This window comes from Pseudopipra pipra, chromosome 2, assembly GCF_036250125.1.
Source record: "Pseudopipra pipra isolate bDixPip1 chromosome 2, bDixPip1.hap1, whole genome shotgun sequence".
Taxonomy (NCBI): Eukaryota; Metazoa; Chordata; class Aves; order Passeriformes; family Pipridae; genus Pseudopipra; species Pseudopipra pipra.
In genome coordinates this window covers 88,608,544-88,730,439 of record NC_087550.1, presented here as the reverse complement: position 1 = coordinate 88,730,439, position 121,896 = coordinate 88,608,544, and the positions used below count along the sequence as shown (strand labels likewise).

General features: G+C 42.4%; 1 protein-coding gene across 9 annotated transcripts; it reads right to left on the bottom strand.

Moving 5' to 3' along the window:
- Positions 1-695: 695 nt before the first annotated feature.
- Positions 696-105,393, bottom strand: NPAS2 (neuronal PAS domain protein 2). 9 transcript variants are annotated; one of them, XM_064646277.1, is made up of 22 exons: positions 104,796-105,393; positions 52,781-52,834; positions 47,829-47,977; positions 44,488-44,579; positions 41,097-41,186; positions 37,450-37,570; positions 36,321-36,434; positions 27,183-27,301; positions 24,755-24,837; positions 23,746-23,852; positions 22,441-22,588; positions 21,826-21,907; positions 20,990-21,131; positions 20,169-20,275; positions 19,905-19,997; positions 15,274-15,318; positions 13,873-14,019; positions 7,797-7,991; positions 6,323-6,489; positions 5,553-5,645; positions 3,373-3,577; positions 696-2,196 (listed from the first exon to the last, which is right to left on the bottom strand). In XM_064646277.1, exons 1-22 carry the CDS (start codon positions 105,107-105,109, stop codon positions 2,011-2,013), a joined length of 2,853 nt encoding a protein of 950 aa, XP_064502347.1. In that variant the 5' UTR covers positions 105,110-105,393; the 3' UTR covers positions 696-2,010. The 9 variants fall into 9 exon arrangements, with proteins under 9 accessions (XP_064502347.1, XP_064502348.1, XP_064502349.1 ...); XM_064646278.1 differs by having other exon boundaries at positions 3,373-3,559; XM_064646279.1 differs by having other exon boundaries at positions 19,905-19,979.
- Between the last annotated feature and the right edge of the window lie 16,503 nt (positions 105,394-121,896).

Here is a 121,896-nt window from a genome sequence, read left to right as displayed (position 1 = left end):
GTCTCTGGTGATGTGATCGCTGGTACTGAAGGGTGGGAAGGGCATGACTGCACTCTCTTGAAGCTAATGCTGGCTCCAGTGGCTGCAAGCTGCCCTGAGGGCCATCCCCTTTTAGTCCTGCTGTGGCAAATGAAGACATTACTGTGCTCAGTTATCCACCTCAATCTGTGTTGGAGGCTGCTGCTCCTGCAGCAGAGTCAGCAGAGGGAAAGCAGACCTATGCCCTATCTGCTCCATCCTGTAGTCAATTTGAATTTAACATTAAAAAGAGTCTGCACAAGGATGCTAAAGTGGAAACCAGACTGTCTACAGCGTGAGCATTCCAGAAGAGATGTGTCACAAAACTCAGGACAGCAATATCTTAAAACACTAAAGCTGGACATGATTCAAAGCCCTTGTGTGTGCTGGGTCAAACTGTTCTTTAAACCATCCGTTTTGTCTTAATATAAAACTGTTTGGTTGGAAGTACAGGGCTGCCTGAGGTCTTTAAAGTTTTAAAGGTGCTTCAAATGAACTGTCTTTGCTAGCAGCTAATATAACTTCCTGAGCTATCATTCTCAGAGTCTATGCCATGACAAAAATCCCATAGGATAATACTTGTTTTTGCTAACCACGTGCCAAACACCATGCAAGGCTATGGCTAAGATAAAAAGTCTAAACTGAATCACATAGTTGAACAGTCACAGGAAAATGTGTGCAAGTCCTGCAATAAAGCCTTTTGGCTATTTTATTTTATTCTACAAATAAAGACAACTGTCCATCATTAAATGGAAAAAATAATAGTTTGAGTTGTATATAGCATGAAACAGCAGTTCCCTTCACAAAAACATTTCTAATTAATTAGTTTATTACAAAATACCCACTCACAAAAAAGCACAAGCACAATCTTTATACTTGTGAAATGAGTTGATATTTCATATACAAAATAATTTCCACATAATTCCATATAATTTTATTTTATATAGAAATAGGTCATTATTACAACAGCTGTACAATACACTACTTTTTATTTAATAATTACATAAAATCTTTCTTAGAAACATATCAACGGAAAACATACAAAAAAAGCGAAAAGTGCATTTCTTTTTTTTTTCCTCCAAAGGAAAATTTAATCCTAAATGTTACAATGAAAGAGATATGTAATAGTCTGCAGCATCCCGAGTCACTGGGCCAAAACACAGTGCATATTTCTCAGAGACTTGGAGTGGGCGAGTTAGGTTGAAGAAGGATTCATGTTGTACTACTGGAGAGTTGCATGATTGTGCTTACAATTTGAGTTCTCTTTTGCAATCACAATTCATGTAGGAAACAGTCTAGAGTGGGTTGTGGGTTTGTTTTTTTGGTTGGTTGTTTCATAATGAAGAACAGTTGGGGTAAGCTGCATAATACTTTTCAGATTCTAAATCAAGGGTTATGAGCTGTAGACCATCTTCACCAATGGCTGGGCTTTCTCCTCCATTGGATGTGCTAGTTTGGCCACAAGAATGAAGAAACAAACTTCTCTTTACAGAAAGTGCCTAGGTTTTGTCCTCTGTGCAGTTGTGCAAAATAATAACAATAATCATAATAAAAATAATCTCTTGTTCTCTCCTCAATAGACCTTTGACGCAGTGCTTTTCATACACAAAAGAAGAACTGAAACAGTGAAGGCCAAATACCTCACGAGTCTGCCAACAGTCTTTTGGAATTGCCAGATAGCTTTCAGAATGACATGCTGAGATTGAACGCCTTCTCCTGTGCACTCATTGGTGATAGAGGCTGCACAGGGTAGTGTTCCTCTTTGTTTTGCTCTGTCAGTACATACTGTGCTCACGAGATAGCGCAAACTGAATCCAGCGTGCTGTAAATGCGCTGTCAGTTGCAGTCTGCACTCTGTGGGCGTACTTCTGTCATAGAGCTTTGAAAGAAATGCTTGTGCAAAAGCCAGAACAGTAAGTACAAAGTCATTCTCTTCTGCCCCATGTGCCCATTGGTTAAAGCTAATCGTGCATTGATTGTGCTGGTGGGACTCTATCGCAGTGGCTGTGGTAAATTTGATGATTCTGATAAGCTATTCCTTCTTCTTGATGTTAGTTGTTGCTGTTGCTGCTGCTGCTGTTGTGTCTGATGATACCCCATATTTCCTTGCTGTGGTGAGTAAGATGGCAGGAGCAAAGAATCGGGTTGTTCATTGTGCAAAGAACTTGGTGTTTGCACCTACAGATAAAATAAAATTTATTGCGGTGTTTGATTCTTTCCCATGTTTAATGTACATCCTCAATGTACAGGATGCTTAAAAATACTACTAGGGTGTTGGCTTTAATTTCTGGAGCTGTTTGGCATGAGGTTAGCTTAACCAACGCTAGAAGGAATGGACATAGATTGCAACAAACAACATTCCAACTAGGCACTGAGAAAGGTCTTCTCTTAGGATTGCACTGCCTGAGATTTGCAGGTTATTCTGAAAAGCCTGTTTAGGAGCAGGGTGGGCAAACATGTCAGAAATGACACAGATGGATGACAGAAATGAAACAAAAATGAAACAGGGATCCCAATGTGCTTCATGCTGTCCCTTCTAGCCCTTCCTTTTTGTGAGTTTACAGTAGGGTGTGACCTTGCAGTGGTAAAGTCAATGTGAATTTTGCAGATGCTTTTACTGGAAACAGTATCTGTCATACTTTTTTTCATTAATTCTCAGCTATGATAAGGATTTAATTTCAATAACAAGAGCTTAATCATTTGAGGTTGGTGATACTCTTTCAGTGATGCCAGTGGATACATGACCAGGTTTTATAGACTCAGTTCAGCACCTGTTGAGTTAACAGACACCTCCTTTCCCCCCTGCCCCTTTACTGTAGTATGTGTTGAATTGGGTCAAAAAATAAATATTTTTACATCTTCAAATCACCTGGTTCTTCCAGGCAATGAGCTCCACTTTATCTTCTTTGCCTTGTGGAGTTGAGAAAATATGTTAATTTACTGAAGGGATCCAGATATCTGATCCAGATCTCATTTTATGTTGATGCTAGTAATTAAAAATCATCTTTTGACTTGTAAAATAAGCAAATTTTATACTGAATAAAGAGTACAGAATAAATCCTAAGGCAGCAATTTTCTCCAGCTAGAAATAAACTTTAAATATATCCAGGATAATCTGATTATGCTTCCAATGTACAGAATTAGTAATTTCCTTTTAAATATTCTGACTGTTCTCACTGCTCCCTTGCTATACTGCTACATGACACTGTATCAGTGTCTCATATATGTTGCTATCTCTAAAATGGACATTTCTGCCAGGATCACGTTCCAGTAGACACATGGAGCCCCGTTTGCACAGCCCATTCACCTTATTACTCTGCATGTACATTTTATACATCACCCTCATTGTCCTACCTGCAGGTAGCGTTGTTGCTGATGCTGTTGGTGCTGAAGTTGCATAGGTGGCAGAGAAGATGGCTGGGAAGGAGGTGTAGTGGTGAACCCTTGGTTTAACACTGCTTGTCCCATCAGTATGATTGGAGAGCTGCTGCTGGAAGTCTGCACTTCCAAACTTTGAAACATTTGTTGGGTTTGAGAATACCTACCAATCAAGAACAAACTGTTGGAAGCAAAGGTGTTCTCTTAGGATAGGGATGGCAGTCCCTAGTCTTAATAATTCATTGAATCACAGAATGGTTTGGGTTGGAAGGAAACCTATAGATCATCTAGTGCCAAGCCCCCACGCCATGGACAGGGACACTTTCCACTGGACCAGGTTGCTCAAAGCCCCATCCAACCTAGCTTTGAACACTTCCAGGGACAGGGTATCCACAGCCTCTATGGGCAACCTGTTCCAGTGCCTCCCATGCTCACAGTAGGAATTTCTTCATAATATATGATCTAAACCGACTCTCAGTTTAAACCCATTACCTCCTGTCTTATCACTATGTACACTTGTACAAAGTTCCTCCCCAGCTCTCTTGTAGCCCATTTTAGGTACTGGAAAGCTGCTGTCAGATCTACCCTGACCTTCTCTTCTCCAGGCTGAAAAACCCCAAATAATTCCCAATAAAGGATTCTCATGCATGGGACCTGCTAATATGAATGACGGCACCATTGGCAGCACTGTTTTCCCTTACTGTGTGCATGAGCTGGGCTTGGAGGGAAGAATGTATCTCACCTCAAAATCCAGATCACATTTTAGGTTCATTAAAGATTCTGGTTTATGTATGTCTTCTCTTCAGCCACAGCATTCACATTCCAAGCTCATTAAACCAAATGGCCTTTGATTCTGTTTTAATATGCTGAGCTCTGAACTGCAGCAAGAGAGAAGTAAATGCACCTCCTGTCCTGCTGCCTGTGCTCCCCTGTGACTGCCTGTGGGGTGGTGATCTCCTGCAGAAACATGGCTGGGGTTGATTACTTCTTAAGCTGCTCATACACATATTGCCAAGTACGGTCAGCAGTTCCCATCACCATGAGCCCCATTGTAGGAACAGAAGAAGCCTCTAGAAACCCTCTGGAGTGAGGGATGGGACAGAAACAAAATAGTCATCTCCTCTTGCCATTCTGTTTTTGCATAGCAAAGCTTTAATATGTGTTTTTTAGTGGAAGGCTGTGGGCAAAACCGCAGTGGAATTATTGCCAACCCAGCCTAATTCTGTTTATCCTGTAATGGGTGATGAGATCATAGTGTGGCTTGTGTTCACTCAACAGCTGTTCAACATTAGGGGTTAGTCAGAAATGCTACAGTCTGGGTACTTGTACTGGGATGTGAGCTCCTATAAACGAGTCCCATGAGTCAGGAAGTCTATGTGAACTGGGAGATCCATCTTTGCAAATAAGGCCTCTTTTATTCAGAGGCATAAAAGCAGATTTACAATATTTAAATTTGACAAATATAACTCAAGACAATCTTAAACAGCAATAATCAATGTTTAAAAAAAAGAAGTACTGAATACCTACATTCCTGAGGTAACATACAGAATTACTTTTAAAGTAATGAGGTACAAAGAGCTGCCTATTATTCTTGCAATTCCCAATTAAGTACAGTACAGCAACAAAACACAGCTAAAAAAAAAAAAAGTCAGAGTCTGACTGGTGTTCTGCTTCCTTCCTCTAAGTTTTGAGGAGACAAACAACTGAAGTGGTTTGTTCAGCACCTTTTCTGAGGGCAGGGGCCTGTTGGTTCTTCAGTTCTGCTGTTGTAGATCAGGCACAGCTCCACTGGCATAACACCAGTGGCTCAGTGCCTAGAGAGCAGGGATTTTCATGGCACCAGTCATTTCAACCAGGTCAGTGCTGACTTTCTCTCTCACATTTATTGTGATGGGTCAGAAGTTCCAGTGCTGAAGCAAGCAGCATGTGAGGGGCAAAAATTTCCCCAGCCATGGCTTGTTAAAATGCCACTGGCACATTGTATTTCTCTCTGTCATCCTGATGTAACCAGGCAGAGTAAGGCTGAGCCTGACACTGGAAGGCAGGCTTGGCACAGTAACACATTCATGATATTTATAACTACTTTGTCATCTTACGAAAGAAGGCCACTTCCCCTCAAAAGCAACTTTGATGTTTTATCTTTGACAATCACATACTTAGCCTGGGATCCTGCCATGCTGAGGTCTGAAGAGTGTCTTGCATTACAGGACCCAGGCATCATGGGCTGAATAGGCTGGCTGAGCAACAGTCTGATGCATGGGAAAAAAGAAAGAATGACATTGCGAGAGCAGAAGGACCACACATTTTGCAAACAGAAACAGGACATTTTCACAGGCATGGCACTGTTAGGAAGTCTGACCTCAGCTTCTAGCTGTGGCAGGCACATCCTGGGCACTTGGAGGAGGAGGCTGGGGCAGTGCTTGCCCTCTGGGATGATGTGGGTGCCTGGCACACAACTAATAAATCATGTTTTTTTATTATTATCTGCCAAGAATCTGGCTGCTTGAGTAATATTTTACAACTTCGGTTAAATTCACCTTGCGCTCTTTAAAGCCAGTAGCAAGATTTCCATTTTTCATAATGCTAAGGGATCAGACACCTATACCCAGGGGGTTTTAATTCACCACTGCATTACTCCAGTTACAAGATCTGATCTGCGATTTGACTGCTATTTTCACTCAGCAAAACTAAAACATTAACTATTTCCAAATTTACGATCTGATTAGTACACTAATACAACCCACATTTATAACTTCCCCACGAGCGTGGGGTTTCAGGGCAGCGACATTATGCTCTTGCTAGCGGGGATGGCTTGTCGTTGAGCCTTCAGGGTATCGGAGCGCAGCTGTTTCGGTTCAGTGCCTAGCTGGGTACCGGGGGGGTGCCGAGGCGGCGGGGGCAGGTCGGACACACGGCCGGGCCGTACCTGAGCTGCTGGTCGTGGTTGCAGCCGGGGGCGGGCGCGCCGGGGGAGCCGCCAGGGGGCGCGGCGGGGCCGCCGCCGGCGGGGGCTGCGGCGAAGGGCGGGGGCGCGGCGCGGGGGGGGGCGCGGCCGCCCGGCGCCAGCTCCGAGCTCCGCGCTGCCTTCGGGCCCTGCGGGAGAAGAGGAAGGTGAGAGAGCCAAACGCCTGCAATAGCACCCGGCGGTGCCGCCACCCGGCTGCTGTCGCGATACGCGGAACGACTGTGGCACCCGCTGCTGCCCCACGCCCGGCGGCGCTGGGAAAGCAATGCCCAGGCGACCCCCCCATGAAGACACGAGCAAAGTTAGGTGTGAGGAGCTGCCGCCAAGGGCCATGATGGGAACAAACCTTATTAAAGCTAAAATTTGTGGGGTTTGTTTTTTTTTTCTATTTCACAGAATCACAGAATGGGTCAGGTTGGAAGGGACCACAGTGGGTTACCTGGTCCAACCTCCCTGCTCAAGCATCCCAGAGCACATGACACAGGACTGCATCCAGACGGTTCTGGAATATCTCCATTGAGGGAGACTCCACAACGCCTCTGGACAACCTGTTCCAGTGTTCAGTCACCCACACAGTAAAGAAGTTCTTCCCCATATTCAGGTGGAACTTCCTGTGCATTGGTTTCTGCCCACCAGCAGAAATCTGTATTTACAATACAGATACACTCTTTATTTTAATAGAATCATGGTAATACAGGTATGTTGGAAGTGAAAAGCTGAGGGCTCTGAAGATAATAATGCAGCTATGTTTCCCGCACACTCAGGGACCCGAAATAGCTCGGTTTTCTATGAAGGCAGGTAGAACAGGTGGGTGGAAGAGCAAACACTGGAAATGCTGAGAAAACGGCAGTGAGAAAAAAAATACCATGCCAAACCTACTAGCTTTCACAGATCTCAGTTACTACTCAGGCTGAACTTTATATTGCTGTGCAGGAACCTGTTAACGCTCATAACCTGAGGGTCTCACACAAATCTCAATGTATATTCTGTGTGCCATCACAGCAGACACAGGCTTTGTTGTGTTAGTTGTGTCCGACTGGACTTGGGGAGCAAGTATTCTGTGAGGTCTCATTGCTGGCACCACTACTGCTAGTTTCCAGTCCACTTGGGGACTGGAAGCTAGCAGTTTCCAGGTTTCTTTCAGGACCACCCAAAGAACAATTAAGTTACCCACACCTTTTGCATGCTCCCCTCACTCTGTTTTCGAGTTGAAACAGCTGCACAAGTAACGCTCCTGGCTGAGGTCTTAAAAAAGAGATTTAAGCTAAAGTAAATGCTATAGGGAAACCCTTTATATAGACTCCCTTATAGAGAAGAATAAGGAAGGGAAGGCAAAGGCATACTTACAGGATTGACATGATTTTACTTCCTTGCTTAATAACATCTTGGTGTCTTCTTTCCACCTAAACACTTCTCTATTCAAAGAAATTATTACCTGGCTCAATATCACGCTTGCTTCTCTCAGTGCCTGCTGGTTTGTTGTTTGTGAAGATGTGATTTGCCCTTGGAGTTGAGGACTGGATACAAGCTGCTGCTGAGAAATGGCCTCTGACCTCTGCTGTAGCTGTTGTGGGTCCAGCTGCTGAGTATTGCTAAAGCTCAGGGACACTGTTGGCTGCTGTAAGAACATCTGGAAAAGAAGAGGGGAGGGTTTTTTTACATATCCCAGCTGTCTTGAATAATGAAAGTGACAGAATTAAATCCAGAAATATATTGTAAAATAAAGTTAGCACATTTCTGGATTCATTATGCATTTACTGTTAGTTGGAAATCACCTCTCATTCCTACATTAGCAGTTTTGCTGTCTAGTTTCTTCATTTCTTCTTCTGGAAGTGCACCCATTACTAGTGAAATGTGTCCTGAAGGTAAAAGTTCTCTCTCTGTGGGGCAGGCACAGCCCTCGTAAGAGCAGTTCCCAGTACATTCACTGTGTTCTGGGGCATCCTGACCAAAGAGTAACTCCATGTCTTTTCAGTCCTTTTCTTTTTCCTTTCAACAATAATCTGCCTGCCTTTCAGACAGGACTGCTTTTGAATTTGTCTCTGGAAATTCAACACCTGACATCCAGCTGAGTCTTCAAATGTTTTTAATGAGGCCACAGTCAAGCCAGAGCTCTCCACGCTGAATGGCTGTGTCCTTATCATTGAGAGGATGTGTAAACAGACAGTCGCTGTCATTTATCTGATTTCCCATCAGGTAACTGTCGCCTGGTGTTCTTCCTAACTGTGCCATGCATTTGACTTGTGCAAAAGAGCTAGCCCTTCCTCTGTTAGAGTTTCTGTAAATGATGTTCTCTTTCTTCCTGCATTGCAAGATGAGGCTTTCTTCTTTAAAAGTTATAGGACTTGGGAATTTTTGCTTTTCTAGAGGCTATTTCTTTTATTATAACTGCAAAGAGGAAAAAGTAATCTTTTAAACCTACGCATTATTAATGCTACAAGCCCTCTCTGCAGTATTTTAAACCTAGCCTCCTGCCACCAAGGACTGTATGGAGATACAGCTGAAGTTCCCATGCAGTTGAAGTCATTTTTGGAGCTGACTCTGATTCCATGCAACTGTTACATTCATGGAACTCCATTAATTTAAGTGGAGCTACTTAGGTTTTAAATGAAATGAGAATCACAATTACTCTCTTCATTATTCATCCATCAGTCTCATGCGTAGCAGTATGTCTGAGGTACACCCAGTAATTAGTACACCTTTCTGCAGCTTATTGCTGTATTAACAATTCCCTAAACTATCACGTCCCTCTAATTTTTCTTGGAAAAAGCCCATACCTTTCTCCAAATGCCTGGCACAATGCACTGCTTTTCTCTGCGTAAGTGTGGCTTGACCCATCATGTTTGTACTTATTTATCTAGCTTTTAAAACACAATTTTTATTTAAATATGATAAATTTTTAATGAATTTCTGTGTGCCAAGATTTTACTCAGAAAAAAGGTACAAACTTACATTAATCAGCTGGGAGAGGGGGGGGCAATTAAGGAAAAGCAACAGCTTGTTTCAGGTGCTGTAGGCTAACCACATCTCAAAGATGTCTGATAGAAATAAATGGGTCAAGTGACAGAGCTGAGGCTGCTCAAAGCAGGTCTGAAACTAGCTCCGAGTGTTTTATTTTAAAAAACACTGTTCACTGAGTTTGGAGCCATTACATATCAGAAAGACAGATGGTCTCACAAGTTCTGCCAAGTAAATAGGTCTTATTATGAATAAATCAAAGACAGAAATTATGAAAATTCATTTTCTTGTTTATGTTCTGTACATAGAAGCTAAGCTTTAGACATGTTTAGTAAATGAAGTCACTTGATTAGCTCTAGCAATGAAATTGGTCACCACTGATACAAAATTTGATATAAAGAATTTGACATAAAATTCAGAACAGGTGAAGCAAGTAGTGCATTTCAAAAATGTCAGAGGGACTGTGGGCCCAGTGGTACTGGACAGATCACTGCAAATTAAGACCTTTAGGAGGATTAGTTTAGTGTCTTCCCTGTTCGTGGCACACAACACCAGAAAAATACTAAGTTCACCCAATATAAAGTCAACATCTATCAAGGTGAATGTCAAGCAGGCTGTGAACTTGCAGCAAACTACTTACTTAGCAGGGGCCTCCCTGTGTGCATGCCTCACTTCAAGATGAAGGCCAAGGAGCTTATCCTCGAAAGAAAGCAGAGTAACCTACTTTGCAATTACCAGAGTTTGCCACTGGGTAGGAATGTGCACAGTAAATGGTTGGCAGCTAACGCGCTAAAAATTTAGAATCAAGTTTATCCCAGTAAACCCATTTCATTTGTTCACGTGTTCGTACCTTGAGAGGGCTCCTAGTGGTTCATACCTAGGGACTCTCTGTTGCCATTATAATGGCCAAAGCAGCATTGTTACCCTCTGAACATAAATGACCTGGAAAAAATTAAGCTCAGAGCAGGAAGCAATGGTGACTGTGTCCCTGCAGAACTGAAGACTCAAGATGCCTTATCAAAACAAGAGTTAATCTGAGAGAGGATCAAAGCATGGAATTCCTACCTGCTAGTTAAACCTAAAAGCTTAATTTGTACAAAACCTAATGGTGTTTTTTCATAATGTGCCTCTTTTATGATAGTCCTGCCTGAATTCCCCTGAAACACTGAAATATGGCAGCTTTAAATAACAGCAGAAACCTCCTAATAAAAAAATGAATTCTTTCCCAGTCTAAGTATATAAATTAGCAGCCTCCTAACTGTACTGCTGCTAATGACACGTCTTGTTGGTGATTTTGTAGACTGCAAGGTCAGTGAAGCATCTTACAAATATTTTTTAATTGGCCAGATTGTTAACATACACAGCAAAGCAGCGAGGGAAGGGAGAGACCCTCTGACACTGCTGCCCCTTCATTCCAGGACAGATGGTCCCTACAGCTAATGGGTGAATCACACTGACAAGAATCATGAGGAAGACATCTCTTTGACTCTACCTGTCGTTTGAATAATCAGGGGATTATAGCTTTTGGGCTCATCATTACAGGCATCAAGACTCTTTATGTAAAATACGTAAAGATGAGAAGCACAGCACTGGGAAGCTGAGATACACTGACTTCGAAGGGAGCCCGATTTGCAAATGACGGGTAGCTGTGGATAGTCTCGACTGTAGTTCTTGCAAGCTGGTGAGGCTCAGCCCTTCTGCCTTCCTCCCTATCTACAAATCATTAGCTAGACTGTTCAGTTCTGGAGCAGACACAGCATCCTTCAGACTTCTGAGGTTACTCTTGCTGCTCTTGTCCCGTTTGTCAGGAAAAGCAGTAACAAGGATTTAATGGGGTTTTGAACACCTTTATTCAGGGCCTGTAACCCTCCCAATGGTTTAATCTTTCACTGCACAAGGCTCTTGCAAATAGTTTCTAATGCAGACTACCGTGCTTAACATCTGTCCATCTGGGAAAGCATTTCCTAGTGGACTGCTGTACTGCAGTTTTGAAGATCTTTGAAGGAAATGAAAATCAGGCTTAATTCTCCACAGAGCTACCTATACACTTCTGTGAGGAATGGAATGAACCGGTGGGGATGATATGCTAATAAATCAGCTAATGAGGGAAAAGCAGGGAACACTTCCCCCTTTTCAGACAGCCTTCAGCACTCCCCCATGCTTACAGCTGTTCTTCACAGAGTATTAAAGAGACCAGAAACGTGCTTGATAGTAACGCTCACCTGTTTGCTACTATGCTTTGTAGCTCTGATAATAGACACAGATCAATGTCTGCAGACATCCAGCTCCCTGAATGATGAAATCTGTGTGGCAAAGCACATGGTTGAATTTCTGATTTTACAGTTTACTCCTTGCTGCTTATGAGTCACAAAAGAGCTGCATGCAGAAGTATAAGGCTTTCTTTGAAATCACAAGGTAACAGGCAAGTAAAACAAAACTAATTCCTGGTCTCAATCTATCCCTGCAACAGCACAGTAATTTCTTTGTATGTTTTTTGTTTTTTTACTTAGAGAAAGTGGGAGAAGAAAAAGGCCTGGCCAGGAGTCAGTGTGACTGCTCGCATCTCATTGCCTTATTTGTTTGCTCTAAGGAGACCAAAAGGCACCTAAAACACAGAGGATGACCCTCCCCATCCAGCACTGCCCCTTCAGGCAGATATGCAGCCCCTGCATTTCCAAGCTGCCATCTGTTCTCCCTGCCTCTCACTTCTGCATCTGCACTAAGCTGGGAAATGGTTGGTACTGACACCAGAGAACTTGCAATGGTCTGAAAATACTTGGTCCAACAGTCTTCATGAGAGATGGGATCACCAAAATGGTATCACTCAGAGCAACAAATTGGTATGGGGTGGGCAGGACAGAACTACCCACCATTTACCCACTGTGCCTCCTCTTCTCTTTGCTTGAGCTTCCTCTGAGCACATCTGAGAATCTGTCCCATGGTCTTTGGGTTGTTAAATGCCCCCTAGTGCATATAGGAGACAGTTTTCTAAAAATAAAATCTGTTTCCTGCATATAAGGATGTGCTCTAAACTTCTAATTTTGCCTCAGTTATGAAAAAAAAAAAGAGTGTATATGACTATTGAAGACTTCACCAGGAGACAGTAATGGTTGTCACCCAATTAAAAAGAGAGGAAGTGAGAATATCACATCTCTTGATACTCATAACAGCAGTAATAGCTTTCAGACATATGACATAATTCTGAACTGAAGGCCACTTAATTGCAGAGAGACTTTCCCTTCCCATTAATCAAAGTCAGTAGAGAATCAATAGAAGAAATGCACTGAAGCTAAACCTGGTCTACCTATATGCTTATATGGCACCAGGAACAGGGAATCCTGGGTTTGGGACCCACAGTTGCACCGTCTTACAACAGTGCACATGCAGCAACTTAGGTGGCAAGGTTTCTAATTTGGCTTCACGGATCCCTTAATTGCCTAAACATACAATCCCAATTTGTTTTAATATGTGAAACTGCATTTCACAGATGCTGATGATGGGTGAGAGTCTATTTCTGTGTGGAAGTCACAAGCAAAATTCCTGTTGACTTCAGTAGTTCCCAGGTTTTCATCCTGTGCTTAAAACGTTCTTTGAGATGTTCGTTTCTGTGACAGAGCTTGTCTTCTAAAATAATCTTGCTAGTATAATACTCACAGAGGGTGCCCAATGCAACATTTCTAACAAGGGTCATTTAATCTGGCATTTATAGTTAAATTATGAGGAACATAGCAGTAATCACCCCACATTCAGAAAACTTCCATAAAATTGCATGATTGGTCTATTTGTTGTTAAGGGAAATCTGTGATGTACTAAACTGCATTTGGTATTATTTCTGAGGTTTGGTAGACATAAGGGGTAGTAAAAAGCAGATACTGTACTAGAGAATTCTAGCTCTGTGTAGGAGGTATCAAAGCCAGAAGAAGAGCAGCCTCAGTTAGATTTGCCCTAAAGGCTTAAGATGGTCCAGTGAAGAACAAACTCCAACATCTCCCAGGTGTGAACAAACGAACATCAGCAGAGGTTCAGGGGTTTTAACATGACAAGGAAATTAATCTCTTGTGCTCTCTATCTGAGCCAGGCTGGGTCAGGAAAACAGGGAGCGACTGTAAGAGATGAACACTATTTGGAGGAATAGCTGGACAGGGAAGATACTGAGCATAAGTGATGTCAACATGAAGCAAGCAGTGACTGGATGGAAGCTAATGAATCAGAGACATGATCATTGGCAAGTCTGAAACTGAACATTTTTCTACTACAGCTGCTTGGTCTGAAGACTCAATAGATAAAGTAATAAAATGCTACTGTAAGTGACCCAAGTTATTCTCCTCCTCTTATGGTTGAGGTCTTTCTTCCTTCTCTTCTTCCAGAGAGCTCTTAAATCTTTCTTGACATAGGTTATTCAAGAGGCTTTCAGAGGGCAACATCCTCAGTCAGATGAGCTGGTTTCCACTTGTCCAGATTTCCTGGACTCTGGAGCAATTATAAGTTGCCAACTGTATCAATGGCCATGTGAGAGAGGATGCTTGACTCTGCCCCTTCCAGCAGTTACACACCTGTACGCTGGAGTCTTGGACCAGGCAGAGCTGCTCCTGTATCTTCTGGAGCTCCTCCTGCTGCCACCGGATGTTGGCCTGCAGGATCCGTGTCCGCTGCTCTAGTTGGTCCTTGATTGTCTGGAACATGCTGAACTGTGCTGAGAACTGAAAGAAAAAAAAGGGGGATAAATCAGTCATTATAACACAAACAGGCCTCAACAGAACACTGTTCTCTATGAAGGTATTGGTTTCTTCATTGTAAAGCACAGCCACAGAATAAAAAAAATGTTTGTGATATACTAACATCTAGGCAGAGATAAATCTTGTCTATTTTCAATTTTATGCACTTATATTGCCTCAGTTAGAATGATCTGCTTACAACTGACCCTGTTCTGTTACAAGAACTGCTTTTTTAAAGTATGCTACTTTAAAATATCAAGAGCATCTTAATTGGATGGCAAGTTAGTGCATTATTTTTATTAGCTTGTAGTCTGGAGCCCTTAGTTTGGCATAACTGTTTATTCCAGATGTGTTTCACTAATGCTTTTCTTTTTCTGCACAGAAATAGTAGTTCTTCAATGGTTTATTCTGTTGATGACTTAGTAAGGCATCACATAACAGACCACAATAAGCATTTTCTACATTTGTACAGCTGAGTAGTACTCAAGCTACAAGAAATACTCATTAAGTTATTTTTATATGTGATGTAAAATGAATAGCTCAGCTCAGTGGGAGAAAGGCTGTTCTAAGTAATAGTATAAAATAGAGATCACTAATCAAGGTCAAGAAGGAAGTGCAACTCCCAATAGCAGCAATACCTGGCACAAACTGGAATTATTCAAGAACTGTGGAGGGGACTAACACAGCAATAAATTCCTAGTTTTATTTGGTGTTTTCAGGTATAACTCAAAGTTCACCAAAGTTAATTATAACCTTAAGAGGCTTTGGAATAATTGCTTTGCATGAGCTCATATTCCAAAAGAAAAAAAACCAGTCTTTGAAAAAATAAAAAAAAACAACTTCAAAAAATCTGTAAGCTTTTCCGTAATCAAGACATCCAAAATCTATCTGAAAACATGTGATGCTGGGAGTGTCCAGGCAAAAGAAATATAATAATTTTGATGTGACTTGAAAATGGTGCCCTGTTCCTGTAGTTGTTCCACTGGCTCTGTGCTAGTTGGTGAACTGATGCATGCTGCTGGAACCTTTCTGCTCCACGGTGCATTGGCTTACACTGTTTCTGGCTTTTTAATAGGAAAACAAAAATGGAAACAAGATGGGAATTAAGGAGTACTTTGGTGATAGCAACACTATACAGTTAAACGAAATTTTTGGCTACTGATACAAATCTAAATGTGACAGGTCAGATTTGTATCAGCTAACTGCTTCACCTTAAACCAGTAAAATATATGAGAGTACCTTTATATTCCCTCTAGCAAAGCTGAAATCTCCAAGTAAATGGCCCTTAGGAGAGAAAGAATGAGAATTTCAGAGAGTTTACTTCTATTTACTAGGCAGAGAGTAGCTTTTCCACACAATCTGTGAGGTGTCAAGGTGGAGGTGAGTTTCACGGCCAACCCTGTATAGGGGGAATGAGGGCTGCTAAGGTGGCCCCTGCAGTTGCTGGTGGCAGAGGCCCTCAGAGCCCACTTTGCTGCCAGAGGTACCTGTGAGTACTCGCAGCTTGCACTGTCTGCCCAAGGAGGGACGTGAGCCCTGGGCCTGTGCTGTGATTCACGATGCTTTTGCCTTCAAACAGCAGTGCCATCATGTGCAACCCAGTCCTCTCCCAGGGCAGAAAAACAGAGTCAAAGCTCACAAAGGGAAGTTTACGTTACTTCCAATTGGAGTTTAAGGGGAGAAGCCATAGCAGGGTCTCTCTAGTCTATGTATAAAGTATTAACCCAAGGAATGGTTGAGGCAAAACCTCAGATGTTTGGGAATAAGGACAAGTGACTAAAAGGGGCATCTGGTGCTGCTTGTTGCAGCCCGACACCATGTTTCTGAAAAGTCCCAGGTACTCTGATTTTAGGAGTGGAATGATGCTATGTAGCAATGACTTGCTTAGATGAGATGCAGCTAATTGCTGGTTTAACCTGGGTCTGTACAGAAGGATTTTTTAAAGAGACAAGTCTCATAATCTAACTATCTCTATATGAACTCTTTTAGTGAGGACTGACTACTCACAATTTTTTAAAAGGATACTTATCAAAAAGGAATTAAAAACAGTTGCAGCCAAAAACTTCATTTTAACTGCCTGGCTTGCTGATGACAGTCTTTTCATTAATGTGCAAACTCCTTGAAGACACTTTGGGAAAGGAACCTGATTTTCTTCAATTGATAAACATTAAGGAATTTTGTAACAGGTAATTTTATAATCATTTTATATTTCAACAAGAAATGAAATCCATTTCCAGGCCTTACTTTTAAATTTGAATTTGCTTTGCAAAGTTGCACACAAGAATATACTGCTGTTGATTTTAAATTATTATTCCTTCATTTTTGGGGTCAGGTTCTTATATTTAGCATATTCATCTTATACGGTCTTTTTGTTCTCTTTTTCACATGCTTTTTGTATTAATACACTTAACAACAACAATTAGCTGGTATACTGGAGTGCAAGCCATTACAGAAGAAGACAAGGAACTTTCTCTTTTGCTTTTTTCCCTTTCCCACTCCAACCCCCAAATTGTTGATAACTCTAGCCATGACCCCTTGTGCTTACAGAGCTTCTACTGTTTTTGTACAATGAGACACTAACAGCAATTGACCTGCACCAGAGAGTATTTATCTCAAGATCATTAACCGCTCTACTAATTAAGGGAAGAATCTGTAATTGTATAATAAATTAAAAGAGCTTAACTCAAAATGTTCCACAGAAAACACTGCCCAGCTTTAACTCTGCCATTGGCATCAGATGAAGTTGCTCTTCATCTCACTTAGGTATTTACAGATGTTCACAGAATCCTCAGAAAAGTGCATCTAATACACAGAAAAGTGCCATCTTTCCAGATAAAGTCAAACATGGAAGACTAAACCTCTGAGATGTCTATAATTGCAACAGTTTAATCAAGGTTTGTTAATGCAGAACAAAAAAAAACAAAAAACCCACCAACCAAAAGCCACAGCAGTAATTTTAATGTGATTTCTTAGAAAAAAAAAAGAAATAAAGCCATGCATTTGGGATCCTATCAGCAGATGTTCTGATAGGAACGGGCTTGATGCACTCGTGCTGCTGATGGTCCAGACAGGCTGTACAGGCTGGGGAAAGGGACTGGCACTTCTGGGCTGTGACTCCTCTCCTCCACCATGGGCATCTGAAAGATACCAGCTGGACCATGCCCGAGGAGAGGTGTTTCTCTCCATTGAGTGCCACCCCAGGCTGCCAGGGCTACTCCCTCTCTCTAGGTGCTGGGAAACTGCAGCCAGGGAAGGGGAACTATGGCCCCAGTGTCTGTCAGGATGGTCCCTCATTTCAGATGTGATGAACAGGAAGATGGACACCTCAAAGACATTCTGTTCCCACAAGTTTCATGACAATAAGTAGCTGGGTAAAGAAAAGAGACCCTACTTATTTTTTAGCTCAGTTTCCTTTAAATCTTTCTTTTCTGCCTACCTTCCAACTTTCTTTCAATCCTTCTGGCCCAGGAGATGAGCCGTATTTCTTGCCAGAGACATGCAACTTAGCTGCTATAGTATCAAAAATACCAGACTTCATGAAAGCTTTAGCTAAGCAAGGGAGAGAGGGATCCACTTGTCCCCTCCTCCTGCTGGAAAGGCTGGCTCCATGCACCAGCCTTGCAAGGCACAACCCCTGGGAAACTGGGTTTCATTAGTTTTGCAGCTCACTGAACAACTTGTTCGTTCTTTCTGTCATCTGAATAACACCTGCTCAATCCCAAATGGATTATTAGTGTTAATTATTATTCAGTCATCAACATCCGCTGTGTTGTAGGGGATTTTAATTTATGACAATGAGAAAGGCAAACAAACATATTCTAATAGGGAGAACTTGGTTTAAAGTAAACCATTCACATTCAGGTGACATCTAGCACTGTGCTGTCTGTTCATTCACACAGGCAAGGCAGAAGCTAAAATGGCATTTCATTGGAGACAAAACCATCACAGCCTTTGCTCGAAATAAAACTAATCAAAGTTCAAGCAGATGTTGCCTGAGGCAGCAGCTAGCTGCTTGCTGCAGATGCAGTTGTGGCCACTTAAAATGTTTGTCCTCGCTGCTGCCACTCTGTAGTCAAATGTTAGCTGCAAGGACACCTGGCTCCCTGTGAGGCCAGGCTGGGCACGCTGCCTTTCAGCTCCTGCCACGAGTCACCCGTAGCTAAAGGCAAGAGGCAGAAAGGCACCAGGGAGCAACCTGCGCAGCTCCTCCTTGCGGGCTGGCAGTGGGGCACCTGGCCAGGCTACTTCTACAGGCAATGAGCCTGTTGAGGTGTTTAAACTGCTGTGAAATGGTCAACTAGGAAGCCGAGGAAATGTTCACGGTGAGAACCATGTGTACCTGCGTTTCGTCCCTCACTCGTCTAGTGCTGCAGGCACCTTGTCTTTTAAATAATGAATTATCTTGCTGCAGGCTGACATGTTAATTATTTTAAAGTGTGAAGTACAGAGTACTCTCATAATTTTCATGATAGTTTATGAAAATCACCCAAGTGTGTGGAGAACTGGTACTCTTCGCAGGAGTATCACTATGGAGTGTGAGCATTAGCAACCCGAGCTGCAATGTCCTGGTGTTATTTCCCTGCTCCACATCAAGCTTCATTTTGAGCTTTGCCAGGAGCATTGCTGTGACTTTGCTGACAATTGAAAAGAAGGCTGCCAGAGGGCTGCCTGTGTAGGCAGACTTGATCAGCCCTCTTCCTTTCACCAAGATTTAGCTGGCCCAAAGAGACTTAACCAGTGACCGGATGGTGCTCCAATTTGGCGGAAAAGAAATGGAGCTGGTGTGCCAGTAAGAGCATTTTACAGGGAAGAAACAGGTCAGCGAATGTCTTGGTAAACGACTGGAAAGCTTCTTTTCACAAAGAGCTTTGATGAGGAAGAAAGGGGGGTAGAAAAAAGTCAAACAATTCACATACAGGTTTATAATACATAAACTAATTGATGTTTGAAAGTGCATTAATGAATAACGGAGAGAAGTATCTGTAAAAGAAAATGAATGCTCAGAGCACATAATTGATATGCTGTTTCTTTGCTGCACGCTTGTATGGAGTCGTGAAAAGAATATTAAACATAGAAGATAAATGAGAATTTGTTATTTTAAAGCCAGGATCCTCAGGACTTTATATGTTTTATATGCTACAGGAAGAAACTCTGGGATCTTGTGAGGGAATACAGGGTGCCAGTGGTAGAAGCAGTCTAGGTCCAGGAATACTCTGCCATTCCTAAAATCAGAGAATGATGGGGTATACCATCACAGCAGCAGCACAGGAGAAAAACAATGTGTGGAGAACATGGTACTCAAATTTGCTTCAATATCCTTTGCAAATGAAATACTGAGGTGACTTTTTGGGCAATCAACCACTTTTGAGATATGGATTAATAGACTGAAGGAATTTGAACTTTATCTCCATCCTCACCATTACTGGCACACTCACAAAATGGGTGTTGTTGAACTTGTGTATCCTTTACTGCTTGTTAGTTCTGCATCAGCACAGCCAAATAGGTGTTTTTAGGAGGACTGTGTGTCTTTTTTAGTTTTAATTCTCATTGTAGTTTTGATCTTGATGGGACCTGGTTCTGTAAAAGCAAAGCTGAAAACTCTTTTTTCATCTGTTTTTTGTCCTCCTGTGAAATAGATGTACGTGTGCACCTGAATCTACATGCACCTGGGCTTCTGAACACCTGCACGCAGTTATATGTTTAAACACGCAAGTGTACAACTCAGATCACTTTCCCACAATATTTTATGTGTTTGAGAGCTGGTGGATTTGGGGATTTTAGTTCCTAGAGAGGTAACCTAAAAGCCCCAAAATGAGAAAATATCAGGAGATAAGCAAGTGACCTATTCCACTTCCAAATCCCCAACTAACCTGTGCCAGAGGTGCAGGCTGATTTTGCAGAGTTGCTTGAGGCAGCAACTGCTGTGGGAGAAGCTCACATGGAGGCTGAGAAGGCAAAGAAACCTAGATTAAAAACAAAACAAACCAAAACTTTATTTATAAGTTTGGCTCCTTTAAATTTTAGGTTTCTTCTAATGCCATGGCTTTTGTGTAAGTAATTTTTAATTGCTAAGCTGCATATGTGGCACATGCTGTATACCCTCTGCCTGTTTCTATCATTCCTTGGGAAGTTACCTGAAGAGCAGTAGGTTGACTGAGTCTATGCAGAGATAGATCCTGCTGAGCGCTTGGTGTTCTTGGCAAGGGAGTGTTAGACTCTGCAATCAGCTTTGTTGGTGTAGCTGCAAGAAAAGTACTGGTGAGTTCTCACACGCTGGAAATCAACCCTCTTTGAAGTGGTTATGACAAGACCTAGGTAGAAATTATTACAGCCTCACTAAATTTCAGTGGGAGTCAAGGCTGTTCTTGTTGACTTAAATGGCAGTAAAATTAAACTGATAAGGAGGGTCTCGGCAAAGATAAAAGTAAATGAGACAGATTATGATTTTGTGCTCCAACGAACAGAGCAAAAGGACCCAGGAACTGTTCTAAAACAGCTGGAACTCCCTTTATATGGGCCAAATAACTGCAAATTTAGGTTAGCTCATTGGCGTTTCTTTCAGACCAGGGAGCAGAAAGAGTATACCCAAGTCAACACTGAAGCATCCTGAATCTTGGCCAGAAAAGAATCACCCACAGGCCATTATTACTCATGTAAGTCTAGAGAGGTCTCATATTGTTCATACTGATGCCCTGAAGACAGAAGTCCTCATTTTTGTAACAGACTGAAGCAGCAGGTCTCACTGCTAATCCCACTACTCATTTCCCAGAACTTAGGTGGCTGCACTACAACCTTCCCTCTTGTATGTTACCATTTCAGATTATGCACTTCATTGTCAGTGCACATCATTGATAACTCATAAATAACTGTTAAATTATCAGCAGTGGTATAGAGGCACACATTCTGTAACTTGGCTAAATTAAAAATAATGCAGTAACCTAGGAATGCCACTCACATGCTGGGTCTGACTTGGGTGTGTGGGAAGATTTTGGTGAGCTTCTAGATGATACTGAGGGTGTCCGACTGGCGCTGAGGACTGAGGCACCAACATCAAGTACATTAAAGTGCTGTTCAGGATCCAAGCTGGCACCATTGTCCTAAAACAAACCAGAAAAAGGGAATAGCTATTGCATCTGTCAAGGTTAAAGCATTTTGAAATACATTTAGTAATGGTTGCACACCAGTTCTTTGGCAGCCCTAAAATGACTTGAGCAGAACTAATCCCAGGTAGACCAGCAGAAGACCTGGACACAGGCCTCAATGTCCCTTCCAAATAGCATCTAAGTAATGCATTTTACAAACAACTGTCACTGAGTCAGAAATAAATAGCAAGCTATGCCATACTCATTTTGTGCCTTCAGATGTTTTTCTGAATCTTTCGTGTTCAGTTGGATGTGACAGCAACTGCAACCTCTGTGAGACACTCAGCCATGCACTGAGGAGGAGCTTTGCTGTGTTCCCTCATCAGATCACTGAGATATAGCCAAGAGGGCTGATTGCCAGAACTTGTCCAAATTCATCTTTAAACTGTAGTGTTTTGCCAAAGAAAAGTGGAGATATCTCACACTGCCCCTGCCCACGTTCTACTTTATTTCTGGCTGTTACTGATCTCCAGGTTTATCCTTTCATACTCATAACCCAATTTGCGTTAAAATTATTCAAGTGAGCAATGAATTCTGAAGTTGAGTGAATCCACCCAGAAAGACAATGCTGGGGTCTCCGGTGACATTAACATAGGAACGAGTTGTGATTACTACATAAATTCATGAAAAAAAGCTTTTCTCGTTGTACCTTAAGTGCTGAGGACACAACCTCTGAGGACACTTCTTCCAAGCCCATCTCCTGTCTCCTCTCCACCCGAACATCTGCATAACTGAATGGAAAATATAATTCTATGTATCAACATGGAATTCTTACGTTTCATTAAATGTGCTTTAAGAAAGTAGAGGAACATTAAATTACTGTACCGTTTTACAGGTTAAATGAACAGCTGAAAAATCATTTATGCTACTGAATAACATTTGAGAAACTGTTTTAATTTTCAGGTTTTGGTCTATTCCTATCTTCTTGAAGTCAAGAAGCATATTAAGGAAGAATATATAAAGGTCAAGTTCACATCCTACAACTTCTTTATGACTTCACTGGAAAGCTTCCACACAGCTCTTTAAAAACAACATAAGGATTAGAGGAAGTGAATATTTAAGGGATCTGTCTATTCTCTATTTTATATACTAAGATTTAGTCTGACAATTTTTCTATAATTAACGTATTTCCTTCAGAGAATTCAGGCTTAACTTTTTCTTATTTAAAAGACATTATGTTTTTAGGAGAATATGTTGGCAGACATGAGGATGCCCTTATCTTACGGTCCTTTATGTCCCTGCTGGTTGATATTATTTTCCATACCTTACCACCATGTGTGTGCACACAATAAACTCTGGCTTGGAGTTCCACTGGTGGTAGGTGATATAGTAATGGGTCTGGAGCCAGATCCACTGCTGTCCTTTGGTCAGAAACCGATAGCAGCACGACTTCCCCTTGCCGAACTGCATCACTGTCAGCAGAAAACACATGCAGCTTGTAACACAATTTCCCATGTGAAAATGACATGAAATGTGCATAAAAGTCACAAAAATATCTGTGTCTCCCCGTCAATTCCCAAGGCAGACAGGAGTCTAAGCACCAATTTTGAGTAAGTGCTCCCTCAGCCTTATGATAGAGCAAAAATCACAAAGATGAGCAGGTATCTTCTTCTGACACTTTAAATGGTACATTCCTACACAGTACTATTAACCTTAAGTTTGGACACTAATGCATTAGTGTCTGCTACAATTTAAACAGAGACCTTGCCCTGCTTTATGTACTGATCACATACTGCTTAATTAGGCATCTGGGATTAATTTCTAAGAGTGATCATCTTAAGTTCTAAAGCAGAAAATACAGGATAAAAATGCTTGTAAAGATGAGTATTGTGTGCTGATGGACTCAGAATGAAGTGAGCATAAGAGATAACACTGTGCAAAGACAACAAAAGGAACTGAAAGGAAGTTTTTAGACCAACAAGAATTCAAACTACAGTAAATAGGGATGTATTGAAGATTTGAAAGATTCACAAAAAAAAATCACCTCTGCGTTTTTTCCCTGGTGATTTCAAGGGGTTCCCAAGCACCCCCATTTTTAGCCTTTCTATATTTTCAATGTCAACATATAAAAACTACTGTTGACAGCATACTTCCAGAACAGGCAGAAGTGGTAAGCTGAGATGCTACAGCCAGTTCTGTAAGCAAATATTTGAAAAGCATTGCCTCATTTTCTTTACTTAAAGAGTTTTCCAATTAAACTTTAACAGACACTATTTAAATAATCACAGGTAATCCCAAATACACAGTGGGGAAATAATCTACAAGAATTTCTTGAACTATTCCTGCATAGTCTTCACTAACGGGGATCTAATCTAGCACATTTTATCCATTCAGTTAGTCTTGTTGACTACTTTTGGGGATACAGAAGGTAAAACTGTATTTCCCAAAGCTTGGTAAGTTTGTCCCAGATGCCAATCAGCTGCAGGGCCTCCAACCTGCTACAACTCTTCTAAGGTACACAGGCTGAGGCAAGAGTCAAACTTCCCCTTCCAAGTTTAACTGCAACAACATTCCACTGAAAAGAGGTGTCCCAGTGACTTCCCAGGAACCTGGGCCATGAGATACTTACAGTGTTCATGGCACCTTGCTAGCAGCTCCAGGTCATCTATGTGGTAATAGTCATAGCCAGAAGTACCCAGCACTTCAAAAGGCAAGTATCCTATAATTGGCGGTGCTCTGTGGTTAGGCACAACATAAGAGAGTTCATAAACCATAAAACAAGCAGTTCTGCATGTTGACATGGATATGCAAAAAGCCCAGATCTGCTTTCACTCCTCGGTGTACAGTTGTTCATCCTAGGGGACTGGATCCTGACTTTCCCCCACCTTGTGCCTGGGATGCCCAGCTGAGCAGAGCAGTACTGGCAGCACCATCCAACCAGGACAAGGCTATGACAACCCCTTTTTTCCAGGGAAAACGTGGCTATGGAAAACAATTCAGCTTCTCAGGGACCCTCACACAGGAACCTGTGGTGAGGAGCCATTCCCTGGCTGTTCCTTGGTCAGGGGCTCTGTGGCAGCTCCTGCAGTCCTTGCAGGGGAAAATGCATAGCGAGGTGAAAGGAAACCATCATTTGCTGGGACTAGGGGGATAGGAGGGGAAATTGTCTGTGCTGCTTCCCTCTGGGTGCCTGGAGAGCTCATCTGTGGTGTGTTGAAGCACTTGCTTTGTACCTTTGCCAGCACAGATGCCTCAGGCCAGCACAGACTTTCACTCCATAACTCGGTGGGAATTGCACACACACAATCAATGACTGGATTTGGAAAGAAGGATTTCTGCAGCTGTATAATAATTAGATAATTTTGCAATGTGACCGACTTTGGTCTGTTGATAATTTTAAAGGAAAGAAGAACAAGCTAATCAGAAATTTGGCCTGACAAATGGAGTACTTTTGTTTTAAAAGCCCATTAAAAATAAATGCAAAAATAAATGTAAAACAGTAAACTTTTGTAGGAATTTCAGTGCAGCCCTCCTGTTCAGGAGATTTAGATCTGAAATGGAACACTTTTTGAGATAATTGTACTTACGAAATAGCAGTACACAAGCACCAAACACAACCAGCTTTTCTTGTCACCAACCTGTGATCCAGGAATAAAAATTTCCACTCCAGACTGTGTCTTGATGTGAATTCCTCTAGATGTTCTTCCACAATGCACATCTCCTGTCCAATGGAGAAAAGTGACTTACTGAGAGTTGCAGCTTCACCCCTCTGTTTCATCTAGCTTTTGTTAGCTATAAATACATGGTGCATAAAAGGAGAAAACAGAGGATTCACCTATTTTCTGGCAATTCCAGAGAGGGATCTATTGTATTTAGCAATGCCAACATTTTTGCAGGAGCTGGGGAGAAGAACTGGTGATGCGCATGAACTTAAGAGCTGAGACACTGCCTCAGGGTGCCAAAACTTTTATGGCTTTGAAGCAGTGCCTGCGGTGTAATGGCTGTGCTGTCCACAGCCCCAAGGAGCAATGCCCTTTTCCAGCATCCAGCCTATGCCTGATCCCACTGGGGTTTGTCATGTCTTGCTTCACTCTCCTTATGTTACTAAAGATACCCACCACGCTTGCCTGGTCCTTTTGGACATCTGCCCCCCAAGCTCTTTTTGAGAAAGGGGAATACTCTCCTCACTCAATAGCTGCAGAGGAGTAAATGCCTTTCCATGCAGCCAGCCTGCATGGGACCTGTCAGGCAGGTAAAAGGCAGCAGTTTTGCATTGTACTTCACTGCTGCAGCGAAGAAGCTGGCTCTGAAGACTCACAGCAGCCCTCAGTGCTCACAAGACTGATAACTAATGAGCGAATTACAGGAGGCAGGGTACAGGGCTGTCTGTGAGGCAGGACATCCCCAGAGGGATGAGGATCAGGAGGCAGTGATTATTTGTTGTGGAGAGGTGGGAAGCAGAGGGAAGGATGGCACCATGGTGCACACCTGTGCATGGGCCAGGGCTGGCTGCATGTCCCATGGCCAACTTGCCTCCTGCTCATGGCTCTTCTCTGCCAACCTCTCCTCTCCCACTAGAGGAGGGGCAACTGGGCTGGGTCTTGCCAGCGTCAGCGCTCCAGATTTGGTGGCATCCAGGGTTACTGTGTCCTTCATGTCTCTCCTGCAGGAAGGTCTCCATCATCGCTGATAAGGACAGCCTGTCCACTAGTTCCCAATGCTGCTATTCTCCAGCTCCCTGATGGTACATCCCCCTGTGCTGTGGGCTCAGTGACACTCTCCCATCATCTCCATTGCTGCTTCTCTCTCTGCTGTCCTTCTTGGGGAGAGAAGACTTTCAGACCACTAATGTTTTAAACACTCCTGGGACCAGAGGACAAGTTGAGGTGCACTGTCATCAAGCATTTCTTTCATACATATCAATGCTGACAAAGTTGTTTAAAGTCTCTGGCTGTGCAGAGGCAAAAGGCTTCATGAACACTTTAAATTCCTCTCTCCCCCTCTCTTTCCAGTTTAGGCCAAAATCCATGCTGATGCCAAGAACATACACTAAAATTCAAGGTGCAACATACAAACATTGCTGTGTGCAACCAAATTGCTGGTTCTGCCTTCCTTAGCCAGTCACATAAACATTTTTACCTTCTTTTTTAGAGGAGGAAGACTGGGGGTTAAGTGAGTCACCCAAAGGAGAACCAAAGAGATGAGTGTTTAGGACTTTGTGGCAGTTAAAAGCTTTTCTGGGCTCTTCAGCAGCTGCTTCCTCCCTAGTACCACGCAGCTCATTGCCATGTGCAGCCCATTTAGTTTCCCTGTTTATTTTGAGGTGTTAGCTATCCAAAGACAAGGGAATTTGCTTTTAGGTTTCCCAGAGTACCTTAACTCCAACCCTACTCTTACTATGATTACTGTGGTTAAGATTTATGGGAAGTGTCCTCACTTACCCAGAAAGGACTCTACTTGCCTGCCAGGGCCATGAATCAGTCAAGAGTGCCCTGCAAATCCCAGAGCAGTAACAGAGCCAGGCCAAGGAAGCAGTGATTTCATATTGGCCAGGTCTAAATTACATTAAAAAAATCTCTTAACCCCTGAGGATGGGGCATCTGATGCAGTAGTTCACAGCTGTTAATTAGGGAACAGCAGTGTCAGGCACAAGGTTGGATTGTCTATCCTTATAACCACAATCATGTATCTTACTACCAGGATTTGGGAGGAGGGAAACTAGCAGCAGTCAACTAAAGACACTGAGGGCACAAATTAAAGTGTTGGTGGCCACCTGTATATTGTCCCACTGCAGGAAAAGAAAGCAGCAAGGAAGAACCCAATTTCAAAGTGACTTTGTAATTCCTAATGCAAGGAGGGTTTCCATTTACCATGTGATAGGGGCAGAAGTGACACTGCTTCCACAGATCCTGGCTTGCACTGATAATCCGCTTCACTGGATTTTTATGCATGAAATGTGATATCTGTAATCCATTCAATTAGCAAAACTAAGAACCTTCCATGTCACCTCATCTGAAAGTGTTACGAGAAGTTCTGAAATGAATGGGACCGAGGGCGCGGACTTACCTTTAAAAACTGAGGCGTTGCCAAACGAACAGTCGCAACGAAGCAGATCTGCTTTCCCAGGGACGTTCTGTAAGCCCTCGGGACAGCCTCGTCAAAGCCATTGCAAGTGGAGTTAGGCACTAGGTAGGGGAAAAAATGGGACCAGGAATCATGCCTCATATAAGATTTTCTCTCCCTGAATATTTTGCACGCTTGAAGCCTACTAATACTATTTTTATTCAGAGAAGTGTTCTAAAAGCTTTTAAAGCTGATATGCATATATTTAAATCCAAGTCAGTCATGTTAGTCAGAAAGACATCAGAGCTTAACTTCAAGTATGAATTTTACAGGTTAATCCTGATAAAAATAAGGCCAAACCTTATTACAGAGCACAAAGTAGTTTTCTGGAAAGAAACCCCATGCATCCAATTGCTCTTTTTCACCACTCACAAGAAAAAAATATATGCTGCAGCATGCCTAGCACCATAACTTCCACAAGGCAGTGAAAAAATGTGCTGGCAAGGGAGGTAGCTGAAGAGAGTTCATCAAGTCATCAGTGGCAAAACACTAGGGCCCACAGCCAGCAAGGCTTCATCGAGCTAGTAAGAGGCTGCTTGTGATTCTTGGCTGCTGAAGAGTGCCTTCCCCTCCTGCATCTAAGAAGAACTGTCCCCAGTGTGCTCAAGTTCTACTTGTTTTAAAGAAGACGAAAAGGGACCCTGTGCATGGCTTCCAGAGATGGGCACATTTGGCAAGTCTGCAGGTGGCCTGCTGTCTCCTGAGACAATGGGTGGAAGGAAAAGGTGGAAGTGATGTGGCTACACACTTTGTGTATGTTTTTTTATTTGTGTATTTCATGATTGCATGGCTCTTGTGTTGCTTGAGAGCCCACTAGCACCTCCTGCCACAGACATGTGCTGCCAAAAGAACGTGTTGCCTTAAGCCAGCCCACAGTCCCATATTAGAATGACATAAAGCAAATTATTCCTCCAAGTTCAAGCTGTTTAGAGATGGTAATCCCACTCCCACAGCTGTGAAAGAAAACTGTGTGCCAAGCTGCAATGGGAAATGGCTCTTGCCCTGCTCAGCCAACTATCTCCCATGGGGGCAGAGAAGGTCCTATCTAGCAACCAGAGTTCACCAATGTAAGTTAATCTAATGCTAATAGAAATTAATGCTAATATGAAATTATCTTTCCTTACTATCAGGCCCCTTTATCCAACTTCTTGAAGTTTCCTACAGTTTGTCTCTTCTGCACAGGACAAAGCATTACTGTGAAACTGAAGAGTTTTGTAGCTATCTGGGGAGGATATAAATAGCAACTTTTATCCTGGGGAGCTTCTGCACTGGGCTTTAGTTCACTAGCATAAACTGTAGAGATGGAAGAAGTCTCAATTTATCACATTTGTTTTTGGAACCCAGTTCAACCTATTAAAAGCCTTGGAATATTGATACATTACTGGTAACAAGGATAACAGGGTAGGAGATAGAAAAAACAGTACTCTAAGGCAAATTCACACCTATGATTAACTGATTTAGGCCACTGTGTGCACAACATATAGTGCACCAAAAAGGGAAAGAAAGATTCCTTATCTGAGAAGACAGCACAGATGTGAACATCCACAGAGATTATAGCCCTCTCTTGTAGTTGAGTCTGGAGGGCATGGCTGACTGGATATTGAGATAAAAAACATGGGCAAAATTCTCCTCTTTTCACCAGCAAAGCACACTTGCTCTGGGGACTTCCTAGGAATATGTATTCCCATTTTGATCCTGGGGTTATGTGTATATATGTGGATTTCTATGGGATTATTAATACAAGAGGTGGATAAAAGGAAGAGTTAGGAGCTGCAGGAAACAGGAGAAGCCTGAGTAAAGAGCTATTGGTCCATCTCTGATATTATCATTTTGTGCAAGTCTGTTCATTTCTGTAGTCAGTCCTCTTTAATAATAAATGGGAATGCTATAAACCCACACTATGGGCATTGTAAAAAGTTACTTCCGAGCTTACTATGTAGGATGTTGTCACATCAAGGGGGCTGTTTCTCTCTGTAACAGCCAAGTTCAGTACCAAATGCTTGCAGGCTGGGCTCTTAAATATGAAAATAAGATAAGCACATTCAGCCTCTGAAGCACAGGTATGATAAGTTAAACTAGTTAGCAAACCATGGGCTTGCAAATGACACCAGCTGTAGGAGAAAGCGGAGACTGAGTGGAAACTAAGTCACCAAAGAGAGTAGATAATTTTTAATGTCAGCTGTTGGATGTAAACAGCCAGGAGCCTGAGACAAGCAGAATACATCCTTGACTGTGGCATTTAAAAAACAGGATTATATTTCCAACAGGTAAATGCAGCACTAAAAGGGTAATAATTATTGTGTAGGACAGCTAGGTAGTGAATTTGGGATTTCATCACAACTTTTGAGAACGGTGAACTTAAGCAGCAGTGAATTAATAAGCCCAAGGAGATGAGACAGAGCTGGCCTGGTTGGAAGTCATCCTGTGTTTGAACAGCTCCTGTGCCATCTCCATACTCAGCTGCCTTTGACAAAGCCCAGAGCATTAAAAGCCTCAATGATGCAGGCAGGTAGCCACCACCTTGCAAAGTACATCTCCATCTGAAAATGACAACTACAATAACCGAAAGAAAAAAACCCATTCATGTTTGCTTCTGATTATTTTTTTTTGTATCTGTTCTTTCCTCAGCTCTATCTGCACAGCCTGTTTTGCTCTGCTTTTGCAGCTGGTCAGCAAATTTCAACTTTTTTTTGTTGCTAAGTTTTGAAGTGTAGTTAAAAAAAGAGATAATTGCAATAATTAAAAAATTATAATCCTAATAATAATAAAATATTAGTAACGAATATTATAATAACAATAATATATTGATAACTAACAATAATAAAATAATATCATAATAAAAATATAAACCTTTTAAGCATGCCTTCTGAAAAATCATACTTTATAATTCTCCAAGTCTCTTTAAAAGAAACACAACATCTTGAGGTAGCAAAGTTCAGTAGCGAACTTTCTGAGAGCACCACAGAAATAGAGCGGAGTGAAAAATACAGGATCAAGCCTGAGACTATGATGATATTAACATTTTTAAGTCCAATACAGGGCTTGGAGTGCTTCCGTCAGAAGATGCCTGATGAAGCTGTTAAACTGGCTCTAAACAGGTTGGCTTGGGTAAATGAGGGCATATGTGTTTCACAATTAAATGATCTGGAGAAAATATCTTGAGTAGGGAATTAGTAGGTAGTGTGACAAAGCTAAATACATTATCAAAAAGGTGAAACAGTTGTCTCATATATATCAGTTAGCTGATGCTCCTTAGCATGAATTTTAATAGTTTTTGCCGTTACCTATCACACCTGCTGCTCCTAGAGCTACCACAGAATCTTTCATAGAAGTATTAAATATCCACAAATATCTCGTAAGATAGAAAGAAGCTGATATGCCTATATAATTTGTTTTTAATTGTTGCTGTTTTGTTTTTAAAGACCAGGACACTGAGGACAGAATGTTAAAAATAAATAATATATACAAGGAACCAAAACCCTTAACTAGCACAGACAAAAAGATTTTTATCCTTAGGGATACAAATCATGCCACCTGAAATGAATGAAAACATGTTTAGAAAACCCCACATGCCACTTTATTCAGTTAATAATGGTGCAGCAGTCAGTTGCTTGGTCATCTTATTTTAACATAGAATGTGTAAAACATAATTATTCCTAAGATAGCAAGCCTCCCATTTATGCCATTTGAAAGAAGAAATCCCTCCTTCCTATTTTGTCAGTAGATGTTAATCTTTAAAGAACCAGTTTTAGTGACTATCAAACAAACTCAACAGCGATTTCAAAAAATACAAGCCAAACAGACCAGAAATCAAGATTGTTTCATAGAAATAAATTCAGACCACATATAAACAGAATATCCATCAATTAATATATATAATGAAGAAATCTAAAGTGCTGGTGGCAAGCCAGATTGCCCACAGTAGCTTTGGATGAATAACAGTGACAGTGTCCATACATCACCTGTCTACTTTGATCTCCTCTCTCCACTTTCCTCCTCCTGTTTCTCCCCTTGCCATCGTGTGTTGATATGAATCCCAAGTAAATTCTTTAGGACAGGAATGGTGTCTTTTTCTTAAATACTCATAGAGACTCCAGCATGAGTGCTGCATATTGTTAGTTGCAGCTTCTATGATATCATTAATAGCAAATACGCAGCTGTCAGTTCTGATCAAAACATTCATTTTAGATTGAGCTATTCTTGTTTTAGATGTTTCTGCACATACTTTGAGGGTTCAAGATCAATGTATCTCCTGTATAAATCTGTTTATTTCTTTTAAAAAGGAATTCAGATTGAATTAATTGTTCTGGGAATTACAAGATTTCTTTTCTCCTCAGCATAATAATTATCATGATGTTTATTCTTATATCTGAGAAATATATCAGCTCACAGTAGAGTATCTGCTATTATTAGCATTCAGTACCAGATACTTCTTGAGTTTCCATGTAACTGGGAACAAAAATGCACAATTTTAAATTCCACTATAATATTTAATTATATTACTTATTAGGAACCTTTTTTACATAATGGTTATCTCCTCCTTCAAGAGAAAAACTTCAAGCATTTTGGACAAAAGGACAGATCCATCACTTTAAAGATGCTGGTGGTCCTTTTTTGTATTAGTGAACTCCTTGAAAGGAAGGACTCCATCTTTGTCCCTTTCAGGAATTTTGAAGCAAGTATGTCACCTCAGAAATAGGATACTAATGCCAATATTTGGATATATAATTATGAAAGATCTTTGTCTGTTTACAAACGTATAAACAATTTTCACAGGAGGGATAAATCCAGCCCGTTTTATCATTTCTTATCAGAGTAAGCTATTAAGCGGCTTTGTAAAATTTATTCTCACTAAATCTGACATCTTATACTGGAAGCTAAGCATTTCCTTGGATTTTTGGGGAGGGTTATCTTTTTTACTTGCCTTCCCCCTCAGCCCTCAGGCAAAACTGGATATGAGCCACTGCATTATTCATTGGTGATGCTGATATGACTCTCTCCCTTATCAGGTACTACTAGTCAATAGGTACAGTGATGGCACTTGGCTCCTCAGATGTTTGCATACATTCATGTCTCTTGTTAAAATGTAGGCTACAGAACCAGTACCTGAAATATATAAAAATATTGGAAAGAGTTTCTATTTGCAAATAACACAAAAGCAACCCCTATGATCTGAGAGCAAGCACAGAAGCAAGAAGGAACTCCACTGGCCCATGGGCCACCTCCTCTCTTCTCAAGGGACTACTGAATCTTCACATCAGGTTACAGTCCTGCTTTTCTCATTGAAGCTTAATTAATGATGGTTATATAATCCTCCCAAATGGAAAATCAAATCTCTTGTATTTGATTTAGCACAGCCAGTGACTCATGCAGTCACTCTGCTCAGCTCGCACTGCTGTTTCGTTGGTCGGCTGCTCTCGCTTGGGCACAGCTAATTCAAGGGGGATTCACTCGTGCAGGCAGCTCGTGTCACATCCCTGGTGTTCTGCAGCAGGGGTTACAGAGTACAGCTTCCCCAGGACTAGACCAAGTGTGGACCTTCTTGCTAACCCTGGCACTGGACTGTGCAGCTCTTCTAGCCCCCAGCTACAGCTGAGACCCGGAGCTCTGGGAACAGTGATCTTCTGAAAGACTGAAAACATGCTGTCAACTATGTGAATTTTCCTGGGCAATTTCTAGGGTCTCTACATGCATGTCTCTGGTTCTTCCAGGATCAGGGAAGATGCCAGTGACTGCTCCTCTGTGAGAGTAGCATGAGTTCGATCTAGGCTGTGTGTGCTCTGGCTCCCTGACAGCAATTCTGGTAACAAGTCACCTTGGCAGATATCAGGTATTTGTTCTAGTTCAGCATGAAAAAAATTATCTTTGGCATCTCAGTACAATGGCCTTTAAAGCCCCAGAGCTCCCATTAAAGTTAGTGAGAGCAGCTAAGCCCCTAACTGGCTTTCTAAGCCACAGTCCTTCAAATTAATCCATTCAAACCCATCCCTATATGATGTTCTCAGCCATAAGTCACAATGCGATTAAAGGAGAAGGTATGAGGGAGGAAGGAGGGGGAAAGGTGACTGGGAACCCATGAGCATGACCCCCTTCCCCCAAGCACCACCACTATATGAGCAATGAACAATAATATAATGAGCCTAAGAAGATGATAATTCAAGGGAGGTTACATAAAAGGTTATGTGGAAGTGGAATAAAGCTAGTGACATTTCTGTTAAAGAGGGCAAAAGAGGACCTACAGTTCTTAAAAACATTAGCAAAGGTTAAATGAGAAGGAAAGGTGAAAGATTTGCTAGGGCTGTTACTGCCACGACCATACATTAATGACAATGGAATAGCTAAGTATCCTGATGGGATACAGCCTGCCCAGGGATAAAAGAACTTCCCTGGCCACAGAGTCTCTGGTGTCCCTGCATCAGGAACATGCAGGCAGGGTGGACTCAGAGTATGCTCAGCAAACCATTGAAAACAAAGGTGGAATTTGGCATTGGGCGGCTAAAAAGGAACAGCAGAGATTTGTGTTTAGAGAACATTCTGTATCAGTCTCCCATGTGTAAAAACATGCTCACACTTCCACTGCTCTGAAAAGCTATAGGGAAAAACATTCTTGAATACATTCATAAGGAATGTCTCCTGCTAATTAATCTTAATTTGCAATTTCCTTCATTCTCCCCCAACTAACTCTTTTCTTATCTTTAGCTTAGCCTCCTTCCTTCACAAACACCTCCAAAAAGCAGGATTTGGGGCCAGCTGATCCTGTGCACATAGGATGAGTGCTGCCCTGAGTGATATGTCTCTCTCCTGCCACCCTTCCCACCGTCTTTCTCACCCACTTGGTTCACAGCAGGAGGAGGGATGACTGGAGAATGGGTATTTATTTAACAGGAGGAAGAAGAGGGCAATCTCTGTCAGGTCCAGCAGGTGACACCCCTGAGGTGCATGGGCTGGGTGAGATAGTGCCTGATAGTGGGGCATCCTGGGGTGTGTGTGGGCCAAGCAGGGGTAAGAACCCAGCCCACCAGTGCACTCACCAGATGCTCAAAGGTGCCTGTACCACAGGTTCCTGTGCCAAAGCCCCTGTATCAAAAGAGGTGCTTGCCTCCAGCCCTGGGGCTGGAAAGCTGCCCAATGCACAGCTGCGTTCATACGGTGCTCACTTGAGCTGACGTCTTCCATGTCTTGCTCAGGTGCATCTGGCTGATGCAAGGAGCCCAGTGGATCCATTGACAACTGCCTCGGAGGTTTGCACCCTCCTCTGGCTGCTCACTCTGTCCTTGGCTCAGGGTTATCAGCTCCCAAGCAAAGAGAGTTCGCTGCTGCTACATCACGAGTCTGGTGCCCTTGCTTCCACCTTTGCTGAGAGGTGGTTTTGTGGCTGGATTAGGAGCTAAGAGGGGGACAACACAGAGGCAGCCACAGGGGCAACTCCCAGTCTAGGGGGAGCAGTGCTGCGGACACACTGGTGAAGCAAGTATTTTCATCAGGCTCTGCACTGAACTGGCAAAACTAAAGTCAGATGGCAAGGGAGCCAGGAGGCACCATCTCACAGAGCCAGGGTGAGGGCTGTCCCCTCCCTGTCAGCTGGAGAGTCAGGCTGCAGCAGAGATGGAAAGGAAGCGGAAGAGACAAAAAAAATGGAAATTTTAGAAAAAGTGGCACAAAGGGGAAAAAAAGAATTTGAGGCAGAAAGCACATATCTTATTTGAAAGCTAGAAGATGGGATCTTTGGAAAATGATTTGGTGCCTTCTGAAATCATTATGTTCCCATTTAGTTTATATGCATTAAGCTAGGGAAGATATCTATATTGCAAGTTTTATCTTTCTTCTGAGAAAAAGCCACTATACAAATGTTGGGATATGAAATCCTAATGGGTAAGGGGGCAATATTAAGGTCATGCCAAAATAAAAGGCTAAAAATCCTTGAAGAAAATGGATCAGAAATTCCCCTGGTAAAAATGTATCCTTATGAGTCAGCACCTGAAATCTGGTTTCTGCTCTAGAAAACAGAACAGCTTGCTGTGTGCGTCTGTCAGGCAGGCGCATTTCACTTCATTCAAACTAGAAAGCATACAGGCAGTTACAATTTTTTATACAAATAGAGCCTCGAATCAGATGGCACAAAACAAGAAACACATATCTCCATCCTGCACGTAGGTTTCTATTCTAGTCATGTGGAGCAAGAGCAGAAAGTTAAATGGGGACAGGGACATTTTTTTCGCAGTGTGGCGTGCAGTTTTTGGAAAGCACGGTGGGGAATTTTTTTGCAGAGGATGACCTATTTGGAACAATACCAGCAACGCTGGACATGCCACTCTGGAGTTCAGTCAGGCAAGTAACTAAAGCAAACTTGGGCAGGCAAGAGAAGGGAAAGCAATAAAAGAGTATTTAATTTCTGATACTAATGGCCATGTAGCAATCTCTTTGTTAGGGAATGGGTAAGGTGGAAATCTGCTCTTCATCCCTTGAAAGATGGTTTCCCTAGACTGACTGTGGTGCATTAGCAACTATGCTGACTGTACTTTTTTCCTTTTTGTGGAGAGTGTTGGGTTCTGCAGTGCTCAAGAGGAATATAAAATGGCAGCTGGGGAGGGCAGTGGATGGATGGCAGTATCCTCAGCTGTTCCAATGCCACGTGGCACCGCCGCCTTTCTCCAAGGTTTTGCAGAGAAGGGTGAGAGGGCAGGTTTGGCAGATTATCAGTTCTGGCACAGATTCTGTGCTTAATGCAAACCAGCAGATGCTAGGTAGCAAGCTTATTATTTTGCTAATAGGTGGGGTCTTAGCACACAGTCTTAGCGAGCACAAACAAATCCTCTTCTAAACCTGTCATTTTTTGCAAACTTACCCAGACACCAGGATCACTGCAAGTGAAGGGCAATAACAAAAGCAACTAACACAGTTTCAATCGTCACATGTATTCATCCAGCTATTGCAACTCAGCCATGAGATCCGTGTGAAGCAAAATTTACCCCAATATTAAAAATAGTTCTTTCAGTTAAAAGCCTGTCTTGTTCAATGGAGCAATACTTATATTTTATTTTACACAGCTACAGTAACATTTATACAACAATTAAAGCTTACCATTGCTGTAAGACCGAAAATTTCCTACAAATTTTATGTATTCATATGTTGGAAATTCCTTTGGGTTCAAACTTCCTCTCAGAAGATGACAATAAAACTCTAGTTCATTGTCAGCTGGATTGTTAAAAGAAGAAGAAGAAGAAATAAATATACTAATTAAGCTAAACACAACCAATGGTGTCTTCCAACCCCAATCTTGCAACTGGCAGCACAAGAGCAGCTTGTTACCACTCAGGAGTCCTAAACACCAATGTGCTATACATTGCAGGATCAGAGCCTCTGCAAGGAAGCACCTTGCAGGGATGCAGGTTGTTCAGCACTGTGCATGGGCCTGCCTGCAGCTCAGGGACAGCTCTGGAGATTAACTTGCCCTTCTCTGACACTACGTTCATCACAGGAGTTACACAGCCATAGCATCAGTGTAGCAAAAGAGAGAACTGGATCCTTCACTTACTGCTTTTTTTCTGTTTAGGCTTTTCACAACTCACAGCTGTTCTACATCCTGTGTTGGAAAACTACACCTAATTACCTCAAAATATCTATTACATTAACTTCAGTGTATTAGCTATCAGCTGTAGGTTTCGTACAATACAGTAGATTAAGCAGCTGTACATCTTACATTACTGTGTGTTTTCTGGTTTCCTACATCTTACCTCCCAGAGTGAATAAGGATGAGGCAGTAAAAACATTTTTAAGAAAAAAAATTCAAATTGAAAAGGAATTACAATTATTTTAGGAATATGTTTCAACTATAAGGCAAAACAAAGGTATGCAACATTAGCATATCTCTGAACAGCATCTCATTTGAACAGGCTGAAATATCAATTAAGATGTGATTTGTCTCATGCGAACTCTCACTTTCCATGGGCTAACCTATTTTCCTTAGCTGTCTCAAAAGATATGATATTTAATAATTAACATAACTGCAAGTAGTCTTAGCCCAGTAAAATAAAGGCAATGAGTTTCATTTAAAAATAGAACCAAAGGGTCATTCCAGGTGGCAAGATCTTTTTAAAAGGCTATGAACCTAATTTTTTTATTGCACATCACATAAAAAATTCTTTCTGAGAGAAAATTTTTATCCTGCCCATGCTTTTTCATTTACTAGAGAAGATAAAATAAAACTTACTTTTTAGGTAATCCGGTGAGGCAGAATCTGTCATAAGCATACAAGAAGACAACATCTTATAAATTTCTGAATGTTCTTGTTCTGGGAGGAAATTCAACAAATTCTGATCCAAGACATCACACTGCAAGGAAAAGAACTTTTGAGACAAACAGAAATATCACAAGCAACACTTGCAGAGATGCGCAACAAGGTGGATACAACGCCTGTGGTATTCAGTGGGAGTTTCCCCACTGATTTCCAGGGACTCCTGACAAAGTCTAAAATGAGGAAAACTGCTGGGCAAACCGAGTGGCCACTTCTCTGTAGGCTGGTTGTCAGGTTAATTCTCAGCACTGAGCAATATTTACTGTTTCTCAGAGACCATGAGATGCGTCAGGTATGTCCATGTCCTTTAAATGATGAGACCTGAGAGTGAGTTGGAAAATGGCTGCCTGGCTCCCCATACTGCTCACCAACTCCATGCACAGGCCTGCCGTGGATCATTGGAGCTTGTTCTCTCCCTGCCAGACCCTGACTGGCAGAAGCAGTGAGGCTGGGAGTCATCCTGAGCCACCGGTCCCATGAGCTGGGTCAGTCCTAGATCCAGCCCCTTCCTTGGGGTATCTCCTCAGCTCCTGGGAGGTACCCTTGGGGTGACAGGCCTTGCTCCCCACTTCCTGCATCCTGGCAGGTGGGAGCAGGGAGAAGGGGACCCCCCAGTCTGGACATCACTTTACAGCAGCAGCAGTTAGTCCCCAGAGAGGGGGAATTCACGGTGCCACTGGGACAAGCCCTCTGGACAGCCATGGGCTGAATGTCCATGTGTCTCCAGCCTCACTATCATCTGGCATGAACCTGAAATTCCTTCAAGACCTAGCTGCTGAGATTTGAGAATGGAAAGAGGAAATGGATTTGTGCAAAAGGCCCAGGCTGGAGAAGACAAAGAGTCTGTCACAGGGCTGCCAAGAGGAGAGTCTCACTGTGCTCAACATGGTGACTAACCTAACACTAGAAAAGTGTATCTGAAAGGAAGCCTGAGATAAAGTGACCCTCTAATAACATTGACTTAAATTCATCCCACTTGAGACCACCTCAGGCTGAGCTGGCACACTGACACAGCTTTGTGTGTCATCAGAGCAGCTGATATCAGACTGTATAGTCATACTGAAAACATGTAAGCTCTGTATGAGACTGGCAAGTTATTAATCATCATCATTTATTTATGTAAGATTGCACTTTGGTTTCCCTCTGTTTTCTATCCATAACTGCTGTTCTGGGTAGAATTCCCATTTAGTGTAGTGAAATTCATCAAGTGTACTTTAAAAATTAGAGTGCTACGATTTATATACTTACCTTGATGTGATAGTATTTCACTTTAGATGATTCAGTATTAAGTATTTATTACATGTGCTCATCACTTGAATATTCCTTTTGTGAAGAAACCCTGTCAGGGACGTCCTGGTAAAGCAGGCAAGAAGGGACAGGGAGGACCCTTCTCGAGAATCTGCGTATTTTTGGAGTCACAGGGTACCCTCTGGCTGGTGAATGCTAGGAGTTGTGACTATATTTCCAAGAGTACACTTTAACTAGAGTCAACCTTACCATATGAGCTACATCTCTCTACCTCAACCGACACTAGGAGATCTTGTTGAAACAAATTATTTAGAATTACAACAGGGAAAGTTTGTGTTTGAAAATGCTCCATGGAACTTATGGAAGCTGTATTAAAGAGAATTGGATATATTTGCTGTCAGCATCAGAGACTTATATGATTTTAATGAAAGGAAATACATCAGATTTCTTGATAGGGGCCCTCAGAGAGCCCTGCTTTGCGTACTGCCCAGTTTTGCCTTTTTTTTTTTTATTGCTTAAAGTAGAAGATTTGCAGAGTATTTTTTTCCCTGTTGTCACAGAGGAGAAGAATTGGTATTTTGTTCCTCAAACAGTGACTGAATTTAGCTTACAAACAGATCCTGGAGGTAAACAAAATAAGCCACATAGATTTTCCAGATAGCACTCGTATCAGTTATAAAACTTAAAAAAAAAACCATATGGAAAGGGCAACAGAGGATTCAAATATCCATTGTGCACCTAACTGCACCCTCAGCTGGGCACCTGCCCATGGCCATGGTGATCTGCCGACCTGAGGCAGGCAGAAGCCTTTCTTGCTTGTTCAGTTGCAGTCTGTCAGGTTGGTTCCTGACTTGGGCTGCCATGTGCTGCTTTTAGGAGAATAAAAAGTAATGTCCATCTTCATCCTTATTTTGGGCTGGATACCGTGTAAGGTTATCACGCAAGGCATGTCTTTGGGAGAGAAAATTGATATAGTTTCTGATGGTCCAACTCAGGAATTATGAACCTGAATCTATCCATTTTCAGTCAGGGCTTAAGATTTTAGGCACAGGGTTGAAAATGCATCTTCCTAAAGAGGAATGCTTTCCCACAGCAGATCTATTGTCTCCTGTAAGAATCAGTATTTGGAAGGGATACCAATGAAACCACCAAATGATGAAAGACAAGCACATTTCATGGAAATCAGTAAGTGCATGAAGACTCCACAGCCTGTATGCAGGACAGAGCTCTCCCCACCTTTGAAGTGAAGGCAAATGTCAGAAAATAGTCAACTACTGGTCTTCTCAACTGCTGAGGATGAAAGAAAACTGAAATAGATAGATTCAGTTCAACATGTTGTTGCATAGCAATATTCTTACATTTACCAGGAGCTGTTGCCTTTCATCAAGTTCCTTTTGTCTCAGAAGAAAGTAATTTTTGTTCATATTACAGCAAGGTAGTGTGTGTGAAATACATTTGTCTGGGTGGAAAACGTAACACATATTTGGTGAAAAAATAAACAAGAGAAAAAATTCTAATTTTCTTAAGAACATGGCAGGGGGTAGTACAACAATAATTTGGCAGCTATTTTTTTTCTCCTGGGCATGTATTTATTTGAGACTAGGATATAAAAAATGAGCATGAAGATTAATCCATAATTATTATGTCATTTCTCCTAGAGCAGTCTTAGCAACAGGGAGCAGTCCCTCTCATCTGCTCCTCCAGCCCAAGCCAGTGCATGCAAGTGTCTCCCACAGCAGCACCCAGCAGCCCACGGATAAAACAAGCTGCTCATGTTGGACTGAGCACCAGTTTGACCAAGGTATAGGTGCACCATGCACTCAGCATTGGCTCCACCAGCACCTCCTGGGAGCAGGGTGTGTTCCCCTTGGGAAAGCACAGCTGAGCTGCAGGGAGAGCTTGTCAGCAGCCTCCAGATAACTCTGAATTCAATGGGGTTTTTGTCCTTTACCTCCCTGGGAGCAGAATAAGGCCCTTAACAAGCTCCTTGCTGGGCTGCCAGCACCACTGGTGCTATTCTCTCCTAGCTTAGAAATCAGAGATGGAAAAGATCAGCCAGGTCACCCTGTCCCTCCCCTGGCAAAACTATTCCTGCAGAGCTTTTTCCATTCAAGCTGAAGTGCCTCATAGCAACAAAAACCTGAAGGGTATGAATCAGACGGTAGAGCTGAGCAACAGCACCAGCCACAGGGAAAAACTCCCTCACCGCATTTCCAGGAAAACTCCACCCCCAGCACCCTTTTGCATCTGTTTCTAAAAATGCAGGGCCTGATTCTATGATGTGTAGTAGAAAAAACAATGCCAGAATTACTCACCGGTAAATGCCCTAGAAGAGGTGTGATGCTGTCAGACACATAGATGATGCTTCCACCTGTAGTTACTGCTATAATGAAGCCATCTAATGCCTAAGGAAAACAGACAAGTGGAGAGTACTTTAACAGGAATGACTGGTGTAAACAGACATCTCACCGTGTGTTGATCAAAACAATTTCATTTCAGCACCATATTGTTATCAAGTTGTAGGAACGTTATCTCAAGTTGCAGAACAGTAATTCTCTGATTTTACAGTCTGATTTAACTTTTACAAGATTCTTTGTAGTCTAGTAAAACCTACTATTGAAGTAACAAAGGGCTCACAGGAACATTTCATGTCTCAGTTTTTAAATTAATCACACATTTTAATAATGCAAAATGACTAAGACTGGATCCCTTGGAAGTTATTAAAATGAACATTTGAGCTCTGTGTAAATATCAAAGGACGATGAAAGGATGCAGTCCTATCTCAAAATGGTACTTCTCTGCAAACCCCATAAATCTTGGTTTGTATTAATGTAATGTTGTATATTACTGGGCTTTCATGTAAGTAAAAGCAATGCAAATGATCAAATAATCCTTAGCCTGAGTTTTAATTGAGTGATTTATTTTAAAGGTCATGGTATTAGATTACTCGTTCCAAGAGAAATTCACCCTTCTGCAGAGTTTCTTCCTCACTTCAGTCCCACCTTGCAGTAAGCCCCTTCATTCCTAGGACTGAAGGGAAATGTCAGCCTTATTCCCACCCTCTGTACAGCAGCAATTTCACTTTCAAAATTAGGCTTTTCTTTAGTCTGAGCTGCTAAGTTTTGAGCTCGGTGTTGTTCAAAGTTAAATTCATGTACATTTTGAGATCTAAAGCAAGATTAACTTAATTTTGGGAGGGGGATTCTCCTCAGAGTGAACTAAAGCAAGATGAGCTTTAGATCACTCAGAGGAGGACACCCCAAAAAATTAAGACTCCATAATAGGTGCTCAGAGAATATATTAAAACCTTCCCATTGTCATTAGGGAGTCACTGATGAGGCTTCCAATCGTTCAAGTGGAGCAAGTCTGGGGCCTTTCTGTCAGTTCCCTGGTGTTCTGGAGTTGGTGCTGCCAGCAGTACTTGAGCAGCAAAGGCACTGCAAGCATGACTGAATCAGAGCAGAGTTCAGCTGTACTCCAGTAGCAATATCTGCTCTGGAGACAGGTGTACTGCAAACAGCCTGATCAGGGTGCCACAGCATTACAAAACCATACTGCAAATCCAGGCCTGACCCCAAGCCAGACTAGCAGTTGATCTTGTAAAGCTGCAGCACATCCTTCCTTTCCCCCCTCCTCCCCGCTGACTTCAATAAGGGAAAGAATTCTGAGAACACTGGAAAATGCTAATTGTTTAAAAAAAAAAAAAAAAGAAAACACAAAGCCTTGAATAGACACACAAACATATGTTCCTTTTTCCAGAGAATGCTGAGCACCCACAACTATTTAAGTCAATGGGAATCTGCTGGTGCTTCAATCCTTTGAAAAGCAAGTCAATAACTTATACCCCAGTAGAAGAGTGTGTGTTTAGCATCTCTGAAAACCCTCCAGCTGCTATAGTTAGTTTCATTTTGTTAATCTAAGTACAGAGAATATGTTTTTCTTTAGTGTGGTACATTCAAGCTGTTTTCTAAAAAAGCATGATAGCTGTTAACCTGTAGAAGAGAGCAATGATTTTACACGACAGTTGGATTGTGCATGTTACTATGGTGAAGGTTGTTAGTTTTTAAAAAGTCAAGTCTTTATTTCATATCCAATGCAAATTATACACAGTGACTCATATCAGAATTTTGTGGTAAAATCAATTTAGTGTATGCATACATAATTCTATTTTTATTTACTCACGACTGGACCTTCCAACATTAAGAGAGCATATCCCTCTTCAAAGATTTCACTGCTGCAATAGTCCTAGATGGACAAACAGAGCCCAGTGCCCACTCTTCTGTAATTTGATGACAGCCTTTTCAATGGGGTAAGAAAAAGCCACTTTCAGGAAAGCTGGTGTATTACTGCAGTCAATTATGCTCTGATTATTTTGAATTAGTGCTTGGAAAAAACCCTTCCCATCTTTTAATAATAGGATGGGAAAAACTTCAAGCAGTCTTGTCCAAATGCTAATAAAATTAGATTAGTAGAAAGACAAAATAGCAGGGAATGATGAACATCTGGCACAACAGGACATCCCAACACCCAATGTTATCTTGAAGGGCATGGAAAATCACAGTAGCAAGAAGGTGATTTATAAGCTGGGAAACCAAAAGTGATTGTTTAATCTAAAATTTCGTAGCATACAAGTAGAATCAACAAAGGCCCTGCCCGTCAAAACAACTGCCAATTTATTGCTATCTGAGGGACATATTTCAGTGCAGACTGAAGGAATGTATGTTAAGTTCCTGTGCACTGAGATGGGAATGGGTGGTTGTCAGAGCAAGGGGAGCAAAGTGCCTTATAAAACTAGACCAGGGGAGTCTCATCACAACAAACTGCAACGGCCAAGGGACTTCCAGCCCCTGGGAGCAGCAATGTGCCCCAGCTTTATGCAACCCCTGGGTGGGTGAAGATGCTTCCCAATATCCTTCCCTCCCCACTGCCAGAGCCTGGATCATGTCCCATATTCATATCATTTGTGGGAGGAAGAGAAGCTTGTTCTCAAAGGACACCGTGGGGCCATGAAACTTCCATGTGTTTAGTACAGGAAAAGATCCTCGCTAAAGATGATTCTAGCTGTTACTGAGAGAGAAAAATACATTTTAGCAGCTCATTTGCATTTCATTTTGAACCTACATAATCACCATTCGGTTATGTCCCTTCAAATCCCAGCTAGCATTAAAAGGACCTATGGTATAATTTAAAAACTATCATTGCAAAATGTTAGAAAAAAAATTGTTTGATAAGGGCATTGCAAATCAGAGTGGAAGCATCAACTGTATCAAACTAAGAGTAGCTGTTGGGCTTTATCTGCTAGTACAGCATCTAGCACTAGGGGGATGCGGCACTGTTGCTTTTTAGGTGCTAGCCTTGCATAAATATTAGGTAATAATAATGCCTTCCAAGAACAGGAGAAAAACTGCCACATGCTCTTCACCTCACCTCTGCTTGTAAAAATAAAATATAACCTGTAATTTGAATCTTTCCCCTGGATTGCACTTCTTGAGAGTTGCTACACAGCTTAGCAGGCTGCGGCATGAGAGTGAAGAGCAACAAGTGAGGACTTTAATCCCTTGTCCTGGTGATAGCTCTGCCTGATGGTCAAATACAGCAGTACCTGAAACCTCCTCTTTTGGAACTGCAGATGACAGTTTATTCTAGATGCATGGGTGTTTCCGTGACCGTTAGACAAAATTAGGAAAGGTATATATTCATGTTCACCTCCAACATCAGCTGGGTGAATTCTTCATTGCTGAGAAATGAAGGCTTCCAGTCCTGCTGAATTTCAGAAATCTCCGTCTGTGCTGAGACTTCTAGACAAATAAAACATTTACATCTTTAAAATTTAAATTAACTTCTATCTTGCAATAAGAAATATGAACTGCTATAAAAAGAGAGAAATCACCTTTACATTCAAAAATTGCAGTTTTCAAGCATGGGTTTTGCATACGGAGACAGTAATGACTATCTAAACTGGCCCCAATCTTGAAATGTTTTCCTCATTTTTTACTCAGGTCAACTTGTACTGACTTCAGTGGGAGTCTGTATTCACAAGGCCATTGGCCTCAAGCAGCATTACTGGGGTATTAATCAAAAGATAAAACCACTTTGCATGAAATTAAAATCAAGGCAAGTATTAACACGTGTCAAATTGCTATTTACAATTTTCCAGTTTCAAAATTAGGATTCTGGAGAGGGTTCAGCCTACAGCTTCTGTGACAAAGAGGGAGCAGCAAGAAAACTTCTTCAGAGGAGTCCCAAAGGGGGATGACCCCAAACAGCAGAGCTCTTGCTTTGTTTTCCAAAATGTGAGAGAAACATGAGCATTTGCAGCAGCTTTACACTGTTGCTACTGCCACCACTGCCTCTTGTGCCTACCTCCAGCCCCACTGTGCAGGGCAGCCCAGGAGAGGGAACGGAGCACCAGCCTCTCATCCCAAATCCTGTCTGGAGGGCAGGGTCTCCTGTGCTGTCAGCCCGTGAGACACCAAAGGGTGGTCTGCCCTGTTGTTGGCCAATGCTGACCCCACAGCAGCCTGCAGAGGGCTCGCTCCCTGAGGGCTTTCCATGAAGGGGTGCAGGCACACTGGGGTAACAAGTCACAACTTCGTGCTGAAACTGGAGACCATACTGGGGGTAGCTGTTTCCTTTGGAAAACAGTCACTCATGTTGGCTCTGCCTTAGTAAGACAGGGTTATGGGGGACAGATCTTAGAATTTAGAGGGACTAGAGCTGGTTTAGTTAGCTGGTTGCTCTGCTTCTCTAAGAGTGCTTCCTCACTCAGCTCTAGTAGTGAGGGAACAGTGAGCACAGACTGTCTTCTCCTTTCAGCACTGCCTGCTAATTAATCCTACTGATTAACACTTCCAGAGCATGTAACAACCAATGCTCCATATTCAGAGCACATAGGCAAACTGGCCAGAGAAATGCAAATGGATAAATGATACTAAAGACATTTATATGAGTGCCTGTGCATTTTGTCACCTCGAAAGAAATCAAAACCTCCGTTCAGGCTGTATTAGTGGAGATGCAGACGCCTGCTTTTACCAGCTCATTTGACTCACTTTCTGCACTGCTGGGGGCTGTCACTGGTAGCACAGCAGCTCTCCACAGCTCCCACGGTTTTACACAGAGGTTTGAAAACCAGACTAAGGAAAAAGAGTCCATCAGATTTTTATTAGATAGTTTCAGAATATAGGATACTTTCAGCAGATCTGTAGCTTGGAAAAGCTAATGTACATGAAACGGCGAGTGTTGGAAGAATTACTTGAGATTTGGGAGATTCTGTGGATTATGAAGAAGGAGACTGTTTATGAAGGGAAAAATCTGAAAATTGACCTCCTCCTCCATTATGACTAAAATCTTGGTTTAGCCCACTAAATGAAAGGGAAATACGATTGAATAAACCAGATCCAAAGTACATGGAAGATAATCAACATTTTTAAATGCTGGTGCTTTGTATTATACTGTGTGACTACTAATCTGGTTTAAAAATAGATAACATTTGCTTTTTTTAGCAAGTGCACAAAAAACAGTCACATTTTGACCCAATTGCTGTGGAAGGATTTGTGACTGTTAGCTTTCTTTTACCTAGTTGTTCTTCAAGAAAAAGTGCCTTTTGGAGTAAATTATTTGGGCCCTCAGCTACATCTATCTACACTTATTCAAACCTTGTGTGATTGTTCTTTGCTTGGCTTTATATTTGAACATATGCACATCCTCCTTTACTCTGCCTTGGGCAGCTAAAAAGAAAAGATACATTATTACTGTCATTTAAAAAAAAATTATATACAATTATTAAACTTTGTCCTAGTTGTCCCTTCCTGTATAAAACCATAGGTTAATGGTTGGACTCAACGGTCTTAAAGGTCTTTTCCAACCTCAAAAAAATTCTGTCTTGTCTGTGGCAAAAATTCATTTAAGGACAAACTGCACTCTAACAACAGAATCATTATAATTATTTCCTCAGTAATATTGACATTTGTGACTTCATTATGTTGGGAGTCATGATTATAGGAGTTTTTATAGTGTTTTTTGTTTCACCCAGAGTTCTCCAGGGAGTGCAGGAGGGAGGTGCTGCATGAGCAAAGGTGAGTCAGGTGATGTGGTGCATCAGCTCGTGAGATCCCTTTCTGCTTTGTGGGGCCCAGGCCATTCCTCACAGTCACACATCGAAGACTCTTCCTCACAGGGGCATAGCAAGAGAGCCCCGTTTTAAACCAGTGCCCTGATGTATAAGGGAGAACTGTTTCAACTGACTGCTGCTGGTGGATGTCCATACATCTGGAAGGCCACAGTGCACATTCCTCTCACTGAGTAGAAAATGGACCAAACAGACTAGATCAGCAAGGTCAGAAATCTCCTCTGCCCTCTGTGAAGGTACATTTCTAAGGGACCTGTCAATGCTGGAGCAATTTAAAAAGTAAACTCCTGGCTTTCCGAGGCTGAGCTTTACTACTCCAACTGGATGCTGTGCAAATGTGATGTAGCTTCTGCTTGTGCAAACAGGGTGAAGCATGTCAGCTGTCTGTGGATGCAATTTGCTGAAGCCAACTTCAAAAACTGAGGTGCTTTCTGTTCTGAGTTTTCTGCTCAATGTGGAAAATTGAGTCCTACACAGTCCACTGAGGAGCAGGGGTGCTGAACAGATTGCTTCCCTGTATTTGTCCGCAGAGAAGCTGCGGTGAATGCTTTGTTCTTCTGCTCAGAATATTGCAAATTTCAAGGAAAGGAATCTTCCCTCTGACCTCAAATCTCTCTTGCTCAAAGCATCTCTCTTCTTCATATGTGCTGCAGGGCACTGCTACCCTCTTCCCCTCGGTGCCTGCCACTCACCCCCTTCTCTAGCAGGTTGAGAATCATCTTCAACTAAAGAGCAAACAAGAAGATGGATTTGGGCAGCACAGTGTTTAGAAATTATCTTTCTTGATGCGACAGAAAAAAAACCAAACACCTTATGTTGGCACTTTTAGGTCACTCAAGCCATTCTGATAATCACTGAAGGAAACAGGATATTATAGTAACTGTCTAGCAAATGCATGAAGAGCTGCAGTAAATCTTACCATTGTGTTTCTGCAGAAAGCCAATGACTTTTTCCAGCACAGTAGTTTTGTCCATTTTGCGAGTGTTGCCTGGAAGCATGGAGCTGAGCTCTTTGATGAGAACATTGAACTGATCGCGCCTCTTCTTCTCAGACTTGTTACGTGAAGCCCTGTAGACAGGGGAAAAGAAAAAAACGGATGAGCAGACCAAGAGGAAAAATGATCATGTACCTGCTCTTTGTAATGTAGACACAAAGAAATCAGCTTGCTGCATCCCTCAGCATGTGAAGACTGACACTGGATTCCAGCAAAATTGCAGAGGAAAGTAGGAAACAGAAGTTCCCACCTCCTGTTCTTGCCTTTGAGCCACCTTTGGTATCCACTGGGGAGATGGAGGCTCTGCTCGCCCTTCTGTGCTGCCTCTGGACACTCTGGTTGAGCCTGTCAGATTAGCATTGAGCCTGTAGTTGAAGGAGCTCTGCACATCTCCTAGATATATGTAGGATCTTGAAAGTTCATGCAGCCTCTGAAGAGGCACTCAGAATGAGAAGAAATAGGAATACTGTAACAACAGTAAACTTGTTCATAAAGAAGACTGGGGACTGGATCATAGCCATCTGTGCAGTCTTAACCGAAGAGAGGGACCCCAGTCCTGCAGCCATTGCACTGGAGCTGGATTCACCTAGAGGGACCTCCTGCTTCGGTCACAGGTGGTCTGCCTACCTCCAGGCTGACAGAGAAGAATCAGGTTGTTGTGTTCCAGTCATTAAGATCAAGGACCTGACTAGAAGTTGCTGCAGCTCCCATCTAGTTCATATGCCACCTTGTTCCTTCTCCTTTCCAAGGTCATATGGGTAAGCAGGACAGAGAGCATCAGCATGGCTCATCCCAGCAAGGACTAGAGCTGAGGCTAGGATGTCTTCCCAGACCTGGGGTCTCAGAAGTGCCAGAAGTGCTTGCTCTTAATCTCTGTGTGCCACTAGGAAAATCACTTAATATCATGGTGCCCTGAGTCTTTAGGTGTAAAACAAAGACTCTACAGCTTTCTTCACCAGTCTTGTCTGTTTAACTCATAGACTCCTCAAAGAGAGCCTGTTTCTACTGCTGCATTTGAAGAGCTCACAGGAAAAAAAGGATCTGATTTCATTTGGGGTGTTTTGGCACCATCACGGTACTATCATTAAGGCCGTTGATAATCTTTTCAGCATGTACACTTAGGGTTTTTTTTAATTACATGTCACTCTATACACAAACAAGTGTTTTCTGAATTGTTCCCATGAATACCACAATAGTCTGACTTGGAGGTTATCACCCAGACTTCTCTGGTCATGCGAAAATAGAAATAAATATAACCCAGAAGGTTTGTTTGTTTTTCTGAAAGGTCCTCAAGCAGACAAGATTTGCCTTGTCAATTACGTAAAGATCTAAAAATCTGGTTACATGTAGACAGGAAAGAAAAGCCAAGAGGCTGGTTCTCTGGATTTCTCGGTCCCAGCTAACTCTGCTGTGCCTCATAAGCAGCTCTGGATGCACACTGCTGAAAATCAGAGAAGAATTTAGCCCAGCATCTACATCCCCTCCAAGGACCAGAATGGCAATAAACATTTTCTGCAGAGAAATCACTACAGAGGCTTCTGGATGTTACTACTGACAGAAGGGTAATTTTTGTTTGTCTTGCTCTCAACCCTGAACACACTCAGAGATACACTGGATAGAAGCCAACGCTTGATTATTTTACAGCTTTGAACACAAGAGATTGGGTGGATACTGCCTGACTGATTTCAGCCTGTTCTTATTACAGTGCAAAAGGCTGTCAGAACAAGATGTGAAAACCTCCAGTCTTATCCTATTTCTCTACAGTTCAAGGGGACGTTAAGAATATCAACACTTTAGTTCCTCATAATTCAATCCCCAGTTCATTTTAAGCTTAAAGAGTCCAGATTTCCCTGAAAATAAAATAAACCACCAACTCTCGATAGGGAAAGTGGTGCTTTAAAAAAAATAAAAAATGCCTTGACAAAAATATAAAGTATCTATTTTTAAGACTTGACATTTTATTCACAAAGGAAATATAAAAACTTCTCTAGTGGAAATAACTCTACCAACATCTGAATTGATTATTACAGTAAAATTTTGAAAAGAAAAAAAAATAAAAATTGGGGAAAAAAAGATAAAAACTATCCCTGCACAGTTGAAAATATTTTGTTTAGTATAGTTATAAATGTATTAAATAAGACCATTTTCATCACTTCCCTTTGAAGATTATTTCCTAGACTTGCTTACTTCACTGCTAGGGCATACAATTACAGTAAGCTCAAACAACCTCTGTCTTAATTCCATACTATTTGTCCCAGTTTTCCTTCTTCCTTGCTACTCCAAAAAGATTACAGCATATTCAAGAGGAAGAAGGAGCCACAGTATGAATAAAATCAGGACTTTCAGTAATACAGCTAAAGGCAATACAGGACAGCCTGAATTCAGAATGGTCAAAATCACCAATTTAACATGTGTTATAAACAGCCATTTTTGTTCTCTTACATATTTGCTACTTGTTCTCTTAAAGAGAGACGGATATGACTGACTAGGAGCCACTACATTTTGCTGATTTACAATGAAATGTGACTGTACATTAAATTTTGTATTTCTTTTTACTGTCCAGTGTAGTATGTTATATATGCATTAATGCAAGTAACTGTACCACATACCTTCATTCAGATTCTTAAATTTACTTTTTATTTCAGTGGAAAATGGCAGGTGGTAGTCTTCATGATTAAGCACTTTCTCATGGTTCACTTCAAGCTGGTTTTGGTTGGAATTTGGAATTCAACTGAATTGCAAAAAAAGTATTTAAAATTATTTACTATTAAAGCAAACCGAAAGAAAAGCAAATAGAGAAAAAAGTGCACAAAGCACGCTTTTTGTTTAGAATTAATAAATCCATAAAATAAAATAAACCTCACCTAGCATCAAAGAACTGAAAATGAAATTATGGTTTCTGATCTCCAGAAGCTCAGAAGACCTCACATAGGACTTCAGTGCTCCCAAGTGTGGTGCCACATATCCGCATTTTAGTTCTCGGGTCTTTGGAGTGGAACTCTGCCTTCAGGAGTCAGATGATGCAGAATAGGTCTCAATTTAACCAGTGTCCTAAAGGAAGAGCTATATATCTTGGCCAAATACTAACAGTTGGCACAAGGGTGGGAGTGCAAGTGCCTCTTCTCAGGAGAGGATGGATCCTCTTTTCATGTCTGTATAATACAAACCGTATGTGCCTAATGCATTGCAGCAGATATAAATGGCGTGCCTGTGTACTTCTAACCTGAGAAACCCAGCTCCTGGCTTGAGTCCACCCCCATAGACATAAGATTCAAAAATTTTCAGTCTCACCTACTTTTAACTGAAAAAATGAAAGGAGAGAACAATTTTCTTGGCTTTTTTTATCCTCTCTCGTGTTTCTCAACACTGAGACACCCAGTACTTACACCAAATAGAAGAAAACAAAAAAAGCATTTCTCCTATGGCATGGGACAGGTGAGAGTCCTCAGTTTTCAACACATGGCAGCAAAATGCCCATCAAATGGCTTCTCCAGAGTTTGACTTTCTTTAAAGCTTTGGAAGAAAACCTGTAGCTTTTAAATGAACCTGAACGGTTTTAATATAATGTATTAACTTTAGACCTTCATGAAGCCTCTCATGATTTCAAATTTCATTTCAAATCTAGCTTTATTTCTAAAAAGCTACATGTACTTAAATTACATTTTAAAGAAGCAATTTCCTTTCTTCGTTTTCAAAGTTATCATTTGTTTTATGCACCCTGATAGAGGCCTGCCCCAAGGTATGACAAAAATTTCCCTCTGGGAACAAACAGCATGAAAACCATACCAGATGGTGATGACAATCACTGATAGTGAGGATACGTGTTATCCTATTTTTTTCATATATTCACTTGTTTAATGCATTTTTTTTTTATTAAACAATTAACACACAAATATCTTGAAGATAATCAGGCCTTAAGCAGGTGAAGCGGTGCTGCAAGGTGGGCTCCCTTCTGCACCCTCTCCAAATGGGAGCAAAGGGGAACAGCTGAGCTTGGCTGCAGCCCGTGCTGACCTATATTGGTGAGAAAAAGCTGCAGGGAGGGAAAGAAGCGGAGAAGGAATCAAAAGAGATGAAACTGGATCAACTGCTTGTGCCTGGACTGGAAATACTCTCATTAGAGGGAACCAAGGGGAAAAATGTGGGCAACCCACAGCCCTCTCTAAAGTAATTAAACTGCAGGCTGCGGCATTGATAACCTCGAATGCTTCCAAACCGCTTTTCTGCAGATGTCAGTCAGCTCTGACAGTTATTAAGAGTTTTATTGCCACAGGTCTTCTGCCTTGAAACACCCCTTTTCTCTCCCCACAAAGGGTTTACAACAAATTCCCGCCAACCAGGACTTGACTGAGTGCAGGATATGTGTGAATATAGGTTTGTGCCAGTTTAGGGCTGACTTCTCATGGTCTTTTTCTGCTCTGAAGGTAACTTCTGGGTGTTTTCATTACTGTGAGATAGGCACTGATGAATAAAGGACCATCCTAATAGAAAAAAAAACCCCACTCTTTCAGTTCTTTTTCTTTTGCAAAATGTATTAAAAAAAACCAACACATTTTTGTACACTTGGAAAGCTCAGATGATGTATTATAGAGGCAGGAGTACGTTGCTGGTGCTTCAGTTCTGATGTTCTGCAGTAATGTGAAGAAAACGATCAATGCCTTGGCTTTTTTAAATTTTCCACAGGAAACACTGCTACATTATTTTCTTCTTACAGGGCAGCCAAGAGTAGGAGTCTGTGAGATGGCAGTTTTTCAAGTTGTGCTTGACTGTATTTTACTCTCTCTCTCTTTGATTAACTGATTATGGATAAAACAGCTTCTGCAGCAACAAATAGTATAAAGCTCATCACAGAGAATTATAAAAGAAAAGGTGCTCACCTCTTTGCTCTGTCTTTCTCATCTTCATCCATTAGATTGTCTAAGCAGTTTTTTCTGTTGAAGGAATGTGAGAATCATTATGAATTGTCATTTTGTTAGCTCTACTTGCAGGTTAATCTCACAGTCGCTCTATTTCATTTTAATAACAGAGTGATGATATCCAGGTCAGATAAATGTGTCAGCAGTGCTTTATGCCACAGTCCCTGATTTTAGGAAACATCCATTGTGGGTAATGTTATTCCTGAGCATTACTCTAGCCTTAGGGGCTTTAGTCAGGGATCAAGGCTCCCAGGCACCACAGAGTGCATCAGCACAGTACAAAACCAGCCACTTCTTTGGGATTTTTTCATATGGAGGTAACTCTCTGCAAACCTGTAGGCTGAATGAACCCTAGGGCCTGTCCAAATTGAAAAGGCATTTTCAGTGTTCCCACATTCCCCCCAAAACAATCTCCACTGCAAGAGTAAGCATCACTGATGCCTTTGACTACCAAGGGAGATCTTCCTACTGGGAGGCTCTTCGTCCTCCTCTGCGGGCCCTTTCCCAAAGCCGAAAGAGAGGGTAGTAACTCTACTGAATTACACCCAAAATTCAAAGTCTCCTCATAAATCCCACCAGAATGTGGTGACCTGCGGTCAGTTTTGTAGTCCAATTGCTCCACCAGTTTGAGCTGTAAAGAGAAAGTACTCTGAGCACAAGGTATGTCCATAAAGCCACAGAGTAAAAAACGGTAAATTAAGTAAATTTGTGTAGGCAAGGCAAAGGGAAAAATACAAGAGTGGTCCTGCTAAAGGCTGAGTGCCTCAGAAACACTTGTCACCAGTACACTGCCCACTCTCCTTTGCTCCAGGGCCTTATAAAAAAAGTGATGCTTCAGCTGTAACCACTTCAGGTTGAGAAAGAAGCTCTGTGCTGCTGCAGCCTCTCATGGCACCCATGTTGGGTACAAAAGCCACATGGTGCTGCATCCCACAAAAATATTTTCTGTAACAGCAGCAAAATGCTGGTACAAACCCTGGATATTGTCAAAGCGTCATTTTCAAAGCAGCGGCGTAATGACAGGCAATGATAACACTCCTTTTCAGCAATCAATGTTTCTCATTTAATGAGTCCTCAACACGAAAGACATGAATAAAACTGGAGGGGGGAGGAGGGAATTTAATTGCTTGGCTTTATTTAAGCCCATGTTATTTTCCACATATGAGTCACAGATAAATTTGCCTGTTTAAAGAATATTTTATGAAGAAACAGGAGTGAAAACTTATTGATAGCAAGAACAGTGGATAAATTCCTTCCTTCTGCTACTAGTTCTCTTAAAGCAATATTCTGCCTGGTCGTTACTCAAGAGTTAGCTAAGAAAACAAAACTACCCTGTAACTTTTTATCAAATGAGTTATCAGGAATTAAAGCTGGGGGTCACTGATTGGAGGATAAAGCTACTACTTCACGGCATTCAGCTCATTGATGGACAAGCATAAAGAGGAAATATGAAGGCCAAAGGACTGGGTTTTTTAGTAATAACTGGCAAATTTAAGTTGCTGAATTCTGTTATACAGAACAAAATAACAAATATCATGTAGTTTTTAGATTTTTTTTTTTTCAGCTATTTATTTGGACTTGCAAAACAGCCAAGTCAGGCATATAATAATCTATATTTTGGAACAGGAACATTTACAAGCCCAGCTAAATTCTATTTTTCAGTGTTTAACAAATACTTTAGGTGCTTATTTGTTCAGTTCCGTAATGACTGCTATCCCAACAAGTGTGTTTTCAACTAATTCAGGCTAAAATGTAGCAACAATATTCAGTTTTGTTGTTATTTGATCGCTTATTGCAACTGAAATGTTCACACACACTATTCAAGAATACAGAAGGCATCGCTAATATGGCAAGGGTCAGCATTTAGGATTTTGCAGTCTTTCATTGCTAAACCTTCGCTCAAGATCATAGAATGTTACGGTCCCTTCTTTAAAGGAAGGGACCTTAAAGATCCCCTAGTTCCAACGGGGGGGGGTACACCTCGCACTAGACCAGGTTGCTCGAGGCCTTACCAATCTGGCCTTGAACACTGCCAGGGCTGGGGCGTCCACAACCTCACTGGGCAACCTGTTTCAGTGCCTCACCACCCTCACAGCACAGCACAAAATGCACTGTAGCATGCACCCCTGTTGAATCTAGGGTATTACAAGCAAAATGGGCAGTGCCAGCAAAAGAAGTTGTTCTCCCTGAATCCCTAAAGGTCTTCCTCTGCTGCGCTGCGGCCTCCTCTGGTTTCCCAACAGAAAGCAGAAATATGGGGACAAGAGCCCTGAGTGGCTGTGAGGAAGAATGGGAATGGGTGAGGCAGTCAGCATCAGTGTTGCTCAGCTCCGGCTGTTTAGGAGAAGCACAATGTACCTAATGGAAAGGGTCTTCCTACAGCTGTACCCTGTAAACCATCAAGAAATTACACTGCCAGGAAGCCTCTTCTCTTGAGAGAGAGCAACAGATCTAAGTGGTCTGTTCTGCCAAGGATATGGCTAGATCTGTAAAGCAACTCATGGCCAGCTTCCATTAAACAAGGTTTCTCACTGACTGACATGAAATTCTGGACCTGCTGTGCTGTTGCTAGTGTGAGACAATTTCTAATTGTCATTTTGCTTCTGTTTGCTCACATGGCAAAATTTGAAGAGCATCATAAGCATTGCTAACAGGGTTTGCCAGTACATATGTACCATACGAGATTAAAACTGTTCTCAATAAAATAGATACATCAGAGTATACTAGTGTTGCAAACTGATATTTTCATCCCTCTCCTGAGCCCCACCAGAAACTGGCTTACACCTTGATGGAGAAACCCATGGCACAGAGCTTAAATATGTGCTTAGTGAAACCTGCTTGCTTTACGTTATCCTCCTAGTCCATCAGCTGGAAAGGTCCCTAATTGCAAACCAGAAATCTACTGTCTCGTCCCTGTCAGTGCCTGGTCTAGGAGGAAATTCCAGCTCACGGCAATGATGGAGGCAGGCAGTAAACACCATGGCTCTGTGCCATAGCTCCCCTTCAGAGAGGTGACATAAAAAAAACAAGTGGCCTAAGGATTTCTCAAAATTTGAAGAATTCTTTCATGCTAACAATTTGTAAACCTATGGGTAACAACATCACATGATGCAACTCCTGCTGACAGAGTATTTAACAGTGACAGTTATATTGGAGCTTCACTGTAACATCGTTATCATCAAGGAGTGACAATAGCTCAAAAAGATGGAAACCACCTGGAAAAAGGAGGAGAAAGCTCACATACTCCCATCAGGGGGGTACTCAGACAAACATACAGAAAGATGCATACCTACAAGTGGGGAAGAGTTGCATTCTGGAAACAAAAGACTGGTTAAAACTGTTAACCATGTACCTCTGGCTTAGTTATTAGAAGGAGAATTATAGCACAAACATCCCCACCATTCATACAATGAATAGTTGCTTGGGAAAAAAGTAGTTCAGGCAGAGCACCAGCCTGCTTCAAAAGAAAGGTTGCACATGTTTATTTTGATACAGTCTATTCCCAGTGGACACAGGGCTTGCACTATAAAAATTCATCTATCACTGATCACCTTATCCTGTGCTAGAAACATTTATTTTAGTGAGCTAAACTACTACTCTTCTGTGCTGGTGAGGTTGATTTCTCTCCTTTCTGTCCTACTGCTCATAAGGATATGCTATACACACTCAAATGTAAGTAATCAGCTGTTGATTTCCCACTAACTTGCCACAAGGCCAACTAATGGTTCCTACAAATCAGCCTGATATTTAATGAGAATTTTTAATCATAGTTGTTCAACTCAGCTGAATTAAATCAGAGATGTAAATTTCTCTCAGAGGTCCTGGGATGTGCCTGGGGAAGCCTGGTGAGAAATCACAGTGCTTGTGCTCCTCTGGCCCTTATGTCAGGCAGCCCAAACAAAAAATAGGCTTTTTGTCCCCTTCCCTCTCTGGCAGGGTGGGATGTTTGCCTCCATCACACCATCGGCCTGCTTGGGTATTCAACCACTTGTCCTGTACAGGGTATGCTCAGCTCTGGGGAGAAGGGGGGTTCCCACCATACCCTGCTGCTGCTTCCCACCCACTACAGATGTACCTGAGCTTTAGACCTTAGGCCTCACCCTTAGACCACTTAGGATGCTGGTACAATACAACCATCCTAAGTGAAGACGATAATATTGCTCTTGGAGAACAACCCTCTCAAATACAGAGGATGGGCAAGGGTTGTATGGAAAACTGGATGAAAAACTGGCATGAAACATCTTGAATTACCTTCTGACCTTCGCAACAACTGTCGCCCTTGTAAAAGCTGAAGGAAAAGAGCAACAGAGTGTAGGGCAGACATGCTCCCGTACCTTCCAGACACATTGCTCAGCTGCCAGGGCCCATCTCTGCTCAGTGTTGCTTCTGTGCTGCCTCAACAGGGAGCTACTCCTGTCCCCTCTTCGAAGGCGAGGAATGAGGCCAGTGAAGAGCTCAGCATTATAAAGGAGACACATGGGTATGTTTGGTGGGGTTCAGGAGTTCAAGGTCAGATGCAGCCATGCATGGCATCCTGTGTATAGTGAATAGGTTCCAAGACATAGTAAGAAGGCACCAAAAGGGAGTACAGTCTCTGGACATGAGCCAGGGGCACAGTTTCTGGACACACAGTAGCATAGGGGACAGTGTGGCTTGGTCACTGTGCTGGCACCACTGCCAGGTCCCCAGCCTGGCACGATGAACAAGGTCTGATAGGCACCGTGGTTGGTCAGTGGTGGTGTCCCATGGGTGTTCATGCTGGGAAGCACCTCTGTGGATAGCAGCTCTACCTGCTTTGTCTCAGCTAAGCAGAGCTCTGAAATGAACCATGCTAGCAAATAAAGTATTTCCCTTCCAAGCCTTGTTGGGAAGCAAAGAGAAAGATTAGCAAATGGGAAGCTGTAGGAAAGGTCATATGGTGACAGGTAAGAAGTGACTAGCTGACCATTTTAAATGCCTTGTTCCAAGTTTCTGTGATGTGGATGAAGCACTTGGATATCCCACCATGAAGGCTATGGCATGAACACACAGCAGAAGAATCTGTATAAACACAAATCAGAACGAATCAACAGATTCCTACCAACTGTTACAAGAACATCCTGGAGTCCATAGTACAGCGCATCCCCACCCATATCAATAAAAATAATTTATCAAAATGTAAACAGAGTAGCCTTAAGAAAACTTCAGAAAAGATAGTGAAAAATCACTTTCCTGATGATAAACATTGTTATTTCAGAAAGTTATGTGACTTTTCAGTGGGGAAATGACAGTCTGAAGTTACCACGAGTCATGTAATGCTGAGATTGTTATGGGAATTACTGGGTTTAGGAGTAAAGGAAAAATCCAGTAGCATCGTAAGTCTCCAGTTTTAGAGCTACCTATATACCTTTAGACTTACCTATTCTGGCCTGACAGTGTGTAGTACAGTCTTCCTGCATTTAATAGGTTACTGCATTTGTTTACACTAAGGAAGAGATTGTTTAGAGGCTTCCCGAAAAAAAAAAGAAGAAAACTTTTTGAGAAAATATTGGACTTCATGAACCTCATGGACTGCTCCATGTTTTACATATGTACACATGTGTACAATGAATCTTTAGATAGTAACAAGCTTAAAGCAAAACAGACATTAAAAATAATCCACATGCAGACAACGAAAATAATGGAATTTGACATAAATTAATGCTCCATTCTTCTGAACTGGGGATGACAGGAAGATGCTCACAGGTAATGGAGCTGAGTATTACGAGATTATGATGAATAGAAGTACGGGCTCAGAGCATATCCTGGTTTTATTCTTTACAGTATTTCTGTTTAGTGGGAAGAGGTGTTATTTTCTGCATGTCAGAAACCTTGCACCTATGGCCTGTGCTATTAGACAGCTTTCCCCCTCAGCTTCCCCCTGGTGCTGGCTGAATTTTGGGGTGTGCAGCCTGCAATCCCTGTGTAGAAGTGCTGTAGTTCACATCAGTTTAAGTGAGGAGTGAGATGGCTGACGTTGGCAGCACCGTGCTGGAGAGCAACCAGGCTAAGTGAGAGGCCTCTTTCTATCTCTCTTGTGAGCAACATGTAAAGTTTGTGCAGTGCTTGGGATCTCTGATGAAGACCAGTATATGAATGCTCATTATCCTCCTTATTGCTACTATTACTACTGAACGACTAAAGCTATTCAGACTTCAGTGAACAGGTTAAGTGAATCCCCGTGTTCAACCGCTGCTCTGCTCTCCCCTCGCACGGCTGGAAACAGAAAGGCAAACAAATTAAACTAACATTAATCAGCAAAGACTGCCATCTGTATAACTCAGAGCCCTTCTCCGCGTGCCCGTCCCCTTCCAGCAATGCTAAACAGGATTAGCCTTCCGTGGGCGGATGGGGAAAGTAGGTCAGTTTGGTAACATCTCTGCGTGTGATGAACAGAGGAGGATGTGACTGCAGTGGTCTGCTGGCAGCCCTCTCGCCTTCTGTATGAGCCATGGAGACGAAGCATCTGGGCTTGTCATGGAGTGCACGAGGTGGCTCAGACCCCTGCATCCCTGCATGACAGCACCTGACATTTGTCAACAAAACTGAGGCACAGGGCAGCTAAATGCTTAGTTATTACTAGCTTGTGCACAGCCAAACATTTGTCAAAGCTTATGCATAAGCAAAGTGGTAAGGGATGGTAAATCACCTGGCGGAGGTATTGTCTTTCTGTATTGACTTTACAGGGTATGTAGGGATGGTGGCAGGAAAGCCAAAGCTCACCTAAAGTTGACGCCTGCAAGGCATGTCAAGGGCAACAAGAAGAGCTTCTGCTGCTACATCAGTAGGAAAAGGTTGAATAAGGACAGTGTGGGACTGCTGCAGTACTGGGGGTGCATGGGGAGGTAAATTAGTGACAGAAAAACAGAGAAGGCTGAGGTACTGATGCCTTCTTTGCAGCAGTCTTCACCAGCAAGGTCTCCCAGACCTCTGTGTTGGAGGCAGGGGCAGGGAGGAGCAGAAGCAGCAGCAACAGGTGAGGATCAACTCAGGGAACTTGAGGAAGCTTGAGGGAAGTTGACCCATATAAGTCAATGGGGATTGACTACCTGCCTCTTTGGGTGCTGGGGGACTTGCTGGTGTCCTTGCTAGGCTGATCTCTCTCATCTTTGAGAGGTTGTGGAGATGCGGGAGGTCCCTTATGCCTGGAGAAAGGCAAATTCTGGCCTTCAAAAAAGGCCATAAGAGTGTTGTGGGGAGCAACAGGCCAGCCAGCCTCACTTTAGTCCCTAACAAGTCATGGAGCGAGTCCGGTTAGAGCACATCTCTGGGCACATGGAGGAGAAGGTGATCAGAAACAGCCAACGTGGATTTACCAAAAGTAACCTGACTGCCTACTATGATGAAATGACAGGATCTGTGGATGGGGAGAGAGCAGTGGATAACATTCACCTGGCTTCATGCTCAAAGGCAAGGCTGTCATCATGGGGGAGACTAAGAGGCTGGAGTAAAGGACAGACATGAATCCCCATGAAATTCAGTGGGGACAACTGCCCAGTCCTGCACCTGGGAATGAAGAGCCTTGCACTCTGATACACGCTAAGGATGGACTGACCAGGGAGCAGGGAAGGCCCTGAGAGTCCTGGCAGGCAGCAAGCAGCATGTTGTACATGAGCCAGTGGTGTGCCTTGGGGACAAGGATGGCCAACAGCACCCTGGCTGCATGGAGAGGAACAGACCCTGATCAAGGGAAGGGATTACGTTCCTTCACTCAGCACTTGTTATACCACATGTAGAGTAATGTGACTGGTTTGGGGCTTTCTAGGACAGAAGAGAGAGATTAACAGAAGAAAGCTCTGCAGTGTGGTGGAGGCTGGAGAACTTGCCTCATGCGAAGGGGCTGGTGAAGCTGGGATGGCTTAGTTTGGACAAGAAATGGCTTTGGGGACACCTAATGGCCCCCTCATTGCCTAGAAGGGGTCAATGAGGAACCAGAGCCAGACTTCTCATAGTGGTACAGGATGGGAGGGTCAGAAATAATGGCCATATGTTTAAAGAAGAGGGAGAAACTTTCCTCCATGCGGACAGTAAGGCAGTGGAGCAGGCTGCCTGGAGGGGCTGTGCCATCCCCATCCTTGCAGGCTTTCAAGACCTGACTTGGCAAAACCCTGAGCAGCCTGGTCTAACCTCAAAGCTGGCCCTGCTTTGAGCAGGAGGTTGGACTAGAAACCTCTGAAGTCCTTTCCAACCTGAACTGTACTGTGATTCTAGATCTACTGAGCTGGCTACCACTGGAAATATCCTAAACAAATCAGCGCCCCTGAATTAGCTCCTAAATGATATGTGTTCTTGAAATCTATTTTGTTACACTTTTTGTCTCTATGCTAGAAACAGCTTGTGCACTGTCTCCCCTACACTGACATCCCTCCTACTTTATAAACTTGCTCTCTAGGAAAAAAGAATGTGAGACACATATCTTAACTTTGTCTGGACGTCAGGTGTTTGTCACGCCATTTAGAGATATTGATTTTAAAAAATACTCACTTTATGATAGAATTAGCAAAAAAAAAAAAAAAAAAAGGAAGAAAAATGCCTCTCATCAGAACAGCCCTTGACTGTTAAACCTGTTTTTCTTCTCTCTTTACTTCTCATGTTCTTAATCTGTTTTAGGTATTTATAAAACTTTAATCCTCATAGTATCAGAAGTCCTGAATCTACAAAGACTTTAACATGTGCTTAACTCTATGCTGCTATAAAAAGCCCCTCATGTATGTATATCTTTGCAAAATCCAGGTCTAAATGTGGAGGTAGAGCTGCACAGATTATTTTGCAAATATTAGCTCTGAAATCTTCCTTTGAAAAGGGTCTCAGTTATAAAGTATTCTTAGCTGTAAGAATCTGTTAATTTGCTTCTACAAATAAGTAGAATAATATAACATCTGACCTATGATCTTCTAATGGTCAAATGTTCAGCTGATACAGGAAAACTGGCAGAATATGCAAGTATAGTATTATAAAGATTTATTTGTCAAAACCACAGGATTGTTATTTTGTTTGGCATGAACTACCTGGGAATCATCAACACAAGCAGAAAATCAGTCTTTTTCAATGGGACTGTTGTCAGTCGTTCTCTTTGTTTTCTGGCAGCAATAGTCTTGACAAGATCGTTTTAATTCTTTCCATACAATTAAACAGGCTGTGGTCGCACTGGAATGTAAAGCAAGATGTCCAGGAGCTGACATAGGTTGGTCTCATTCCCCCCACTTGTTTGTTTGTTAAGTGTTTATGCTCGGCTCTCAAATAACCAAATTACTCTTTTTTTAAAAGCTCTGGGTCTGGGAGTAATTTTGTTAACAGCAGAAAATTTTGCTCCAGAAAGAAATTCTAAATTTTTGACAATACAAGTCAATTAACTGTCATAATTTTACACCAGCTGGATCATCCCCTCCATACATAAGATGCTGAAATAAGAGGCTACATGCTTCTGGGAAGATTTCAGCAGGAAAGCAGAAACTAAACATGAAGCCAAATTTCCTTCTAGTTTTAGGCTCTTATCCTGATGTGGCATCTCCTTCTCCATTAAACAGGACTTAGGGTGAAGGACCGTCCTCTCAGAGTCCTTGCCTTCTCCCTGACTGGGTGGGATTTGTTTGCTTCTTTAACGAGCAAGAACTGGAGTGCCAAGCTCCAAGGAGCAGATCACAACTTGAGCCAGGCAGTGAGTGCTCTCCTTGGCCTTCCTCATCCTCATGACCATCGCAGCATGGTGACACCCATGCGTGCTCAGCTACTCTGCCATTAATGGGGGCTGGAGATGGGAGTCGTGGGAGAAAATGTCCCTGCAGAGAGACTGCAAGAAGCAACAACTTCCCTGCCCCGCGCAAGAAACAAAGCTGTGGCCTAAATCTGCTGCTGTACAGGAAAAAAAATCCCTATACAATACTACAGAATATCAACACCAATAATCCCATCACTTTTGTGTTAACAGCTTGATAACATATCTGCTTATAACTCACACATCGCACTAAATTTTCTGCTCTATAGTAACTACCATACCCCTGTCAGCAGAACTAAGTATTTAATCATCTGGGGAGATGAATCATGAAAAGCTGTTTGGGGGAGATATTTTTAAATGGACAATTTGTTGTCATTTAGTTTTGAGAACTTGCTGTCTCTCTCTTCTCAGAAAGGACCCTGCAAGCCTGTAACCCTACAGACTATTGCTCTGTATGGCTTTCTGTCTCCCTTGCAGGTAATGTAGCCTATGGAGTTTTAAGGTTGTTTCTCACCAGAACAAGGCAGGAGGCTGCAGTCAGATCAGGGTCTGCCTGGACATCACTGTAGTGGTTTGGACTTTGTTTTCCCCCAGAGGCTAAGAAAAGTGGTAGACCCCAAGGAGTGGAAACCCCTGGAAGTTTTGAATTTCTATCCAATGGACGCTCCTGCAAAAATGTAAACATACCACAACCAGACCAGAAGAGATGAGTTGTAGTTTGGGTTGTTGAGGAGAGGTGGCCATGTTGTAGAGCCACGAGAAAGGGGCTCTAAGCCCCTTGGGCCCTCTGGGGCCTCCCAGCCCTGACTGGGGGGCTGCAGGGACCTGGAACAGCATAAAGCTGGGCTAGGTGCCTGTAGTTATGCTGGGAGATGTTTTTCTCCATGGGCACAGAGCAGCAGCCGGGACTGACCAGAGAAATGGTGGCAGAGAGCCAGAGATAAGAACCTGAACTGAAGGAGCAGCAGAAACAACATGCAGCACCGCAGAGAAGACTCTGGAAGACAGAGCCGGGAGAAAGAGAGCCAGCAGCTGAGAGACAGAGTTTGGGGTAAGACTGTACCAGATCCCCCAGAACTCCCTTGGAGACCCTCTTGGAGAAGAGGGACATGGACTCCTATTTAGGAGAAGAGTTTTAGACATGCAACACCAGAGAGAGAGAGAGGAGCTGAGAAGCTCAAGAGACGTCCCGGAGCTGGACCGGGACGGCCAGATGGAATGCAGGGGGAGTTGACCTTGGCTCCCCCCTCGCACTGCTGCCACGGTGGCAGCCTGAAGGCAGGGCACAGAGGCCCTGCAAGAAGGAGCTTGAGTCTCCTGCAAGAGATACCAGACCGTCACGAAGACCCCCCTGTGTCTTCGCGATATGACGTGGTGATACGACCTTGTCTGGGGTCACGAAGCCCACGGAAGACCCCTTTGCCTGTGTCAAGGGGGCCGAGGGAGAGTTTGGATACCTCCCTTGTGAGTGCTGGCAGAAAGCCAGCAATCAGCTGCTGCATGTGGAGAAGACAGACAGATTGCTGCCTCAGAAGCTGCTGCTGCTTAAGGACTGGAAGGGATCTGTCCTTCTTTCCCTCCTGGACTTTTATTTGGAGGGGAGAAGAGATCTGGTCCATTTTAAATACTATATGTCATGGTAGAGATAGTTGTGATCATGTGTATAATGTGATGTTATATTTATTTGTACAGTCATTGTAATATATTCCCTTTCCCCCCACTTTGAGTCTGGTGTGTTTTGTCTGGAAAAGCCCATCTCACATTAGGTTGAGATGTGGGAGGGGGGATGGAGCTAGGGAATTGGATTTTGGGACTATCTCAAACCATGACAATCACTAAGGCTAAAGACATAGTAAGGCTAGAGACACCCAACCTGCCTGGTTGCATGACACTTTGGGGACGAATACTCTCCAGTTGCCGCCTCCTAGTTTCGTGTCTGAGTCCATAAACCTGCTAACAGTTCAGACAGCATCAGACCAAGGCTGCACCTGTATTTTGCGCCATCTCGAATGTTCATGCCCTTGAGTCCCTCCTGTCTCAGAGTGAGCAGCCATGCCCCAGCTGTGGTGCTGGCACATCCCCACCCATGCGCAAAGTACCGCTCTTCTCATCCCCTCCATTCTACCAGTGGTTCCCATTTTTACAATGACAAAGTTCCTCCAGCGCAATGTAAAATTCAAATCAGGTTTTACAAAATGAATCTCTAAGGAAAAAGGATAATTATTAAAGAGCTTCGTTAGTGCTTTGCAATCTTAATTATGACAATTATATTTTTGTAGCTAATATAACTGAACTCCTACTTTTAAATCCCATTAATGAGCATTTTTAATCCTTCTCCTACTGGGCCAACAAAACCATAATGTTGAACTTTATATTTACACATGGCACTATTTTCAATAAAAATGACATACTGTTTACTTAGGGTTTCCATTCCCTTTTACTGCACTTTGAAGGTGCACCTTCTCCCAAGACACATGAAATTAGGAAGAGCAAAGATGAATGATGCAACTTGAGCTCAATTTCACTTCTTGGCAACAAGAGGGCACAGTCCCTGCACCAGAATGGCAGTTGCCTGTGGATATTGGCTGCCATCAGGGAAGTCACTGACACCACTGCTCCCTTGGAAGTATAGATTTAAAGTTCTTTTCCTAAACAGCTCAAGGGCTTAGCTTCATCCATTCTAGGTCCCCATGTGGACTTCAACAGGACCATGTGACCTTGCAAAGAGGCAGAGGATGAGACCCACATGAAACAGAGACCTGTCAGATGGAGGAGACCAGGTAGTTGTACAGGATGGCTCTGTCATACTAGAGCAGTCCATGGGCGAGCAGGAGACTGAGGGGTGGCAGGAGCCATGCTGTGGTGGCCAACAGTGGTTGATGGCCAGGGCCAGGGGAAAAGGTGGTAGCTGGGGGAAAAGGTCAAAAGAAATCTCAATAAAAAAGATACGCCTGAGTTCATAAACTATTAATCCCATCTGAGCAGGAAAAGGCACCTCCCCAAATGACTACTGGAAATCTTGAAAAGTGCCAGCAAGTGACACCAGTATAAATGGTGTTTTCTGAGTACAGTTTATAATGCTTGATAGAGTGGACTTTACTGCTGCGTCCTAAATTATAAATCACCCACACGCAATGGCCTAGTGGAATTTTTTTTATGAGTCTGTTTGCAGCCAAATATTTTACAGTTACTAACAGAGAGAGAGAGAGAGAAAGGATCAAAGAGAGAAGAGCATACAAATTCAGATATCTCAATAAAGAAATTAAAACAATAAAGCATATATTGAATATCATCTACCCATTAATCTCTGGAGTAAATTCAGAAAACTAATTAAAAGCTTCTACACAGATAAATGATAAGCTTCTTTATTCAATGAGCTTAACACATGAACAAACAGAGGTTTGTGTTGATATCATCATTATTAGCAATTGCATTAAAGCAAATGATTTTTGCTGTGCTACTGGGAATACAGTGATTTGAAAAACAAAATGTTATGGAAGTTCAAACATGTACTGTACCGAGCCTATAGCATTTCCTGTTCTTTATTTTAGGTAATGGTAACTATTATGAGTCAGCATGACTAAAAAATAAGATATGGAGCAACAAACCCCAAACCAGTACCAAAGCAAGAAAAATCTCTGCATAATCGTTCTCCAGTAGAAGGCCAGCTTTAAGGGGCGATATCACTTTCCTGCATGGGAAATTCTTTAACTCGTCAGTTCTTACTATACCTCATGTCCCTTTTTCTGCTATTGGCTTCAACATTCTCAGGGGATTTTGTCTGAATTTTATAGGGAGGTTTTTGCCTCCTCAACCGTAATTGACAGATGTTCTATTTTTGTGGTGAAACACTGCTGTCTTACATGACGTGTGTGGCGGTGCTGCGTGGCGAGCTTGCGAGGCAGCTAGCCTTGCTCTCCCTGGGTCCTCTGGGTATAAACCCCAATTCAGCCATCCCTTTATATAGCTGTGACTTGAAAAGTGGGATCCCGAAGAACACAAGTTTACAGTGTAAGCTGTACGTTCAATTTAAATGCAGCCTGAAATAATTAATCAATATACAGCCGGTCTGGAATTCGATTATTTCAAATCGATTAGAACTGATCTTGCTCCAAAATTCAGATATCCTCCTAGGGATGATACACAAGGAAATAAATTGAAAAACTCCATTTTTTAATCCATAGTGCATTCCAGTGATCCGTCTCTGACTAGCATAAAGACAGCTTTAAACTGATGAAATGGGGGAATGAGAGAACTATAACTGCTTTTGTTTATATTTTTATTCATACACCAACATCTTTCTATTTCATACTGTACATTAAACTCTCCCTATTGACCGAAAAGAAGCAGAGATTTTACGAAGTGTCAGGCTAATGTCCTCTTGAACACGGGCTAAATGAAGGATACAGTCCACAGAGTATAAAGTGCACTGAGATTTTAGCATATTCACTCAACTGCGGCATTTTAGAAACAGAGAAGTCACTAAAAGCCCCACAGCAAAAGATGAAATTATGCCTCTGCCAGATATTAACTTTGAAAAGGAATAGAGACAGTCTGAAAACCACAGTGAAATACTGATGTGCTGATTCACTCTGTGCTTATGTACTGCACGAGTTAGGACTGCAAAATAATCTCTCTTCTGTGCCAAATGATATTGGTAGGAAAGCACCTTTTGGTTGTGATGGGTGCTGCTTTCCATTCTGAATGTGCATTTTCCTTTTCCACTTGAAAGAAAATTTGCTGTCAGAATGTCAAGTTAACTTGCTATTTTATTTGCCATCTGTGTCAAATATTCATACACGCACACTAAGTGTGTGTCTGTGTTCCAAAGGGCATCAGTTGTGGCGCACTGTTACCTATCTTTCGTAATTACCAGTGTAAAACCTAGGAGAGGAAGAAACCTGACATAATTCTAGACCTCAACTCATGCTGAATCACATTTTATTTCACAGTGCCATGGCCATTACTGGAGCACCACATATGGAAAAACAGGACTTGAACCCTCAATGCACCATGAATTTTGAAGTTAATCTAAAAAATTTGGATTAACCATCCTGCAGAAAGTAAGGTATTTTACATCCTATCTATTCTGTAGCCAGTACTATGACTGCAGCTCTTTAAGTATTATCTAATCTGACCATAGAGAAGTAGCTAAGCATCAATGCAGCTCACTATAGGTCTGCTAGTTTACATATTTACCCAATGTCACCAAAAAAAGTTTATGTAGGGCAGCTCAATTTAGGCAGGGGGAAAGAAAAAAGTGAAAGAGAAAAGAAATAGAAGCAATTTGCAGGGAGCTGAGACTGGGGTCGGGCGGGGTCCTCTGGCTCACAGCCTCATGTGAAGCAGCTGGGAGAGGTAAATCACAGGGCTATGGGTTGAGACGAGGAGAAAAGGGAAAGCCTCATGCCCTATTTCTAATATGCACACAAAAAGAGGGATCTCAAATGCAGTTTTGGGGACCCTAGGAAAAATTCTGTTGTCACTGGATGGATTGGGATGTTTGGTTGCAGAAATGCTATTGCTGCTCCTTGTTCAGTGGGTTTAAAGCAGTCTCAAGGGTGGCTATAGAAATTGTAGCAAATTTAGTGTCCACAGAAAGGCATTAATTTATAGAAACTGTGCCAAAGGTAGTAAAAAATTTGATGTCGTGGCACTTCACTTTGAAAAATTTATACTTTATCCTACTGCCACACTATTTTGGGGACATTTGCATCTGGAAATTTTTGCTTTTAAACAGCAATCCCCCCCCCATCCTACTCCCTTTAGATACTTCAAAAGGCAAGATCCTGAGAAAACTATTCTACTTGTTCCTATTGTTTCCTACTTGAAGTGAAAAAAGTACATAATGTTAAACTGGAACACCAAGACTTTGTGAATGTGTAAACTTCAGAATTCTAAACCTTTCAGCCTGTGCCAATCTAAAACACCTAAAGAGCAGAGAGTTAAGTACACTTTTATCCCCTCTGACCACGACTGAAGATGTTCCAGTCCTAAACTCTGCAGCAGGGAGTCGCTCAAATCCCCCAAAGCGGAGAAGGACTTTTCAAATGGGCATGAAAAAAAAGGGAGATCCTCATCCAAATCTCAGCCCCAGCCCTTTAGCTCTCTCTTTGAAAATTATCACCTTGCTGTTTCTAACCACCTCACTCTCAAGGACATGGGGTAGGAAAAAATAAAACCTACCTTTCCTAAGTGAAATGCTCCATATTACTGAAAAAAATTATTACCTGGGAAAATTGCACAGAAAATTCAAAAAGCACTTTTGCAGTGCACAGTGGGGTCTGTCTAGGTCACCCACCCTTTTCAATGTTGCTCCATTAATGTCCAACTGACCTGGTTTTTTTGAAAAAAGCTATCTTGGTCCAAAATCTGGAAGGCGATAGGGCTAAGATGTACATTTTGGGGACCCAGTTATAGGTTTTCTGTCCCTTGGGCAGGAATAGCCTCTCCCTGTCCTGCTTCCCCCTCTGTTCATGGCACTCTCGGCCGGTACCTTCTCCTCTCAAGTGAAACCACTCTGGGGATCATGGCACTCTGCTGCCTTCCTCCCACACAAACATACACCATTCCCACTCCCCTCTGTTGTACTGGATCTAGTGCCTGAGTCAGAGGCTCTGTATTGCCTTAAATAATGTCTTGTGCTTTGGAGCTGGATATCTGGAAGCATGTGAGTGCTGCTACAAGAGCTAAAGCCTGATGTATGCGTTGGCCATGAAGAATTGGCATCTGACTGCCACTGCTTGGGTGTCCAAAAGGGTTTAAGCTACTGTCAGTCGCGGGAAGCTGGAACTGAAAGCCATAAAAAGCTGGCGTTCCTTAGATTTGCTCTTATCTCTTTATCACTCAGAAATATTTTACAGGAATTAACTGCAACACCGTTGCAGCTGTGCTTCAGTTGGTCCACCACTGTCTTGTTCTAAGCTATTTTGAAAGTGACATTTTCCTGAAATAATGAGAAGTCTTAAACTATAATCTGAAGCACGCAGTAAATTTTTAGGCAGCTAAAGAGCGAGGAGTAAAGTGTGAGAGAACAGTTTTCCTGATATATTTTTTTTCTCTCTGTTCATGGAAATATTGATATGAAGGATAGTAATACTCGTACTGAATTCTGATCCGCATGGCTATAAAGATACATTACTTGTCCAGGAGACAGTTCTCTCAATCTTGCTTCCTCTGCAAATGCAGTTATCTTGCTCTGGCACTTTGCAAAATCCTCTAAATTACTATTAAATTAAATACTTTTAATTTATGAAGGATTTCAGCTGAACTCATATTTCTGTGCCATTAATTATCAAGTATCTTACTGACTCTGGACAAAACATTAATAAATCAATCTAAATGAACTTCCACCTTCCCCCCTAAACTGGGGATGGGTGTCATCAGTCACTTTCTAACCTGAGAAGGTTATATTTCCCTTGGATTCATCATTCGTCTAATTCTAAAACATGTATTTCTGAGTGGGTTCAGGGCAACATTTTCAAACACAGGGTTTTGAACTAGTGATGGCAGTATATTAAGATGTCTTATTATGTGGATGGATTTTCACAGGTCTTATGTGATTTCAAACAATTCTCCTTTTGTAATGTTAAGGTTGATTTGTTTCTTTGTTTGTTTGTTTTCAGAAACAATCACACTGGTTATCTTTTAGATAAAATAGGATTTTCAGGGTATCCTTAGACACAGTGGAGCTCTGGAGAAGTACAAGTAGAAACACAGGTAGTGATAAATCACTGGAATTGAAGGACATGTTGATGCTTGGAAGGGTAGTTAGTCAGATTTAACTGCTGATCCCTTGACATCCAAAATTGAAAATACTGACCTTAATATGCAGTGCTGGTCTTTAGCATGCCTTCACATGGCATAAAGATCTGGAGGGGTTCAATATAGGTAAGCCATGGCCCAAAATATAGACTAAGGAGGGCTGTAGTAGTAGAACAGGACGGTGAGGTATTTTGGAAGCTGACAGCAGTACCAGGAGCATTCTTATTACCCCCTGAGTGGAAAAACAAATGTGTTATTCCACAGACTAGTCAACAAAAGTAGATATTCCCGTTTCATCAGTGTTTCATCCTCCATTTGCCAAACCCAACACAAATCTTGGCTAAGAAATGTATTTCATGAAGTTGTGTGGACTGACTTAATGTATTAATCTTCACAGTGACACAGACTATTAGAAACTCAATGATATGTAGAATGTTTTATGATGTGCTTTCATACTGATAAATAGCTAATCACCATATATTTGTGACACAGAGCATTACAGAGAGCAGTGATATGTGTTCTGAAAAACACCATTGGTCCTTTTACATCCTCTGCATAATGCCCTATCATCTACAGCGCTTAACTTTGCAGTCTTGCTTTCAAAAACAAACACAAAAAAATCATTATGAGAATCCTAACATTTGTCAAAGCCTCCTTCCTGGTCTTTTGTGCTGTTGTTTTTTTCAGTAAAAGTGCATTACATGCCATTTGACAGCTGGTAATTGTATGTGTATTGAATTAAAGCATTGATTTTAATTTTCAAAGTCAAACACTCTCTTTTAGCTGAATGAATTACTTTGTTCTTGAGAAGAAACATTGATACTGGACTTCAGATACAGGATCAGAGCTTAGGCAGCCTGTCCTCAGGGGTATTTTCTGCTCTCTTTCTGAAATATCGAAAGGTTCTAACTTGCCCATTACCCAGAAAAAAAAGTTAATAAATCTCTCAACAGCTAGCACAGCTTCTAAACTCATAGCTAGCTTTCAACTATTTTGTGTTGCATTCAAATACCCTGGCTGCTAGGATGATTTTCAATTGTACAGATAAGCAACAGCAGACTGGGCAAAGCTTGGATAAGAAACCTTGAAAGAAAATCCAGGTGGTGCTAGGAATTGCCCTGATTATGCCATGGATTGCAATGTATCTTTGAGTCAGTGGTGAGGTACATTAAGAAAGCTCCCTGGGAAACAGAGGTTCTCTGACCCCTTCTCCTCTATTATCCTTTTCACAGATGCAGGCACTTTTGCTTCACTAGTCTACTCCCGAGGAATTAAACTACAGACTGAAGCAGATGCTGTCATGCGGAAACCATAGGAAGGAAAAAAAAGCAACCCTAAAAAACAGAAAGCAGGATCATAGGTTGTCATCCCAAAGAGATGTTCAAATAAAGACTGAAGATTTGTGTCATGTTTCAGAAGACAGGCTGCTTCTCCTTCTCTCTCAAAACCTAATCACCACAAACCAAATCTTTGACCCGTTGTTCTCAACATGCATTCGAAGACACCTGCTGTATTCCACCTCCTCCAGCAGCATTGCCCCATCCAGGTGTGGTATGGGGGAAATACTACTTTCCTATGGTATCCTCCAGTATGTCAGCTGGAATGGTTAATGAGGCCAGGCTCTGTTCTCACTCACATGGGTGAGAAACGAGAGTAAGACCTTAGAAATGTGTGGAGCTACAGCTCTGTAAAACCGACCTGGAATTGCAATCCAGCACTACACGCAGTCACTGAAGTGGAGCTGTAATGATGAAGCACAGCAGTTGCTTTTTTTATAAAAAAGTTTCCTGCTAATGTGGAGTCATGGTTTGGGTGAGAAGTCTGCCCACTCAGCACAGCTCCAGTCACACTGCATGCTGTAGGTGTCACAGAGACAGAATTTGGCCAAAGACATTTTTTTGTCATACTGAGCGTCATATTTGTTGTGTAGAAGGATGAACAAAGGAAATCTCAGCAGTTTAAGAATTTATTTTAATATTGTGTCTTGATTCCTCCACACTCATTCTGCAGACAGGACTTAATTCAATTCAAATTTACCACTAAAAAAAAAACAAACAAACAACCCAAAACACTCAGAAAGATGCAGCTTATGTCCCATCTCCTGCATTTTTGCAGTTCTGCCAGTTTATGTGATAGAAAATACTAGTCCACACTGTTTAGTGTGTCTTTTTTGCCCTAAGAACTGTGGTTCTTTTTGCAGCTGTGCATTAAAATGGGTTTTCTCTGAGGCATAATAAAAATATCACAGTAATGACATACATCATCTTTTGGATGCCATGTTATATGATGACATTTTTCATGGTACACTTAGTTTGCTTTTGTCCCAAGCAATTGAAAGTATGAATGTGCACTGACCTGCTCCAAAGCAATCTTATTAGCCACCAAAAACACAGAAGATCACATACATCAATTTGACTCTGGGCAACACAGTATTTATTATTTCTGCAATAAACTGTAGAAGAAAATGAAGTGCCATTTCATTCATATCTGGCTGCCTTATTGCCACGGTATTACTTAGCTGATGTACAAATAGGGATATATGCAGAGGGCTTTTCTCCATCTAGTCCTGATGTCTTTATTAGCCACCACTTCCTAGTTTTGAGTCTTATTTAAATCAAACTCTGTACAGCCTTTACAAGGGGAGTATGTTGATTTCTTCCTACTGCTTCCAGGCTTAGACTGGCTACTGTTTCACTGCATCCATTTCAATGTGGTAAACTGACATAGTGGTTCTGGAGCCTGATGCATGCTTGCAGATATTTAGCTATCTGCTTTTCTACAAAGAAAGGGAGCAATGGATGCCATATCTTCACTGTATACCAGAATTTGGGAACCTGACAGTAATTACATCCATAGCTGTAATAAAGGATTTTCCAAGAAGCAGGCATTGCTTGTAATGCAAAGGTGAACCTTACAGCAAAGCTTAGGATTGTTATTACACTGGAAATAATAGGGTGATGGCAGATCTTCATACGGGAATGAAAGAATCATGATAATTACTGGCCTCTATCCAAGGACAATCATGAGGAATTTGGGGAATTAGCACCCTCTTCAAGGAAAAAGTCACTAGTTGCCCTGGGATGATGTGGATTTTATATACGGTTCTTTTGTTACTAAGATTACACAAACTCCCCAGACTTGCCTTTGCAAAAATATTAAAAGATTTTAAATAGACTTTACTCTAGAGAGACAGAATCCCAAATGTTGTTACACAAATAAAGTGATGAATGGGATGCCTATATATCATTTATTTCCTCTTGGAATTGGTGACCTTCCATCAGTCAGTAGTCTCCTTCACACTCCCTCACTTGTGAATTATAAGTTAATCAAGAGTACAATGGAAACAATGCATCCATAGCCTGCTCACTGCATTCATTTCTCTCCTCAGGGTGGATTACAGATGTTAAAGTTGTAATGAGCTTTCTTTGAGTCCAGTTTTGACCTCAATTCTGACTTTACCAGCAAAAATTTCTCATGCGAGTTCATGCAATACATATTTGGAAAATACGCTGGGATATGGAAACAGTGATTGTGAAGTCCAAAAAGGAGTATCTCCTTATGCTCTATTTTAGAAGAGTGGGTTACGTGGAAAATAAACAGAAAATGCTATTTCACATTTATCAGTGCAGAAGAATGAGTGTTTTAGCATATCTCTCTGTTTTACAGAGCCTGAGCCTAGTCTGAAGAACTTCCCCCTGAAGGGGATGCAATGCATCCATTGGAGGTATTTATTTTCAAAACATACAGATGCACAATAGCAGTGAATGGAATACCAGGAAAAATTATTCTCTTACAGTTGATAATACTAGTGGTAACAATGAAGGAATTATTCTCATTATAAAGAAGAGTTGATCTGAAAGGTAAAGAGAGGTGGTAATTAATTTCCTTTAATAGTCACACTGGGATCTCCTGTAGTGTGCTGTCTGATGTTAATAATATATTTTCCCCCCTATAATTAATGTTCATGCTCTGTTCCTGGGGGACTCTTCTCCACTATCCTCAGCATTGTCATTATTTAAGCATGCACAAGCAACTTCAGCACTTTGGTTGCTGCAATAGCTAATCCAAGCACTGCATCGCTTGCCTGTATCTTCTCTGTCACGGGTGGGAAATGCCATCACTGGAACATGCAACCTCAGGAGAGCTGCGGAATTATGAGGTATTTTGTCCCATTTTGGAGGACTGTGAAGTTTTAAGGAAAACAGCAAAACAAGAAAGAGTGAGCCCCCTTTGCCTGTCCTGCTTTCAGAGGCCTGTGATTCATGGGTGTGGACCTTATGGAGATGTTGCTCCTGCTTGCCATCACAAGGCTGTGTCACAGCAGGGTGAGCAAGGAAGCCCTTGGATTTCAGAGCAGCCTGTGGCTTCTGTGCCAGCCACCAAGGGCACACAAAGAGAACGAAGCCAGGGCAGAAGCAGCATGGCCTGGGTTCCTTCTGGATGTCTGTCTCTGGGGTAAAAGCCTATTTGAAACAGGTGATCTGTGCACCAGAGACCAAGTAACACTTGAATTACTCTAAGATCCTCTGATTAAGCCAAGACGGATGCTCCTTAGCTACAAATAAATGCAGATGTGACTCTTCTCAGAAAGAAACAAATCTGAGAGATGACTTGTTCTTAACAGAAAGAGCAGAAGAGTAAAAAGCTCAAGAAGGAATAGGAAACTAAGTGCTTTGACATTGTACCACTTCCCCACACCTCCCCTGGATTTTACATTTGTTTAATTTCAGGTTCCTGCAGGACAAAGGTGTCACAGAAGCAATTATTTTCCCTTTACCCCTAAATTTCCCTTAGCCTGCTATGCAATGCTAACATGCATTCATCACACTTTAGAAGATTAGGGAGAATTACTCTCAACAGACATGTCAAGAAAGAGAGAACACAACAAAGAGCTCAAATACATACATTTTGTTTCTGCAGGGTAGCAGAGATACATACTTACGGGAATACAGTATTGTATTAAGACCTAACTCAAGTCACACAAATGCAAAGGTCTTCTGTTTGGTTTTGTGGGTTTTTTTAAAAGAAATAATGTTATCTTGAACAATTGGCCGAAATGTTTCCAAACCAAACAAATGTTTCCAAACCAAAATGTTTCCAGAAGTGCTTCATTTCCCTCTTCTCTATCCACCATGGCGGCCACCACTGCCTAGTCCAAATGAGTGCTCCCACACCAGCTACGTCCAGCCTTACTGTCACCATCCAGCTCTTCACACGCACACAAAGAGGTTGGCCTTTGATCCCATATAGGAACTTTCACATTGGCATTACTAAAACGAGGACAGTTACATGATGGCACACACCTATGGCAGCACCTTTTAGAGCTGAGAAATGAGCTTGGGCAAGTGGTGGTCTGCCTCTTTGCTTGAATGTGCGCTCTTTGAATTGCAAAAGGTTTTCCTAGAGCAACAGAGAAAGCTAAAGAAACCTTGAAACTCATTTCCTCAGACTCCTCCCTCTGACCTTCCATACCCTCATTTTTTACCCTCAATTTTTTGGCTCTCGGCACAAGAAGTAAAACAAGTGAAAGACAGAAGCAACACTGCGTTCACAAACTTCCCTTCCTTACTTCACACTTACTTTACACCTGTGGTCCTGAGTCAAGGATATCTCACTGACTTCTGCTAATAGTGTAGCCTAATCAGAGATTTAAATGTTCTGGTAATGTTCTGTAAATATAAAACATAACAGATTTTGCTTTTTTTTTTTTCCCATTGGGGGAAAACTCAAATATCTGCAGTTTCACTTGAGAACTAATTTTTATTTACTTATTTATTAATAAAAACTCTATTATGCCAAATTTTGTTAGCACGTATGGACTTCTGCCAAATTTATCTTTGAGAAAAAGGAAAAAAATCCCGGCTTGTGAAAGCCACCAAAAATGCCCAATATAAAAGACAGAGATGTAATGCACACAAAGTACTTATTGACATTTTTTGCCAGTTGACATATCTCTCAAGCAGTAAAATGACTAAGTAAATAACGAGAAAGATGGAAATTCAGAGTACCACGATTACTGAGCCATTAACAAGACTGTTCCATAAGACTCAGAGATGCGATGTAAGCAGACTTAAGGCTATAATGCACAAAGCCATACAGCACAAACTCATATTCCTAGAAGAAATATTTAGAAAATAAACATCCATATTCTGAAGGGTGACATTTCAGAACTTATTTTAAACAGTGCATTTCTCTGCTTATTCTGACAAACAGTATTTCTCAAACACATTCAATTCAAGCTTCGTCCATATTTTCCAATCTTTTCTTTCCTGCTTTGTATTGGGACAAAAGAAAGAAAGAGGAGGAGAGAATGGAGAGTAGATATGAATGTTTTTATTGAAGGTTTCAATAACTATTTCCAGATCCCCACATATCTAGGCCTTACACATTTAAAGGTGAGTGTAAAGTGTTATTTATGAAATAAGAATTAAGGAGAAGACTGCCAAACAAGTGATAGCACTTTCTATCTGAAAAATGGCATGTTTTAATGAAATAAACCACACTTGGGACACTGGTTATATGGCAAGCTGGCATACATCTTCTCTTTACTGTAATAATCCAGATTTTCAGACCTCTTCAGTAAAAAGTAACTACCAGGAAGATACTTATATATTCCAGAATTTCTTATTAGAAGTGTCTCATCTGCACATTAACTCATAAGCTACTTGCAGGCAGTGTCCACAGGTGTACGTGTTTTTCACAATAAAAACTCTGAAATGACCCATTGCTTCTCCCTTCCACACTGGGTGATCACCACCTGGAGACTCTGATCCACAAGACCATGTGGGCATGACATGAACTGCCCACACAGGTTTCCCATTCTGTCAGACCAGCAAGGGATGGTGGTTCATGCCTTTCCATTAGAAAGTATTTGTGGGCCTTCTCCCTCAAAGTAGTAGCAGATGCCAAGGTGCCAACAGATCTGTAATTTCCAGTAAGAGAGACAAGATAAAGCCATATACTGGTGCAGCTTCACACCTGACCTCCCCGGCATGACTGGAGACCTGTGAGAGCTCGACCCCAGGTTTCTGGCAAGAATCTGGCTCTCCCAAGTGAAAGCAGCACTGCAGATCTGAATACTACTCTTAAACAAACTGAGGAAAATAATACCTTTACATTACCACTTACATTGAGAATGCAACCTTCTCTAAAGAAGTGATATCACAGTGCTGTTTAAAACACATAGTGGTAGTGTGGTGTGCAGCTGCATAGTGATGCTGTTCTCCCACCCACAGGGAAGCCCATGTCTTCAGATACACACACACTGCTTTTATCAAAGGTTTGCTTCTAATTAGGGAGTAATTGAAGCCCTCTTTAACACCTGCACTACATGGATTTAATATGCTAATGTGTAAACCTGTCTCAAATATCTAATCCTAAAAATGTTTTACTTTCTTTCTCAGTACTCCTAAGTAGTTAGTTCTGCTAATTTAACTCCATCAGGCTGAAGGGCATTAAATGAAATGTCTAGAAGGAATTAATTTAAGTGCTTATCAAAGACTGGTAATATCAGTTTTCACTGGTAAGTAAAATGAATGTATGTGAACTGGAATCAGATACATCGATTCCACTCTATTATGAAAACATAGCTTGGAGATAATCATAAGTACTATGATTATTCACCCAGGAAAATGTGCATCATCCTGGTGGAACTGCTCTCATGACCTTGACTAAACTAACTGCACTACGGCTTTCTCAAAAGCAGTGCCAAAATAGCAACAATAGCATGACATAGATGACTGTTTTTTGAGGTGTTCATTTTACAATGAGGCATTGAGAAAAGCAATCTTTATCTACAAATATTTCTTCACTCGTATGTGCAGTTACTGCTGTACTTCTGCGTAAAGAAAACCAGAAAATAACACTGTTCAGGGCCCGTGCTTGGGCTATAGTTAAAAGGAAAATTAAAATGCACTTTGCACTGGCATTTTCAAAGGACAAGTCTGATACCATAACAAAGTTTGTTTCTGCTGCCGAGCTGCTTTCCAGAGCATCGTTCTGCTTAGGGGTTAATAGCTCAAAGACGGCACAGGCTGTTCTGCATGGCCACTAATACAGGTTTAGGAATGGCATCAGCTGGTGTCTGGCTCTGGAAAAGCTGGAGCTGAGTATTTCTGGCTGGCTCCTCCAGACTGCAAGGCTGTGTTTTGATCTATGTTGATATTTATCAATTCTGGAGATTTGAGTTGCTCAAGTCTCTTACTGGTCTGGCTAGAGCTGAGGTTGGGGCTAAGGACTGATGGAGACAAAAAGCAGGTGCTATTGCTGGGAAGACCAAAGCTAATAAAAGCTCAAAAGAGCATAAATGCAGTAAAGCATGACCAGCTGTAGGGCTGGGTAGGGATAATATACTTTAGTTTATGTTGGTCTGGGGTTTAATGGCTTGGAGTAGAACTAAAGTTTGGACCCAAAGAACCGAGTTAATTACTGGATCTCACAGGGCTTAACTGATGATCCAGCTAAAGACAACAGCAAAACCTTGCCACAGGCCTCCCTATGCAAACGCAAGGCTGTGCCTTAGCCTAAGCTAACATGTCAGCTTCCTCATTGCTCCACCTTTGTGCACCATAAACTTCCAAATTAAATTTTCAGCCATGAGAAGCCTTTATGCTGATACATTGAATTTTTTGAGGGCTATTATTAGCTTACCGAAATGAAACTGCTGTTGATATGAAAAGCTTTGATATAAAACCAGGACAAAGTGACCTAGACATAAGTATGGCTTCACGATCTTGCCAAATATACACATTCTGTCAAGGCCTATCACGCACTGGCTGTGTGCATGTAGAAGCTAATGAGGAATCACATGCAGGTAGCTTGCAAATAATACCATTAAAGGCAGCAGGCCCACCTTAAAAAAGCTTAAAGAGGACCCATTTTTTGACACCCTGTCTCTGCTGCTGAGAAGTAGTATCTGGTCAGTGACTTGTTCCTTCTGAGTAAATGAGAAAGCAGGATCATCAATCAGTGATTTGAGAATCAAGCAGCTTACAGCTTTGTATGCTTTGCTATGTTTATATGTGACATGGTCATCAGCAAAGATTTTTAGGGTCCTTGCCTGTCTTCTGCCATTGTCTCAATTCCACTATAAACAAACCCTCTGGCTGGAACATCACAATGCTAGGAAAAACCCTTTCTTGTCTTGGGTCATGCACAAGTCTCCATGTTGCAGTAAGAATGACTTTGAGCAATGTTAGACAGTGTCAAAGACCCACTGAGATGGACTGAGCACAAATGCCAGCAGAGCAACTGGCTTGTGTATAACTCAGATATGGGCTGTTAAGAGTATAGCAAAGAATGAGGGTTAGTGTTAGAGCTAGGTTTAAAGGATAGGGTACTGGGCAGCATTGGTTTCAGGAGCGTTAACTGCATTGACCCTGCAAGTTTAGTGTGGCTGGATGAGGGCAGCTGGTGTGGGGGCTGAAGAGCAGTTACTTATTTGTTCTGTGAGTAAAGGCATGTGAAATTCTTTTGATGTGCCAGTTGGGTTTAGGGATGACACTGAGAGAGTTTCATATCTCCCTGGCTCTGTAGGGCTGGGACAAGACCTGGAGAAGAATGAGCCAATGACTGAGGATTAATTGTGGCTCTAAATCTGGGGTGCTTTAGTTTATGCAGTCCCTCCTAACCCAAGACGAAAACTCATCTTCCCTAAGCTCCTTGGGAGAACCTGCTGCCATCATACTTCCCTGGGCCTTAGACAATCCAAAAATTAAACTTTTCAGATCCTCTTTCCCCTAACCCAAACCAAAATTAAGCCAGTAAACTTGGCAAAGCATGTGCCTCTCAGCAGAGGTCCCAAGCCCTCACTACAGCCCAACAGTTCCTGCTAGCCCAGAAGACTGAGCAGCTCACTCCTGCCTGATTTTGACTGTAATCACCACCCTAAGCCGAATTCTATCTTTAACTATCACTTGAGACAGGTCCTAACAGTTAAAAAAGTAAATTTAAGCTGTTTGACTCTTGACTTACCTGCTGCTCCCTCCACAGATGTTGCAGGATCGAGCAGCAAACTCAATAGCCCACCCCTAAAGCCCCACTTCACATATACCCCCCTTACCTGTCCTGCATGAACCCTCATGGGGCCAAAATTTAACTTAGAGCATTTGGTCCTGTCAGCTGTCACTTCATACCAGCTTTCTGGTCTTGTGCAATCCAGGAATATTTCTCCTTGTTCAGTATTTCCACATCTAAAACATAACCGTATCTCTTATCTCTAACACTGTGTAATAGTTGCCCAATATCTCCTCCTTTCCTCCACAGCTGGCTGTCAGTCTCTGCAACTACAGCTCTGAGAGCTGGACTTCAGCCGGCAATAACCCAGGTTTTCCCCTCATCATCTAGTATTGAAGTGATCCCAGTGATCTCTTGTAGTAATAAACTGAATTCTCCTGCCCCTGTGATTGCTAGCAATAACCTGAATGTTAATCTTAATTTTCTCTACCTCAAGGCCAAGCAGAAGCAGCTGATCTACATTGAGTAAAGGCCTGAGAGTAGCTCTGAGCATGGTATTTCTTACTGACTTGGGTCTATCTTACCATTACTGTTTGGGTGCGGGCTGTTATGTTCACTGATGGGTTCTGTAAGACACGCATGATGAGGGTATTACAGCCTCAGCTGTATGGGGGCCATTTAGTGCATCAATCAGGTGTGCCCATGGTCAGGATTAGGAAGAGCAAAGACTGAAGAGCTAAATTTACTACTATGCCCTGCAAGTTGTTCTGTTGCAGGATGACAGACTGTTATCTGGATATGGCTAAGCTTATCAGAATATTAAGGAGTTTTTCAACACTTTTATACAGAACCTTTCTCTCCCTTCTCTACAAAAATATCAAGTAAATGTTTTTTGATAGTTTTTGACTCATTGGAGAATTCCTTTGAAAAAGCCCTGGCTCATATTCTTTATGGCAAGGTGGCTGCCCGACTGCACTGCCATAAAGCACTACTGCTCTGCTTCAGGAGGCTCCTATGGAGGCAGGTTCACTGTCGGTCATACACCGACATTCCCCCAGTTCCCTCAGCCTCCTTTGTGATAAAGAAGGTGTTCCAACCAAAGTCTGAGGGTCTGAATAGCCACTTTTATAACTTGCTTGAGCTCTGTCTCCACACTAACAAGTTTTCTAGAAGTGAGCTGGGTACTTTCAGAAGATGGGAAAGCACAAAGGCAATCTTCCTGCCTTGGGGCTGTGCTGGAATTCCCCGGCCGAGACATCCGAAACAGAGAGCAGCCTGTCTGCAGGTCAGTGAAACATTCTCTGTTTTAACTGTTGTATTGCACATTTGACTGAAGCTTCTGGTTTTGAAGAAGCTGTATTTTTCTGGCACGTACCTAGGAAAGTAGATTCTCAGTTTGCTGCCAGGTAGGAACGAATATTTGAATTTTTAAGAGTACTGAGTGGCATATTAGCAAGTGTAAACGCATCCAAAAAAATGAAGGAAGACTATATTTCTGCTTCTGATTCACTGTGCCAAATAACACTTTCTCAGTCACCTTTTCTCCCTCAAAAAGAACAGGTTGTGACAGATTGAAGTCTTCTCCCCTGCTATGTCAAGAGCCTTTGTGTGACAATTGCAACATCATTTTTGTTTTATAATCAGCTGAAGACAGTTCAAAACAGCACATCACCTCACACATGAAATAGCATTAATTTATGTGACGGGGACTGGAATTTGGCAGGAGCATTCCCACATTTGCAGTCTGCTTTTTTCTCTCTCGACTTGATGCAGAGTAACTTGAGTTTTGAAGTCAGTCAGGCTTATCTGGAGGAGTGACTCATCTAGGGCAAGCAGAGTAGCCTGCTCCTCCTTGCTCTGAAATGTTAAGGAGCGGAGGAGGAGAAAAATTACAAATTCACGATGAGGAGGACCTCAGACCTTCCAGATGAAACCTGTGATATTTATCAGCAGCTCTGTGAGCAGCAAGCACAGTGCTCAGTGGGCAGTTTCTTTATCCCCTCACTTTCCATGGCGATTGCCTTTCTCTCCTGTTGCACCAAGCTCACGTGCCACAGGCAAGGCTGGCCTCAGAAATTTCAAAGAGGAGCCAGCTGGCTGTGTGAGAATACTTAGATCAGTATATCCTACGGATGTAATCAACAGCACCATGCCTTCTAGCTTTTTTGTTTTGTACCTCTCTAGAATAGCAATTAGCCAAGAGCTGGTCTAAATGCTGCAGTGTTCAGAGTGATTTTGGTTTTCCCTGACAATTTGCTTTTTCACATTATCTATTAGACCTATGAAAATACTACAGCATTTCCTTCTGACTTGTGATTTCTCTTTTTGTGGCCAGAGGAAACAAAGTGTGCAGTCACTGCACGAAAACCTCTCCAGAACAACCACTACTACAATATCGCCTGTCAAAACTGCTACCATGATGAATTCAAGAACCTTGGCCCTTAGCCCATCCACCTTTCCCAATTTATGAGTAGTTCCTACTTTTCTCCTTTATTGGTTGCTGACTTTTTCTTTTTAAAATGTTTATTTTTTAAAACCAAAACCAACTCACTTCAGATGTGAGCCATTTAATCTTCCACTGCATCCAGATTCAAAAGGAAGCATTTGCAGATAATAAAAGAAATTTTGTGAGCAGTGAAACCAATACCAGCTGATGCCCTACTGGTTTCTGTAAGAAAGCTCTTGTGTAGGTTATCTGGTGTCTGCAGGAACAGGTATCTATTGTCACAAAAGTTGAAGAAATTCAGCAATTTTGAGATCTTTACCTTTCTCTCAAACTTGACAGATTGGTCAGCAGGTTCAAAAGACAGACAGGTCTGCACACAACACCACACAGACACACAGACAACATGACCAAATAATCCTTATTTCCCCAAGAAAATTGTTGCTATGTCAATACCCGAACCGGCCAGGTTGCAAGGACTGTCTCCTGTAAGGATTAACAAAGCAGTAAGGTAGAGATAATAGTGTCTAACTCATAATTTTTCTCAATCACAATCTGGATTGTGATTCATCTCACCTAATGTCAAGTCTTTACCATACAGATGCTGGCAGCCATGGGAACTGTCAGAACTGCCTTTGTAGAGTAACAGGAACTCTTAGAACACAAGTAACCTTATTTTAAGAGAGTTATCAAAAGTAAACAAATGCTTTTTGCTTGAGATGTGCCGGCTGACAGTAAAGCTTCAGGCTAGCCCCCTTCTTCCTTTCTCTAGTTCCCCAGGATCTCAGAAGGCCCCATTACTCCTGTTCACATGCACTTTTCATTGCCTTCCTAAACAAATCAAATTTCTCTTCTTTCTTCTTTCAGGCCTCAGACTCTTCACCTGGGCTAGCAAGTCTTCTCTTCCCCTCCAAAACTGTACCAGGACAATCATCTCTGATCAGCAGTTCAAGAGAGGTGAGTCTGTCCTTCTACTCCACTCTATTGAAACCCCACCAGGGGGAAGTACTGTGTCAAGGCCTGGGGCCCCCAACATAAGAAGGATATGGACCTGTTGGAACGAGTCGAGAGGAGGCCATGAAGATGATCAGAGTGATGAAGGCTTAAGAGAGTTGGAGTTGTTCAGCCTCTAGAAGGCTCCAGGGAGACCTTATAGCACCTTCCAGTGACAAGAGGGAACGACTTTTCACAAGGGCGTGAAGTGATGGGACGAGCAGGAATGGCTTTAAACTGAAAGAGGGCAGGTTTAGATCAGATATTCAAAAGAAATTCTTTACTATGAAGGTGGTGAGGCACTGGAACAGGTTGCCCAGAGAAGCTGTGGATACCCCATTTCTGGAAGTGTTCAAGGTCAACTTGGATGGTGTTTTGAGCAGCCTGGTCTAGTGGAAGGTGTCCCTGCTCATGGTGGGGGGTTGGAACTAGATGATCCTGAAGGTCCATTCCAGCTGAAACCACTCTATGATGCTATGATCTGAAGGAAAAAAAAAAAGACTTTGTCTTGTTTAAAAAACCCTTAATTTGTTTATACAATAACCCATTATTTTATTATTCTTTCAGACATATGGCCTGGCATTTAGCTTGTCCTCTGCTTGGATGGCCCTATCAAACACAGGGAGAAAAATAATGCATTAAACACTCAGGACCAGAACTACAAAAGCACAAGGTGGGGACTCAGGAGTAAGGAAGTGTCTGAAATCACTTTGAGTTCACTCTTCAAAAATTATCAGACTGTCAGACTGAGCATGTCCCTTTGACTTTTCTTGCATTTTAAAAACCTAACCAAAGAGCTTTAGCATTCTACTGCTGTGTATTTACAGTATAAACTACAAATGAGAACAGTGAGTGCAACTCAGAAGTGGTGGTCTTTCTTTAGAGAGTTGATATTCTATACAGCTAAGTGCTGCCTTAAGACCGATGAAAACTATGTAGGGTGATTTACAGTCTATCTGGAGGTAAAAAAGTGCATTTAATACTTTCATTTCCTTGTCCTATTCTATTTTTTTTTCATATCCAGGCTGGAGTCCAGGAAAAATGAAAGTTTTGCAGATATGTTTATTGATTTTTGCATTGTGATTTAATAACCTACATCATCTGGTACTTACTTGTACATTTAAAAAACCCAGTAAGGAAAGATGTTGAGGCGATGTTCTAAAATAAGTATATGCTATTAGACCGTAGTGCTTTTTTCCCTCAATTTGCTAGATTTTTCTGTTTCCTTTCCAGGAGTTTTAATTCCGCTGGGGCGTATCATAAAGTCCTTACTCAGACAAAACTACTTTTCTATTTACTTTGTTTAGGTTGAAAACTGCATGAGGCAGTAAGATCCTCAAGACAAGTATTTTCTCATTATTTAGGTCAGCAAAGTTAAATTGTTTTTTGACACAGTAACTATTGAATAAAATAATATTAAGGTCACCAGTCCTTTTCTGGCAAGGATTTTCTTAAAAATCAATGGATGGCTCCAGATTAGTTGTCACAGTGTTTACAGATTTTGTGAATGATGGCTCGCATGCACTCCATTTTTTGTACTGCTTGTGTTTAAAAAATACAGTCTCAATCCTGCATGGAGACCACCCTTGTGGTTTCCACATTCTCATCAATTCTGTTCAGACAATCAAGCACTTTGGAAGTGACATTTTCATTTATTATTTTCCTTTTTGCACTTTTTCCTTTGAATTTCCCCTTGTGTTTGCCTTTCCCTCCATATTTATGCCTTCATCTCAGGATCTTGGGCAATGGGCTGCTGGCCTACTCCAGTGTCCAGGAAATAAGCTGGGGAAGTGTTCATCATTTGATCATCACCATGCCCTGTGACATTTCACATATTTTTTTCTAATTGTAATTTCAATGGTCCTGTAAATACTGATGAAATCTATAACATGCCAGGAGGGCACTCTCATGTTAAGCTGTTTTCTTTTGTATTAAAGAGCAGTCACAGAACATTAACCATGAGACATCAACAAAATAGACTGAGAGTTTAACACACTGAGAGTTTGATGACCTAGAGTTGGAATTCAGTGCCCTTTCTCCTAGGAGAGCTACTTTATTACTCTGCACATAGTTTCAGTTCATTCCTTGGGTCTACTTGTAATATGCAATCACTGTGATTAAAGACGTCAGAATCTGTCCCTGTTGACAAAAGATTATTTTAACACTTAAGGTTTCCTTTGTGCTGCTTTTGCTTTGACTAGTGAGCACTTCATCAGGTGAGTCATCCCCTTTCACTGGGACTGATCTTCCACAGACTGATCTTTTAGGATTTATGTCCATGTATGTGTATACCCCATTAGGCTACACCACTGAAGTGAAGGACACTGCTTTGGAATAATGAGGTATTCACTGTAAGCAAGGCATATGAGACTGGGGCTAGAAACACACTGCGAGCATGCTGGCAAAGGAGACAATTCTCTGAAAAGTAATCTGAGGTGGGTAATTTTCTCTAGAAGTTACAACCCAGAGGGAAAGACTTGTTGCATAAATCCACAAGGGACTGGGACTTTATATTCCTGTCTTAGAGATGGCCTTAAGCATGGCTCACAGTAAGGCACTAAAGTAGCAGAGGAAGGTAGGGTTTCAAGCCTCCCTTCTACCCTGCACTTCATTGGGGATGTGGATTTCACCTTCTTGGTGAACAAGTAGTTAAGGCTCTGCATCTTGAATGCTCAAGGCCGTGAAGAGTGGGCCAGCCAAGTGGCTTATGGCCACCAAACAGAGGAGGTCAATCATCCGGCTTTTCCTGTGCCGTTCATCCTTACTGCTGGTCTGTGCTCCTTGTGTGAGCTGGCTCAATTCTGTAATTTGGCAAAAAACACAGCCATCCTTTCCTTTTTTTCTATTATTTTCTGATGTAGAGAACTGACAGGACTTCAGCAGAAGCCTCGCTAGGTTGGATAGCAAAAGGCAACTGGCAGAAGTGCACAGCTACAGGCAGGGAACAACGGCTGGAAAGCTGGCATTTGTAAATGGGACCGGTCATCCACCACTAAAGTGCACTTGGTGGTAGGGTGAACTTATTTAAGTTGCAGTCTGTTGTGAAACCTCATCTTTCAAGCTTCAGTAGACCTCTCAGTTGATCATAGGAACTTCCCTGCATAGTCTTGCAGGGGGCCCAATTTGGGTTTGTTTAGTCTTGAGAAGAGGACGCTAAGGGAGGTCTCTGAGATCTCTACAATGACCTGAAAAGAGGCTGTAGTGTAGGGGCTGGTCCCTGGTACTGTGCCTTCACTGAAAGGACCAGGGGAAACAGCCTTAGGCTGAGACAAGGGAGATTCAGATTAGACATTAGAAAAAAGTTTTTTACAGTTAGGGTGGTCAGGCATTGGAATAGGTTGCCCAGGGAGATGGTGGAGTCACCATCCCTGGAGGTGTTCGAGAGGTGTCTGACCTGGATGGTTTAGTGGTTTAGGGGTTACAGGGATAATTCTGGGTTGACAGTTGAACTTGATGGTCTTAAAGGTCTCTTCCAACCCTGATGATTCTATGATTCAATCGGGTCAATTTGTGCCAATTTTGCCATGAAAAATTAGAAACTGAACTCGAGAAGAAAACCATCACCCTTCCCAGGTGATGCCTCAGAGCTTTTTTCTGATTTTTAAATTTTTATAGATTTTAGAAGTAGATGTGCAGTGAATGTACATTTTAATGCAGTTGTATTATATCCCTTACCCTGGAGCATAATGTTTACACATACCCAACCTTACTACCCCATCTCAATATCAATCCCTCAAAATTCCATTAGCGTGTTTAGTCTTCTTTTCAAGGTAGAATTGTAGAAAAACACCTTAAGGCCTGGATCAGAAGATACCACACAGACACAGCGACCTTCAAGCCCATATCTTTGAAGGAACTCCAAGGACTGTACGTGCTGTGAAGAAGATGAAGATGAAGAAGGGGTCCCAAATGCTCTCAGACCTGGAACAGGTTGTACAGAGAAGTTGTGGCTGCCCTGTCCCTGTAACTGTTAAAGGCCAGGCTGGATGGGGCTTTGCTCAGCCTGGTCTAGTGGAAGGTGTCTCTGCCCATGACAAAGAGGTTAACACTAGATGACCTTTAAGGTCCCTTTCAACTCAAAACGTTCTGTGATACTATGATTCTAGGTTGCAAAATCAACTTAAACCAATTACCTATCAAAACAAAAATAAAATCAATTTTATTTCTTGTGTCAAGTCTTCCTTTCACCTCATGCTATGAACCAAAGAAATGCTGGAGTTTTTCTCTCAGATTTTGAGCACTGCATTACTATGACAACAATGTATTTACTGTAGCTGTAATAAACGGACTTCAGATGTTAACTGGATCCCTCAGAAATCCATGGGGGAGCTTTTGGTCTCCATATACCAGGATAAATGAAAGAATGACTTTCTTCTGAAGAGCTACCTAACAGGTAACTTACATTTGCTTTCAATTTCTACCTGCTGTTTCAGACAAGGCCACTGCCTTCCATCAGTTTAAATCTACTATTTTAATTACATGGAAAACCAGGTCAAACTTTTATTCGCCACTTTGCCTTGCTTTTTGCTGACTGAAGCCAGTAATCTGGCAAGCTAATGCATCAATCTGACAGGATGTGACGTATGGACACCACAAAGGCTTTTATTGTTACTGTTTATATTATTACTTTTACTGTTTATATTATTCTACTTTTCAGAGCTTCTCAGCCTTGCACAGCAGAAGAGAAATGTGTAAAGCTTTGTTCTTAAACAGCTCACAACTAAAGGATGCTATTTTGCATACTTATAGGCTTGAAGCATAAAAATATGTAATAGAAAAAAGACTGTCCTGAAGACATTGATGCATGAGAATAATCAAGTCACTTCAACAATAAATATAACTTCAAACTTAAGCACAAGTGTTAATATCTTGTTGAATCAAAGGTATAATACAAAACAGCACATGCAACTCCAGCTCAGCAAGCAAGATTACAGCAAGATTCTTAAAGTCTGTGTTTCTTTAGCTTAAGGAGTATCCAAAGAGACAATGAAAGCGCTTTTGCACAAGGTTTTGTAGAGAGAGTAAATTATAAATATACATTAAAAATTTCTAATGCTTGTCAATCTGCTTCTAAAAGATGTAATTAGAAGATAAAAAAACTAGTTAGAAACTCTGTTTGATCTCAAGAGCTTGTTTACATACTGACAATTTTGAAATAATCTGTATCAGAAAGAACAGTTGAAGCTTTATATAGTTATACAACAGGTATTTTCCAAGATATAAAAATGGTGCATAGTTCTTTAAAATGAAAATTTTATCACTAAAATAGTCATAAAAATGAGTAGCTATTAGTAAAAAAAATTCTTTAATAATGTATTTAAACCAAATAGAATTTTTAATTTAAAATCTCAAAAAACTGATTTAATCATACCAAAACAAATGTCATAGCAGCAGAAAGACATGAAAACAAACAAGAAAGTTTGCAGGAAATATGGATTTTACTCAAGGCTAGCCTCATCAGGAGCTCCCTCAGCTCTTGCCTTTTCTAGGGAGTGGTCTGGGGACAGCACCCGCCAGGAAGCCTTGCTTGGTTTTCCAGTTTCAAGAACCTTTCTTAGTTACACAGAACATTTCCATGATCAAACCACTTGGGTTGAAATTCTGCAGTCTGGTGTCTGCCTGGAAATTTTAATTATTCCTGTTTTCAGCCAAAAGATTTAAGAAGTAGAGAAGATACATTCCTGAGAAAAGCTAGTCTTTGCTTTGCAGGTATGTGGGCTTCTTGCAACAAGGATGTCCCCATTTAAAATCTTCCTGGATTTGCCAATGTTTAATAAAACTGGAGCTTTTACCCTACTACATGGAGAGTAATGTTGTCATTTCAGAATTAGTTTGGACCAGGATAAGCTAAGCATTGCTGGCACAGTAGTGGTCGCATCTGATCATAGTGTGAGCACTAAACCATTAAGTACTGAACAATAATGAATATGCAGGAAGTGAGTAAATCAAAATTACACAGGCAGACTTAATCATATCATTTCCTCATTTTTGAGTGCTCAACTTTTCATCCATAGCAGTTAGCATTTAACGCAGTTTATGTGAGCGTGTGACTTTGCAAGATATTTCAAAAAACTGAAAACCTCACTACTTAGCATTGTTGTGACATCTCCAAAATATCAGCAGCCTTCTAGTCACTTCAGCTAACAAGCTGTGTCAGCTGGAGTGGTCACAGGGTCCTGCTGTAGGCAGGGACAATGGGCAGCAGTGAGAAGTAGGGATAAGATGCTCTCCTGTTGGGCTTTGAGGCAGCAGAGGAGCACCAAGTTTGCAAGCACCAGGATGCCCTCCCAGATGCTCACATGAACCAGCTGTCCCTGCCTGTCCCCCCTGACCTCCAGCTTGGTGCCTCTTTCTGTACCTCAGACTCCTCACTCCAGTTCCACACTTCAGACGAGCATGTGCTCACCTCTATTTCTGGCTTTACAAGTCGCAGCTACTTCCCAAGAAATTCTGAGCATCACCCCATTTTCCAACCCCACTTGCAGACTTTTTACAGCCTGAAGACCTGCCTGGCTTCTCCTCCATTCTCTTTCTCCCACGTTGTCATCCTGATCTCCCTGTTCCAGGCTCAGCTTCATGCCCACTCCCTTCATGACACTTTCTTTTTCCAGTTGTCCACATCACCCCCTCCTTATCATAGCTTGTACTAGGAGTTTCTTTTCCATCTCTTCTTTTTCTCATTGCCATGGATTACAGTTCAAATTTCCTTGTCTCCTTTGCTCCTCATATACTGGTCATCATTTCTGACTCCACCCACTCTCGGTGTTCACACTCCTGCTGCCCCATTTTTCACCCCATGCACTATTTCCTTGCCTGACCTGTACAACTTCCTTCAGTCAGTCTCAGCCTTGCTTCTATTTCTTCACTCACCAGTTCCCCTCAATAAAACCCCCAGTGCCACTTCTCATCCAGAAACGGAAAGTTTATCAGTCACTGTAAAGTGGCTTAAACTCACACTGGTTCCAAAGGATATCCTCCTGTTTTCCTCCTTCAACTCCCTCTCATCCCTGAAACCTATGTGGCTGCACAGTAACCAAGCTTAGGAAAATGCAACAACTGAAAATCAACACAAAGAAAAGGTTAAATTTCAGCACGATCAGCTTCCTGCTCTGGCATCTTGATGAGAGTCCAGAGTTGGGACTAAGGCAAAATCATCCTTTGCACCAGCAGCAAAGACTTACATGGATGTCGTGGTTTGACCTGGATGCCAGATGCCCACAAAAGCCACTCTATCACTCCCCTTCCTCAGCTGGACAGCGGAGAGAAAATATAACAAAAGGCTCATGAGTTAAGAGTGAGGAGAGATGACTCCCCATTTGCTGTCACAGGCAAAACAGACTGAACTTGGGGAAATTAACTGAACTCACTGGTAGCCAAATCAAGAGTAGGATACTAATAAGCAAAACAAATCTTAAAAACACCTTCCCCATGCTCCTCCCTCCTTCCTGGGCTAAACTTTATTCCAAATCCTCTACCTTCTACCCGCCAGTGGTGCAGGGAGACAGGGAATGGGGTCTGTGGTAAGTTCATCACATGTTGTTTCTTCCACTGCTTCTTCCTCAGGGAGAGGAGTCCTTCCCCTGCTCCAGCATGGGTTCCTTCCACAGGAGACAGTTTGTGGAGGACTCTAATGTGAGCCCTTTCCATGGGCTACAGTTCTTCACAAACCACTCCAACATAGGTGCTCCAGTGCACGTTTCCCACGGGGTCACAGCCTCCTTTAGGCATCCATCTGCTCCAGCGTGGGGTCCTCCACAGGATGCAGGTGAATATCTACTCCCCTACTGACCTCCATGGGCTGCAGGGGCCCAGCTGCCTCACCAGGGTTTTCACGACAGGCTGCAGAGGAATCTTAGCTCAGGTGCCTGAAGCCCTTCCTCCTCCTCCTTCTCCACTGACCTTGGTGTTTGCATAGTTGTTTCTGTCATGTATTTTCAGTCCTCTCTTCTCTGGCCACAATTATTTTGGCCCATAATTTTTTTTACCTTCTTAAATGTGTTATACCAGAGTCATTACTACTGTTGCTGATGGGCTCAGCCTTGGCTGGCGGTGGGTCTGTCCTGGAGCTGGCTGGCATTGGCTCTGTCAGATATGGGGGAAGCTTCTGGCAGCTTCTCAGAGAAGCTGCTTCTATAGTCCCCACTCTTACCAGAACCACGACACACAAACCCAATACAGTGCACTAAAGCAGTCTTGCAACTATGGCTTTAGCAAAAACGGGTAAGATTTGAGGAAGCGATGAGGAATCAGTCTTAAATGGAAGAATACACTGTGGGGGCAGGGCTGCCTGAGCTCATGCCAGGACCATCTCACTACTCCTCAGTTATTGCTTTGTTCTTTAAGACAGTTGTCTTGCAAGAGGTGCCATGCTTTGGCAGAGTGAGAGGACTTTCACATCAAACAACCTTCTCCAAAAGAAACCTGTAGATTACCTGGGAAACAAGACTAGGGAGAAACACCTAAAAAGTTATTAACTTCAGAATAACAGGCAGGAAAAAATGCTAGCCTGAAGTGAGAACTTCCTATGTTATAATACCTGAAAAACATGCGACTTCCACAGTAGTCACGCTCCTGGTCAAAGTGCAAGAAGCAATGCAACAATTAAGGCTATTCATCAGATGAGGTTCTGGAACCCATTATCCATATTCTATGTAGGCGTAGTCTGTATTTCAAATTTTGGGTGACATTGTCAGTATGGAATGTGGAAGAACCTTCAATGAACCCTATGTTGGAAACATCTTTCTGCCAACTCTACAAGATGGCCCTGAAAAGTCTTTTTGCTGGGATGGCTTATTCTTTTCAGGGAAACAGTTTAGTTCTGCCAGTAAAGTAACTGCACACAACACACATCTGTTAAAGTTACCACCATGCCCTTACATGTGCTTTTGTCAGCAAAGACCTTTAAGCACAGACAAGACCTGGCTCACCAAAATGACCTTCCTGCAGAGGCATTTGTGAGTTCGCTCTGCAGTGCCTTTCTTTTTCCTTCTCTGTGTTGCAAAATATTGATCTAGATTCATAATACAGATACTCAAAAGAAGAAAAAAGGTTACATCAGTGCCTGAATAAGTTTTGCACATAAAATCATGAACCAACATTTTTTCATGAATGAAGTAGCTAGAAGAAGCCAAAAGGTTTGGGTGTGTGTTCACTGCTGACAAATACTTTTATTAATTTCAGAAACCTTCAGTGGCTGATATGATGTGAGAAAGCCTCAGAGAACTTAGCATACAGCACCACCTTCACTTACAGATAGCCAAAAGTATTCTGCAAAAGAACACTGTCCTCTTTTTGCAGTGCCAGATGGGTGAATCATAAAACTGCCAAACGTGAGGCCGCAGAGTAACCAAACTAATTTTAATTATAAACCTACTTCAGATCATCCAAGCCATATGCAGAGTAATTCAAAATAAGGAGAAACAGGAGGACAAATGGGTGGATGAAAGTAAAAAGTCTAGGCCTGCTCCTCTTCTTGAGACCACATAGACAAAAAACTGTCTCCCAGAAGAACAAGGCCCTTTTGCAGCATGTTGATTTTCAACTTCACAGCTGCTGTGCTACCATGATGATTGCTTCCTTTCCTTCCAACCCATCCTCACTCTACACATGAGTCAGACTGGAGACCTATTCAGCCTCTAAATATGTGCTTAAGTCTTTCCATATTCAGGAAAGAAACTCATATGAAATGTAATTAAAAGCATGTACCTGATTGTTTACCTGAATAAAGCCACTCTGCTGAGTCTGTGCTAAAATGTCAAGCGCGCATCAGGCAAACTCAGGATCTTCAGCAGTGCTCCTGTTTGTAGAGCCTCTGTCATGAAAAATGCTATGTCCCAAAGGGGGAAAAGGTTTTTCCTGGAGAACAGCCCAGAACGAAAGGAACCATCAGATAAAAGATAAATCTTACCTCCCTCGCTACAGCCCTCACTTCCCCAAACAGCAGATCAAGGTGGAGGAGGGCTAAATAAAAGGAAAAAAATAGATATTTTTTTTTTCTAACAGAGAAATGAGAGGTTCCCCGAACTCCTACTTGGTTTCTCCAAGCAATACAGCTAGGAGCAGGCTGTTGCTTGCTTGAAAACTCATAGGCTGTGAGATAGGAACTCATGGAGTGCCAGTGTCAGAAAGTTATTTATTGACACCTCCTGACTCCAAGCCATTTCACAGCCTGGCAGTGCGCAGGAGGGTGTTCAGATGCACCACAGCAGGCTGACCTTTCTGCTTCCACAGACAGAATGGTCTCCAGCCCCCGTGATTCAAGACACCATGGATACTTTTGTTCATTGGCTATCATTCATTAGATTTGGGAGATCAAGCTGTTTAAGCTCAAACTTCTTGGAGTGAAGAAAAAAATGTTGCACACTTTACATTATCTCTTGCAAATATGAAAGCTTGCTGCAATCTTCAGATACAATATTTATGAATTGGTCTTTCAGCCAAATCCACTTTTGCATAAGGATACACAGCTGCTGGTACCCAAAAGTATGAGAGTTCCCAAATATATCTTTGCCATTTTTAAAATCATTCTAAAGGCTTGAAAATAATACTTCTTTCATTGTAAGTGAAATCTCTAGTTCTGATGTTTCAAAGACAGTCTGAAATTAGCTGGGTTTTGTTTGTGTTTGTTTGTTTGTGCACAAGGATAATTGATTAAATCAGCACAAGCATAACTGATTATACACTCTAAGAAAACTACTGAAGAATTCAGTGGCAAAACCAGCAGCATTGTGAAGAGACATACCAAATTTTTATGCTTACATGTCCTACATAGAATCCCCTCTCAATTATACAGTAGCAAACTTGGAATGTGTCATCACCTCCCACCACTGGATATCATAGATTTTGAATGAATGTAACCTGCATGCTTCAACACCTCTAAAAATTTTTTTTTAAGCTGTCTCTTTAAGCCTTTTTCCATAAAAAGGGAAAATTTGCATAGCAGAATATTTAAATACTCACAACTTACCAAAAAAGTCAACCCTCTTTCATTAACCAGTGCAATGACCCTCTAATAGTTTCACACTGAGAAAAAATATGCAGAGAAAAATCATGCAGAGAAATATGACAAGTCTAATAGCAAATAGGACTTTGAAAATATATATATTACAGACTGGTCAAATGGAATGTGAAATTCAAAGTTAAAAACTGAACTTATATCCTTCAGTCCTCAGAAAAATAATCTATTTTTAATGGAGCTAGAAAAGCTATCTTTATCTAATTTCTCATTCAGTCAACAACAATAAATCTATTGTTCAGATGTGGTTTAAATGGGTCTTTGGAAGAGGAGGGTTTTGAGAAAATCAAATAGAAATTGCATTAAAGAAGAAATGCTTCTTTAACTGTCATTACTCTGTATATATAGCCTGCAGTTTTTCATTCATTTTAGGTTTGCCAGAGTAACATGCAATTGGACCCTGTGAAAAATTATTTGTAACCATTACAAGAAGAGAAAATGTGTCCTCTTGTTTAAGGGAGAATAAGAAAGTTTAGTGTTATGTCTTTTACTTTAAGAAGTATGTCTGCAGGGATCCAGATGCTGAGAAACAGTAAGCTGATGGCTTTAGTTTGAAATGCTACACTATACATTAAGCCATACACCTACTATTTATTTAACATGCATGAATTAGGTCTTCTGAAAAAGAACACACATTTCAGTCAGACTTGCAAAAATATAACAATACTTGGCATTCTCAAAATGCTTTCCATTTGAAAAATGCAAACAAGTAAGAGGTAGCAGGGGTGAACTGAGCCATTGTGCAGGACGCAAACGGAGCCAGGACATCCAGGGAAAGCTCCGACGCCATCAGGTGTTGCACAGCTGGAAGCAAAGTGCCTGCAGCAATAAGGTACTCCCTGATGTAATCTAACCACAGAGATGGATCAACGCCCAAAAAAGCCATCACTGTAGCTCCTCTTACTGACAATGGTATATTTGGCAGCCCAGAGCACTCTGCTTTGTGCCCCCCTTTGATACCTAGTTATGAATGGCACCCAGAATTGATCATATGCTACAATACTCTGCAAAGCTGCCCTAGTTTACAGATCAGAGAAGTGATGCACAAAAAAGCACTATGTATGTGTTCTAAGCTCATAACATTGCACAGTAGAAGAATTACAAATAAAACCCATTTCTCTGGAGATTTTCAGTTTTGTCACCCTCAACAAAACCCATTTTACACAGACTTCAAAATCCGTATTTTTTTCTGACTGCAGTGCTATGCAAAATATTTATTTTATCAGTCCAAAACTTAATTTACTGCTGAAACCTTACATCAATATTTCAAAGGAAATTCTAAGATTCTACCAAGTAGAGGAGGAAAGATTATAGACAGAAATATTGTGTAAACAAATCTCTGCCTGCATCACCAATCTTACAAACTGCTGCTTCGCCCTAAGGCAAGTACCTTCAAATAAGCACCTGTACATATAAACGGTCTAAACAAGCTAAATTAAATTCCTGGAAACATGCATGATGTATATCAAGTTTTTACAGTGCTGTAGTCAGTGAAGGTGATGATAACAGAAGGATAACTGAAAGAGAGTGCGAGACAGTAAGAGGAGAGAAGAAAGGAAGAGAGGGCAAGGTAGAAAGCAGAAGGTCCTAAGACCTGACTGAAGTAAAAAGAAAAAAGATCCTATTGAAGGAAGCTAAAGATTCAAAACCAGAAATATAAAAGGTGAGAAAACAAGGTGAGATTAAAAAAAATTAAATTTAAAAAAAAAATCAAACCCAAAAAGTGACCGAGAAAGTTTAGACCTCTCAGAAATTCAAGTCAGTAATTCTTTGTCAGGCAAACACTCCTTGATTTCAGTGGGAGTTTTGCCTTAATGAGGACTGCAGGATAGGCATCAAATGCAGCTTTATTTCTTATACTTCAATAACAGCAAGATCTAGCAAGATATTCTGTTGTTGAAAAAGACGACACACTTTTGAAGAAACATGAATATTAGAGGCCAGGCAGTATAAATGTAATTGCTACAATGAGCTAAGTTACATCAGTGTGCATCAGCTGACAATAAAGTCCTTTGTCGTGGAAAGAAAGAAAAAGATGAAAAAACTGACTTGTGTCACCCTACAAACAATCAAATTAAAGGTCCAGAATTATTCCAGAAAAGTTTTTATTGGTTTCAGTCACAGCCCATAAACAAGCAAGATTCCTTAGTCCTTCTCATAAAAAAATTTAAATATGTGCCTGACTATGAATGACCTATTTATTTTTCATTAGTTGCTCTTGCTGAAATTGTTGGAAATGCATCCAGCTGGTTAACAGAACCATTGTTTGATTAGGCTGTTTACATGAAATTGTCTTTAATATACTGAAAAGAAAGTATAAAATAAATAGACTGAAGAATAAAATATTCTTCTTATCTTGGTAGCCAAAGATAAAACAAATCAAAACAACTCCATGTTTATCTGATGAAAGATGAAGATTCTGCCTAATCAAGGAGTGGTCTTAATGGTCCATGTAAAAATCATAAGGTGTTTTGCCCTTTATAAATCATAAATTAAAGGAACCCTCACTGGAATGTGGATATGTCTAATGCAAAGTCTCAAATTTAAAACCTTTTACTGTTTTAGATGTCAAAATCGGGAACAGACAAAATATCACAAGTAAAATGCAGAAAATTACCAATAAAAACACTAGGGTAGATATTTTGGGTGAAATCCAGGAATAATTGAAAAATATACCATCTCCAGCTGATCACATTGCACACAGTATTTATTATTGACTAGCTTTTGCAAACAGACCATTCTAACCCATGATACAGGAAATATATCAATTCTCCATGAAGTATTAATGAGGGGTGTCCCACCCAAACCAATAAGTCTAGGACATGCTCAAAGTCAGATTTATTCAGCCGCTGACTCAATCAGATAATCAGTAATTCTCAGGTTTTGCACGGTTACATCCACCTGTTGATTTAGAGATTACAGGTGGGACCTGCCTTATTAAAATAGTTCTGCAGTTTAAAAATTTGACACACCTAACAAAGGAATTGAGAGAAAAAGTCTGGTCTGCACATCAATGATAAAAGGATAATAAATAATCAAACTTAATTATTATTGTTTACAGGGCTAAAATTATGCTTAAAGATATTCATTGCCATCTGTAAGCCTGTTAAAGTTGATTACAATCTTCTTGTGCTGGTTTTCTTCCCAATGGTTGAACATTATTGTCTATTTTTAAAGGAAAAAAACTCAAAGCTGCTTGAATAATAAATTGTTTATCCCATGTAAGAACAAACCATAGTGATGAACTTTAAGAATGGTTCCCAAATTAGAATTGAGAGTGAAAAACAAGTACTTTCCTGTTCAAGGATTTGTTTTTAATGTGTTTTTATTTTTAACTAGATTGAGTGCTGATTACAGAAAATTCAAGGCTACCCGGACATCAGGCTGCTCAATTGACTGAAAAGTTTGATGACTTCTCTAAAAAGTGAGGTCTGTGCATGAAATTAAATCAGTATAACTGAGACCAGATAACTTGAGGGGAAGGAGGGGAAAAGGTTAATATTGCTTATTAAATAATGTTAAATGAGATCAAACAAGACGTGCAGGATTCAGGAGGGCTCTTGGAGCTCCAGTTGTTTCCCCAGGCTGCTTATGCAACCTTGTTTGCGCAGACAGTGCAAGGGCCTGCCATTTTATTACATAAGGTAGCCCAAAAATATACAGCTAGGCAGTTGTGAGCTCCATTAACTGCTGCACTGGAGTTTCTGTATCAGTTAGCATCTGGAAATTTGAAGAAACGATCAGAAGGACTTAGGACATTGCTGAGTTTGAGATTGGTGCTGGTGTTTTAATAGCAATAGATCTCATCCAAAAGCCAGCAAATACCATCAGCATGAGCTGTGTTTGAATACATTGTGCTTTGACCATTGCTTAGTGAACAGCAATACAGAGTCTCTGGCTTAGCATAGCCATAGTAAGTGCAATCCATGGCTTCAAAATCTGCCTTTCAGATGATTAAGCAAATTGTCTGGTTTAGTAAACAGCAGTCAACAGAACATTATTGTTTTAACCATAGTGCTTAAATGCAGTGGATAGCTGAAGAAATTTAATTTCCAATCCTCTCATTCTCAGTTTAAAATTTCAAAGCCTGGTCTTGTACAGATAGATAAAACTGTAGCCACAGCAATATCATGTCAAGGAAGATGACTGCCTTGGCCCAAATCCTCTCCCTCACACTGGGCAGCAGTGAAGGCTGGGGAAGCCTGCATCAGCGGGGCAGGCATGTAGCAATTACAGTCTCCCAGCGGAGACTTCTTCAGCCAGGCATTTTATCTCAGTATTCAATGCCTTTTGGTGGGATTGCTTCCCTGAATGAACTGCTTTCTGAACCTACTTGAACTCAAGAAGATAAGGCTGTCTATCCTTGCCATGACTGCACAGTTTCATAATAGGACACCAGGGAGTGAGCTTGAGCACTGTATGCTGCCTTTTGGGGTACACAGAGTCACATAATCATAGAATATCCTGAGTTGGAAGGGACCCACAAGGATCATCAAGTCCATCTCTTGCCTAGCATGGGCAATTGCCAAACATATGAAATTTAACAAGGGCAAGTGCCGGATTCTGCACCTGGGACAGGGCAACCCTGGTTGGGTGTATAGACTAGGGAATGAGAGGCTGGATAGAAGCGCTGCAGAATGGGACCTAGGGGTCCTGGTCGATGGCAAATTGAATATGAGTCAGCAGTGCCCTGGCAGCCAGGAGGGCCAACTGTGTCCTGGGGGGCATCAGGCAAAGCATCACCAGCCAGCCGAGGGAGGTGATTGTCCTGCTCTGCTCCACACCGGTGCAGCCTCACCTTGAATATTGCGTGCAGTGGGAGCCACAATATAAGAAAGACTACAATTAGTCTTAGATTATAATTAAGCTATTAGAGAGTGTCCAAAGGAGGACCATGAGCATGGTGAAGGGTCTGGAAGGGGAAGAAAAGGTTGAAGGGAGACCTCACTGCAATTTTCAACATACAGTTTTGGCTCACACCTTTGCTCTTCTTTGGAGCACTTCACCTAGCTTCTCGCACTAGCCTGTTCCATGGCTGATGTGTCATAACAGAGCCAGCCCTGAACAGTGAAGGTACAAACCACCAGGAGGCTTTTGGCCTCGGGAGCGGAGGAGGGACACCACTTGCTTGACCACTTCATTCTGCAGAGCAGACACTGGGAGACCACGTGGCTTAACACCCTCTCTCAAGCCATGGCCAGACACAAGTGCAGAGGAATGAGTTACAAGAACAAGGCAAACCAATGGTGATATTTCCTTAGCACACTCACCAAGCTTCTAAGAGAATGTGCAGCTCAAAACTTCCTAAGCCAGAGGCAGTGGTTTTAAGTTTAATAGCCCTTGATGGATTTCTCTTCCATGAACTCATCCAGTCACCTCATCAGCTGATGTAACCTCTCAGCATCCACATCCTGTGGTGAGCAGTTCAGCAGTCTGACCACTCCATGTGAAGAGCCATCTCCCTCTGTGTTCATGCCAGCACCCAGTCCTTCTGCTGCTGTTGCCATGATCAGTAATTTCCAGTTTGCCTTCTCCATGCTTTGCTTAATTTTACAGATTTCTGTTGCATCACTTTATCAGTGCTGTCAGTCCTCAGACAGGAATTACTCTGTTCCTCTGATGACCTTTGTTACATCCCTCTGAACCTCCTCCCCTGCCATTATACATCTTTGAGGCGGGGAAATCGACAGCCCAAGATACTGAAGATGTGGGCACACCATAGCTTCTTCAGTGAAACAATGAGGATTCTTTTTTATTATTTTCCATCCTGTTAAAAATAATCTTAATGTTCTATTTCCCTTTGGTTTTTAATTCACATCTGCACGTTGCATTGATTTTTTTTTCCGAGTTGTCCGTGGAAGACTTTATCAAAGCTTCTGCACGTACCATGACCTATAGCAATTAATTTCTATGATTACAGATGCACTTTTTCATTAATTTTCAACGTGACATGCATAGTACGTTTATCTCATATGAAGATACTCAAAGAGAAAGGGTGATTGAAACGTCCCAGTACATGATGCTCTGTCATGCCAGCACTTCTTGCATATTTTGGAATGACAGAGGTTTCATACCTGAACTTCCAAATTTCCATTCTGATCTCAAACGTACATACACATCCTCTAGATTTTTTCCCATATCATTGTTTCACTTTGCTCCCTAAGAACAGTGGTAAAACAGCTGAAAAACACCTTCTGTCATTATCAGGCCAGTAGCACACTAGCTGTTTTAAACAAACTTGTGCCCAAGCAAGAGAAGGTTAGATAACCACCTTGTTCCCACCACTTAACATGGTCAATTTTGGAGTATCTCGGAGCTCTAGGCATGCTACCTACCACACAGACACAGGAAAAAGAGATGGCATTGCCTCAGAAAGCTTGTAGGCAAAGGAGGGGAGAAGGAAGAGCTGGCAGGTACTGACAGGGTACTGGGTACAGTGTGTGGCAATACTATTTTCTAGTGACAAAGGTCTAAGCTTATCTAACTTTTGTGAGAGTTTTATTTTTCTGAAGTCACAGGTGAATTTTCAGACTGAAGCAGGATTGAAACACTTAGCCTAAGACTATTCCTCCCAAATCTGGCAGGTAGCATGCAAGAAATGCTGATTTCTGCCATGGTCCTTGGATAAAGGAACAGAAATGTCTTTACCAAAGTGTAATTAAAAACATTTTGGCTGGACTGAGCTGTGCTTCATGGTTTGCCTTCAGGGGGAAGAAACACAGGAAGAGAAGCATAGAAAATGGTACTTACCCCTCTATCCCCAAAATGTACATCGAATTTATGTGTACGAGGCCAAGAAAGCTCTGCCTCCATATCCCTCAATCTAATCTGCCAACATCCCTGAGCCACCACAAGATAAATGCAAGGAGCAGAGAATGAACCACGTCTGCAGTTTTCTCAGCTCCTTATTCAGAACATGAGCCTACACGATCACATCCCTTTTCACCCCCTTGTCTTTTCTGCCCTGCAACTCTTGTATTTCTGAATTCAGCTGGCAATATACTGGCATATATATTGTGGCCCATAGCATGTCACAATAAAGAGTAATGGCTTTAGTCCCTCCCAAAAAAATGTGCAATGCCAAAAGCATCACTACAAATCCACCAGCCTCTATGCATTCTGCTTAAATGCTATTACATGATGTTTCCTTTTCAAACTTCAGTAGTCAGACACATAAAATTATTCTATCAGATGATGCTGATTTCTGACTGAATTAAACTAGCTAAAATACAAATATTTGCATGACCTTAGTCTACTTTTCCAATAACAAGTTTGAATAAGATCAGTGATCACCAGAAAGTTAAGCCAAATCTAGAAAAACTTTTTTTATACAGATAACAATCTCTCTACAAAATCTGCAACCCAAGTGCATCTGCCCTAAGAGCCTGAAAACAAAACTATAAACACAAATGGAAGTTCCTTAAATTCATCTAAGACAGAAAGAAAAGCAATTAAATGCACATAAGATGTATATTTAACTGGTTTTTTTTATCAGTATGACATTTACCAATCCAGGAGAAGGGCAAAGCAGAGGCAGGTACTGAAAAACACAGCAGGCAGTATTGGGATGAAGATGAGAAGGATGAAAAAGCAGTAGTACCATGCCCCAACCATTGAAAGACTGGAAACCACTGCTTTCGCTCAGATATCCTGTCCCTGTACACTACAAGTGTCAACTTTTTTCTTCCCACCATTGCTTCTCTTGGTCTGGGTTTAGCACCTCTATCCACAGTTCCTTGCACCTTGTTCCTAAGCTTTGTCATCTATGACACCACCAAATCCTTTGTCTTAATTCAAAGTCTCTGATCTTCAATTTCTCCACGTCTCCACCATCAATACTTCTTCTCAGTTCTAGTCCCACAATTTCTTGTCACCATGCATGTGAACTAAGCAATTTCCTTTTCCACCCTGCCTTGGCATCCCTCGCACACTCTGCCACCAAAGACAGAGCCTTCAATGCTCCCTCCTTATGGTGTTCACTGTAGCAGCAACATCTGGGAAGAATAACTGTGGGGGAAAGTCCACTCAGCCCTTCAGCCACCAACTGGAGTGCTCTCATCCTTCCCAGGGAGACAAGCAGTGATCAGCTCCTAACAACGCTGGGTGTTCAGCACGCCTTATGCCAAGAGCATTTTCAGCGAGTGCAATGGTCAAGCCCTCAACAACCCCTCTACCAGGAGCATGCAACCTGAGCCTTGTGACAAAATTAAAACTAAGAAAAATTCTGGAAGCTTCTAGAGGCTAAACATAAGGCACACCCCCATCACAAGACCGATCTCATGCCAAGTATCTTTTCCTTGCTCCAAAACATGAAGCCACAAGAATTCAACAGTCTCAATGAAAGCATTTCTCAACATAGCCAAAGAACGCAGATTCACAGAAAAGATCAAGGTCTCCTAATGCAGGATGATGTACACCTGAACTATCTTCATCAGATATATGGCCAAAGAATACACTTTCCTCTAAACATGTTCACAGAAATAGATGAACCATTTCAAATGAAGCTTCCCAAAGACAGTTTGTCTTCAGCAGGTACTCAACCTGGAAAATGTCAGCCTAGGTTTAAGCTTAGCAAATGCATAAGCACCTGATAGCACAGCATTGTACTAGAAAGCACAAGGTAATTTTAAGAGTAGACAACGTTCCTGCATATGATAAAATAACAACTCCTTCAAATGCTCTAGCATGTTCCAGGGTAGAGATTTGGGCAAAAATCATAATTCTGCAAAGTATAGTCTGTGGGTTCAACATGCAAGGCAACACCTTTATTACTGAGAGAAAGAAATTTTAGGCAAGCCTACTGTCTCCAGGCTTTGGAGCAGGGCACAGAAGTGCTTTCAGCTTGGGGAATCACCCCACTGTCACATACCTGCTTCAGGAAAGCCCTCCATTTTCACATGTTCAGTGAGACGGTGCACAGCTTGGCAATTATGTTCTCCAAATATTCCTGCTCCCAGGCCATCTCTGCAGAGCAACTATGTGTCTATATTCATCTATAGAAATGTATGCAGGATTGGGCCCTCAACCAGCTGACAGCTCTCAGAATCAGATACAGATCAGCGGATGAGCTGGCTACACCTGGACACTGTGAACGCTAATTATTTAGTACCAGGAAAAAAACTAAAAACACATTTTGGTGCATTAACATCTCACACCAGGGTAAGAGAGAAATAATTTTCCACTTCAAGAGGCAGCCACTTGTTGAACTGAATGCTCAGGTTAGCTGTGCCCACCTGAGGGATCCCTACAGCCCTTCTGTAGATTTAGCGCCATGAAAAGATCCAAGTTCCTCTGCTGGCTGCAACGCTTATAACCACTAATTATTTCTGAGTCACTTGAGTGAAAGTAAGCTGCCATCCTGTAGACAGTTAAGGACTACGGAGCAAAGTTTCTGGATGAGCGTGCTTGTTAATTGACCAATCAGGCTAGTGACCATAAAGGAAAACACTACAGCACAACTCTGAGTGACTCCAAGTGTTGCCGTTCAGCCGTGGATTTAATATTTACCCCCTTGCATACACGGAAGGAAACACACAGGAGCCCAGCTCAGGGCTGCTGCAGCAGCAAGGCTCTCCCAGCACACGACACAGCCTCTGCTCCCACCAGGAGCCTTCGCCCATTCAAAAACCTCACTGGTCTTATTGGAAGTTTTGTTTGATCACTGCCCGATCGCAAAGCAGACCCTATTCCACTCTAGCCTATATGAACCCTCGAAGTCAAGAACACCTCCAACAACACCAAGATGAGACAGGGAGAACAGCAGCTGGGGGGGGGGCAAGTTATTTTTCCAAAAGGAAGGGCCCAGCCGGCCGGACCCCGCCAGCCCGGCCGGGAGAAACACGGCGCACATACTGTGCTCCCCACGTAAACTTTCCCGTGGCAGAGACGATGCCACCCCGCACTACCGGGCGCGTCCGTCACCGCCGCGGTGCGTGGAGCGGAGGGGAGCTGACCCCGGCCGCCGCCGCGGGGGGTCACGCGTGGGCGAGCATCCCGCGTGGGTGCCCGGGGCGAGTGTCGCGGGTGGGCGCCCCGCGGGGCGGAGGGAGGGTCAGGGCCACAGGGCCGCCGTTACCTGGGGTGCCGGTGCTGCGGGAGCGCGGCGGGGAAGCCCCAGCCACCGCCGCCGCCGCCGCTGCTGCTGCTGCTGCTGCTGCTGTCCGCGGTGGCCACCTGGGCGCGGGAATCGCCGCCGGTACTGGTGCCGGTGCCGCCGAGCTGGATGCCGCCGCTTTTCCGGTGCCTGCCGGTGCCGCTGCGGCAGCGGCCGCCCCTGCTCCAGCCGCGCAGGAGGCCGGCCTCGGAAGCCGGCAAACTCTTCCTCGCCGACGAGGAACCGGGGACGCTGCCCGCCTCCTGCCTGCCGCCGGTGCCGGTGCCGTGTCTCATGGTGCGCGGGGCCGCCGCATGCCGCGCTGCCGCCGCCCCGGGCGCCGCGGGACCCACGCGCGCCGGGGCCAGGGGCTCCGCCGGCACCGGGAGGCCGCCGGGAACCCGGGCTGCTGGGGGGGGAGGCGGAGGCCGGGGGGCGGGGGGGCTGCTGGCTGGGGCTCCCGCTGGGGCATTAAGTTGGACGCGCGGCCGGGAGAGGCAGGGCGGGGGCGGGGGCTGCGAGGCCGATAGTTCTCCGCGAAGTTGGAGCCCGGGGGGCGAGGTGGGGGCATCCTCTCCGCCGGCCCTTCATCGCCGCCCGCCGCCGCCTCCCCTCGCCTGCCCCCGCCGCCGGGCCACCGCCCCGCGCCCTCAGCCGGCGGCGCTGCGGGGGCGCGCCCCACGTCCCGGGCCCATGGGCGCAGTCGCGGCCCCGGCGGCAGCGATCGCCGGCGCCGGCTCCTTTCGCCGCTCCCTTCTCCGGCAAGGAGCGGGAGGGTGGGGGTGGACAGAGGGGGAGATCAGACCCGAGGCTGGTGCTCAAAATGGGTCAGGGAGGGGGAAAGGGACCCCGGCGTTCGGCGCCCCCCTCCCCGCGGTTGGCTCCGGGAGGGTCGGGCTGGGGCGGTGGGAAGCGAGAGGGCTGCGGAGGAGCTCTCCCGCCCCGGCTGCCTGTGCACAAGTGCAGGGAATGTTCCACTGACCTACATATTTTTCCAAACATACGTGACCTTTTTTTTTCTCTCTCTCTCGTTCTGTGGGAGGAGACAGGCGAGGATCCAAGAAAAGGAGAAGCTGGAAAGAGAACTAAAGGGGAAGCAGGGAAAAAAAATAAAAACCTCAACCAAAAAGGCAGCCCCGCATCAAGGATGGTTCCACTCCGCCGCCGCGAGCAAACCCCGGCGTGCCCACGTTTATATATGTCTGCAGCGACATCCCCGTACTGCACCGGCGGCCGCTCCAGCACCTGAGCCCGGGAGCCCCCGCGCTGCCGCCGGCCCCGCCGGGCAGGGCAAGCGTCCAGGTGCCTGGCCGCCGGCTCCCGGAGCGATGCGGCGGGACCCCAGCACGGCTCTGCTCGGCGGGCTGGGCACGGTCCCCCTGCTCGGCCCCGGCCCGGGGGGTGACCCTGCGCCCTGTCCGTGCCCGCTGGCCCGGCGGCGGGAGCCGGGACGGAGCGGGGCACGGCACCGCGTTGCCCCGGGGCAGGTTCCCGGCCTCGCCGGGCACAGGCAGGAGCTCCCGATCTGGTTATGCAACGCCGCACAGGCAATTGGAGCAAAACCTTGACAGAGAGCGCTATTTTTTTTCTTGTTTCAAAGTAGGTCATTCTTTTTATTCTCTAATTTGCCTTTTTTTTTTTTTTTTCTTACTAATCCTCCTGCAAAGTGGCCGGTTAGAGAGAAAGCGGTGTGCTGGAGCCGGGGAGAAGCTGGTGATCGGAGCCTTGCTCTCTACTCGACGGGCACTCCTGCCGTCTTCTGGCGGCGGCTCCAGCAGGGTCTGGCGTTGCTCTTCCTCCCCAAGGAGGGCAGCGATGGCCAGGGAGCGAGGCCACGGCTCGGGCGCTGCCCGCTGCTCTCCCCAGGTCTCACGCCGGCGGAAGCCCCGGGCTCCTCCTCCCCCGGGCGCCGCCGGCTATTGCCCCCTGCCTCCTGTCGCCCTCGCACCGCCTCTGCACCTGGGGCTTGCTGGCGCTGCTGGCAGGCACCTCTTCCACCCGCAGAAGGGATCTCCCCCCGAGATACAGTATTTGTTTTCAGAACAGTTGTGGTTTTTTTGCTCAGAGGAGGGATTTGTTGCGGTAGTTTGTGCAAGCTCTGTTCCCACCAAAAGGCCTGACTGCACAGCCATACCTGTGGCAGCAAAATATGTGTGGTGGGCCAGGGGCTGTTTCCCCATCTCCCCCGGTGCATCCTACCTCCTTTTTTAAAAGGCACGTTAATCCTTGCAAAATACCCGCCAGCAGAGACCTCTGCCCACACCGGGTATGCATGTGTGGTCACAGTGTATGGACTGATGGGTGCTCCAGCTACCTGGCTCCAGCGAGGAGCTGTGCTGCTTCTTCCACTACTCCCACCACCTAGTTACCCCACTGTGATGTCCAGCTCCCCCATACACTACATCCAGACAGTTATTTGATCTGATTCAATCCCCTATGCAAATGTTAATAACTACAAAGTTATGGAAAAATGTTGCGCTCCTTTGCTGAGCACTTTTACACCGACTTTATACAACAGGCATGACTAATGTTGAAAGGGTAAAGTTGTTTACTTTCAACCAAGATTAAATACAAAACTTTGTAAAGCTCCTCCCTTCCTTTGGATGAAACCCAGCATTTCTTTCCCATTTGGAAATTGTCAAACAGTGGTTAAACAATCCTTTGGCAAACAAGTAGTGCCTGAGGGAATAAAGCATCAGATACATGGGGAATGGAATAAAAGACATTTCTGTTCCTGAGGTACTTTTCTTGTGTTGCACAATGAAGTATAACATAAAATTTTCAAGCCTTGTAAGGTTAGAGAAAAGGAACTTCCCATGATTATATACACCACATGATTTGATATTCCAGTCCTTTTGAAAGCCTACTAAAATCCTGCCCTGAATCCAACCCTGTGCTTTCAGAAGCTGGGAAACCAAGTACCTGGAGGAAAATACCACATAGAGAAAGGCAATCAGAGAGACACAGGGGCGCATTTACAAAATTACATCTCTACTATATGTTAACATTTTCCCTTTGAATTTTAAAGGACTCCATTGCACAAGTGAACAAGTGAGACTGGTTGAGGTTTGTTTCTTAATTCATTCCCTAGGTTACTGCTGTAAACTTTAATTAGGCTAACAAAGAGCAGAGCGGCTGAGGGTGAGGCAGGCTTTATCCAGCCCATACCTGAATCCCGTTGTGAAATACCAGCCATTCAAAACACACAGCCTTTCTCTCAGTCTGGTGACACATGGAAAATTACCAAATACTGTCAATACTGAGTTTGGTTTGGAAATTAACCAAAGGGTTATGCTAGATGCTACATGTAAGAACATTAGGCAAGGAGCTCAGTGTTCAAATTTAAAGAATTAAATCTTTTTATATTAATAAAGTATTAGTAAGCAACTTTTCAGACACCAGGAGCCTGTGATCCAAAGCCACAATCCCTTTCGTTTCAACTAGAATAGGCTGGCCAGCCTTCGTGGCCCAGAAATGACACAGGAGGGTTTTCAATGGGCCATGAACCACAGGCTAGGTGTCTTCCAGGGCAGAGGACCAAGGGGAGGAGTGGGAGAGGACAGTGGCTCGCCAGGGACCCTGCTGCTCCTTTGTGGCAAGACCATGGGAGGGATATGGGGTTGAGTGTGAGTTCAACCCAGACATACTGCATGTAACTCTGCTGGTTTGCTTCCTCTTGCTTCCAGGGATTTATATTATGAAGTGCCACCACTGCTGCAAGACATAACCCTTGGCAAAGGAGCTACCTTGGATGTCTTTTGGCTCCAGAGCCAGAGCCTTGCTGCCAGAGCCTGGCCACCGCAACCTGGAAGCACAGGCCTTCCAAGTACCTAAAAAGGGCATAGAGGAGAGCTGGAGAGGGACTTTTTACAAGGGCATGTAGTGATAGGACAAGGGGTAATGGCTTTAAACTGAAAGAGAGTAGGTTTAGATTAGATATTAGGTGAAATTTTTTACTGTGAGGGTGTTGAGGCACTGGAACAGGTTGCCCAGAGAAGTTGTGGGTGCCCCATTTGTGAAAGGCAGGTTGGATTGGGTTTTGATCAACCTGGTCTAGTGGAAGGTGTCCCTGCCCATGGCAGAGGGGCTGGAGCTAGATGATCTTTAAGGTCCTTCCCAACCCAAAATATTTTGTGATGATGATTCTATGATTACTTGTGCTATAGAAATGCTTTTAACATTTAGCAGACACCAGTACATATTGTATAAATAAGATGCCATTTGCATCTTAATTTAAAAGCGAACCCTACATTTGGATTAGCATTTGTGTTGAAGTAAAAAGGGCTCCCCCAAATAGTCATAAATCAACATAAATGGCAACAGTGGCAAAAGTCAGGGATCAATCTGTGGGAGAGATGAGCATAATGGAAAAAAATAAAGGACCTTCAAAGAGCCGATCAAATTGCACTGAATATTAAACTGTTCTCTTTAGTTTTCAAGAAAGTAAGAAGAAGACAGACAGGAATTAATTTCATTAATATTAATTAAGGGGCAGGACAGACCTTGCACCACTTGTTTTCCTATCTTCCATGTTGAAAGCAAGAACAACAGAGACAAATGACAAATAAATCTAGTGGCTCATGTTAGTTGCAGGAGTCTCACCAGCTGTGTCTGCTGGCTGGGGCAGGTGGGCATGGGAGTATGAGGACAGATGTGAGGATATCCTTCTTTGGGTAACACACTTCTGTAACCAATTTTGTCAGAAATTTCTGCAGAGAGGAATGGTCCTCTGGGGATCAGCATTATTTTTCATTCTGTGGCTTGCAGTTTCCTGAGGGAGGGAGGGGTAGTGCATACTTATCAACCAGCAGCACAGCCTCCAAATCAGGGGAAGGCAGAGAGATGCCGCAATGAAATGGAGTTCAGATGCATCCTACTGGTGCTGCTCCAAGCGCTGGAGTAGGATGGCTTAGGGTCTTCAGGATCTCTTCACCTAGAAAACCAGAGTCCTTGTTTTTCTGGATGTGTGTTACAAGAGAAGAGCCAATTTGCTGATTTGAACTTGCTCTAGTCTTATCTGGTTTGAAGAAAAAAAAATTCCATTGCCAGGGTTTTCATGGAAGCACTTAGCCAGGCATACAACCTACCTGAGGGCTTGACTTTCCCAGCTTATTCAAAAAAGTGTTTGTTGGCTTCCTGTAAGCAGTTAATGCACAGAGTGGGGAGGAAGAAGGCATGGGTTGAAAAATTAGTTACCAAACATTGAATAGATTTAATGTCTGGAAGGGCTGGAATTGCTGCTGGGTGCCCAGAAAGCCCTAAAGCTTTGCAGCCTTGCAATCTTGTGGCTGAGGATTTACAGCTTTTCTGAGAAATAAAACTTCTGCAGCATGAGCTGTACGTATGCACTCAGTTGCCACGGAGCGTACTGTGTGTGTGCGTGTCAGTCTGGCCAGCTAAAGCTCAAGGTTGTGGAAATAATTCCTTCTCATATGGGAAAGAGATGATCCACTTATCCTCTGGCTGACAGTGGTCTTTGTGCCAGTGCGCCGCTTGACTCACACAAGACCTTTCGTTCACTTGCAGCAGGATGGGAATACATCTCATGGCAAAATCCAGTTTCAGTGGGACTGTGCTGGTTAATAGAAGTAAGGAACTATGGCGTGTCTGTACGTGGTAAAAAGGCTCTGGTCTGAAATCAGGCTGATGGAGCTTGTTCAGATTTGAGAGCTGTTCAAGAAAATGAAGCTCAAACTCAAACCCAGGAGCAAGGGATCTGCTATTTTTTCTCTAGAAGTCCCAGTGAAACGGAAGATAATAAGGTGTTGTAGTGCCACAACTGAATTATGAACAGCTGGGAGAAGTCTGAATGCAGATGCAGCATCCTTGTCTCTACCTTTACTGAGAAAAAAGGCCATTATTAATTGTTATTACATTTTATGTTTTATGTTACTATTGCACTGTGGTAGTACTTCTTTGGCATATATCCCTATGGAACATATCCCTATGGATCTGTACAAATATTTTAAGTCCTGGCAGGTTTTACAGAGACCTTCTACCTCTTCCAGAAGCTCTTGATGAGCAGCAGGAAGGTGTAGTGAACCATTGCCTCTCTCCTTAGAAGAGACAGCCTAACCCCCTCTCCACTGACTTCAGCAGGAGATGGGTTAGGCCTGGAGCTCATCATCACTGTCAGGATTCCACAATTTTCCAAATTCTTTGCTAATTGCTCTCCCTTATTGCTCACATCTTTGCAGTTACACTACTCACCACCACACACTTGGTCTTTCAAATTCTTCTCAGCTTGCTTTGATTCTGTGCAACATTCTGCTCTTGCACCTGCCTTAAGCTTATGATGCCATTATTACTCATAACACTTGCTAGTAGAAATATGGAGAATTTAAATGTGAAAGTTAAGTAAATAACAAAAGAAATATAAAAAAAAAATGTTCAAACTCAGGGGTATGTGGATCTATCCACACATATTCAGCTCTGCCACATATGATTTCCAAAGGAGTAAGCAACTATCTATATCAAGACAATGTGGAAGTCTGAATTTATCTGCTGTTATGAGATTCATCTCTTCATTGTGTCTTTCAATCTTTTTTATACTGCAGCAGTCCGTAGGCACTAGATGTCAATGATGCCCTAGGAATGTTCTGCCATATGCTCATCCCTGTGCAAACAGATACGAAATTCCTGGTAACAATAAAAAACCCACTACTGAGTCAAATCATGCATTTAAAAAAAAAATTACCTTGCTGTTTTAAACTCTTAGTTTGAGCACAGTCATACAGTTAAAAAAAAAAGTTCGGAAAACTTTTTTGCTTTGAGCTAGATTATTCCTTGCTGTCTTGTCAATGAAAATGGGCTACTTCATGGACTGCTCTCCTCTTTTGTGGCTGTCAACTCTTCGCCCTGATACTGATGCAAATATGGTTCTGATTTCTTTGTTACTGCCCTGGGAGAGCATTGAATAAAAACAAAACCCTTGAAAACAATTTCACTAATGCTAAATCAGATGAGGTGTTCTGTTGCTTTTGCAAAGTCAGAGCTTTGGCTGTAAGGACTTGGAAGATGCATTTGGCTTCTGTCACTAGGACAGGCTGTACACAGATGCAGCTGCTAGCAGACGCTGTGATATTCTGCTTACACAGAGCATTGCAGGAGGGAAGGAAGCAGAGGAAGAGAAAGGGTTAAAAAGGTAAATGTTGGCTCAAAGAAAGGAGAGATAAAGGAGAAAGTGGAAGAACTGTAAATGAGCCAAAGAGGATGGAGAAGAATTCTTCAGCAACTGTAATTAGGTTAGATTTGAGAAGTAATTGCAGTGTTCCAGCATCAGCAGATACTGTAGGCAATATTTGCCCTCAGCTCTGTTTGCAGAGAAGGAGAGTTGTTTCACCCTGCAGGGCCTGATCTTGACATGGGGGCACTGACTGCACACAGACATGAGCCCATTGAGGCAGCTGATGTCCTCCCTTTACATGCCGCTGGAATCGGCCAGAAGGTTTGCAGGGAATGGAAGTGGTGGGTGTGCAGACAAATACACCATAGCGCGTGGGGATGCAAACACACAACTTAAATGCAAGAATATGTATTTAATGGAGCTGATGGTGCAAATTGTGTTAGCAATTTAAGACTGAGTAAAAGGTGTTTAATCACCAGTGTCAGCTGATGCTGCCACATCTGCAGCCACAGGTTGGAGCAGTAACAGGGATGCAGGAACTGCATTGCCCTCTGGTTCCTTTAAGGTGTACTTCTTCTGAGTAAAACCAGATTATATAGGCTTTCTGCAGTGAAAATAGATTTCACCTTTAAGCCTTCTGCAGACGTTTTACATTAGCAGTTCATGCACCATCAGAAAATCAATTACCACTGGTATTACATGCAGATGAACAGTGCAGAGTAATGGAGAATTCATTTTACACAATGCTTTTAATAAAATGCTAAATAGAGCAAAATATTTCCCAAAGAGCTATTCATAGGCTCTGTGTGGGAAGTATGTCTCCAAGGGGAAGTTTGCACCTTTGTGATTTGGGTGAGGAGTGAGTCTCAACCTTCTTAATGCTAACGATGGTCAAGCATATATTTCTGCCAGGCTGGATTGAAGATGACAGCAGTCCATCATCTATAGTGCAATGGCTGTCACTTCACATGGAAAAACACTTTTTCTTTTAAAAGAGAGTTTCACAGGCTGTGTTGTTGTAGTGCCAGTTGTGCAAGACCCTAAAATAACTGAATTACTCCTTCATTCTTGACACTCTTATCATCTTTTCCTGTTCTTGTTGCCAACACAGTTTGCTGATTAGATTTGCATGTATTTCAGTAAATCATTTACTTCAGCACTTCTTTACAAACAGACATATCTGCAATGACAGTTCCATTGCTACCTGAGTTTGGGGATGTATCTGGGGCAAAGGAAGGGACTCAGGTGGTTTTATTAGGAAGCAGTTAAGAATTTAAGAACAGAAATGCAGGGCCAGACCAAAGTATGCTGCCTCTAACTGTGGCCAGAAGGAGAAGTCTGAGGAAGTGAATAGCACAGGCATGCACCTCCCTGGAGTGCTTTCTCAGCTGTCAATAGCTTATGCTCAGCAGCTCCCTGTATGGCCATGTAAGCACGATAGGCAACATCTTCCTGCGGGGAACCCCACAGCTTAACTATACACTTTATGAAGAGCCATCTGGTTTTGCTCATTTTGAATCTGCAGGCATTATTTGGTACCTTTTCATTTTTGAATCGGAAGAGAAGGAGAACGATCAGTTTCTCTCCACCCTCTTTATGCTATTTGTGACTTTATAGATATGTGCCATATTCCCTCTCAGTCATCACTTTTCCAAGTTGAAAAAATCTAGTATGGAAACTGCTCCATGGTTTTGATCATCCCTGTGGCTCTTCTCTGAATGTTTTCCACTGTATTTCCTTTAAGATGAGGACCAGGACTGCATGCAATATTTAACAGGCAATTCAAGTGCACACACACTAAATCTGTATAGGTGCATGATGGTGTTCTCGATTTCTTTCCCTAATAATAGATGATACGTGCAGTGGCTCTTGTGTCTTTAAGACCTTCTGAGATGCGTAGTACAGTTCAGTTACATGAGCTCAAGAACAGTTCTTTCCATTTACCTTTTTTGTTTTAATAATCCTGCTGAATCCAACCCCTAATAATAGAAATTTTTCTTAATTTATCTACAGATTTATCTCTATTGAAAGAAAAGAATGGATAGAAAATTATTGCTAAAAAGAAAATGTATTCTTATTCACTGTAACTTCCAAGATTTCTGGAGGGGCTATATTTAAGTTACGTACACAAAAACCAGCCATGCTTGGGGGCAGGAGGATGATCAACCAGAGAAAACTTGAACTGCAAAAGGTTATGTTTCAAAATGTTCTAAACTTGTGAAAATAAAAGTATAACAGGATAGAATTGAATAATACAAAGAAACCTTCTTGACGATTTCCCTGCAATAGATTGTACTCCCTTCTTTTAAATAGTTTTGTTAGAGGTAAAACCAATGAAACCATGAAGACAACTGAAATAGATGAATCCTTCTGCCACTTGCTATTGCAATCTATTACTTGCAGGAAGGAAGCCTGTTTATTTAAAAATATCCTTCTTGCCCTTAAAGATGTAGTCGGATGTTTGCCTTACTTGAAAGCTGTTGTAAATATCATAATTACCCAGTTCCTTTTTCATTTCACAATTCTTGCTAGGTATATTACTATAAGTCTTAAAATTTAATCTACTCTGTGCTGGTACTACTAAGTCAGGCACTATAGAAAACCAGCAGTGATGACCCAAGTTTCAGTCCAATGTTTTCTCCTTCCAGGGTAACCGGTACCTATTTTCCACTTGGTTCCACTAAGCAAACCACCAAACCCACCAAAGCCCCCAGCTGATGCCCACCCTCAGGTTTTCCACTTTCTCCTGCAGCACTGCCCCGTACCTCCTGCTGTATCTCCTGGGATTAGTCTGACAACCTCAAGCCAAGTGCCAGTGGGTACAAATATTGAACCCATGAATTAAAATTCCTTTTCAAAGTTGTGCCTAAGTATCTCCAGCTCTTTATAAGAGTGAGTGAAATGGTCTGAGAGCTTCGTTTCAATTAAAATAAGCTCTGCTCTAGGTCTTCTTGCAACAATCAACAGTAGCATTCAACTTTCAAAAGCTGATGTTAATGCAGTATTGGCAGGAGTGTGCTGGCCTGTTCCCTACTTCTGAGAAGAGCAAACAGCTCTGGTCTGCATCACACAAACAGAGCTTCATATTTTCAAAACCTTTGATCTGCAAATTTCCTACCCTTACCACTCTAGCTTGGTTTATATACTTGGAAGTCTTCCATAGAGATTCAGACATTTCTTTGGGGCATGATGAGCTTTTGACTTTTGCCTTTCTTTGATTATTTTTTTTTAGAAAGGTAGAGAGCAAAGATCTTTTCTGTGAGCACGCCTGCCCCAGGCAGCCACTATTCACAGTGGAAGCTGAGTAACAGTTTGCTATTCAAACAGAAATCTGAGTGTGTTGTACAATTCCAGCAATATGAGACTGACATGGAAAGATGGCATGGAGCCATTTATTTCTGCCGGGCAAAGAAGACTTTTGGAAAGGCAGGTAGAGAGAAGGGTATTGACAGTATATTGGCGAGGCGTGAAGTGAGGGTGAAGAGGACATTGGCAAATGTGAGGGCATTGAGAAAAGAAGAGGACGAGAAGCTGAGATGAGTTGCACAGAGGTCTGGTGGGAGGTATGGACTAAGACTTGCAGGTGTGACCTGGTGATGTGAGCACTTTGCTGAGACCGTAGAGACTTTAGTGTAAGTCTGAAGTTCAGTGAGCTGCCTTATTGCCTCTGGAAAGTCACTTCACCTTCCCACATCTCAGATTCTCCCCCCATCTCTTCCTGATCATTAGATCAGCATCCACAAAAAATTGTCAAGAGAAGGGGAACAGAAATATAAATTGTGCTGTAACTTAAACAGTTGTGGTTTAGGGGAAGGGAATGAGGCAACATTAGCTCCCTTCAGAAGATCGATATTGTTATGTTCTCAGCTCTAAATGCAGATATGATGCTGGGGGTGAGGTACAGAACATGCAGCATGCAGCCAGCACGACAAAGTCGTTGCCAGGTAGAGATAAATGTAGCACAGCCAAATTACATAAGGCCTGTCTCTCTTGGTCTGTGACTGCTAAAGAAGGATGTGGCATTCAGAAACCCCTCCTGTGTGATAGGGCAGAGCACAATGAGCTAAACTGATCCTTTAATAGTACTCAAGGAGAAACATGTGCTGGTGCTGCTTTATTTTTTGTTTTAAGAATCAAAATCAGCTAGGCTATGTCCTCGTGGATGTACTCAAGTTTGTTTTCAGTTCTCATGTATGTGATGATACGCCTTATCATGCGCTGGTGGATTAGTTTGTTTACACAAGCTTGACTGCAGAGGCTGAGTGTTGTATGAACAGTTGAATAGCACAGTGAGGAAGCACTGATGTCTGAGCCTTGAATCCTGACTGCATTCTCCATTCAAATGATACCACTAGCACTCCAGTCCTGGCTGCTGCACCCGTGCCCTCTCAGAGACAGATGTCAATGCCAGGACTCAAGTTTTAATCAGCATTAGAGACTTTCAGACAATGACTCCAAAACATCTGGAAATTGCAAGCTGTTTGTGTAGACAAAGCCATAGTGTATCTTCTTTCAGAGAGTCAGTATCCAGGATTTAAAAAATCTTAAGCGAGAAAAAAAGACTTATGTGCAACCTCAGGAGCTCACTTGGTTGTCAACTACTAGTCAGGCTTTCTAATGCCAAGGTACGGTCCCTGTCTGTACCAAGAAGGGCTAGTTTAACCTGAGCTCCTAGCTGATGTTACAAAGGAAATACAATGAACTGTATACATCTTAAAGCACCGAGCTCTCCTGAAGCAATCAGCAGTCATTCCTTTCACAGAAGGAAGAGCTGTGGACTGGTGTGGGGGGACCTGAGACTCCTGAAAATACCAAATCCATCCAGCATAGACTAATTATTATAAGTCTATGGGTTTTAATTGAAATTATGAATGAGAGCATCTCCCCATTCAATTAATTGAAATTTAGGTGTCTACATGTCAGTTGGGTGTCTAAACTTCTGCTCTAGGCACTGGAGATCTGAAGACTGTAGCCAGTGGAGCCAGGGGTAGTTCAATTAAGCAAATGATGGAGTTTAACTTCTAACAACATGAATTCCTTATTGACTGAACTTCCATTGACTCTAATGGAACCTTAGACATTTAGCTCACATAGAGATATCTGTATTGCATTCAACTAAATTTAGGCATCACTATCAAGCAACTAAATCCTTCTCTATAAGGCTTATTAGGTTAGACTCATCTGGGCAGCTGAGTGGCCTTCAGTTCTACATGCATTACTTCAGTGCAGAACTTCTTGTATTTATCAAGACTGAACATGTCACCTGAAGTGACAGGTCTGAAAACAGAATAAATTGTTTCAGAATATGTTTTATATAGATTAAATGTATTTGAACTTTCATATTCCTGAGAATTAAAATTAAATGTCTGAAATAACACCTGAATGCACCATTCAAAACCAGCCATCTTTAAATAGGGGGACTGATTGCCACTAACACCTACCATAGAGGCTGAACTCTAGACCAAAGATTCATCCAACCTCACACACAGTTTTCAATGCAGACAATCAGAAGACAGTCCAAAAAAGAGCAATCCCTTCCCTTCTCTGCCATCACAACTTCAGCAATCAGCAACCACTTAGACACTTTATACAGTGGAGAATGCATCCAGACAACTTTTTGTAGTGTCCCTGTTGGCTGTCTCCTCCACAAAGTCATTCAAACCCTTTTGAAATCTGCTCCTGTCTTGGAACTCCTCAACATGCACTTCTTCAGAACAAAAATTCAGGACCTACTGTTGTGGCAGTAAGCTCCACAATTTAAATATGCTCTGTGTGAAATTGGCATTCCATTGGTTTTCTTCGGGTATGTTTCTCAGATATGTTTCTTCAGATATGTTTCTCAGTGCCCTGTTGTTCTTACATCAGGTGAAATAACGAACTGCCTTTCCCCACTCACCTTCTCCATCACTTTTCAGATTTTACAGATGTCTATTGTGATCAGCCTCTACCAGAACAAATGTTGTTTATAATAGCTGCAAATGTTTGAAGAGACACCAGTTTGTATGATAATCAGTTCTAGTAACCTAAGCAAGAGCTTACTGTAGAAAGACACCCCTAATGAATATAAAATATCTAGGGAAACAAAAAAATCACCTTCAGAGATCTAATACTGGATTTTTCCCCAACAAAGTCCTTTGATTTGATCAGACATTTTTAGTACATGAGTTGTTGGTTCCTGTGAAACAAGACAGAAGTTGACTGGAGTCTGTTTCTCCATTTGTTTTAGTTCTCACAAGAGATCCAAGCTGAATACGTTAACTGGTGGTATCTTTAGTTTTCATTTCTAAGGACAAAGAAATGATAAATATTTGTAAATGCCTATTGCAAACCACTAGTTTAGGTAAAGCTCTTATGTAATTTACATTAACTTAAAGCCCTAACAAGCTTCGGTCACCACAGCATATCATGCTGTAACACCAAATTTTAATACGGCCATAATAAAATGCAGAATCCTAATTGCCATTAACTTGCAATTCTAGAGGTTGTACATGTTCAGGTGCTGAGGAAGGTCTACTTATTTTAGGTCATTTTGGTAAGTAAATGTGCTATTCATTGATAAAATAAGGATAAGATAGACTATTTCCATTGTTTTATTATTCACACATTACTTAAACTGGGGAAATAAACCAGACAAATTTCAGGTGAATTTTACAGTAAATACTTTTAATGCATTTAATAGATCTACTGAGCAGTACTTACAAGAGATAATTTCAATAGTTAACAGGAATATAGACTGAAAAATTGAGTGCATATTACTGAGAGGAAGATTGGAAAACTGATAGATGAGCATGAGAAATTAGTACCAATAAACACAGCTGAAATTACAGACAACTCAATCTCCTGTAGAACACAGATTCTTCATCATCTCTGAATTAAAGCTCTGGATCTCACATTCTGGGTGCTGGCATAAAAGATCTGTTTATCCCACATGGCTTCTGGCTCTGTGAATATGTGGTATGTTATATGATAAATTTTGAGTGGGATGGGGAAATGAACCATTTTAAAGAAATTAGCTTACTGAAGCACCTGCCTTTCTTACAGTTTTTCAAAGCATAGCCTGGTCTGGAAAAAACTCCTGGTTCAACATTTCACATATACAGTCAAATTAAAATGCTTAATTGTGCAGAGTATTAGTCAGTGTTGATCTCCTGAGGAAATAGGAACTTTATGAATGATGTCTGCCTCCCACTGTAAGGAGTAAAATTATACTGTTTAAAGAATATATATGTTAAGCACCTAAGGCTGTTTAGAGAAGTCTGAGATCCCATAGTAAGCTATTATGGTATTGTGAAAAAGAGTTTTATGAAGCAAGTTATTTAGTTTAGAAGGTAAGAAGAAGAAATTGTGAAATAAAATTGGGCAAAACAATTTTTTATTTGGTGATAAGCAATTTGATAATTAAGAAGAGAAAAGTGATTGTGTTGAGCTATGCTGATGAAAAAAAAACCTGGGAATAAGAGTATAGCTGTCTTTTGGAGGGAAAAAAATTAAAGCACATTTTCAGGGGTACCATGTGCATCTCAAAAGCATGCTGATGAATGTCAGCCCATGAACAATGCCAAACCATGCGAAGTGGGCTGCCAAGGAAGATACTGGGAACAAACCCATGGTCTGCAAACACAGAAATACAGGTTTTGATTAAGATGTGAGGGCTTTGGGCTCAAGCAGATAATCTAAGCATGCTCCTGTACACTGCTTTATGGGCAGAGAGACTCTGCCTGCTCTTGGGACTGCAGCCAACAGGCATTTCTAGTCAGAAAGGCAGGGAGCTACTCTTGTAGAACCCCGAGACAAGGTGTGGGTGCCCCCCTCCTTTCCCCAGTGGTGGGGGCTCTGGTGTTCCTAGTGTCAGAGGGACAGAGGAGCACGAGTACTTTATCCAGACCTGGCTTGTCACAGCTCCAGCTCCTCCTAGGTGACTGTCTAGTGCACAGGTACCTGCTCAGGAAATAACCTGCTTTTGAGCTACAACAGGACCAAGAGAGAAAGCAGTAAATGCAGGTTTCAGAATCATGCTAGTCTTTAGTTTTGGTCTATCTTTTGTTCATAGACCTGCCAGCCTGCAGTCCTGATAGTGCTTATTGAACACTGCAGGTCTGATTTCTTTCCTGGGCCCATCCTTGAGCAGAACACCACTGATGGCAGCACTGTTGATATTTTCAGTGACAGAGATGCACGTGCCTGTTCTAAAACCTTGGGACAATCCAAACTTGGCCATTTGGAAATATTGGGGTTTTTTTTATCAGGAGAAAGAGAGAAAGAAGTTTTCACTGGTTTGGTTTGAATGTCCAAGTGACACTACTGGAGACAAGATGGCATCTCAAGAGAAAAGAAATCATAAAATCCACATTTATAATCCCACTTCAAGCCTACTCTAAGCACTGTCCAGGTAATGTCTGTATCAATAGGGATCAAGCAAGACAATTGTGCAAACACACCTCTGCCCTCTATCAATTCCTGCTTTCACCTGTAAGTCAGGAAAAGTGAAAAAACACCAATTAAAAAACCCCTACTTGTGTAAACATCATGTGTAAATATTTTATCAGTTTGTTTTGTTTTACTTGTGGAGCATGATTAGAAGAAGCAAGGGCAGTTGAAGAAGGAGGGAGAAAGAGGGGGAATGTACCTGCAGTTTTCAAAAGAAGTATCAAGAACTTTTCCATAAGGCAGTCTTGAGCAATAAGTGCCTTGGCAAATCTGTAATGTGATTTTCCAAGTGGTGTGCAAAATGTCATCCAAGTTTAAATCTGTAATATTGCTTTAATCTTCAAAAATGAAATAATAATGTTTGTCTTTACTATGTTTGATCCAATCTCGCACTCCTTTCCAGACTAAGTTCCTACTGATTTTAGCAATCTGGGTCCAGTAATGCACATTAGACTTATCAATTTATTTACAGCTCAGATCTGTCATTGCCATTAGGTATCTAGGATACACATTTCATGCACATACAGCATATAGAGAACATGCACTTGTAGACATACTTTCATTGGATATGATAATGTAAGGATCATTATCCTACCTAAAGAAATGCATTTGAATTGCATACGTCTAAAGCTACCCTCTAAACACCAGATAAATACCTTCCAAAAATAGCATCACTCATTTTTCACAGCAGGTGTCATTCATCAGGTATGAGGCTGCATCTAAACGTGTTAGTAATAACAATTCAGTTTGGTATGTGACTCCAGCTCATTACCAGCAGCCTCAGGCACTGAAGGCTAGTGAAGTCACTAAAGCAGCACAGAAATACTTAATCCTATAGCAAATATTTAATCCTATGACATGAATATTACACAAATATTGATCCTGTAATTTAAAAAGACTCAGAAGAACCTGGCTTTTCTCCTTCAGTGCTCTGACCTGTCTCGCAGTTTGCTTGCCTCCATGGTACTGTTTGCAGAGCTGGACCAGCTGCCCACCACACCTAATCTGAAGGGGGGCAGTGCGCATAGCAAAGCGGGAGCCGAGGGAGCAGATCCTGCCCCTCCATAGGCAGAACTGATGGCTCTAGAAGCTGTGACTGCAGCTCTGCCTGTGAAGAAAGAATATTGCAGGTGTAGGACAGCCCAGTCCCCCCCACCACTCCTGTCCCTCCTGTGGGATCTGCTCCCAGGTGGCAGCACCAAAGTGATTTTTTTTGAGGGTGGGGACGATGGTCTATCACTGCCCGTCATGCTGCATTGCCATGAAGCCCACGGTGGTGTTGTGGTTGCTGGCACCCCTAGAGCATGGTGCTTGGTGACCCCCAATTGCCATGTGACCATGCTGGCAGAGGATCCTTGCCAAAAGCCTTTTTTTGGCATCCCCTCCCCCTACACAGGCACTGCCACCACAACTAGCAGAACTGCCAGTGAGAAATGCCACTGTGTGAAGGCTAATTAGGAGTCTGCAGGGAATCTTGTTGCATGTTTCTGCTTAATTTGTGATATTCACACTAGGCCTGACAGAAAGCCA

Bases quoted from the DNA above. Each gene is read 5' to 3' on its own strand.
- NPAS2 (XM_064646277.1), bottom strand. From the start codon at position 105,109: ATGAGACACGGCACCGGCACCGGCGGCAGGCAGGAGGCGGGCAGCGTC. The intron at 22,589-23,745 runs GTAAGTATCTCA...TTCTGCTGACAG, and splicing joins AGCAAGGTGCCATGAACACT to TGATGCAGTTCGGCAAGGGG. The intron at 6,490-7,796 runs GTAATAATTTCT...CTTCTCCCGCAG, and splicing joins CAAGCGTGATATTGAGCCAG to GGCCCGAAGGCAGCGCGGAG.